We start from the raw sequence: 144,179 nt of genomic DNA on the forward strand, positions 1-144,179 counted from the left end.
CGGCTCCAAATGTTTTGATAAAAGGTGATGTTTTCACCAATAGCCGTGCGGTAAATCCGTCTCCCATGGGTGCCAAGCCGGATTTACTGCACGGCTATTGGCTAAGAGGTGGAAACGTCACCTCTTAGCAAAAATATTTTTTAGGCATGGGCTGCTGTAGCAGCTAAAATCGGCGATCAGTTAAAACAAATAAAGGAGCTTTCTATATGAATTATCTTATACTTCATGAATGAAAGTCCCCTTTATTTGTTTCAAAGTCAAAAGTATGCAAACCCCTGGATGTCACCTCCCTTAAGCCCTAGAGACCCCCAAGACTGTTTTGCCTGCCTTTTTAAGGTTAAGCACAATTTACCAAAAAATATTTTAAATATAAAATAAAATAAACAACTATTTTTGTAGGAAGGGATCTCCACTGTGCCTGTAACAGCTCATCAAAAAAGCCTAGAGGTCCTTTTCAACCCCTTGCTTTAAAACCTAGTAGCCCCTCTTCAGCCCCTTTAACCATGTGACATCATCCAGGGGCGGCCTGGCCAAATTGGGCCCCTGCCCCAGCATTTACCCTGCTTTTCTGGTGGTCTAGTGCTCTGGCATCAGTATGGAAATCCATGGGTGCCGGTGGCCTCACTATGCATGTGCGGGAAGACATCACCAAGGAAAGTGCTGTGCAGGGACCACACGGTTATTCCAACCCATTGATCCCAGCTCCCTTTAGCTCTAGAAACCCTTAACACATCTTTTGAAAGGTAATGGCCTGATCTTTCAAACGGTCTGTCTTGGGGGCTAAAGCACACTTTTTATAAAAAAATATAATAAATATAAAAATATATAATAATTATCCTTACAACAGGCCATCAAAAGGACCTAGTGACCCCCAAGCCTCCTTGCTTTAAAGCCCAGAAGCCCTTTTTTTAAAATAAAGCCCCTAAATACATTTTAATAGCCAGGTGATCACTGGGGTAATAGTGACCACCTTGTATGAATAAATGTCCGTTTATTTGAATAAAAGCTCATGGGAGTCACTAGTGTTTATAACATTGTTCATGAAATATTTCATTAAAACATTTATTGTTTTCACATTTTTTGCTGCAGGTTTCTTACATGTCATGATATATACTGTACATAAAATAACAGTATTGTTTAAGCCCCTATTGCAGATGAAAGTTATTTACATATACCCAAAGGCCCTTATTACAATAGAGTTTAGAAACAATAAAATATGCATTTTTCACACTTTTTATTATAGATCTTTTACATGTCAGGATATATACATAAAATCAGTCAAAAATAGGGGAATCTACTAGATCTTCTACAATATATATATATATATTACACTTTCGTGGTTCAGATAGGGTATGCAATTTTTAACAACTTTCCAATTTACTTTGATCATCAAATTTGCTTTGTTCTTTTGGTATTCTTTGCTAAAAGCTAAACCTAGGTAGGTTCATATGCTAATTTCTAAGCCCTTGAAAGTTGCCTCTTATCTCAGTGCATTTTTATAGTTTTTCACAGCTAGACAGCGCTTGTTCATGTGTGCCATATGGATAACATTGTGCTCACCCCCATGGAGTTATTTATGAGTCAGCACTGAATGTCTAAAATGCAAGTCTGTCAAAAGCACTGAGATAAGGTTATGCAAGGTTATGCAAACTGGGAAATGGGTGATAAAGGGATCAACAATAAAAATCCTGGAGTAGACTGTCCCTTTAACTGGGGCTTATAGGGACAGTAAACAACAGATTTTTTGTTGTTTAAAAAAGTAGATAATCCCTTTATTACCCATTCCCCAATTTTGCATAACCAACACAGATATAATAATATACTTTTTACCTCTGTGGTTACCTTGTATCTATGCCTCTGCAAACTGCTCCCTTATTTCAGTTTTTTTGACAGACATGCATTTTTAGCCAATCAGTGCTGAATCCTACGAGCTTCACGTGCCTGAGCTCAATGTTATCTATATGAAACACATGAACTAACGCCCTCTAGTGGTGAAAAACTGTCAAAATGCTTTCAGATTAGAGGCAGTCTTCAAGGTCTAAGAAATTAGCACATGAACCTCCTAGATTTAGCTTTCAACTAAGAATACCAAGAGAACAAAGCAAAATTGGTAATAAAAGTAAATTGGAAAGTTGTTTAAAACTACATGCCCTATTTAAATCATGAAAGATTTTTTTTTTTACTTTACTGTCCCTTTAAATGAGAGCAGAATCTAAAAACACCAAAACAACTCAGCACAGGAGTAGGAAATGGTTCATCTTTTAAGGGGTTATGGACTATGCCTCTGATCTGTGCTGCCAGCTGCAATAAGTGCTGCACAGGTCATGCATTTGAGATGTCACATGGTATACTGAGGTCATGCATCTGATCTGAGATTTAAATTGGACAGGTCAGTAGCTAAGTGTTGTCTTTAGTTGTACTGAGTAAATTGCTTGCTATATAGTTTATATATATATATACAGTATATCTATGCAATATGCTGTCACTGAGTATTACAGACTGTGATAAAGGGAACATAAAATGATGTGTACAGCCACCAATCAGCACCTAGCTTGCAGAAATGCATTGCTGCTCCTGAAATGCAGTCAATTTGAAAACAGAAGTAGATGTAAGGTCTCCCAAAATTGCATACAGTTTCTGGGTCATGAAAGTTTAAATTTGAGTTTTATGTCCCTTTAATTGTTAATATATTCAGCACTGTCAGAGAGTGTGGCCCTTGCACAATAAAATAATTAGTGCTACACAAACAACGTTCTCTTTCATTACACAAACATAAATGTGAGTCCAGGTGCAGTAACACGGCTGGTCCCCTTGCCAGACTGGATACTCACTGCATCACTCAGCTGAACTGGTAAAGATGGATGTTCCTGTAAAACCCCTCAGCAGCAGGGCTGGTGCAGAGCTGGATATCCTTCACTTTTATATTAGTTGTGTTTAACACTTGCCTGAAGTGTTCCCATTTATCTACTGGTCTCTTGGAAGCAGAGTTCATAAATCACTGCAAGTGTCTGCTGCAAGCAGCTCCGTAAATAAACTCAAGCTGTCAGCAGCAGGGCAGCCTTTCCTTGTGACATGACTTCAAGCCATGGATCCAAAATGGGTCCCTTCTATTCTGATGAATTCCCACAATCCTCACCCAGCAAGTGCACTCTATAAAAACTGACAATATTTCCTCTTTAAAGGAACATTAAAAATGATGCTTTTGCAATATATACTATTTAATTATGTGTAGCATTTTCATTTGTTTAGTTTTCCTTTAATGTAGTGAATTCTGAATTGGGGGAATTTCCAATTCCCGCACATATTAAATAGCAATGCCACTTTTAACACACTCAGGCCTAGATTTGGAGTTTGGCGTTAGCCGTGAAAACCAGCGTTAGAGGCTCCTAACGCTGGTTTTAGGCTACCGCCGGTATTTGGAGTCAGTGATTAAAGGGTCTAACGCTCACTTTTCAGCCGTGACTTTTCCATACCGCAGATCCCCTTACGTCAATTGCGTATCCTATCTTTTCAATGGGATCTTCCTAACGCCGGTATTTAGAGTCGTTTCTGAAGTGAGCGTTAGAGCTCTAACGACAAAACTCCAGCCGCAGAAAAAAGTCAGTAGTTAAGAGCTTTCTGGGCTAACGCCGGTTCATAAAGCTCTTAACTACTGTACCCTAAAGTACACTAACACCCATAAACTACCTATGTACCCCTAAACTGAGGTCCCCCCACATCGCCGCAACTCGATTAAATTTTTTTAACCCCTAATCTGCCGACCGCCACCTACGTTATACTTATGTACCCCTAATCTGCTGCCCCTAACACCGCCGACCCCTGTATTATATTTATTAACCCCTAACCTGCCCCCCTCAACGTCGCCGCCAGCTACTTACAATAATTAACCCCTAATCTGCCGACCGCAAAGCGCCGCCACCTACGTTATCCTTATGTACCCCTAATCTGCTGCCCCTAACACCGCCGACCCCTATATTATATTTATTAACCCCTAACCTGCCCCCCACAACGTCGCCGACACCTGCCTACACTTATTAACCCCTAAACTGCCGAGCGGACCTGAGCGCTACTATAATAAAGTTATTAACCCCTAATCTGCCCTCCCTAACATCGCCGACACCTAACTTCAATTATTAACCCCTAATCTGACGACCGGAGCTCACCGCTATTCTAATAAATGTATTAACCCCTAAAGCTAAGTCTAACACTAACACTAACAGATTGAGCTCGCATTCTATTGGCTGATCGGAACAGCCAATAGAATGCGAGCTCAATCTGATTGGCTGATTGGATCAGCCAATCAGAATATTCCTACCTTAATTCCGATTGGCTGATAGAATCCTATCAGCCAATCGGAATTCGAGGGACGCCATCTTGGATGACGTCCCTTAAAGGAACCGTCATTCGTCGGGAGACGCCGGAAGAAGAGGATGGATCCGCGTCGGCTGCTTCAACATGGACCCGCACCGGATGGAAGAAGATCGAAGATGCCGCTTGGATGAAGATGTTTGCCGGTCCGGATGTCCTCTTCTTGCCGGATAGGAGGAAGACTTTGGACCCTCTTCTGGACTTCTTCAGTGGATGTCTAGCCCCCGCTTGGGTTGGATGAAGATATCGGAGCCAGGACCGATCGGTGATACCCGGTGAGGTGAAGACAAGGTAGGAAGATCTTCAGGGGCTTAGTGTTAGGTTTATTTAAGGGGGGTTTGGGTTAGATTAGGGGTATGTGGGTGGTGGGTTGTAATGTTGGGGGGGGGTATTGTATGTTTTTTTTTACAGGCAAAAGAGCTGATTTTCTTGGGGCATGCCCCGCAAAGGGCCCTGTTCAGGGCTGGTAAGGTAAAAGAGCTTTTAAATGTATTAATTTAGAATAGGGTAGGGCATTTTTTTATTTTGGGGGTCTTTGTTATTTTATTAGGGGGCTTAGAGTAGGTGTAATTAGTTTAAAATTGTTGTAATATTTTTCTTATGTTTGTAAATATTTTTTTATTTTTTGTAACTTAGTTCTTTTTTATTTTTTGTACTTTAGTTAGTTTATGTAATTGTAGTTATTTGTAGAAATTGTATTTAATTTATTTATTGATAGTGTAGTGTTAGGTTTTATTGTAGGTAATTGTAGGTATTTTATTTAATTAATTTATTGATAGGGTAGTGTTAGGTTTAATTATAACTTAGGTTAGGACTTATTTTACAGGTAATTTTGTTATTATTTTAACTAGGTAACTATTAAATAGTTCTTAACTATTTAATAGCTATTGTACCTGGTTAAAATAAATACAAAGTTGCCTGTAAAATAAATATTAATCCTAAAATAGCTATAATATAATTATAATTTATATTGTAGCTATATTAGGATTTATTTTACAGGTAAGTATTTAGCTTTAAATAGGAATAATTTATTTAATAAGAGTTAATTAATTTCGTTAGATTTAAATTATATTTAACTTAGGGGGGTGTTAGTGTTAGTGTTAGACTTAGCTTTAGGGGTTAATACATTTATTAGAATAGCGGTGAGCTCCGGTCGTCAGATTAGGGGTTAATAATTGAAGTTAGGTGTCGGCGATGTTAGGGAGGGCAGATTAGGGGTTAATACTATTTATGATAGGGTTAGTGAGGCGGATTAGGGGTTAATAACTTTATTATAGTAGTGCTCAGGTCCGCTCGGCAGATTAGGGGTTAATAAGTGTAGGCAGGTGGAGGCGACGTTGAGGGGGGCAGATTAGGGGTTAATAAATATAATATAGGGGTCGGCGGTGTTAGGGGCAGCAGATTAGGGGTACATAAGGATAACGTAGGTGGCATCGCTTTGCGGTCAGCAGATTAGGGGTTAATTATTGTAAGTAGCTGGCGGCAACGTTGTGGGGGGCAGGTTAGGGGTTAATAAATATAATATAGGGGTCGGCGGTGTTAGGGGTAGCAGATTAGGGGTACATAGGGATAATGTAAGTTGCGGCGGTTTACGGAGCGGAATATTAGGGGTTAATAATATAATGCAGGGGTCAGCGATAGCGGGGGCGGCAGATTAGAGGTTAATAAGTGTAAGGTTAGTGGTGTTTAGACTCGGGGTTCATGTTAGGGTGTTAGGTGCAGACGTAGGAAGTGTTTCCCCATAGGAAACAATGGGGCTGCGTTAGGAGCTGAACGCGGCTTTTTTGCAGGTGTTAGGTTTTTTTTCAGCTCAAACAGCCCCATTGTTTCCTATGGGAGAATCGTGCACGAGCACGTTTTTGAGGCTGGCCGCGTCCGTAAGCAACTCTGGTATCGAGAGTTGCATTTGCGGTAAAAATGCTCTACGCTCCTTTTTTGGAGCCTAACGCAGCATTTTTTGGGACTCTCGATACCAGAGTTAATTTTATGGTGCGGCCAGAAAAAAGCCTGCGTAGCGTTAACAGCCCATCTACCACCAAACTCCAAATCTAGGCCTCAGTGTTTGATCACTTCAGTAACTTATTTCTATTTGTACCTAAATGGCTTTAGCAGAGGAGATAAGATAAGGAAATTACGTACATCACCTATTTATTTATAGAGACTAAGGGCTTGATTATGAGTGAAGCACAATATTGAGCTTTTGCAAGCACGATATTGCCTCTCCACTCAGTAATACCAGCGCGCGTAAATGTGCACTGGTATTACAATTGAGGCGCAATGCGATTGCGACCTCGTGTTTGCATTGCCTGGAAGCCTTGCACTCACGACAACTCGCTTCCATAGGCTCAAATAGGAGCCTCGTTCTCATGCCGTCAGGCTTGGCAAACCACCTAGCACAGCGCAGGGGTAAGTCACGCAGCATTGGGCAGCATAATTAAATATACAGTATGTGTATATAAGCATTGTAAAGGCACTTTCAGTGCTGTTTTTTTTCCATACACCCTACGTACCCTTATAACTGCTTAGTGCAGTTTTTTATAAAAAAACATAAAAATGCTCTTATTTTTTATTTATTTTAAGAACTGTCCACTTTTTTGGGAGAAAATTTAGACAACCTTTTATCATTAACCAGGGGATCTGACCTCTGGGAGAATTAACCAGTCACTTATAACGGTTATTTAACGTGCGCCCATAAACGGGCACATTTTCCCCTTTATGGGTGCTTGTTAAAATAGCGCTCTACTTGTAATCTAGACCTAACACTTTATTATTATTATCAGGTTTATTAAAACTTCAATGCTTAACAAAGAATATCATTTTTATAAATGCTTCTGAATATTGTTCTCTGGGTATATTTATAAAGAACACACAGAAAGCCTGGCACTCACTTGCATGTACACTGCTAAAGTACAAGCAAACTGGACAGAGGCGGCTCTAGAGTTTGTGAGGCCTTAGGCAAGACTCAAATATGAGGCCCATTGACACAAAACAAAATGCAAAAATGAACCATAGAAATCTGAATATGAATTGCTCTGGATTTCGCCAAAAGAGTAGAGGGAAAAGGTAGAAAACGAGAACATGAAGAGTGAATAGGGAGGGTAAAGAAAGGAGGAAGCAAGAGGTGAGGTAGATTGGAGATTGGGGAAAGAAGGAAAATGAAGAGAGAGGAAAAAAAATAGTGAAAGCTATAGAGAGTAAAGATAGGAGAAAGAGAATATCCAGAAAGAAGAGAAAGAAAATAGAGGTTCATAAAGGAGATAGAGAAAGTAGATAGTAAAGAGAAAGAGAGAATAGAGAAAGGAAATGGAGAGTGGATAGAAAGTGAAGAGGGAAATAAAAAAGAGAGAAGGAGAGAGTAGATATAGATAAATAAAGGAGGAGAGAATGAATAGGCAAGTGTACAAAGTCAGAAAGAGGAGAGTACAGTGGGGAGACGGAGGGAGATAAAAAGAGAAAGAAGACAGAAGAAGAGAGTGGGGAGAGACAGGAGAGAGGGAGAAAAGGACAGGAGAAAGAGAGGGCAGCGAGAGTAAGGAGAGAGAGAAGGGAGATTGAAGAGAGGGAGGTGAGAGAGAGGCGAGAAAACCAGAGGGGAGAGAGTGTTTATAGAATAGAGATGGACATATAGAGATAAGGGAGCGCATGATAAGAGAGATTGAAGGGAATGAGCACGTGGAGGAAGAGAGTAAAGAGAGAAACAGAGATAGTTAATAGAAATAAGGAAAAAAAAGTAAAAGAGCAGAAAAAGAGAGGGAAGTGATAGAGCGAGGAGAGAAAAGAGAGATAAGGAGAAAGAGAATGTAGCTATTAAAGGAAGGTCATAGCAGACCTGGCAGACGTATTTTATCTTATTTTCGTCATCAGCATTACAGACAGGATTATCCTCACACAGACTATTCTATGCTCCCTGCTTCCCATCAGTGTGTGGCTAATTCTCACATCATCAGGTTCTTCAATTGATCACACTAATCTCTACTCTCCTTCTCTCAATCATACCTGCACATGATGACTCACTGTGTGAGATTCACACGGGGCACCATTACTGCCCTGCACTCTACGCATTTAGACATGAATGATAGGACATGAATGATATAACCCCTCAGCCACAACTCTCCTTCTGCAGCACTGCATTTTGTAACGTAGTCCCCAGGTAAAAAGTAACCGCAGCCGGCAGAATGTAAGGGACAGAACTCACAGGCACTTCCTATGCTTCTATGGCCTCTAGTTATCAACGTGTCTACTTTACCTGCCTTCGCCGGCCCAATACGCCCGCCTAAGCTTGCCTCACCTGAATACGCTCGCCAAAGTTATCAAAAAAGCTGTCAAAAAGCCATGCACCAAGTACGGGGCGATGAGCAGCGGACTGTGATAGTTATCAATCATCCGATCTTGCTGCTCTTTGGCTTCTTGACAGCTTTATTGACAAGCTGTAACTAAGCACCCACACTAACTACACTGTTCTACCCCCTATACCGGCGCCCCCGGAGCCCCCTGCAACTAAATAAAGTTATTAACCCCTAAACCGCCGCTCCTAGACCCCGCCGCAACTCTTATAAATGTATTAACCCCTAAACTGCCGCTCCCAGAGCCCACCGCCACCTACATTATACCTACTAACCCCTATCCTGCCCCCCCTATACCGCCGCCACCTATAATAAATTTATTAACCCCTATTCTGCCGATCCCGGACCCCGCCGCAACTAAATAGATTGTTTAACCCCTAAACCGCCGCTCCCGGACCCCGCCGCCACCTATATTAAACTTATTAACCCCTAATCTGCCCCTACACCGTCGCCACCTATAATACATTTATTAACCCCTATCCTGCCCCCCCTACACCACCGCCACTATAATAAAATTATTAACCCCTAAACCTAAGTCTAACCCTAACACCCCCCTAACTTAAATATTAATTAAATACATCTAAATAAATTTAACTCTTATTAAATTAATTATTCCTATTTAAAACTAAATACTTACCTTTAAAATAAACCCTAAGATAGCTACAATATAATTAATAATTACATTGTAGCTATTTTAGGATTTATATTTATTTTACAGGTAACTTTGTATTTATTTTAGCTAGTTATAATATATATATAATATAACTATTTAATAACTACCTAGCTAAAAGAAATACAAAATTACCTGTAAAATAAATCCTAACCTAAGTTACCATTAAACCTAACACTACACTATAATTAAATTAATTAAATAAATTACCTACAAATAACTACAATTAAATACAATTAAATAAACTAACTAAAGTACAAAAAATGAAAAAGCTAAATTACAAAAAATAAAAAAATAAGTTACAAACATTTCAAAAATATTACAACACTTTTAAGCTACTTACACCTAATCTAAGCCTCCTAATAAAATAACAAATCCCCCCAAAATAAAAAAATGCCCTACCCTACTCTACATTAAAAAGTTACCAGCTCTATTACCTTACCCGCCCTTAAAAGGGCCTTTTGCGGGGCATGCCCCAAAGAAAACAGCTCTTTTGCCTGTAAAATAAAAATACAACCCCCCCAACATTAAAACCCACCACCCACATACCCCTACTCTAACCCAAACCCCCCTTAAATAAACCTAACACTACCCCCCTGAAGATCTCCCTACTTTGAGTCGTCTTCAGCCAGCCTACCACCGATGGACCAAAAGAAGACATCCGGAGTGGCAGAAGTCTTCATCCTATCCAGGCAGAAGAGGACATCCGGACCGGCAAACATCTTCATCCAAGCGGCATCTTCTATCTTCATCCATCCGATGAGGAGCGGCTCCATCTTCAAGACCTCCGGCACGGAACATCCTCTTCTCCCGACGACTAGACGACGAATGATGGTTCCTGTAAGGGACGTCATCCAAGATGGCGTCCCTCGAATTCCGATTGGCTGGTAGGATTCTATCAGCCAATCGGAATTAAGGTAGGAAAAATCTGATTGGCTGATCCAATCAGCCAATCAGATTGAGCTCGCATTCTATTGGCTGATCGGAACAGCCAATAGAGTGCGAGCTCAATTGGCTGATTGATTCAGCCAATCAGATTTTTCCTACCTTAATTCCGATTGGCCTGAATCCTATCAGCCAATCAGAATTCGAGGGACGCCATCTTGGATGACGTCCCTTAAAGGAACCGTCATTCGTCGTCTAGTCGTCGGGAGAAGAGGATGTTCCGCGCCGGAGGTCTTGAAGATGGAGCCGCTACTCGTCGGATGTATGAAGATAGAAGATGCCGCTTGGATGAAGATGTTTGCCGGTCCGGATGTCCTCTTCTGCCCGGATAGGATGAAGACTTTTGCCGCTCCGGATGTCTTCTTTTGGTCCATCGGTGGTCGGCTGGCTGAAGACGACTCAAGGTAGGGAGATCTTCAGGGGGGTAGTGTTAGGTTTATTTAAGGGGGGTTTGGGTTAGAGTAGGGGTATGTGGGTGGTGGGTTTTAATGTTGGGGGGGGTTGTATTTTTATTTTACAGGCAAAAGAGCTGTTTTCTTTGGGGCATGCCCCGCAAAAGGCCCTTTTAAGGGCTGGTAAGGTAATAGAGCTGATAACTTTTTAATGTAGAATAGTGTAGGGAATTTTTTTATTTTGGGGGGATTTGTTATTTTATTAGGGGGCTTAGATTAGGTTTAAGTAGCTTAAAATTGTTGTAATATTTTTGAAATGTTTGTAACTTATTTTTTTTATTTTTTGTAACTTAGCTTTTTTTATTTTTTGTACTTTAGTTAGTTTATTTAATTGTATTTAATTGTAGTTATTTGTAGGTAATTTATGTAATCAATTTAATTATAGTGTAGTGTTAGGTTTAATTGTAACTTAGGTTAGGATTTATTTTACAGGTAATTTTGTAATTATTTTAACTAGGTAGCTATTAAATAGTTATTAACTATTTAATAGCTATTGTACCTAGTTAAAATAAATACAAAGTTACCTGTAAAATAAAAATAAATCCTAAAATAGATACAATATAATTATTATTTATATTGTAGCTATATTAGGGTTTATTTTAAAGGTAAGTATTTAGTTTTAAATAGGAATAATTTAGTTAATAAGAGTTATAATATTTTGATTTATTTAATTAATATTTAAGTTAGGGGGATATTAGGGTTAGGGTTAGACTTAGGTTTAGGGGTTAATAATTTTATAATAGTTGCGGCGGTATAGGGGGGGCAGGATAGGGGTTAATAAATTTATTATAGGTGGCGACGGTGTAGGGGGGGGCAGATTAAGGGTTAATAAGTTTAATATAGGTGGCGAAGGGGTCCGGGAGCGGTGGTTTACGGGTTAAACAATTTATTTAGTTGCGGTGGGGTCAGGGATCGGCAGGATAGGGGTTAATAAATTTATTATAGTGGAGGCGGTGTAGGGGGGCAGGATAGGGGTTAATAGGTATTATGTAGGTGGTGGTGGGCTCAGGGAGCGGCGGTTTAGGGGTTAATACATTTATAAGAGTTGCGGCGGTGTCCGGGAGCGGCGGTTTAGGGGTTAATAACTTTATTTAGATGCGGCGGTGTAGGGGGGGACAGATTAGGGGTTAATATGTATAATGTAGCTTGCGGTGGGCTCCGGGAGTGGCGGTTTAGGGGGGAATAACTTTATTTAGTTGCGGCGGTGTAGGGGGGGACAGATTAGGGGTGTTTAGACTCGGGGTACATGTTAGGGTGTTAGGTGTACACATTTCCCATAGGAATCAATGGGATGTCGGGCAGCAGCGAACATGAACTTTCGCTATGGTCAGACTCCCATTGATTCCTATGGGATCCGCCGCCTCCAGGGCGGCGGTTTGAAAACCAGGTACGCTGGGCCGGAAAAGTGCCGAGCATACCTGCTAGTTTTTTGATAACTAGCAAAAGTAGTCAGATTGTGCTGAACTTGTGTGCGGAACATCTGGAGTGACTTAAGAATCTATCTGTGTCGGACTGAGTCCGGCAGATCGAAGATTACGTCACAAAATTCTACTTTTGCCGGTGTAAAGGGCTTGATAACTATGGCGAATCAGCCTCGCCACAAATACGCTGCGGAATTCCAGCGTATTTGAGGTTGACGGCTTGATAACTAGTGATGTCGCAAACCTAAAAATTTCGGTTTGCGAACGGCGGACTCAAACTTCCACAAATGTTTGCGAACCGGCGAACCGGGCGAACCGCCATAGACTTCAATAGGCAGGCAAACTTTAAAACCAACAGGGACTCTTTCTGGCCACAATAGTGATGGAAAAGTTGTTTCAAGGGGACTAACACCTGGACTGTGGCATGCCGGAGGGGGATCCATGGCAAAACTCCCACGGAAAATTACATAGTTGATGCAGAGTCTGGTTTTAATCCATAAAGGGCATAAATCACCTAACATTCCTAAATTGTTTGGAATAACGTGCTTTAAAACATCAGGTATGTACACTACTGTTACACCAGATATGAGTGGTGGCACTGAGGATGGAAGTAGGCACAGTATAGGCTGTGAGGCTGACACACAGGGAGCCTGGCGGCACTAGTGGCAGGCTGGCCTGGCAACTAAAATTAAATAACACTAGCAGACTGATGTAAAACAATTTTTTAAAAAAAGTTACACTAATGTTACAGCAGATATGAGTGGTGGCACTGAGGATGAAAGTAGGCACAGTATATGCTGTGACCCTGACACACAGGCTGGCACTAGTGGCAGGCTGGCCTGGCAACTAAAATTAAATAACACTAGCAGACTGATGTAAAAGTTTTTTTTTAAAAAAAATTTACACTAATGTTACACCAGATATGAGTGGTGGCAGTGAGCAAGTAGGCACAGTATATGCCGTGAGCCTCACACACGCTGACAGGCAGGCAAATGCAATTAGATTACAAAAAAAAAAAAAAGACTGAAGTTCTAGCCCTAAAAAGGGCTTTTTGGGGTGCTGTCCTTACAGCAGAGATCAGATGAGTCCTTCAGGACTGTAGTGGACACTGAATACACTAGCCTAGCTATTGATTTCCCTATTAAATTAGCAGCAGCTACACTGTCCCTCCTCTCACTAAGAATGCAGGATCATAATGAATCTAAAATGGCTGCTGCCCAGAAGCTGGGAGGGTCTGGGAGGGAGGGTCTGCTGCTGATTGGCTGAAATGTGTCTGCAGACTATGAGATACAGGGTCAATGTTTACTCAATGATGACGAATAGGGGCGGATCGAACATCGCATATGTTCGCCCGCCGCGGCGAACCCGAACAAGCTAAGATCGCCGGGAACTGTTCTCCGGCGAACTGTTCGCGACATCACTATTGATAACTAGAGGCCTATGTCAGTTAGCCAACATTTTTTTTTACTCACCAACATAAAAAATCCCCATATAAAGATAGAGATACACTGTGAGGCCTTTGTTTAAGTGAGGCCTTAGGCGACTGCCTATTTGACCTAATGGTAGAGCCGCCTATGAAACTGGAAGTGTAAGTTATTGCATTGGGCCAAATGGTGAGAGGTCCAGGATCATGTATAGGTCACTTCCTCCTTTGCTCCCTAACTTACAGCCACACATGCTGATTTTCAAACAAACAAAATGAGATACAAATAAGAGTGACATAAGCCTATATAAGACACCTACAAAACACAGATATGGACGGTACTGTCAAACCCCTGCTTGCCTGCTCACTAGCACTCTCTGGCAGGTACATTGGCCCCCAGTGACTCATTTACAGGGCAATAATACTCAAAAAATGACATGCTCTAATTTATTTCAAGCATGCATTACTGTGTGTTTAACCATTACAAAGGGCTTAAACATCAATAGAAGTTGTCACATGAACAAACCAAGTATGGCCTAGATCAGTGTTTTTCAACTCCAGTCCTCGAGTGCCCTGAACAGGCCAGATTTTTATTATAGCACAGGTGAAATAATTAGCTATGGTTACTGATCAGCCAATTATTTCACACATGCTCTATAAAATATAAAAATTTGGTTTGTAATGGGTACTTGAAGACTGGAGCTGAGAAGCACTGGCCTAGAACCCATCCTAGTTGCAATTAAACCGTGACAAGGTATTTAAATGGAAAGGGCTATAATGTATACATAAAAAAAATAAGGATTATGTAGGTCAGGCGCTAGTAGGGCCACCTACGGCTCTCTCCAGAAGGGTGCCTAGTTGCCCTCTAAATGTGAATAGTAATTGAGTGTAAGGAGTGAGCGCCAGAAAGGCAGAGGTGGGAGATGAAAATACTCAGTTTAGTGAGTTGAAGAGTGAGCGCCAAAGAGGCAGAGGTGGGAGATTTAAAATACTCAATATAGTGAGTCAAAGATAAATGGCTTATAAGATAAAATTGTGTTTAATACATGTGCCTGATATAACAATAAAAATAAAAACAACAACAACAATCTATGAACATGGATCCATGTGAACAATGGTTGAAAAATATATCAGTTATAAGATACAATAAAATGACAACGGTCCTAACAATAATCCTATGACAAGGAGATATACGAAACTTTAGAGTCCTGGATAAATGATATGTAAACCAGGTGTCCTTCTAGCAAAGTTCAAAGGTTGGTGATTAAATAAAAGTGGTCCAATGTGAAAAAAGGTCCAATAAGAAAAAAAGGTCCAATTTGAAGAATAACACACCGGTGTGTAAAAAATAAAAAATATTGAAAAATGTATATCCTAAATGTGGATAATCCTATTTGGGTGTGGTTAAACGTGACAGTGTCTCTCCAAATTTAAATAGTGTCTTTCCAAATGTAAATATAAAAGGTGAAGCACAAAATACAATAAATAAATGGTATTGGTGAAAAACAAAAAATCGCAATATCCTCAGTGTTGTAAAAAATATATTAACAAAAGTAATCCAAAAAAAAAAAAAAAAATCCATATATGTGTGTGGGTGTGTATACCTGTGTATATATGATTATATGTATATATATGTATGTGTGTGTATACTTGTGTATATATGAATATATATATGTGTGTGTATACTTGTGTATATATGATTATATGTATATATATGTGTGTGTGTATACCTGTGTATATATGATTATATGTATATATATGTATGTGTGTGTATACTTATATATATACAGGGAGTGCAGAATTATTAGGCAAGTTGTATTTTTGAGGATTAATTTTATTATTGAACAACAACCATGTTCTCAATGAACCCAAAAAACTCATTAATATCAAAGCTGAATAGTTTTTGAAGTAGTTTTTAGTTTGTTTTTAGTTATAGCTATTTTAGGGGGATATCTGTGTGTGCAGGTGACTATTACTGTGCATAATTATTAGGCAACTTAACAAAAAACAAATATATACCCATTTCAATTATTTATCTTTACCAGTGAAACCAATATAACATCTCAACATTCACAAATATACATTTCTGACATTCAAAAACAAAACAAAAACAAATCAGTGACCAATATAGCCACCTTTCTTTGCAAGGACACTCAAAAGCCTGCCATCCATGGATTCTGTCAGTGTTTTGATCTGTTCACCATCAACATTGCGTGCAGCAGCAACCACAGCCTCCCAGACACTGTTCAGAGAGGTGTACTGTTTTCCCTCCTTGTAAATCTCACATTTGATGATGGACCACAGGTTCTCAATGGGGTTCAGATCAGGTGAACAAGGAGGCCATGTCATTAGATTTTCTTCTTTTATACCCTTTCTTGCCAGCCACGCTGTGGAGTACTTGGACGCGTGTGATGGAGCATTGTCCTGCATGAAAATCATGTTTTTCTTGAAGGATGCAGACTTCTTCCTGTACCACTGCTTGAAGAAGGTGTCTTCCAGAAACTGGCAGTAGGACTGGGAGTTGAGCTTGACTCCATCCTCAACCCGAAAAGGCCCCACAAGCTCATCTTTGATGATACCAGCCCAAACCAGTACTCCACCTCCACCTTGCTGGCGTCTGAGTCGGACTGGAGCTCTCTGCCCTTTACCAATCCAGCCACGGGCCCATCCATCTGGCCCACTAAGACTCACTCTCATTTCATCAGTCCATAAAACCTTAGAAAAATCAGTCTTGAGATATTTCTTGGCCCAGTCTTGATGTTTCAGCTTGTGTGTCTTGTTCAGTGGTGGTCGTCTTTCAGCCTTTCTTACCTTGGCCATGTCTCTGAGTATTGCACACCTTGTGCTTTTGGGCACTCCAGTGATGTTGCAGCTCTGAAATATGGCCAAACTGGTGGCAAGTGGCATCTTGGCAGCTGCACGCTTGACTTTTCTCAGTTCATGGGCAGTTATTTTGGGCCTTGGTTTTTCCACACGCTTCTTGCGACCCTGTTGACTATTTTGAATGAAACGCTTGATTGTTCGATGATCACGCTTCAGAAGCTTTGCAATTTTAAGAGTGCTGCATCCCTCTGCAAGATATCTCACTATTTTTGACTTTTCTGAGCCTGTCAAGTCCTTCTTTTGACCCATTTTGCCAAAGGAAAGGAAGTTGCCTAATAATTATGCACACCTGATAAAGGGTGTTGATGTCATTAGACCACACCCCTTCTCATTACAGAGATGCACATCACCTAATATGCTTAATTGGTAGTAGGCTTTCGAGCCTATACAGCTTGGAGTAAGACAACATGCATAAAGAGGATGATGTGGTCAAAATACTCATTTGCCTAATAATTCTGCACTCCCTGTATATGTGTGTGTGTATACTTGTATATATATGATTATATGTATATATATATGTGTGTGTATATACCTGTGTATATATGATTATATGTATATATATGTGTGTGTGTATACTTGTGTATATATGAATATATATATATATATATATGTGTGTGTATACTTGTGTATATATGATTATATGTATATATATGTGTGTGTGTGTGTGTGTATACCTGTGTATATATGATTATATGTATATATATGTGTGTGTGTATACTTGTGTATATATGAATATATATATATATATGTGTGTGTGTGTATACCTGTGTATATATGATTATATGTATATATATGTGTGTGTGTGTGTGTATACTTGTGTATATATGAATATATATATATATATATATATATGTGTGTGTGTATACTTGTGTATATATGATTATATGTATATATATGTGTGTGTGTGTGTGTGTGTGTGTATACCTGTGTATATATGATTATATGTATATATATGTGTGTGTGTATACTTGTGTATATATGATTATATGTATATATATGTGTGTGTGTATACTTGTGTATATATGATTATATGTATATATATGTGTGTTTGTATACTTGTGTATATATGATTATATGTATATATATATGTGTGTGTGTATACTTGTGTATATATGATTATATATATATATATATATATATATATATATATATATATATATATATATATATATATATATATATATATATATATATATATATATATATATATATATATATATATATATATATATATATATATATACAGGGAGTGCAGAATTATTAGGCAAGTTGTATTTTTGAGGATTAATTTTATTATTGAACAACAACCATGTTCTCAATGAACCCAAAAAACTCATTAATATCAAAGCTGAATAGTTTTGGAAGTAGTTTTTAGTTTGTTTTTAGTTATAGCTATTTTAGGGGGATATCTGTGTGTGCAGGTGACTATTACTGTGCATAATTATTAGGCAACTTAACAAAAAACAAATATATACCCATTTCAATTATTTATTTTTACCAGTGAAACCAATATAACATCTCAACATTCACAAATATAAATTTCTGACATTCAAAAACAAAACAAAAACAAATCAGTGACCAATATAGCCACCTTTCTTTGCAAGGACACTCAAAAGCCTGCCATCCATGGATTCTGTCAGTGTTTTGATCTGTTCACCATCAACATTGCGTGCAGCAGCAACCACAGCCTCCCAGACACTGTTCAGAGAGGTATACTGTTTTCCCTCCTTGTAAATCTCACATTTGATGATGGACCACAGGTTCTCAATGGGGTTCAGATCAGGTGAACAAGGAGGCCATGTCATTAGATTTTCTTCTTTTATACCCTTTCTTGCCAGCCACGCTGTGGAGTACTTGGACGCGTGTGATGGAGCATTGTCCTGCATGAAAATCATGTTTTTCTTGAAGGATGCAGACTTCTTCCTGTACCACTGCTTGAAGAAGGTGTCTTCCAGAAACTGGCAGTAGGACTGGGAGTTGAGCTTGACTCCATCCTCAACCCGAAAAGGCCCCACAAGCTCATCTTTGATGATACCAGCCCAAACCAGTACTCCACCTCCACCTTGCTGGCGTCTGAGTCGGACTGGAGATCTCTGCCCTTTACCAATCCAGCCACGGGCCCATCCATCTGGCCCATCAAGACTCACTCTCATTTCATCAGTCCATAAAACCTTAGAAAAATCAGTCTTGAGATATTTCTTGGCCCAGTCTTGACGTTTCAGCTTGTGTGTCTTGTTCAGTGGTGGTCGTCTTTCAGCCTTTCTTACCGTGGCCATGTCTCTGAGTATTGCACACCTTGTGCTTTTGGGCACTCCAGTGATGTTGCAGCTCTGAAATATGGCCAAACTGGTGGCAAGTGGCATCTTGGCAGCTGCACGCTTGACTTTTCTCAGTTCATGGGCAGTTATTTTGCGCCTTGGTTTTTCCACACGCTTCTTGCGACCCTGTTGACTATTTTGAATGAAACGCTTGATTGTTCGATGATCACGCTTCAGAAGCTTTGCAATTTTAAGAGTGCTGCATCCCTCTGCAAGATATCTCACTATTTTTTACTTTTCTGAGCCTGTCAAGTCCTTCTTTTGACCCATTTTGCCAAAGGAAAGGAAGTTGCCTAATAATTATGCACACCTGATATAGGGTGTTGATGTCATTAGACCACACCCCTTCTCATTACAGAGATGCACATCACCTAATATGCTTAATTGGTAGTAGGCTTTCGAGCCTATACAGCTTGGAGTAAGACAACATGCATAAAGAGGATGATGTGGTCAAAATACTCATTTGCCTAATAATTCTGCACTCCCTGTATATATATATATATATATATGTGTGGGTATACTTGTGTATATATGATTATATGAATATATATATATATATATATATATATATATATATATATATATATATATATATATATTTATATATGTGTGTGTATACTTGTGTAGATATGATTATATGTATATATATGATTATATGTATATATATATATGATTATATGTGTATATGTATATACAAACGTCCAGTACAAATGGGATCAGCTAATGCGTGTACTGCGTCTCTCTCCATACATGTGGCAGGCTGTCACTATTCTTTGTAACCTGAATATTTTAATTATGTTCTGAATAAAAAGGTATATTTTATTGTACGGAGTGTGGTACTGCATTTTTTTCTTCCTGTGTATGTATATACATACATATATACACATTTAAACACATATATATGCATATATACATATGTATATATACTTTGGAGCCCTTTGCAATCAAATAGCTGAAAACATGAAAATGTTTAATCTATACTATAATCGCGTTTGTAACGCGTCCGTCGGTTTCGTCAGTTGCGCATACATCCTCAAAGGAATGTTGACTGCGCGAGGCAGCCAAAAGAATGTTAGCTATGTGCGCAGCAAAAAGAATCCACCTGGATGCAGTGTAGGCAAACCCAAAGCCGCACAAAATAACGAAAAAATACGTAACAATCCACAAGAAATAAATAAAAAACATGTAACCACTCGCACGAAATATAACAAAAAAAACCTAACCTCCTGCACAAAGTATTAAGAAAAACCTAAACCGCAAACCCCCACATCGCAAAATAATAAAGTAATTAACCCCTAATCCGCAAATAACATAATTAAAATATTAATCCCTAAACCACCAACCCCCCACATCGCAATAAACCTAATTAAACTATTGACCCCTGAACTGCCAAAGCCCCACATTGCAATAAACCTAATTAACCTATTAACCCTTAAACCGACAAATCCCCACATCGCAATAAACCTAATTAACCTATTAACTCCTAAACTGCCAACCCCCCACAATGCAAATAAATAATTTAATTACTAAACCCCCTAATCTAACACCCCATAAATTAACCCCAATACATAAAACCTAAAATTAAATTAAAAAAAAAAGCTAAAATTACAAAAAATAAAAAAACTCTAAAATTACAGAAAAAATAAAGAAAATTATCAAAAATAAAAAGAACCCTAATCCCTATGAAAATAAAAAAGCCCCCCAAAATAAAAACACCCCCTAATCTAAACTAAACTACCAATAGCCCTTAAAAGGGCCTTTTGTAGGGCATTCTTTTATGGTTAAAAAAATTCTAAGTCCCCCAAACAGTAAAAAAACCCCACCCACCAAACCCCCCCAAAATAAAAAAACCTGACACTAAAAAAACCTAAACTACCCATTGCCCCTAAAGGGGCATTTGTATGGGCATTGCCCTTAAAATCCAGATCGAAGGCGGCGCGGAGCTGGCTTCCCAATGCACGGATCCTCAGCAGCGGTCCTCAGTGGCGGTCTTCAGCGGCGGCGGTCCTTTTTCTTGCGATCGTCCGTAGCACACTGATGATTGAATGCTAGGTACACCATATTCATTGAGGTACTTTGCATTCCTATTGGCTGAAATTTTGAAATCAGCCAATAGGATAAGAGCTACTGAAATCTTATTGGCTGATTTGAACAGCCAATAGGATTTCAGTAGCTCTAATCCTTTTGGATTTCAAAATTTCAGCCAATAGGAATGCAAGGTACCCCAGTGTGGAACGGACATCGGATGAAGAGAAGCCTCCACGCCGAGGGTCACCGCTGAGGATCGCCGCTCTGGATCCACGCAATGGAGAAGACCACTCTGAGCTGCCTTCACACAGGATGAAGATAGAAGATGACTGAGCCACTTGGAAGAAGACCTTCTCCGCCGGACTTTAGGAACGATTAGTACCTATTTGGGGCTTAGTTTTAGGATTTTTTTAAATTTATTTTTAAGATTAGGATTTTAATGGGCTGTAAAAGAGCTCAATGCCATTTTAAGGGCAATTCCCATACAAATGCCCCTTTAGGGCCAATGGGTAGTTTAGGACTTTTTAGTGTTAGGATTTTTTTATTTTGAGGGGGGTTTGGTGGGAGGGGGGTTTACTGTTAGAGGGTAATTAGTATTTTTTGTAAGTAAAAGAGCTGTTTAACTTAGGGCAATGCCCTACAAAAGGCCCTTTTAGGGCTATTGGTAGTTTAGTATTAGATTAGGGGGTGTTTTTATTTTGGGGGGAATTTTTATTTTTATAGGGGTATTAGTTTAGGTTTAAATTTTTTATTTTGGATAGCTTTGTTTATTTTTTTTTGTAATTTAACTTTTTTATTTATTGTAACTTTAGCTTTGGGGTTTGTATTTTTTAAACATAGACTCCCCTCTGGACAGGCTTATCCCCTAGTATTTAATAATATGTTTTAATGTGTATGTACTGTGAGTATTTTACATTCCAATGTTCTTCACATAGGATAAAATGTTTCATGTATGTGAAAATAGATATTTCTCTATATATACAACAAAGAAAGTTTGGAGGAGGGCAGTGAGAAAATCTCCAAGAGAAACTAATTCAGTACATCAGGAGTTCTCTTGACAGAGTGTAGGCACAAGTTACAAATACAAAATAATTGTACATAGCATACAACTAATAAGAGTGACGGACCCCGTGCCCAATTCAAAGGTCACCACTGAGTGAGATAAACATAAATTGTAGGTAAACTGTCATATCATATACACACTACTTATTTATTAAATAAACAACCATACAGTTCTACACACAAAATGAAATACACTCAAGCATAGCTATACTCATTATCATATTCCCTATTTCAAAGTTAAATCCTCAATTTAAAACTATTTTTGTATTTTCTCCCCATGAGGATTTAAATTTGAAATAGGGTATCTGATAATGGGTATAGCTATAGTAGTGTGTATATGATATGATAGTTTACCTACAATCTATATTTATCTCACTCGGTGGTGACCTTTGAATTGTGTACAGGGTCCGGCACTCTTTTTAGTTGATTGCCTATATACAATTATTATGTAATTCTTATATATATATATATATATATATATATATATATATATATATATATATATATATATATATATATATATATATATATGTATACACCATTGCCTATATATATTCATATGCAGTATATATATATATATATATATATATATATATATATATATATATATATATATACTGTATATATATCTTTCCAATGTGGTGGAGAGAGACCTTATAATCCTACATATAATCGGTTATTTAAACACATTGTACATATCCTCCAAAAATGTTATCTATGGAGTATTGGTGCAAGAAATGCTTTAATCAGGCTAAAACATAAAACATAAACACCGCTTATCCGCCACCCCGACTTTGCTGACACTAATAAAAGTTATTAACCCCTAATCCTCCGCTCCCGACATCGCCGACACTAAATTAAATGATTAACCCCTAAACCTCCGGCCTCCCATATCGCCGCCACTAAATAAACCTATTAACCCCTAAACCGCCAGCCCCCACATCGCAAAACACTAAATTAAACTATTAACCCATAAACCTAACACACCCCTAACTTTAAATTAAAATTACAATATAACTATATTTAAATAAATAAAAACTTACCTGTGAAATAAAAATAAACCTAACATTAAACTATAAATTATAGGGGGTGGAGCCTACTCTCATAGCGGCAGGACGCGTCTTTGTGAAGCTCCCAGTCTATGAGTGTCTTATTATAAGTTTCCTACAGCAATAATATTGAATTCTGCTTATTAGAGGACACTTGACTAGCTGGGAATTGATGTGTGCTCAATATCGAGGATTTGACTGTGTTACTGCCTATGCTCTATGGGAAATATGTGTGCCGAGATCTCTCACAGGTCTGTCAGCCATTTTTATAACTAGAAGTGAGGATCCTAAGAAGCGACCCTGTTCTGGGACTCTTGCATAGATCTAGGGCTGCCACAAAATTACCCTCCCCCAAACTCTGGGGTTACAACATCCTTTAATAGGATAGTTGCTCGAAGGAGCACTTACTAATCTTTGTACATAATAGGGAACACTCTATTCCACTGTGCAATTGTATGCATACCTACTAAAACCTTCCGCCACGCACTTAGTAGCAATAAACATGGACGGAAAGTCCTTGGATGCAGCGATACTTGCGATGCTGGATAATCATTATCAGAGACTCCAAAAGCTCATTGGTGAGTGTTTCTCACTAGAACCACGATCTCAGCTGGGGAAGATGAGTTCACTGACCTCTGCCGTGGAGCCGCTCGCAAGCGAAGCAAGCTACAGTGATAACCCACATGTTGGAGTACAGAGAAGCTCTATACCCAACAGTGTCGAGCAGAACAACAAGTCAGCTCCGTTTGCAGATTTCTTCGGAAAGACTCAATCCCGAAATTGACAGCTGAGCAGCTCTGAATCCCTGGCTTTGGCGATAGTAAACAAACGACTTGGGCCCTATGGACTGATGACATCGAGGACACTCACTGCGAAAAGCATGCACGCTACTCGCCAAAGTCATGATCCAGTACATACCCTCCGCACACAACAGCCTGGGGCTACATCAGTATGGCGAAAGACTGGGATCGGCTAGGCCTTCATATTAAGGAATCTGACATAATATGGACACGGCAGGTTTGGTAGTGACTTGGGCGTCCTGAAAACTGACTATTTTCTACTACATCTGCCCTATTCATCAGCTAGGTTCTAAAATGATATAACTGTTGTGACTGCTCCTGCTTACTAGAGGAATCCTGAGTTATATAGGGTCTGACTTGCTTTAATGATGGCTCATATATTTCAAGTTGCTCTGTATGTTACTATGGCTTGCGGTTCTAGGGGTTCTCTGCTTACATGTTACCTTTAGCTTGAATCATACCCTGATTATCTGTTTAGTTATATTCTTCTTGTGTTCTGTATTTACTTATTTATAGTAGCTAACAGACCCTCTCCATTTATCTATTACCCAAGTCACCACTGTTTGTCTACAATTCCTCTCCTATTTCAATGAATGTGTATAGTTAAGGGTTAATGACTCCTAGGATGGGTCTATATTGTTGTATTGTATATGCTCAATGCAGGATTTTATAGAAGGGGCTATCCCTTTAAAATTGGATTGGTATTTACTATGTAATTATGTTATCCATATATATCTCCTAATCCTTTCAGGATAATGGTGCCTTTGGCGGATGAGGTTATTTTGCCTCTTAGGGGTCAGAATTCATCACTAGAGCCCAACCTATGAGCCTGCTGTCTGCGGCCGAGATAGCAGGTCTTCCTGGGTCTATACCAAGATGGCGCCTTGAGGGACACCTAAATAATTCCCATCTATTAGCTGCTATATGGTAAGAGCTAATTTCCATCATCATGTGCCCATAATCTAAGAGGTAATTTTAAGTTTAACGGCAGTAGTACCGCCCTACTTGTGAGAATTCTGAATATGCCAGCACTTCTCTCCATATGAATTCTAATTACATGCTACCCCTGAGCCATATAATCTTTGCCCTTTATGTGAGAGATTCCTATCATTTACACTTTGCCCCCACTATAAAAGACAAGTATGCTATCTTACCAAGTCGGTGTCTGCCTGCTAGTATTTTATGTCCCTCTATATTACTAGGATATATAACAATAACTGACCTCAGTGTTTGTATTACCTTTACTGTGTACAAGGGTGGGTACCGCATGGCCTGCATGATGTTACTTAAATTGATGGATTAGAAGTGTTCCCTTCAGTGCCACATTCACTTATACTTTCTGCATATACCAGTATTTTACATTTATTTTCCTGTAGCTCTTATCAACACCCCCAGCAGATAACATTCGTTACTACACTAGAGCTTTATTGTGTATTATTTATATATATAGTTTCAGGTCCAAGAGTGACCGTGTTGACCATTAGAGCACCTCCCTAAGTCTTTCAATCTGCATGGGTCCATGCGTGGCCTAGTGAAACAATGGAGGTGCAACCATCCTTTATATAAATGTAAAATGAGGTTTCATTTATCCAGTTTGGTAATAACCTATTGAATTGAGAAGTCCTGGCCGTCTCTACTTTGCTAGCTTTGTAGTATCTTATTTTTTTTTTTTCAGGTCTAAGCGGCATGGCTAAACCAATTTAAGATGTGTCTAATGTATTACCTACCAAACTCTTTATTGTTGTTATTTTTATGTACAACCTCAATAAAAATTACTTTAAAAAAAATATATATATAAATTAACCTAACATTACTATTCTAATAAAATAAAAAAATACTACCAATCAAAAACCTAAATAACAAATGTAAAAAACCTAACACTACGAAAAAAATGAAAAAAATCGAAAATAAAAAAATAAACACTAAAATACGAAAAATAAAAAACACTAAGCTTACAAAAATAATAAGGGACATTGCCCTAAGTTAAACAGCTCTTTTACCTGTAAAAAAATACAAAGCCCCCCAACAGTAAAACCCACCACCCAATAAACCCCCCAAAATAAAAAAACCTAACTCTAAAAAATCCTAAACTACCCCTAAAGAGGCATTTGTATGGGCATTGCCCTAAAATGTGCAATCAAATAAAAAACATGTAACCACTCGCACGAAGTATAACAAAAAAAAACTAACCTCCTGCACAAAGTATTAACAAAAACCTAAACCGCAAACCCCCACATCCCAAAATAATAAAGTAATTAACCCCTAATCCGCAAATAACATAATTAAAATATTAATCCCTAAACCACCAACCCCCCACATCGCAATAAACCTAATTAAACTATTGACCCCTGAACTGCCAAAGCCCCACATTGCAATAAACCTAATTAACCTATTAACCCTTAAACCGACAAAACCCCACATCGCAATAAACCTAATTAACCTATTAACTCCTAAACTGCCAACCCCCCACAACGCAAATAAATAATTTAATTACTAAACCCCCTAAAATTAACCCCAATACATAAAACCTAACATTAAATTAAAAAAAAAAAAGCTAAAATTACAAAAAATAAAAAACTCTAAAATTACAGAAAAAATAAAGAAAATTATCAAAAATAAAAAGAACCCTAATGCCTATGAAAATAAAAAAGCCCCCCAAAATAAAAACACCCCCTAATCTAAACTAAACTACCAATAGCCCTTAAAAGGGCCTTTTGTAGGGCATTCTTTTATGGTTAAAAAAATACTAAGTCCCCCTAACAGTAAAAAAACCCCACCCACCAAACCCCCCCAAAATAAAAAAACCTGACACTAAAAAAACCTAAACTACCCATTGCCCCTAAAGGGGCATTTGTATGGGCATTGCCTTCAAAAGGGCATTCAGCTCTTTTACAGCATATTAAATCCCTAATCTTAAAAATAACCCCCCCTCAAAAAAGTCCTAAAACAAAGCCCCAAATAGGTACTCCTTGAAGTCCGGTGAAGAAGGTCTTCTTCCAGACGACTCCATCATCTTCTATCGTCATCCAGATCGAAGGCGGCGCGGAGCTGGCTTCCCCAATGCACGGATCCTCAGCAGCGGTCCTCAGTGGCGGTCTTCAGCGGCGGCGGTCCTTTTTCTTGCGATCGTCCGTCGCACACTGATGATTGAATGCAAGGTACCCCATATTCATTGAGGTACCTTGCATTCCTATTGGCTGAAATTTTGAAATCAGCCAATAGGATAAGAGCTACTGAAATCTTATTGGCTGATTTGAACAGCCAATAGGATTTCAGTAGCTCTAATCCTTTTGGATTTCAAAATTTCAGCCAATAGGAATGCAAGGTACCCCAGTGTGGAACGGACATCGGATGAAGAGAAGCCTCCACGCCGAGGGTTGCCGCTGAGGACCGCCGCTCTGGATCCACGCATCGGAGAAGACCACTCTGAGCTGCCTTCACACAGGATGAAGATAGAAGATGACTGAGCCGCTTGGAAGAAGACCTTCTCCGCCGGACTTTAGGAATGGTTAGTACCTATTTGGGGCTTAGTTTTAGGATTTTTTTAAATTTATTTTTAAGATTAGGAATTTAATGGGCTGTAAAAGAGCTGAATGCCATTTTAAGGGCAATGCCCATACAAATGCCCCTTTAGGGCCAATGGGTAGTTTAGGACTTTTTAGTGTTAGGATTTTTTTATTTTGAGGGGGGTTTGGTGGGAGGGGGGTTTACTGTTAGAGGGTAATTAGTATTTTTTGTAAGTAAAAGAGCTGTTTAACTTAGGGCAATGCCCTACAAAAGGCCCTTTAAGGGCTATTGGTAGTTTAGTATTAGATTAGGGGGTGTTTTTATTTTGGGGGGAATTTTTATTTTTATAGGGGTATTAGTTTAGGTTTAAATTTTTTATTTTTTTTTGTAATTTAACTTTTTTATTTATTGTAACTTTAGCTTTGGGGTTTGTATTTTTTAAACATAGACTCCCCTCTGGACAGGCTTATCCCCTAGTATTTAATAATGTGTTTTAATGTGTATGTACTGTGAGTATTTTACATTCCAATGTTCTTCACATAGGATAAAATGTTTCATGTATGTGAAAATAGATATTTCTCTATATATACAACAAAGAAAGTTTGGAGGAGGGCAGTGAGAAAATCTCCAAGAGAAACTATTAATTAATTCAGTACATCAGGAGTTCTCTTGACAGAGTGTAGGCACAAGTTACAAATACAAAATAATTGTACATAGCATACAACTAATAAGAGTGCCGGACCCCGTGCCCAATTCAAAGGTCACCACTGAGTGAGATAAACATAAATTGTAGGTAAACTGTCATATCATATACACACTACTTATTTATTAAATAAACAACCATACAGTTCTACACACAAAATGAAATACACTCAAGCATAGCTATACTCATTATCATATTCCCTATTTCAAAGTTAAATCCTCAATTTAAAACTATTTTTGTATTTTCTCCCCATGAGGATTTAAATTTGAAATGGGGTATCTGATAATGGGTATAGCTATAGTAGTGTGTATATGATATGATAGTTTACCTACAATCTATATTTATCTCACTCGGTGGTGACCTTTGAATTGTGTACACGGTCCGGCACTCTTTTTAATTTATTGCCTATATACAATTATTATGTAATTCTTATATATATATATATATATATATATATATATATATATATATATGTATACACCATTGCCTATAATTATTCATATACAGTATATATATATATATATATATATATGTACTGTATATATATCTTTCCAATGTGGTGGAGAGAGACCTTATAATCCTACATATAATCGGTTATTTAAACACATTGTACATATCCTCCAAAAATGTTATCTATGGAGTATTGGTGCAAGAAATGCTTTAATCAGGCTAAAACATAAAACATAAACACCCCTTATCCGCCACCCCCGACTTCGCTGACACTAATAAAAGTTATTGACCCCTAATCCTCCGCTCCCGATATCGCCGACACTAAATTAAATGATTAACCCCTAAACCTCCGGCCTCCCATATCGCCGCCACTAAATAAACCTATTAACCCCTAAACCGCCAGCCCCCACATCGCAAAACACTAAATTAAACTATTAACCCATAAACCTAACACACCCCTAACTTTAAATTAAAATTACAATATAACTATATTTAAATAAATAAAAACTTACCTGTGAAATAAAAATAAACCTAACATTAAACTATAAATTATAGGGGGTGGAGCCTACTCTCATAGCGGCAGGACGCGTCTTTGTGAAGCTCCCGGTCTATGAGTTTCTTATTATAAGTTTCCTACAGCAATAATATTGAATTCTGCTCATTAGAGGACACTTGACTAGCTGGGAATTGATGTGTGCTCAATATCGAGGATTTGACTGTGTTACTGCCTATGCTCTATGGGAAAGATGTGTGCTGAGATCTCTCACAGATCTGTCAGCCATTTTTATAACTAGAAGTGAGGATCCTAAGAAGCGACCCTGTTCTGGGACTCTTGCATAGATCTAGGGCTGCCACAAAATTACCCTCCCCCAAACTCTGGGGTTACGACATCCTTTAATAGGATAGTTGCTCGAAGGAGCACTTACTAATCTTTGTACATAATAGGGAACACTCTATTCCACCGTGCAATTGTATGCATACCTACTAAAACCTTCCGCCACGCACTTAGTAGCAATAAACATGGACGGAAAGTCCTTGGATGCAGCGATACTTGCGATGCTGGATAATCATTATCAGAGACTCCAAAAGCTCATTGGTGAGTGTTTCTCACTAGAACCACGATCTCAGCTGGGGAAGATGAGTTCACTGACCTCTGCCGTGGAGCCGCTCGCAAGCGAAGCAAGCTACAGTGATAACCCACATGTTGGAGTACAGAGAAGCTCTATACCCAACAGTGTCGAGCAGAACAACAAGTCAGCTCCGTTTGCAGATTTCTTCGGAAAGACTCAATCCCGAAATTGACAGCTGAGCAGCTCTGAATCCCTGGCTTTGGCGATAGTAAACAAACGACTTGGGCCCTATGGACTGATGACATCGAGGACACTCACTGCGAAAAGCATGCACGCTACTCGCCAAAGTCATGATCCAGTACATACCCTCCGCACACAACAGCCTGGGGCTACATCAGTATGGCGAAAGACTGGGATCGGCTAGGCCTTCATATTAAGGAATCTGACATAATATGGACACGGCAGGTTTGGTAGTGACTTGGGCGTCCTGAAAACTGACTATTTTCTACTACATCTGCCCTATTCATCAGCTAGGTTCTAAAATGATATAACTGTTGTGACTGCTCCTGCTTACTAGAGGAATCCTGAGTTATATAGGGTCTGACTTGCTTTAATGATGGCTCATATATTTCAAGTTGCTCTGTATGTTACTATGGCTTGCGGTTCTAGGGGTTCTCTGCTTACATGTTATCTTTAGCTTGAATCATACCCTGATTATCTGTTTAGTTATATTCTACTTGTGTTCTGTATTTACTTATTTATAGTAGCTAACAGACCCTCTCCATTTATCTATTACCCAAGTCACCACTGTTTGTCTACAATTCCTCTCCTATTTCAATGAATGTGTATAGTTAAGGGTTAATGACTCCTAGGATGGGTCTATATTGTTGTATTGTATATGCTCAATGCAGGATTTTATAGAAGGGGCTATCCCTTTAAAATTGGATTGGTATTTACTATGTAATTATGTTATCCATATATATCTCCTAATCCTTTCAGGATAATGGTGCCTTTGGCGGATGAGGTTATTTTGCCTCTTAGGGGTCAGAATTCATCACTAGAGCCCAACCTATGAGCCTGCTGTCTGCGGCCGAGATAGCAGGTCTTCCTGGGTCTATACCAAGATGGCGCATTGAGGGACACCTAAATAATTCCCATCTATTAGCTGCTATATGGTAAGAGCTAATTTCCATCATCATGTGCCCATAATCTAAGAGGTAATTTTAAGTTTAACGGCAGTAGTACCGCCCTACTTGTGAGAATTCTGAATATGCCAGCACTTCTCTCCATATGAATTCTAATTACATGCTACCCCTGAGCCATATAATCTTTGCCCTTTATGTGAGAGATTCCTATCATTTACACTTTGCCCCCACTATAAAAGACAAGTATGCTATCTTACCAAGTCGGTGTCTGCCTGCTAGTATTTTATGTCCCTCTATATTACTAGGATATATAACAATAACTGACCTCAGTGTTTGTATTACCTTTACTGTGTACAATGGTGGGTACCGCATGGCCTGCATGATGTTACTTAAATTGATGGATTAGAAGTGTTCCCTTCAGTGCCACATTCACTTATACTTTCTGCATATACCAGTATTTTACATTTATTTTCCTGTAGCTCTTATCAACACCCCCAGCAGATAACATTCGTTACTACACTAGAGCTTTATTGTGTATTATTTATATATATAGTTTCAGGTCCAAGAGTGACCGTGTTGACCATTAGAGCACCTCCCTAAGTCTTTCAATCTGCATGTGTCCATGCGTGGCCTAGTGAAACAATGGAGGTGCAACCATCCTTTATATAAATGTAAAATGAGGTTTCATTTATCCAGTTTGGTAATAACCTATTGAATTGAGAAGTCCTGGCCGTCTCTACTTTGCTAGCTTTGTAGTATCTTATTTTTTTTTTTCAGGTCTAAGCGGCATGGCTAAACCAATTTAAGATGTGTCTAATGTATTACCTACCAAACTCTTTATTGTTGTTATTTTTATGTACAACCTCAATAAAAATTACTTTAAAAAAAATATATATATAAATTAACCTAACATTACTATTCTAATAAAATAAAAAAATACTACCAATCAAAAACCTAAATAACAAATTTAAAAAACCTAACACTACGAAAAAAATGAAAAAAATCGAAAATAAAAAAATAAACACTAAAATACGAAAAATAAAAAACACTAAGCTTACAAAAATAATAAGGGACATTGCCCTAAGTTAAACAGCTCTTTTACCTGTAAAAAAATACAAAGCCCCCCAACAGTAAAACCCACCACCCAATAAACCCCCCAAAATAAAAAAACCTAACTCTAAAAAATCCTAAACTACCCCTAAAGAGGCATTTGTATGGGCATTGCCCTTAAATGTGCAATCAATTCTTTTTCACTGCCCTTAAAAGGGCATTCAGCTCTTTTACAAGTGCCCATCCCTAATCTAAAAAAAACCCCAACCAAAAAAAAACTAACACTAACCCCAGAATATCTACTTACAGTTCCTGAAGTCCGGACATCCATCTCCATCCAGGCGGCGAGAAGTCTTTATCCATGCGGTGACACCTTCATCCATCACAGTGGCGTTTTCTATCTTCATCCCGGCGGCGCGGAGTGGAATATCCTGGAAGCCCATTCTGCGCGGAGCATCCTCTTCATACGGTCACCGCTGTACACTGAAGTTGACTGCAAGGTAGCCATTTCAAAATCATCCAATAGGATTTCAGTAGTTCTCATCTTATTGTTTTGTACAGCCAATAGGATTTCAGAATCTTTCATCCTATTGGCAGATTTGAATTTAAAGAATCAAATCAGCCAATAGGAATGCAAGGTACCCCATTTTGATACGGCTACCTTGCATTCAACTTCAGTGTACGGCGGTGACTGTATGAAGAGGTCGCTCCGCGCAGGATGGGATCCACTTCCCGAATAGCTCCGCTCCGCACTGCCGGGAAGAAGATAGAAGACGTCCCTGAGATGGATGAAGTTGTCGCCGCCTGGATGAAGACTTCTCGCCGCCTGGATGAAGATGGATGTCCAGACATCAGGAACAGTGAGAAGATTTTATGGGGTTAGTGTTAGTTTTTTTTTAGTTTTTTTGGTGGGTTTTTTTTAGACTAGGGATGGTCACTTGTAAAAGAGCGGAATGCCCTTTTTAAAGGCAGTGAAAAAGAGTTGAATGCCCTTTTAAGGGCAATGTCCATACAAATGCCCGTTTACTGGTAATGGGAACTTTAGGATTTTTTAGAGTTAGTTTTTATTTTTATTTTGGGGGTTGGTTGGGTGGTGGATTTTACTGTTGATGGGACATTGTATATTTTACAGGTAAAAGAGCTGTTTAACTTAAGGCAATGCCCTACAAAAGTCCCTTTTAAGGGCTATTTGTAGTCTATTGTTGGTTAGGGGGTGTTTTTATTTTGGGGGCTATCAGATTAGGTATAATTGTTTTTATTTTTGATAATTTAGTTTATTGTTTTTTGTAAGCTTAGTGTTTTTTATTTTTCGTAATTTAGTGTTTATTATTTTTTGTAATTTTAGATTTTTTATTTTTTTAATTTTGTGTTAGGTTTTTTTAAAATTTGTAATTTAGGTTTTTAGTTGGTATTATTTTTTTATTTTATTAGAATAGTTATGTTAGGCTAATTTAAATAAGGTTTATCTTAATTTAACAGGTAAGTTTTTTTATTTTTTTAAAAATAGTTATATTGTAATTTTAATTTAAAGTAAGGGGGGTGTTAGGTTTAGGGGTTAATAGTTTAATTTAGTCTTTTGCGATGTTGGGAGCCGGCGGTCTAGGGGTTTATAGGTTTAGTTAAGTAGTTACAATGTGGGGGGCTGGAGGTTTAGGGGTTAATACTTTATTATAGCATTGGTGATGTGAGGGGCAGGTGGTTTAGTGGTTAATAGGTTTATTTAGGTGTCGGCAATGTTGGGGAGTGGCAGATTAGGGGTTAATAACTTTTATTAATGTCGGCGATGTCAGGGAGCGGCGGTTAAGGGGTTAATATATTTAAATAGTGTTGGCGATGTTGGTGGGTGGCAGATTAGGGGTTAAAAACTTTATTTGATAGTCGTGATGTGGGTGGGTGGCAGATTAGGGATTAATAGGTTTAATATCGTGTTTGCGATGCGGGAGGGTGGCGGTTTAGGGGTTAATTGCAGTAGGGAAACAGGAAGGTGCCAATAGGGTAATAACGCTAAGACCCTGGGAAACAGGTGGATAAGGAGGATACTGATACTCACAAACCAGGCGGCACTAAGACGTGCCTAGCAACGCAGACCGGGACCTCAAAATCGCCCGGAAGACTCACAAAGGCAACGGCTGATCCTCAAGCCAGGCCGGGTTCCGTAAGGCCAATCAGGATCTCTGGAAACTGACACACCTTCCTCCTTGTATGCCGATAATCTGTACACTGGCGGAGGGACAGGTGAATAGCGGTAAACAGTGTTTGAAACTCCAAATTGCCGAAAACAATATAGCACAGTCCACTGCTGGAAAGAGGAGGGAGCAAACTCCAGCAAAGTAGATTAAAACAGTTTTATTAAAATGTAGGGGTTAATTGGTAGTTTATGGGTATTAGTGAACTTTGTAACACTTTAGTTATGAGTTTTGTAAAACATTTTTGTTACACAAAATCCATAACTACTTGTCTCAGATGGCGGTATGGATCGTGTGGGTATAGGCTGTAATGCAAGCTTTTTAGTCTGAACGCACAACCTGTAATACCGGCGCTATGAAAATCCCACACAAAAACGTCATTTTTTTGAGTGTGGAATAGACGTTGCGTTACAGGCTAAAATGCTTGTGTTACAGCTATACCGACACAACTCATAATATGCATTCCTGGCCTTTCCAGTGTAATTGCTAATTTTTCAGCATTAGAAGCCGTACCGCACTGTAACGCAAAACTCATAATCTTGGTGATTGATTTTCGATCACATTCAAATGATTTTCTTTCACACAGGTTAGCGATCAAGCGTGAGTGCTAAATAAATGCTCCACTTGTAATCTAGCTATCAATCTAACTATAGATGGTGCATTCTGTAATTATTATTCCACCTATTTTGTCCCATCTGCCTAATGTACATTTTCTAGTGTGCCATTAACCTATTTTCTTTTGTGGAAAGGTTTCCCACAAAATTGTTCATTTCCTTTTTGTCACCGTCTGTGAGTTTCCATATGCCCAGATTTGATTTCTAGAAAGAAAAAAAAAAGATTAAAAAAAAATATTTGTCACTCAGTCCTTTTAATACTAAACATGAAAAGGCTGTCACGTTTTGAGAAATGGCTTTCTTTTCTTGTAGCAAAACAAATAAATAACGGAACTTTTTAAGGTACTTTCTTCCCCGCTCTGGCTGGCTATGCTATGACAGAGACAGGTCAGTCAGTTTCCCAAACATAATCTTTTGATACTTTTAGTGTCACTTTAATGATAGAGGGACTGTTTGCAAGTCCACTACACATTGAAATAAAAGCCTCTTAAATAACAGTTCCTGAAACATTGTGGCATGCTGTTGTTTGACTTTTAACATTGAGATGGCAGCCTTCAGATAAACTATGCTTCTGTTGACAAGGATGTGACATGAAATCTTCCCGTTTCAGACACATTAGCCATTTTCAGGAATCACTAAAAATGCACGCTTTTCCCTCAGTCTTCTGACCAAATGGCCCGGACAATGCTTTTAAAAGCATGCTTGATATTAATTTTCTCCTTACTCCCTCTGCATATCCATATTGATGAAGTATTTCTCTTCCAAGGCCGGCCATTAAATAGCACTGATGTGTCAAAATGACTTATTGTCAGGATTCTCCTCTTGTATGTGTGTGTTTGGCTGCTGTGACAATAGCATCCTGTGTTGAAATTGAAAAGAGGAGGGAGCTGACAAGATATGAAGATCCCATTGAGTCTTAGAGAAAAACTCTACACAGTCTTTACTCCAATCATTGCCATTAGTCAGTGCCAAATATCCTCTCTCTTTATCTACTCATAGTTAGATACAGTGAAAATGAAGAGGGCAGGAGCTTTATTATAAACTGGAGATCCGGAAATATAGGGAGGTCATATTCCACTCCGGTGGTGCAGTGACAGTTACAAGATTGGATTCCCAGCTCGCTTCAGCGATGATAAAAATAAACTAGCAAGTAAATAAGTGTGTAGGATATATCTATCTATCTATCTATCTATCTATCTATCTATATGTCTGTCTGTCTGTCTGTCTGCCTGTCTGTCTGGTCTGTCTTTCATATATGTACATACATAAAATAAATACACTATACTAATGTATGGGAATAAATATGATTATTTAAACAGAGAAAATTACTATCTATCTATCTATCTATCTATCTATCTATCTATCTTCTATCTATCTGCTAGTAACCTGACTATAAATTTATGAATTATATTTCATGTAATTAGCAAGAGTCCATGAGCTAGTGACGTATGGGATATACATTCCTACCAGGAGGGGCAAAGTTTCCCAAACCTCAAAATGCCTATAAATACACCCCTCACCACACCCGCAAATCAGTTTTACAAACTTTGCCTCCCATGGAGGTGGTGAAGTAAGTTTGTGCTAGATTCTACGTTGATATGCGCTTCGCAGCAGGCTGGAGCCCGGTTTTCCTCTCAGCGTGCAGTGAATGTCAGAGGGATGTGAGGAGAGTATTGCCTATTTGAATTCAATGATCTCCTTCTATGGGGTCTATTTCATAGGTTCTCTGTTATCGGTCGTAGAGATTCATCTCTTACTTCCCTTTTCAGATCGACGATATACTCTTATATATACCATTACCTCTACTGATTCTTGTTTCAGTACTGGTTTGGCTTTCTACTACATGTAGACGAGTGTCCTGGGGTAAGTAAGTCTTATTTTGTGACACTCTAAGCTATGGTTGGGCACTTTTTTATAAAGTTCTAAATATATGTATTCAAACATTTATTTGCCTTGATTCAGGATGTTCAACGTTCCTTATTTCAGACAGTCAGTTTCATATTTGGGATAATGCATATGAATAAACCAATTTTTTCTTACCTTAAAATTTGACTTTTTTCCTGTGGGCTGTTAGGCTCGCGGGGGCTGAAAATGCTTCATTTTATTGCGTCATTCTTGGCGCGGACTTTTTTGGCGCAAAAATTTTCGGTGTCATTTCCGGCGTCAAACTTTGACATTTTTGCGCCAAAAGTGTCGGCGTTACCGGATGTGGCGTCATTTTTGGCGCCAAAAGCATTTATGCGCCAAATAATGTGGGCGTCTTTTTTGGCGCTAAAAAATATGGGCGTCATTATTGTCTCCACATTATTTAAGTCTCATTGTTTATTTGCTTCTGGTTGCTAGAAGCTTGTTCATTAGCATTTTTTCCCATTCCTGAAACTGTCATATAAGGAATTTGATAATTTTGCTTTCTATGTTGTTTTTTCTATTGCATATTGCAAGATGTCTCAGATTGACCTTGAATCAGAAGCTACTTCTGGAAAATCGCTGCCTGATGCTGGATCTACCAAAGTTAAGTGTATTTGTTGTAAACTTGTGGTAACTGTTTCTCCGGCTGTTGTTTGTGATGAATGTCATGACAAACTTTCTAATGCAGATAATATTTCCTTTAGTAATGTTCCATTACCTGTTGCTGTTCCATCAACATCTAATATTCAGGATGTTCCTGTTAACATAAGAGATTTGGTTTCTAAATCTATTAAGAAGGCTATGTCTGTTATTCCTCCTTCCAGTAAACGTAAAAGGTCTTTTAAAACTTCTCATGTTTCAGATGACTTTTTAAACGAACATCATCATTCTGATTCTGTTTCTGATACTGATTTTTCTGGTTCAGAGGGTTTCAGAGATTGATACTGATAAATCTTCTTATTTATTTAAAATGGAATTTATTCGTTCTTTACTTAAAGAAGTCTTAATTGCATTAGAAATAGAGGAGTCTGGTCCTCTTGATACTAAATCTAAACATTTGAATACGTTTTTTAAACCCCCTGTAGTTATTCCGGAGGTTTTTCCCGTCCGTGATGCTATTTCTGAAGTAATCTCCAGGGAATGGAATAATTTGGGTAATTCATTTACTCCTTCTAAACGGTTTAAGCAATTATATCCTGTGATAACAAATACCAAAAAATCACAAAACCAAAGAAAATGTGAAATAAATGTGATAAAGAAATAAACGTGACAAGTGATTTGTAAAGTATGCTTGAGTGTAAACTAAATACTTAAAAAGTTCATATAAGGATATGTATGTTCTTCCACAATCTTCATGCTTCTATTTTCTTTTGATCCTCATATGAAAAGAAAGAAAGAAATGCCACATAGCGTAATTCTGTAACCTTTTCAAATGCAGAATGCGTGTGTACAAATGCTTACTCACATGAGATGGAGCTATAGCCAAGCTCAGGTTTGTGCGCACACCCAATGTTATACTGTTGGGCAAACAGTTGCTTGAACCGGATATTTGAATAAAATGGATTTATTTAAAATATAAGTATAAAAAGCGCCACAAGAGCTGCAGAAATCACCAAATACAATGGGATCGGCAATACAATCAAGTAATTGCTCAAATTGAGCTTATACACAATGCTAGAGACCGTGGTAAGGAGTGCAGAAACTTAACCACACAACCTCCCCCTTAAGAGTCCAGCATATGTTGCTCTCCTCGCTTGGTGTGCAGATTCTTGGAAGGACGCCAAGGAACAAGAAACAATGTATCCGACGTACGTTTCGCAAAAGAGCTTTTTCAAGGAATGGTGTGCGCATGTCTGAAAGTCCTATTTGAATGTTTTGGGTTTAAGCCGGATATCCGGTATTAAGTCCTCCATTTTGGAAGTGGGCATAGTCATGATTAATCTTCCTTAGACTGCCGATATTTCAACACAAAAATTCTAGACAATATATATATATACACATACATGTTAAGGAAAATATTGGTTTACACAAAACTTCATTAAAAACGTCCTAAACTTATTTTGATAAAGCGACAGCTGCCAACATGTCTACTACATGGCATATCGGTAAATGCCTTTTATGGATTATTGTGTAACATATCAACTTAAGTCACATTTGTCGCTCACCGCTACTCCAATATTCCATACCCATAACAGGAATATACATGCTTATATTTATCAAAACAGGTCTTATCATTTAAGAAGTATCGTCATGATATATATACGTGGATAATCTCCTACACACAATGTTCTTTGATAACGTTCTCAAGTTTCATTAAACGTTGTCCATTATAATTTGAGACACAAAATTTATCATGATGTCAGTAGTTCCTTAACTTTTGTGATTATTTCAAATCTACCTATAAATAGATGAATAGAGATGTCTTGAATTAGTGAGATGATTTCACGATGATGGAAGCTGAGTTATATCTTTATAAGAAATGATGTAGCTCAAAATCTTTGTTAAGGCCGTTCGGTATGAAACTATCCATAATGTGGATCCATTTCATCTCAAGACGACCCAATTGATTCTGTACATCTCCTCCTCTCCAACTACACTCTATCTTCCTGATACCTAGAAAATCAAGATCTTCTATCCTCCTATTATGTTTTCTATTAAAATGTGCTGATAGTGAATGTTTTAGAAAGCCTTTTTCTATATTGTAAATATGCTCATTAAGTCTGGTTTTCAGAAGCCTGGAAGTACGGCCAATGTAAATTAAATTACACGAACACCGTAATAAGTATATTACGTTCTTACTATTACATGTAATGAACTGATTGATATCGTAAGTCCTATTGCCGTCAGCAGAGTGAAATTTGTTACAAACTCTCAATCCCTTTTTCATTTTCTTGCAGGCACTACAAAATTGACATCTCCTAAAGCCTGCTTGGGGAGAGGATAACCAGTTGCTATTTGAACTTATTTTTTCCACTTTTATTATATTGTGTGAGAGTTGTAATTTTAAATTAGGTACCTTTTTAAAAATTATATTTGGTCTATCCTCTATGATTTCCAACAGACTTGGGTCTCTGAATAGAATACCCCAGTGTTTCTGTATAATATCTCTGACTTCACTACTTTGGGTGCTGTGTTGTAAAATAAGTCTACTTGCTGTTTTGGTGTTATCCATTATCGATGTCCCTTTATTTTTCTGTTTGTACTGTAATAACTTGTTCCTATCTAATTTTGCAACTTCCTCTATTTTCTCCTCTAAGAAGTCATTAGGATAGTTTTTTTCTTCAAATCTGTCTTTTAATATTTTAGCTTGAGTTTGGAAAACGTTCTTATCCCTACAGTTGCGTCTTAGACGAACAAATTGCCCCTTTGGTATATTTTTTAACCAATGTTTCTGGTGGCAACTATTAAGACTAATATAGTTGTTCACATCAATACTCTTAAAAAAGTTTTTTGTTTTTAGTGTGTTGTCATCTATATAGATTTCTAAATCAAGAAATTCTACCCTAGTATTACTATGGGTCCATGTTAAAGCTATGTTAAACTCATTGTTTGCCAGATATTTTTTAAAATCGTCCAATTGGCACTCTGTTCCTGACCAAATAAGGAACAGGTCATCTATGTAACGACGATAGGACACCAGATATTGCGCCCAGGGGGAATTGTAGATGTAAAAATTTTCCCAATTTGCCATGTATAAATTGGCATAACTGGGCGCAAATCTGGTGCCCATCGCCGTTCCACTAATCTGAAGATAATAGTCTCTATTAAACCAAAAAAAATTGGTCTCCAGGATAATCTTAATCCCCTCCAGGATAAAGTGTAATTGTTTGGGGTCAAGAGTAGTATCTTCTCTTAAAATATTTTGCACTGAAGTAATGCCTAACTCCTTATCTATAATGGTATAGAGAGATGTTACATCTCCAGTTACTAATAGCCAGTCTTTGTTCCATTTGATGTTTTCTAGATCATTCAATATACTAATTGTGTCTTTTAAGTATGATTTGGTATTTTTAACATATGTTTGCAAAAATGTGTCTATATAGGCTGACAAATTGCTAGTATGTGAGTTGACCCCAGACACGATCGGTCTCCCTGGAGGGTTTTTTAGATCTTTATGGATCTTGGGAAGTACATAGAAATTGGCAGTTTTGGGGAATTTAATGTATATATATTGGTATTCTTTCTTATTTAGAATACCTTCTTTTAACCCTTCATTTAGATATTTTTCAATTCTTCTCTTGAAGGTGAATGTGGGATTAGAATCTAATTTTTTGTATGTACTTGTGTCGTTCAACTGTCTGAGGCATTCTTCATTATATTTTTCTCTGTCCATTATGACGGTGCCTCCGCCCTTATCGGCCGGCTTCACCACTATCTCGTTATTATTTTGTAATTCTTTTAGTGCAACCTTTTCCTCCTTAGTTAGATTAGATGTATAATTTGTTTTTAGATGTTTGATGTCCCTATGCACTAATTCCAGAAAGGTTTCCATTGGGCCTGATTTGTATTGAGTGGGATTAAATACAGATATGTTTTTTACTTCTGTATGTCTGTATTTGTTGGATTCAGGGATACTGTTTTTTACAATTGGACTATTCAAGAAATACTTTTTAATGCATAAATTGCGTATAAATTTTTGCACTCCTATATAAGTATCAAATTTATTAATCCTATAACTGGGGGCAAAATTTAGTCCCCTATTTAGGACTGAAGTCTGTGCTTCTGTTAGTGTTACTTTAGATAGATTAAAGATACCCTTGCCTGGCTTTTCTTTATTTACGTTTTCTATTACAGGTTTTGGTTTGATGATTTTCTTGTTTGTCAGTGTTCTACTCTGTCCATATTTCTTCTCCTTTTGTTGAACAGGTCTGAATCTGTTCGATTGTACTTTCTTTTCCCTGCCTCTAAAAAAACCTCCTCATCCTCTTCTGAGCTGACCTATCGTCGTTACATAGATGACCTGTTCCTTATTTGGTCAGGAACAGAGTGCCAATTGGACGATTTTAAAAAATATCTGGCAAACAATGAGTTTAACATAGCTTTAACATGGACCCATAGTAATACTAGGGTAGAATTTCTTGATTTAGAAATCTATATAGATGACAACACACTAAAAACAAAAAACTTTTTTAAGAGTATTGATGTGAACAACTATATTAGTCTTAATAGTTGCCACCAGAAACATTGGTTAAAAAATATACCAAAGGGGCAATTTGTTCGTCTAAGACGCAACTGTAGGGATAAGAACGTTTTCCAAACTCAAGCTAAAATATTAAAAGACAGATTTGAAGAAAAAAACTATCCTAATGACTTCTTAGAGGAGAAAATAGAGGAAGTTGCAAAATTAGATAGGAACAAGTTATTACAGTACAAACAGAAAAATAAAGGGACATCGATAATGGATAACACCAAAACAGCAAGTAGACTTATTTTACAACACAGCACCCAAAGTAGTGAAGTCAGAGATATTATACAGAAACACTGGGGTATTCTATTCAGAGACCCAAGTCTGTTGGAAATCATAGAGGATAGACCAAATATAATTTTTAAAAAGGTACCTAATTTAAAATTACAACTCTCACACAATATAATAAAAGTGGAAAAAATAAGTTCAAATAGCAACTGGTTATCCTCTCCCCAAGCAGGCTTTAGGAGATGTCAATTTTGTAGTGCCTGCAAGAAAATGAAAAAGGGATTGAGAGTTTGTAACAAATTTCACTCTGCTGACGGCAATAGGACTTACGATATCAATCAGTTCATTACATGTAATAGTAAGAACGTAATATACTTATTACGGTGTTCGTGTAATTTAATTTACATTGGCCGTACTTCCAGGCTTCTGAAAACCAGACTTAATGAGCATATTTACAATATAGAAAAAGGCTTTCTAAAACATTCACTATCAGCACATTTTAATAGAAAACATAATAGGAGGATAGAAGATCTTGATTTTCTAGGTATCAGGAAGATAGAGTGTAGTTGGAGAGGAGGAGATGTACAGAATCAATTGGGTCGTCTTGAGATGAAATGGATCCACATTATGGATAGTTTCATACCGAACGGCCTTAACAAAGATTTTGAGCTACATCATTTCTTATAAAGATATAACTCAGCTTCCATCATCGTGAAATCATCTCACTAATTCAAGACATCTCTATTCATCTATTTATAGGTAGATTTGAAATAATCACAAAAGTTAAGGAACTACTGACATCATGATAAATTTTGTGTCTCAAATTATAATGGACAACGTTTAATGAAACTTGAGAACGTTATCAAAGAACATTGTGTGTAGGAGATTATCCACGTATATATATCATGACGATACTTCTTAAATGATAAGACCTGTTTTGATAAATATAAGCATGTATATTCCTGTTATGGGTATGGAATATTGGAGTAGCGGTGAGCGACAAATGTGACTTAAGTTGATATGTTACACAATAATCCATAAAAGGCATTTACCGATATGCCATGTAGTAGACATGTTGGCAGCTGTCGCTTTATCAAAATAAGTTTAGGACGTTTTTAATGAAGTTTTGTGTAAACCAATATTTTCCTTAACATGTATGTGTATATATATATATTGTCTAGAATTTTTGTGTTGAAATATCGGCAGTCTAAGGAAGATTAATCATGACTATGCCCACTTCCAAAATGGAGGACTTAATACCGGATATCCGGCTTAAACCCAAAACATTCAAATAGGACTTTCAGACATGCGCACACCATTCCTTGAAAAAGCTCTTTTGCGAAACGTACGTCGGATACATTGTTTCTTGTTCCTTGGCGTCCTTCCAAGAATCTGCACACCAAGCGAGGAGAGCAACATATGCTGGACTCTTAAGGGGGAGGTTGTGTGGTTAAGTTTCTGCACTCCTTACCACGGTCTCTAGCATTGTGTATAAGCTCAATTTGAGCAATTACTTGATTGTATTGCCGATCCCATTGTATTTGGTGATTTCTGCAGCTCTTGTGGCGCTTTTTATACTTATATTTTAAATAAATCCATTTTATTCAAATATCCGGTTCAAGCAACTGTTTGCCCAACAGTATAACATTGGGTGTGCGCACAAACCTGAGCTTGGCTATAGCTCCATCTCATGTGAGTAAGCATTTGTACACACGCATTCTGCATTTGAAAAGGTTACAGAATTACGCTATGTGGCATTTCTTTCTTTCTTTTCATATGAGGATCAAAAGAAAATAGAAGCGTGAAGATTGTGGAAGAACATACATATCCTTATATGAACTTTTTAAGTATTTAGTTTACACTCAATTATATCCTGTGCCATCTGACAGATTAGAGTTTTGGGACAAAATCCCTAAGGTTGATGGGGCTATCTCTACTCTTGCTAAACGTACTACTATTCCTACGGCAGATAGTACTTCCTTTAAGGATCCTTTAGATAGGAAAATTGAATCCTTTCTAAGAAAAGCTTACTTATGTTCAGGTAATCTTCTTGGACCTGCTATATCTTTGGCGGATGTTGCTGCAGCTTCAACTTTCTGGTTAGAAGCTTTAGCACAACAAGTAACAGATCATAATACTCATAGCATTGTTAATCTTCTTCAACATGCTAATAACTTTATTTGTGATGCCATCTTTGATATCATTAGGGTTGATGTCAGGTATATGTCTTTAGCTATTTTAGCTAGAAGAGCTTTATGGCTTAAAACTTGGAATGCTGATATATCTTCTAAGTCAACTTTGCTTTCCCTTTCTTTCCAGGGTAATAAATTGTTTGGATCACAGTTGGATTCTATTATTTCAACTGTTACTGGGGGGAAAGGAACTTTTTTACCACAGGATAAAAAAATCTAAAGGTAAATTTAGGTCCGCTAATTGTTTTCGTTCCTTTCGTCATAATAAGGAACGAAAGCCTGATCCTTCCCCTACAGGAACAGTATCAGTTTGGAAACCATCTCCAGTCTGGAATAAATCCAAGCCCTTTAGAAAGCCAAAGCCAGCTCCCAAGTCCACATGAAGGTGCGGCCCTCATTCCAGCCCAGCTGGTAGGGGGCAGATTACGTTTTTTCAAAGAAATTTGGATCAATTCGATTCACAATCTTTGGATTCAGAACATTGTTTCTCAAGGGTACAGAATAGGCTTCAAGATAAGGCCTCCTGCAAGAAGAGTTTTTCTTTCCCGTGTCCCAATAAATCCAGTGAAGGCTCAAGCATTTCTGAAATGTGTTTCAGATCTAGAGTTGGCTGGAGTAATTGTGCCAGTTCCAGTTCTGGAACAGGGGCTGGGGTTTTACTCAAATCTCTTCATTGTACCAAAGAAGGAGAATTCCTTCAGACCAGTTCTGGATTTAAAAATATTGAATCGTTATGTAAGGATACCAACACTCAAAATGGTAACTATAAGGACTATTCTGCCTTTTGTTCAGCAAGGGCATTATATGTCCACAATAGATTTACAAGATGCATATCTGCATATTCCGATTCATCCAGATCACTATCAGTTTCTGAGATTCTCTTTCCTAGACAAGCATTACCAGTTTGTGGCTCTGCCGTTTGGCCTAGCAACAGCTCCAAGGATTTTTACAAAGGTTCTCGGTGCCCTTCTATCTGTAATCAGAGAACAGGGTATTGTGGTATTTCCTTATTTGGACGATATCTTGGTACTTGCTCAGTCTTCACTTTTAGCAGAATCTCATACGAATCAAACTTATATCGTTTCTTCGAGAACATGGTTGGAGGATCAATTTACCAAAGAGTTCGTTGATTCCTCAGACAAGGGTAACCTTTTTAGGTTTCCAGATAGATTCAGTGTCCATGACTCTGTCGCTGACGGACAAAAGACGTCTGAAATTGGTTTCAGCTTGTCGAAACCTTCAGTCTCAATCATTCCCTTCGGTAGCCTTATGCATGGAAATTCTAGGTCTTATGACTGCTGCATCGGACGCGATCCCCTTTGCTCGTTTTCACATGCGACCTCTTCAGCTCTGTATGCTGAACCAGTGGTGCAGGGATTATACAAAGATATCGCAATTAATATCTTTAAAACCGATTGTACGACACTCTCTGATGTGGTGGACAGACCACCATCGTTTAGTTCAGGGGGCTTCTTTTGTTCTTCCGACCTGGACTGTGATCTCAACAGATGCAAATCTGACAGGTTGGGGAGCTGTATGGGGGTCTCTGACAGCACAAGGGGTTTGGGAATCACAGGAGACGAGATTACCAATCAACATTTTGGAACTCCGTGCGATTTTCAGAGCTCTTCAGTCGTGGCCTCTTCTAAAGAGAGAGTCATTCATTTGTTTTCAGACGGACAATGTCACAACCATGGCATATGTCAATCATCAAGGAGGGACTCACAGTCCTCTGGCTATGAAAGAAGTATCTTGAATACTTGTTTGGGTGGAATCCAGCTCCTGTCTAATTTCTGCGGTTCATATCCCAGGTATAGACAATTGGGAAGCGGATTATCTCAGTCGCCAGACGTTACATCCGGGCGAGTGGTCTCTTCACCCAGAGGTATTTCTTCAGATTGTTCAAACGTGGGGACTTCCAGAAATAGATCTGATGGCTTCTCATATAAACAAGAAGCTTCCCAGGTATCTGTCCAGATCCAGGGATCCTCAGGCGGAAGCAGTGGATGCATTGTCACTTCCTTGGAAGTATCATCCTGCCTATATCTTTCCGCCTCTAGTTCTTCTTCCAAAAGTGATTTCCAAGATTCTAAAGGAGCATTTGTCTGTTCTGCTGGTGGCTCCAGCATGGCCTCACAGGTTTTGGTATGCGGATCTTGTCCGGATGGCTACTTGCCAACCGTGGACTCTTCCATTAAGACCAGACCTTCTATCGCAAGGTCCTTTGCTAGTGATTTTATCAAAAGGGACTCACAAAATGAATCAGTGAAAACTTAGTCAAGCAGTTTTCGGTTATACAATTGAGTGAAACTGCACAACTGAAAGCCAGTAATAAAATGTGAGAGATACTGTAAATAACCGTCTTAATAACTAGATTCAGTGAGAGAGTTCTTAGTTATACATTAGAGGAATTGCAGAGTAAGTAGCAACATAAAGATATCGTTTTGACTTGTAAGAACAATTATGCAACAATTTGTTAGCAAGTAGCAATACCTTTGGTTCTCCTGCTCTTGGAGCGGTGCATCGTGAGACGCTGTGATGGCGGATGAATCTGAAACCTTCTTCCTGTTTTGTGAGCAGGCTTGCTCACGGTTCTAGAGTGAGGAAGGAAAGAGTTCAGCGAGTACGTTATTGAAGTAAGTACCTGTGAAGTACAGCATGAGTTATGTGACTTTATCACAGCGTGATAGTTGTCCGAAGTTGTAGGTGAATCCTGTGGGTTCTGCGGAGGAATGGCGGTATGATTGAAGTCTGATATAGGTGATCCGGTGACAGACTGAGAGAGCAGCTAACACCTTACACTGAGGAGATAAGTAAGACAACAGTTAAAGGTTATGAAAGAGTTCTTGTTATAGAGGTATTGCGTCCTGGAAATCCTTAGGAGGAATGAGAACTAGAAGTTAAATTTATTCAGACTTGATCACTTGAGACTGAGTTTTCAAAGATAGGAGGAAAAATACAAAATAATCAAGCAAAGTTCTATACAGGAAGTGGCTATTTATAGGGGGGTAAGAGGTGGAAGTGGAATGTCTTAAAGGGACATTACAGAAGGCTTCTGCCATTTCTTTGGCATCGTGGTTAAAGTCTTTGATTCATCATGCTTATGTTGAATCGGGTAGAACTCCGCCTCAAAGGATTACAGCTCATTCGACTAGGTCAGTCTCTACTTCCTGGGCATTTAGAAATGAAGCTTCGGTTGATCAGATTTGCAAAGCAGCAACTTGGTCTTCTTTGCATACTTTTACTAAATTCTACCATTATGATGTGTTTTCTTCTTCAGAAGCAGTCTTTGGTAGAAAAGTACTTCAGGCAGCTGTTTCAGTTTGATTCTTCTGCTTATAATTTCAGTTTTTTTCATTATAGGATTAAGACTTTGTTTTGGGTGTGGATTATTTTTCAGCGGAATTGGCTGTCTTTATTTTATCCCTCCCTCTCTAGTGACTCTTGCGTGGAAGATCCACATCTTGGGTATTCATGATCCCATACGTCACTAGCTCATGGACTCTTGATAATTACATGAAAGAAAACATAATTTATGTAAGAACTTACCTGATAAATTCATTTCTTTCATATTAGCAAGAGTCCATGAGGCCCACCCTTTTTTTGTGGTGGTTATGATTTTTTTGTATAAAGCACAATTATTCCAATTCCTTATTTTTTATGCTTTTGCACTTTTTTCTTATCACCCCACTTCTTGGCTATTCATTAAACTGATTTGTGGGTGTGGTGAGGGGTGTATTTATAGGCATTTTGAGGTTTGGGAAACTTTGCCCCTCCTGGTAGGAATGTATATCCCATTCGTCACTAGCTCATGGACTCTTGCTAATATGAAAGAAATGAATTTATCAGGTAAGTTCTTACATAAATTATGTTTTTGCACTAGTTGTCATTACAGGGTAGATTTAACAAATGGCGGGCGGACATGATTTGCTGTGGCCAATGTGCCCAACATTGATAAATGCCGACAGCATACGCAGTCAGCATTTCCCATTGCACAAGCATTTCTTGTGAAATGGTTGTGCAATGCCGCCCCCTGCACATTCGCAGCCAATAGGCTGCTAGTAGGGAGTGTCAATCATTCCGATCGTATCTGATCGGGATGATTGCAGTCCGCCACATCAGACTCCTGATTCTGCCGACCCAGAAGGGTCACACTGAATGAGCAGCATACGCTGCTTAATAAATCAGCCCCTACATCTCACTATTGGTAGACTAACACTAAAGTCCCAATATTAAAAGTGTTATGATTATAGCGATATTACAAAAAGGGATTTGTCTTGTGATTGGCCGTGAGATAAAGGGCTGAAATCAGTGCTTGAGGCAGTCTTGCCAAAAAAAGCGTTTTACTATACTAATCTCTGTAGAAGGTGATCCTTCCCTTATACTGGTGCAATTTTAAAACCAGGATCACCACTTGCATTGAAGGTGTAATGTAAATGATCCCTTTAAAGAGTATTTAATGACAATACAACTTACATGTGTCAACTAAATCTCATCTCCTTATTTTACAATATTAAATGACACTAGTATTTGCATAACAAGCCTAAAGCAGCTAGTGATTGTGGGTATATTATATATGTGTATGCAGTTTATTATATGTATGCAGTATACTGTTAAATACTATAATTATATGTATGTGGTATTCTGATAAATACTATAATTATATGTATGTGGTATTCTGATAAATACTATAATTATATGTATGTGGTATTCTGATAAATACTATAATTATATGTATGTAGTATACTGATAAATACTATAATTATATGTATGTGGTATTCTGATAAATACTATAATTATATGTATGTAGTATAATGATAAATACTATAATTATATGTATGTTGTATACTGATAAATACTATCATTATATGTATGTAGTATACTGATATATACTATCATTATATGTATGTTGTATACTGATAAATACTATCATTATATGTATGTTGTATACTGATAAATACTATAATTATATGTATGTAGTATACTGATAAATACTATCATTATATGTATGTTGTATACTGATAAATACTATAATTATATGTATGTAGCATACTGATATATACTATAATTATATGTATGTAGTATACTGATAAATACTATAATTATATATATGTAGTATACTGATAAATACTATAATTATATGCATGTGTTATTCTGATAAATAATATAATTATATGTATGTAGTATACTGATAAATACTATCATTATATGTATGTTGTATACTATGTTGTATACTGATAAATACTATAATTATATGTATGTAGTATACTGATATATACTATAATTATATGTATGTAGTATACTGATAAATACTATAATTATATGCATGTGTTATTCTGATAAATACTATAATTATATGTATGTAGTATACTGATAAATACTATAATTATATGTATGTAGTATACTGATAAATACTATAATTATATGTATGTAGTATACTGATAAATACTATAATTATATGTATGTAGTATACTGATAAATACTATAATTATATGTATGTAGTATACTGATAAATACTATGATTATATGTATGTAGTATACTGATAAATACTATAATTATATGTATGTAGTATACTGATAAATACTATAATTATATGTATGCAGTATACTGATAAATACTATAATTATATGTATGCAGTATACTGATAAATACTATAATTATATGTATGCAGTATCTGTTAAATACTATAATTATATGTATGTGGTATTCTGATAAATACTATAATTATATGTATGCAGTATCTGTTAAATACTATAATTATATGTATGCAGTATCTGTTAAATACTATAATTATATGTATGTGGTATTCTGATAAATACTATAATTATATGTATGTGGTATTCTGATAAATACTATAATTATATGTATGCAGTATACTGATAAATACTATAATTATATGTATGCAGTATCTGTTAAATACTATAATTATATGTATGTGGTATTCTGATAAATACTATAATTATATGTATGCAGTATCTGTTAAATACTATAATTATATGTATGCAGTATCTGTTAAATACTATAATTATATGTATGTGGTATTCTGATAAATACTATAATTATATGTATGTGGTATTCTGATAAATACTTTAATTATATGTATGTAGTATACTGATAAATACTATAATTATATGTATGTAGTATACTGATATATACTATAATTATATGTATGTAGTATACTGATAAATACTATAATTATATGCATGTGTTATTCTGATAAATACTATAATTATATGTATGTAGTATACTGATATATACTATAATTATATGTATGTAGTATACTGATAAATACTATAATTATATGTATGTAGTATACTGATAAATACTATAATTATATGTTTGAAGTATACTGATAAATACTATAATTATATGTATGCAGTATACTGATAAATACTATAATTATATGTATGCAGTATCTGTTAAATACTAAAATTATATGTATGTGGTATTCTGATAAATACTATAATTATATGTATGCAGTATCTGTTAAATACTATAATTATATGTACGCAGTATCTGTTAAATACTATAATTATATGTATGTGTTATTCTAATAAATACTATAATTATATGTATGTAGTATACTGATAAATACTATAATTATATGTATGTAGTATACTGATAAATACTATAATTATATGTATGCAGTATACTGATATATACTATAATTATATGTATGTAGTATACTATTAAATACTATAATTATATGTATGTAGTATACTGATAAATACTATAATTATATGTATGTAGTATAATGATAAATACTATAATTATATGTATGTAGTATACTGATAAATACTATAATTATATGTATGTAGTATACTGATAAATACTATAATTATATGTATGCAGTATACTGATAAATACTATAATTATATGTATGTAGTATACTGATAAATACTATAATTATATGTATGTGATATTCTGATAAATACTATAATTATATGTATGCAGTATACTGATATATACTATAATTATATGTATGCAGTATCTGTTAAATACTAGAATTATATGTATGTGGTATTCTGATAAATACTATAATAATAATATGTATGTAGTATACTGATAAATACTAGAATTATATGTATGCAGTATCTGTTAAATACTATAATCATATGTATGTAGTATACTGATAAATACTAGAATTATATGTAAGAAGTATATTGATAAATATTATAATTATATGTATGTAGTATACTGATAAATACTATAATTATATGTATGTAGTATACTATTAAATACTATAATTATATGTTAGTAGTATACTGTTAAATACTATAATTATATGTATGTAGTATACTGATAAATGCTATAAGTATATGTATGCAGTATACTGATATATACTATAATTATATGTATGCAGTATACTGATAAATACTATTATTATATGTATGTAGTATACTATTAAATACTATAATTATATGTATGTAGTATACTATTAAATGCTATAATTATATGTAAGTAGTATACTGTTAAATACTGTAATTATATGTATGTAGTATACTGATAAATACTATAATTATATGTATGCAGTATACTGATATATACTATAATTATATGTATGCAGTATCTGTTAAATACTATAATTATATGTATGTGGTATTCTGATAAATACTATAATTATATGTATGTAGTATACTGATAAATACCATAATTATATGTATGCAGTATCTGTTAAATACTATATTTATATGTATATAGTATACTGAAAAATACTATAATAATATGTAAGTAGTATACCGATAAATATTATAATTATATGTATGTTGTATACTGATAAATACTATAATTATATGTATGTAGTATACTATTAAATACTGTAATTATATGTAAGTAGTATACTGTTAAATACTATAATTATATGTATGTAGTATACTGATAAATACTATAATCATATGTATGTAGTATACTGTTAAATACTATAATTATATGTATGTAGTATACTGATAAATACTATAAGTATATGTATGTAGTATACTGTTAAATACTATAATTATATGTATGTAGTATACTGTTAAATACTTTAAATATATGTATGTAGTATACTGATAAATACTATAATTATATGTATGTAGTTTACAGTTAAATACTATAATTATATATATGCAGTTTTCTGTTAAATACTATAATTATATAGAAAATTGTTAAATACTATAATTATATAGTATACTGTTAAATACTATAAATATATGTATAGTGTATACTATTAAATACTAAAATTATATGTTTGCAGTATACTGTTAAATACTATAATTATATAGCATACTGTTAAATACTATAAATATATGTATATAGTATACTATTAAAATAATATAATTATATGTATTGTCAAGGTATCTGTGAGTATCATTAAATAAACTACAGATGTATCGTATAATCTAATATATTTTTTTAGCTAAAACCTAATTTGATGTGAATTGGTCTCATAACAGACCAGCCACAACCCCACTTTTCCTGATTAACAGAACATATAAGAACAAAGGAATTGCTTTCAAAAATTTCCTGCCAAAGGTGTCCCAATTATCCATTTCCAAGGAGGCCTGGGTAAAGAATTTTTCCTTATCTAAAAACAACAGTCGCTTTATCTGCAAGAATAAAGGAATATACAGGTTTGCTCAGAGGATACAACTGTCCTCATCCAAGTGTTAAATTACCCCTGCTGTGTTGGATACACATCTGCACTGAGCCAAGCAGAAACACATATTGTATTGTAACTGCAATTCATTTTTAAAATACAAACTTGTGTAATTTTCAATCTTGTATAAAAATGTATATGTCCATGGATCTGAGAAATGCATTTCAGGTTTGTAATAAATTTAATGGATAACATATTCTTATATTTTTCAGGCATCTAATAAGTACATATATAATTGGTGTATCATATGTTTTATACACTCAGCAAGAGATATAGAGATATGAAATATTTATATGGGATAGTAATAAATATGAAACCACATCTGATTGCTGATCTCAAGGTATGAATGTGATATTAAGATGATAACTGAGATATTAATTAGATCCATGCTAAAAGTATTAAAATCCTTTTAAATACCCATATATTTTAAATGTATAAGAATGACTTTGTATTATGATAAATATATCATATCTAGTCTTGAAATGCTCAGGATGAGTGGTATGACGTGGTCCAATACACATGGAACATGTGACTTATAAATACTAGAAAATATAATGCATTGTAAAATATATATGAATCTATATTAAACTGTAGCAGCATTGATGGTAAAACTGCATTTCTGGGTGTCTGCTGCCTCCTATAGATCAGAGATGGTATCACAGCCAAAAGATAAATGGCTACTCAGGGAGGCGTCTCCCAAATAACCAAGAGATGTTCAGCTCAAGGGGCCTATCACAAGTCAAGCTTCCGTGGAGCGTTTCCAATTTTACCATTGATTAGAAGAAAAAGTGGTGGGGTATATCAGGTGATATAACCCCAGACAAGAGAAAAAAAAAGTCTCTGCTGCTGAATTTTGACTGATAACTTTTGCTGCCATTTTGGGACACAGTCACTATAAACAAATCTGGGCTTAATTTTCATCCATCTTGCAAAAATGTGGTGAATTTGGACTTATTGGAGAAACTCTGGAATCTGAAACATTAATTTGGTTATTTTGGGTAAAGTATACGCAATACATAAATATATATATAATATTTTAATTAAAGGTATTTGGTAACTATAACTAGATTGCAGCTAGTAATATTAAAAGGGCACCATTAGTTTTTTAAGCTCATGTTTATAGTCCTCTGTAGTTTAACTAGTCATATTTTGTGCTATTAATTTATAATTGCAGCTATATAGATATATTTTAGAATTTGTCTTATTGTAGAGAAAAATAATTTATTTGCTAGACAGGGTTTTACACTCCAGATTTATAAGTCAGTCATTATAGTGAACTCTTTCAGAACTGTACATAAACTGGCTATTGTGATTAAATCCCTGGTAGTTATTAATTAAGCATAGTAAATTGGTAATCCATATTGGACACTGAACTAGAATTATTGGTTAATAACAGAAGATTCTAATATTTCATTGTGGTATTTTAATGTGATTATTGTGAATTAGGTAAATTGTTAAAGCTACAGTATATTTTTATGATCTTTGTATAGAATATTATAACAGCATAAGTGGTATCATTTGATTCATAATCTGGTTTCTATAAATATAATTCAATGTGTTTATAACTTTAACTTATCGCTAAGAACTTAGGAATAAATATTGATTTTAATTGTTTTGTATATGCATTTTAATTGGGGGTTATTTTAAAGAATAATTATGAAATAAATTGTATTATAACCCGGCCATATACTGACAGTATGTAGTATACTGTTAAATACTATAATTGTATTTATGTAGTATACTGTTAAATACTATATTTATATGCAAGTAGTATACTGTTAATTACTATAAATATATGTATATAGAATACTGTTAAATACTATAATTATAAAGCATACTGTTAAATAATATAATTATATGTATGTAGTATACAATTAAATGCTATGGGGCCTATCTGTCAAGCTCAAGCAGTTATGAAGCAGCGGTCACAAAGACCGCTGCTCCATAACCTGACCGCCTGCTCTGAGCAGGCGGACAGACATCGCCGGAAATCAACCCGATCGAGTATGATTGGGTTTATTGAAACCCCCCTGCTGGCGGGCCAATGGGCCGCGAGTCTGCAGGGGGCGGCGTATTGCTCGCCGTATTCAGCGAGGTCTGGCAGACCTGATCCGCACTGTCGGATCAGGTCCGCCAGACTTTGATAAATTGGGGCCTATGAATATATGTATATAGTATACTGTTAAAATACTATATGTATGCAGTATACTGTTAAATACTATAATATGTATGTTAAGGTTATTTAAATAAACATATTTATAACTTTTAGTGTACTTTTTTCTTTTTTAAGAAGAAGATTTTGCATATGGACAATTAATATTCCATAGAAGACAGTAGCCTATAGCTTTTTTGTTTTACAGAAGTGCCTTTTTTAGCTTCGCTCTATGTGAAACCTGTTTTTGGAATTGACCGATTTTAAAAAATGCAGTTTTTATAACCTCTATAATTTGACACTGTACTGAATGTGCTTTACTTCTAATATTGTGACCTCACTGTAACTATAAAGTTAATATAACAAAAGAGGGCAACCTTGCCAGGTGCCATTAACAAAATTAAAATAACCTGTTATTATGTTATTAACTTTACCAACCCAGTTACAGCATATAATGCCATTATTCAATTAATAAATGGTTTACCAAAACATAGATATTTCAGTGTGGAGAGTTTAAACTTCCCATTCACCCTGTTGAATAATATTTGTAAGCTTTAGGAGAAATGAGTACCCTGTCCTTCCTTAAAGGGACATGAAACCCAAATTTTTTCTTTTGTGATTTAAAAAGAGTATGACTTTCTAATTTACTTCTATTATCTCATTTGCTTAATTCTCTTGACATACTTGCTGAAAAGCATATCTAGATAGGCTCAGTAGCTACTGATTGGTTGCTGCACATACATGCCTTGTGTGATTGTCTCCCCCATGTGCATTGCCATTTCTTCAATAAAGGATATCTAAAGAATGAAGCAAATGAGATAATAGAAGTAAATTGGAATGTTGTTTAAAATTGTATTCTCTACTTGAATCATGTAAGAAAATATTTGGGTTTAGTGTCCCTTTAATGCATCCTTCAATGATATGTCTCTTACCATATTATCTATCTCCTGCTTCAAAACCACAGACAAATTTCTCTTCATCAAAACAAATTATATTACAGGTGCAGAGTTTTGTGTTTCCTTTCTTGAGTTTTAGCAAAACCTACTGAAATAGATACAATGTCACCAATTAACAATGAAGGGCACCTTGTCACAAGCCCTCCCTGCTGTACCCTCTGCTGCTGCAATCCTTTATACCTCCAATAGCAGCCAAGAATGTCATGTACAAGCGCACTGCTGATGGAAATAAAGTGCTGGTATCAAACAGCCCAAACTGTCATGTACAGATGCACTGCTGAAAGGACTGAGGAGCTGGTATCAAACAGCCCAAACTGTCATGTAGAGATGCACTGCTTATGGTAAACAGCCCAAACTGTCATGTAGAGATGCACTGCTTATGGTAAACAGCCCAAACTGTCATGTAGAGATGCACTGCTGATGGGAATAAGGTACTGGTATCAAACAGCCAAAACTGTCAAGCACAGCTGCACTGCTGAATGGACAGAGGTGCTGGTGTAGAACAGATCAGTCTGTCATGCACAGGTGAACTGCTGAAAGGACAGAGGTGCTGGTGTAGAACAGATCAGACTGTCATGTACAGGTGAACTGCTGAAAGGACAGAGGTGCTGGTGTAGAACAGATCAGACTGTCATGCATAGGTAAACTGCTGAATGGACAGAGGTGCTGGTGTAGAACAGATCAGACTGTCATGCACAGGCGAACTGTTGAAGGGACTGAGGTGCTGAAAAACAGATATAATGTCACCAATTAACAATATAGGGCACCTTTTCACAAGTCCTCGCTGCTGTACCCTCTGTTGCTGCAATCCTCTATATCTCCAATGGCATCCGAGAATGCCATGTACAAGTGCACTGCTGATGGGAATAAGGTGCTGGTATCAAACAGCCCAAACTGTCATGTACATATGCACTGCTGATGGGAATAAGGTGCTGGTATCAAACAGCCCAAACTGTCATGCACAGGTGCACTGCTGAAATGACTGAGGTGCTGGTGTGGTACAGATCAGACTGTCATGCACAGGTGAACTGCTGAAGGGACTGAGGTGCTGGTGTAGAACAGATCAGACTGTCATGCACAGCTGCATTGCTGAAGGGAATGAGGTGCTGATGTGGTACAGATCAGACTGTCATGTACAGGTGAATTGCTGAAGGGAATGAGGTGCTGGTGTAGAACAGATCAGACTGTCATGCACAGGTGCAATGCTGAAGGGACTGAGGTGCTGGTGTAGAACAGATCAGACAGTCATGTGCAGGTCAACTGCTGAGAGACTGAGGTGCTGGTGTGGTACAGATCAGACTGTCATGCAGAGCTGCACTACTGAAGAGACTGAAGTGCTGGTTTAGAACAGATCAGACTGTCATGTACAGGTCAACTGCTGAGAGACTGAGGTGCTGGTGTAGAACAGATCAGACTGCCATGCACAGCTGCACTGCTGAAGGGACTGAGGTGCTGGTGTGGTACAGATCAGACTGTCATGCACAGCTGCACTGCTGAAGGGACTGAGGTGCTGGTGTAGAACAGATCAGACTGTCATGCACAGCTGCACTGCTGAAAGGACTGAGGTGCTGGTGTGGTACAGATCAGACTGTTATGCACAGGTGCACTACTGAAGGGACTGAGGTGCTGGTGTAGAACAGATCAGACTGTCATGCACAGCTGCACTGCTGAAAGGACTGAGGTGCTGGTGTGGTACAGATCAGACTGTTATGCACAGGTGCACTACTGAAGGGACTGAGGTGCTGGTGTAGAACAGATCAGACTGTCATGCACAGCTGCACTGCTGAAAGGACTGAGGTGCTGGTGTGGTACAGATCAGACTGTTATGCACAGGTGCACTACTGAAGGGACTGAGGTGCTGGTGTAGAACAGATCAGACTGTCATGCACAGCTGCACTGCTGAAAGGACTGAGGTGCTGGTGTGGTACAGATCAGACTGTTATGCACAGGTGCACTACTGAAGGGACTGAGGTGCTGGTGTAGAACAGATCAGACTGTTATGCACAGCTGCACTGCTGAAAGGACTGAGGTGCTGGTGTGGTACAGAGCAGACTGTCATGCACAGGTGCACTGCTTTATACTTTATTAGCATGACATTATTACATATGTTGCCAAAGTAATATGTTAAAATAAAAAGTAGGAGTACAGTGGGTAAATATGATATTTCATATAATCTGATTGGGGGTTCTGGTCATGTGACAGTCTGCTACATATTTTGCTACTATCCTTGTAGCTTTGTTTTTTTCTCCTAAGAGTACACATAGCCTTTCTTGTTCCGACATCTGTGGGAAGTTCTTTCATCATTTTTGGGAAGTAGTTATCCCTTAAGAGTTTGTATCTTGGACAGTACAAGAGGAAGTGCGTTTCAGTCTCTATGTCCCCACTGTCACACAGTGCACATTGTCTGGCTGCCCTGGGTCTCCATTTTGTCTGATATCTGCCAGTCTCTATTTCCAGCTGGTGGTCAGAGATTCTGATAGTGGAGGGCCCTCTAGTGGGCTTGTAACAACATTAAGGGATTACCAACTTGAAGTCTGGAGAAATGCTAGGATGTGTTTGTTACAATTTTGCAGGTTTGGAGGTGGTGTTTTGTTCTTACCTTTATAGGGTCCTGCAGCAGTGGGTTCAGCCTCTTTCGGTTTCCAGACTTCAAGGAGAAGGTTTTTGAAGGTTTTTGCTGTGATCCCAGAGGAAGATTGGAGCATGGAGAGATCCAGGAGGAAGTCTGTGCCTCCCAAACGATACAGGGAGGTGGTAGAGATGGCCGCCAGGAAGAAGGGACCTGCAAGACAGAGAGAGGAGCCTGAGTCTGAGGAACTGGTACCCCCCACACCCCAAAAATCCCCACCCACCAGGAGGTTTAATAAGGGAAAGGGCAAAAAAGGGGGTGGGACAGGGGAGGCTGGCCCCAGTTCACAGGCCCCGGTTGGCAGGGTGTTGGATGTAGGCCCCAATGTAGGGCAGCAGACCCAGGGACATGGCGATACCATTAATAGGGAGCAGGTGGGGCCCAGGAATGGCCCGGAGGGCTTGCAGGGAGGTTTGGGCCCAGTGGTACCACATGGTGTTGGCCTCTTGGACCCGTTTGCGGCCTTGCACCCGGCGGCCATGGCGGCGGTCCTGGCCCTAGTACAGTCACTTTCCAATGTGATGGCCCCTTCGGGCCAGGCGCTGGGCCAGGTTGCTGCCGGTGCAGCCGGGGTGTGGCGGGAGATGCAAGGCCTAACTTGCGTAATGCATAGTGTGCAGCGGTATCTACTCCCTCTGATGGCGGCTCACGTGAGATCTCCTCCGCCGCAAGTACTTCAGAGGGGGAGGAGGATCCCGGCCGCCATCTTGGGAGGCGGTTCACACAGGAGCAGAGAGCCCCATGCGACAGGTGCATCCCAGGTAACTTGGGGAGGCTACCGGTCGTGGGAGGGTCATCACGGGGGACAGCGGTGCTTGGGAAGGAGCACTTACCTGGCGCAAGTGAAGCGATGCGGGCGGGTGCAGGTCTGGATGGTGTGGTGAGAGAGTGTGGCGCAGCTGGCGGGCCGATGGATAGGCCATGAACTAGTGCGCAGGCGCGCACAAGGAAGGATGTTGGCCATGTGCAAAGGCTTACAGGAGCAGTCGAATGAGCTAGGGGCGGTAACGGGCCTCCAGCAAGGCCGGGTTACCGGTATGGTGCATGAATGAGTGATGAATCACACAGGGGATGGGAACATGCTGGGATAACGCATGGTTCTGAGCAAACAGATCAGCTGGAGTCTGGGGAATGCATGAGACAGGGGGACACGGCATGTGAAAGGCAGTATGAGGGTGTCCAGATCCAGAGAGGTGTGAGTGAGGACATGATTAAGAGGGCAGTAGAGGAAGCGCTGCATGAATTTAATATTGCCAGGCCCCTGCCTAGGTTTAGTGATTACGCCCAGGGGGGCGCAACACAGGAGGAAGTTATCAGGAGTGCAGTGGCTGGTGCTCTGGGTATGAATGCTGGGGTGAGACAAGGGGGTGAGAGGGCGGGGGCCTCTGTTGATGCACCTCCTGTAGACCGGAGTACTCCCCAAGTTGTTTTGTCCCAGGAGGTTCGTGAAAGGACAGCAGCATCGATGGCATCAGGTTCTACAAGTGCCCTAGTGGTGGCAGGGCCCAGCAGTGATCAGATGGGATCAGCGCCGCAAGTGCAAGCAGGGATAGAGATGCCAGGAACCGGTGAGTGCCATGCACCTGACACAATGCACACTGACACGGGGTCATCCACGAGTGGGTCAGATTCAGAGAGCGGGGAGGACCTTGGGTTAGTTGGTAAAGGGCAGCGCAGAATGTTCAGGTGGATAATGAAGATGGCGGCGGCTCAGGCGAAGGACAGGGCTGGCGTTAAAGGACAGGCAATCGAGGTTCAGGGGGCTCTGGGGCTAGGGGGCACTATGGCCCTAACGGGCCCAGTGCCGCATAAAGTGGCGGCGCAGGGGGACACTTATCCCTGTCTAGTCCACTCGCTTTACGGCCATCTGAAAATGAAGGTTGTGAAGAAGATTCAGGAGGGTAAATACGTTAGCGTGTTTGACCTCTCCCTGGATGCATATAGGGCCAAGGAAAGAGCATCGGACGGTTCGGGCCCCAAGAAGGTGCGCAGGCCGGAGACATACGAAGAATGGCTGAAATGCTTTCTGGTCTTGGCTGCGTCCTACGTGGACAGGTGGCCCTTGCAGGGTCATAACCTGTTTAAGTACCAGGAGTTCAGTCCATTATCAGTCTTTTGATAAAGCACTGGACATTTTCAGGGCATGTGGGTCGGGTGCGCTGTTAGCGAAGCTAGACATCGAGTCAGCTTTCTGGCTACTGCCATTACACCCCTCAGCATTCAGGCTAATGGGAATGAAGTTTGAGGGGTCGTATTATGTGGACAGGTGCTTACCAATGGGTTGCTCACTGTCCTGCTCGCTGTTCAAATGCTTCAGCTCATTCCTCCATTGGGTGGTATATAAGGTCTCAGGCGGGGGCGCATTGGCCCACTACCTAGATGATTTTCTATTGGTAGGTAGAGCTGGTTGCACGGATTGTGAACAGCTCATGGGCATTATGCAGGATATGATGGTACGCTTTGGTGTTCCGCTTGTGGATGATAAAACGCAGGGTCCTTGCACATGCCTCACGTTTCTGGGGATAGAAATAGACACGGTGCAGGCGTTATGCAGGTTGCCAATGGAGAAGGTGACACGCATGCTAGCTTCGGTGTGAGCAGTCAGGGGACTGGACAAAGTCCCCATCAGGGAGGTTCAGTCACTACTGGGCCTTCTGAATTTCGCGGGAAGGGTATTTAACCGTCGATAGGAGGGCCTACTGAAAGGCCCTAATGGTCATGTGAAATGGGCTCGCGTCACAGCTGAAGTGAAAGAGGACCTGGCGGTCTGGGATAGTTTCCTAGAAAAGTTTAACGGGGTGTGCTTATGGAGACGCCCTCCTGTATCGAACCAGGTGCTGAACCTGTTCACGGATGCAGCAGGTGGGTACGGTTATGGGGCGTACCTTAATGGTGATTGGAGCGCAGCTCCATTGCCACGGGAGTGGGTGGCTGCAGGTTGTACTAAAAATCTGACACTATTGGAGCTATTCCCAATTGTAGTGGCCGTCGAAATTTGGGGAGACAGGTTGGTCAACAGGTTGATGGTGTTCTGGACGGACAACCTGAGTGTGGTGTACGCCATTAACAGGCTTTCCGCGTCATCACCGGCCGTGGTGTGTTACTTGATACACTTGTTTCACCGCCAAACACGTCCCGGAAGTGCAGAATATTATTGCTGACACACTCTCTCGATTTAACTGGGGGCAGTTTAGGGAAGCAGCACCCATGGTGGCGAAAGAGGGTCTAACATGCCCATCTTCTCTTTGGCAGTTGTTGAAGATTGGGTGAGCATCCTACCCTTAGTTAAGGCATCTTTGGCACCGAGGACGTGGTCGGCGTACAGGAGCCACTGGAACAGATGGGAAGCTTTCTGTCAAAAGAGGGGTGTGCAGGTACAAGGGGCTTCAAGGGTGCAGGTGTTAGAATGGTTAGCGCAGGTAAGGCGCGAAGGGGTCAGTAGGGCCGGTGCAGGTGGGAGGCTATCTGCGGTAGCCGTCTTCAACAAGGCGTTGGTGCTGAAGGGGTGGGGAAGGCTAGCCCCCCAGCCAAAGGACTGGAGGGAGCCTATCACACAGGACAGGCTGCGGCTGTTAGCATCAGGTTTGGGCTCTGTGTGCAAATCGGAATACGAGCAGCTGCTCTTTAGGGCAGCCTTTGCAATGGCATTTGCGGGAGCGCTTCGTGTGGGTGAGCTCGTGGCGTCGGCCAAGGTGAAAGGCACCAGGGGAGTACGGTCGGAGCACGTCCGATTGATGGATGGTGGGCTCCTATTGTTTGTGCCTAGGTAAAAAACGGACCAGGAAGGCACAGGGGCAGGAATGCGAGGATTGTTGTCCGGTGCGTTGCGTGGAAAAATACATTAAGGTAAGGCCGGCAGGCGGTGAGCAGTTCCTGGTTCACGTGGACAGGACGGCCTTGTCGGCCTTCCAATTCCACAGGGTGCTTGCTAAGACGGCCACGAATGCGGGGTTGGACCCCAGTAGGATTGCTCTGCATTCCTTTAGGATAGGCACATCGACCAGTGCGGCGCAGAAGTGCCTTCCCGCAGTGGAGAATAAGCTCTTGGGAAGATGGAAATTGACCCAGTATAAGACATACATTAGGCCAACAAAAGGGGAATGTTAAGATGAATGCTATGGCATGGGGAGGTTTACTGGGGTTTTTTTGTTACGTTGGACAGGTTATGCGGGTTTGTTAGTTCATTGTGGTGTACTCTGTCTTGCCAGGTGTTGTAAATGAGAAATCCCCTCCAGTTCGCGTGTGGATTGTAGGGCATTCATACATCCACTGGGCACACATCAGGGCGTTGTGGTCGCCGGAAGGACAGCAGCTTGGATTCCCAACGTCCAGGGCAAACTTCCGTTGGTTAGGGCACAGGGGACTGTTATGGGCGGATTTGCCATCGCTTTTGCAGGAGGCGCACAGAAGGTGGGGGCAGCCTAATATTTTAGTGCTGCACCTTGGGGGGAATGATTTGGGGGCACTGCCTGCATTAGACCTGATTAAGAGGATGGCAGCAGATGTGAATTGGGTTCACACGTGGTTGAAGGATGTGACTACATTGGCATCACATTGTGACTCAGAAGGCTGTATATAATGTACGCAAAAAGGTCAACAGGGAGATGGGAAGGACAGTCACGGGCCTGGGGGGCTTCGTGATTCCGGCACGAAAATATCACGGCCGACAAAAAGGACCTATTCAGGCCTGACGGGGTCCACAAGACAGACGTTGGGTTGGACATGTTCCTAAAGGACGTCAGGGGAGCTTTATTGAGGGTTATTTAAGTTAGTTTTGAAATATTTGTATATCACAATCTGTTGTTATTATTGTTATAAGGTTTATATAGTTAATAGGTGCCTGTTGGCTTTGTTTGGCGGCAAGAGGACACTTGGCTCTTGTGGTGGGTGGTCAATGCCCTGGGGAGCGGGCACGGAGAGAGAAGAGTGACGGTATATACAGTACGGAGGATGGAATAGGGGGTTTAGACCTTATGATAGTGGAGGGCCCTCTAGTGGGCCTGTAACAACATTAAGGGATTACCAACTTGAAGTCTGAAGAAATGCTAGGATGTGTTTGTTACAATGTTGCAGGTTGGGAGGCGGTGTTTTGTTCTTACCTTTATAGGGTCCTGCAGCAGTGGGTTCAGCCTCTTTCAGTTTCCAGACTTCAAGGAGAAGGTTTTTCCCGCCCACCCGTCCCCTGGAAGAAGTGAATGGTGGCAACGATGTGGCTGAGTAGGGTGAGTCGACTCGGCAGGGGTAAGTTTAATTGAGCTAGCCTGCAGTAAGACCGAGTCCTTAAGGTAGCCATCCACCCCTGGCAGTAGGGTTGTACGATTCGGCTGACAGGGGTCGCCTTACTGGGTTGGTTGGATATGCCTCAGCGGGCGGGTGGTCAATGCCCTGGGGAGCGGGCACGGAGAGAGAAGAGTGACGGTCCAGAAAGAAGGGAGGGGTTACGCGGTCTTCTCTCTCGCGAATGTGGGCCGAAGATCTCTTAACATCACAGCTCTCTCTGCGTGCCATTGGGCGTGTACAGCCGGGTGTCATGCTGCAGGCATCGGAAGGGGCCTTTACCATCTGCTAGTAGGGGCTAGGTTAGGGTGAGATGCCGCCAACGATTTGATGATTACGAACTTGTTGCCAAGTTTGATGTTAGGTTGATTTGAGTGCCTAAGGGTAATTAGAGTAACGCTTAGGCACTAGTTAAATCGTTTATTTAATAAACATGGACCGTGACCGGTCCTTTTCTCCCAACGATTGTGTGTGTTGTCTTATTTAAATAGAGATAAGGTATATACAGTACGGAGGACAGAATAGGGGGTTTAGACCTTATGTATTTAGTGAGTATCTGTCTGTGCTTTAGGTTGGTGACACTTGTAAGATACTCAGCTAGTTTGTACTCTCTCTGTAGAGACCTGTAACACTCTAGCTTGTTCTGTTGCCCTTTCTGTTCCTCCCAGTGCCCAGTGTACCTCTCTTTCAGAGCTGTTTGTAAGGTGTTTGGTGACACTCTCTCATGGGCTGTGCTTTCGCTGATGTTGTTTTGCAGGTCTTATGTATATTCTCTAAATGCTTTTGATGCTGGGTCACAGAGTGCTGGTGTGAGGTGACACCAGAATTTGTACACCCATTTTTGCATTGGTAGCAACAATGGGAATCTTCCCAGCTCTGCTCTGCACCCATTGTTAGGGGTGCTTCTGTGTACCCGCAGTGCATATTTACAGAATTGGAGATGTGCAATTTCTGTGAGAGTTTTGTCCCATTCTCGGTAGTTCTGGGTCAGTGTTGGGCCCCAGACCTCACAGCCATACAGCAGCCATGTACAGGTCAACTGCTGAGAGACTGAGGTGCTGGTGTGGTACAGATCAGACTGTCATGCACAGCTGCACTGCTGAAAGGACTGAGGTGCTGGTTTAGAACAGATCAGACTGTCATGCACAGCTGCACTGCTGAGAGACTGAGGTGCTGGTGTGGTACAGATCAGACTGTCATGCACAGCTGCACTGCTGAAGGGACTGAGGTGCTGGTTTAGAACACATCAGAATGTCATGCACAGGTGAACTGCTGAAGGGACTGAGGTGCTGGTGTGGTACAGATCAGACTGTTATGCACAGGTGAACTGCTGAAGGGACTGAGGTGCTGGTGTGGTACAGATCAGACTGTCATCCACAGGTGAACTGCTGAATGAACTGAAGTGCTGTTGTAGAACAGATCAGACTGTCATGCACAGGTGCACTGCTGTAAGGACTGAGATGCTGGTGTGGTACAGATCAGACTGTCATGCACAGGTGCACTGCTGAAGGGTCTGAGGTGCTGGTGTGGTACAGATCAGACTGTCATGCACACAGCTGCACTGCTAAAGGGACTGAGTTGCTGGTGTAGAACAGATCAGACTGTCATGCACAGGTGAACTGCTGAAGGGACTGAGGTGCTGGTGTAGAACAGATCAGACTGTCATGCACAGGTGAACTGCTGAAGGGACTGAGGTGCTGGTGTAGAACAGATCAGACTGTCATGCACAGGTGAACTGCTGAAGAGACTGAGGTGCTGGTGTAGAACAGATCAGACTGTCATCCACAGCTGCACTGCTGAAGAGACTGAGGTGCTGGTGTAGAACAGATCAGACTGTTATGCACAGGTGAACTGCTGAAGGGACTGAGGTGCTGGTGTGGTACAGATCAGACTGTCATGCACAGCTGCACTGCTGAAAGGACTGAGGTGCTGGTTTAGAACAGATCAGACTGTCATGCACAGCTGCACTGCTGAGAGACTGAGGTGCTGGTGTGGTACAGATCAGACTGTCATGCACAGCTGCACTGCTGAAGGGACTGAGGTGCTGGTTTAGAACACATCAGAATGTCATGCACAGGTGAACTGCTGAAGGGACTGAGGTGCTGGTGTGGTACAGATCAGACTGTTATGCACAGGTGAACTGCTGAAGGGACTGAGGTGCTGGTGTGGTACAGATCAGACTGTTATGCACAGGTGAACTGCTGAAGGGACTGAGGTGCTGGTGTGGTACAGATCAGACTGTCATTCACAGGTGAACTGCTGAATGAACTGAAGTGCTGTTGTAGAACAGATCAGACTGTCATGCACAGGTGCACTGCTGTAAGGACTGAGATGCTGGTGTGGTACAGATCAGACTGTCATGCACACAGCTGCACTGCTAAAGGGACTGAGTTGCTGGTGTAGAACAGATCAGACTGTTATGCACAGGTGAACTGCTGAAGAGACTGAGGTGCTGGTGTAGAACAGATCAGACTGTCATCCACAGCTGCACTGCTGAAGAGACTGAGGTGCTGGTGTAGAACAGATCAGACTGTCATCCACAGCTGCACTGCTGAAGAGACTGAGGTGCTGGTGTAGAACAGATCAGTATACCATGCACAGGTGAATTGCTGAAGAGACTGAGGTGCTTTTGTGGTACAGATCAGACTGTCATGCACAGGTTAACTGCTGAAGGGACTGACATGCTGGTGTAGAACAGATCAGACTGTCATGCACATATAAACTTCTGAAGAGACTGTGGTGCTGGTGTGGTACAGATCAGACTGTCATGCACATATAAACTTCTGAAGAGACTGAGGTGCTGGTGTAGAACAGATCAAACTGTCATGCACAGCTGCACTGCTCAAGGGACTGAGGTGCTGGTGTAGTACAGATCAGACTGTCATGCACAGCTCCACTGCTCAAGGGACTGAGGTGCTGGTGTAGTACAGATCAGACTGTCATGCACAGCTCCACTGCTCAAGGGACTGAGGTGCTGGTGTAGAACAGATCAGACTGTCATGCACACAGCTGCACTGCTGAATGGACAGAGGTGCTGGTGTAGAACAGATCAGACTGTCATGCACAGGTGCATTGCTGAAGGGTCTGAGGTGCTGGTGTAGAACAGATCAGACTGTCATGCACAGGTGCATTGCTGAAGGGTCTGAGGTGCTGGTGTGGTACAGATCAGACTGTCATGCACAGTTGCACTGCTGTAAGGACTGAGATGCTGGTGTAGTACAGATCAGAATGTCATGCACATGTGAACTGCTGAAAAGACTGAGGTGCTGGTGTAGAACAGATCAGACTGTCATGCACATGTGAACTGCTGAAAAGACTGAGGTGCTGGTGTAGAACAGATCAGACTGTCATGCACAGCTGCACTGCTGAAGGAACTTAGGTGCTGGTGTGGTACAGATCAGACTGTCATGTGCAGGTGAACTGCTGAAAGGACTGAGGTGCTGGTGTAGAAGAGATCAGACTGTCATGCACGGGTGAACTGCTGAAAAGACTGAGGTGCTGGTGTGGTACAGATCAGACTGTCATGCACGGGTGAACTGCTGAAAAGACTGAGGTGCTGGTGTAGAACAGATCAGACTGTCATGCACAGGTGAACTGCTGAAGGGACTGAGGTGCTGATGTAGAACAGATCAGACTGTCATGCACAGGTGAACTGCTGTAAGGACTGAGGTGCTGGTGTAGAACAGATCAGACTGTCATGCACAGGTGAACTGCTGAAGGGACTGAGGTGCTGATGTAGAACAGATCAGACTGTCATGCACAGATGCACTGCTGAAGGGACTGAGGTGCTGATGTAGAACAGATCAGACTGTCATGCACATATGCACTGCTGAAGGGACTGAGGTGCTGATGTAGAACAGATCAGTCTGTCATGCACAGGTGAACTGCTGAAGGGACTGAGATGCTGGTGTAGAACAGATCAGACTGTCATGTGCAGGTGAACTGCTGTAAGGACTGAGGTGCTGGTGTAGAACAGATCAGACTGTCATGTGCAGGTGAACTGCTGTAAGGACTGAGGTGCTGGTGTAGAACAGATCAGACTGTCATATGCAGGTGAACTGCTGTAAGGACTGAGGTGCTGGTGTAGAACAGATCAGACTGTCATGTGCAGGTGAACTGCTGTAAGGACTGAGGTGCTGGTGTGGTACAGATCAGACTGTCATGCACAGGTGAACTGCTGAAGGGACTGAGGTGCTGATGTGGTACAGATCAGACTGTCATGCACAGGTGAACTGCTGAAGGGACTGAGATGCTGATGTAGAACAGATCAGACTGTCATGTGCAGGTGAACTGCTGTAAGGACTGAGGTGCTGGTTGGAACAGATCAGACTGTCATGTGCAGGTGAACTGCTGTAAGGACTGAGGTGCTGGTTGGAACAGATCAGACTGTCATGCACAGGTGAACTGCTGTAAGGACTGAGGTGCTGGTTGGAACAGATCAGACTGTCATGCACATGTGAACCAGAGGCGGACTGAGACAAACCAGGGCCCCCGGGCAAAAGTGTGGCAGGGCCCCCACCCCATTTTTTCTCCATCTACCTACCACACCTGCACCTCCTCCACCCTGCTGCCCCCCACCTCTTGTGCCCCTCCCACCTTATATGCCCCTCCCCCCAACATGTTTTTAATTGCCATATAAAGAGAGAGAGAATTTTTCTACACAGTTATATGAGATGTTAACATTGATGGCATGGACATATGGCATGCATTGAGGGGCTGTGATTCAACTACTTCAACTATTCAACTATTAAATAGTAAATAACTATTTAATAGCTATTGTACCTAGTTAAAATAAATACAAAGTTGCCTGTAAAATAAATATAAATCCTAAAATAGCTACAATATAATTATTAGTTATATTGTAGCTATATTAACGTTTATTTTACAGGTAAGTATTTAGTTTTAAATAGGAATACTTTAGTTAATAAGATTTCATTTATTTCGTTAGATTAAAATTATATTTAATTTAGGGGGGTGTTAGGGTTAGACTTAGCTTTAGGGGTTAATACATTTATTATAGTAGCAGTGAGGTCCGGTTGGCAGATTAGGGGTTAATACTTGAAGTTAGGTGGTGGCGATGTTAGGGAGGGCAGATTAGGGGTTAATACTATTTATTATAGTGTTTGTGAGACGGGAGTGCGGCGGTTTAGGGGTTAATACGTTTATTATAGTGGCGGCGAGGTCCGGTCGGCAGATTAAGGGGTTAATAAGTGTAGTTAGGTAGCGGCGACATTGGGGGGGGCAGATTAGGGGTTAATAAATATTATGTAGGTGTCGGCGGTGTTAGGGGAAGCAGATTAGGGGTTCATAGGGATAATGTAGGTTGCGGCGGTGTCCGGAGCGGCAAATTAGGGGTTAATAATAAAATGCAGGTGTCAGTGATAGCGGGGGCGGCAGATTAGGGGTTAATAAATATAATATAGGTGTCGGCGATGTTAGGGGCAGCAGATTAGGGGTTCATAGTGATAATGTAGGTTGCGGCGGTGTCCGGAGCGGCAGATTAGGGGTTAATAATATAATGTAGGTGTCAGCGATAGCGGAGGCGGCAGATTAGGGGTTAATAAGTGTAAGGTTAGGGGTGTTTAGACTCTGGGTTCATGTTAGGGTGTTAGGTGCAGACTTAGAAAGTGTTTCCCCATAGGAAACAATGGGGCTGCGTTGGGAGCTGAACGCTGCTTTTTTGCAGGTGTTTTTTTTCATGCCAAACTGCCCCATTGTTTCCTATGGGGGAATTGTGCATGAGCACGTTTTGCCAGCTTACCGCTACCGTAAGCAACTCTGGTATTGAGGGTTGAAGTGGCGGTAAATTCGGCTCAACGCACCCTTTTTGGAGCCTAACGCAGCCCTTCAGACAACTCTAAATACCAGCGTTGTTTGGGAGCAGCGGTAGGAAAAAAAGCAGCGTTAGCTATGCAGGTCATTACCGACTAAACTCTAAATCTAGCCGCTAGTTTTTCCAAATCGTAAACCAAGCATGGCAATATGGTATGCATGGCATATATATATATATATATATATATATATATATATATATGTACAGTATATATATATTATAATACATTCAGCGCTAGATCTCACTCTTGAGCTGAGTAAAAAGCAACAGGTAGTCAAAGTCAGGTAATTCTCTTTCTTCCAAGCTTATATACATGTACAGGGTGTCCAGTATTCAACTGGACAGTACAGTATGTTAGCAGGTTGTGACGGGCTGTCTAGTAAAATCTTTAAAATCTTTAAAAAACTTGACATTTATCTGTCAGTATTTTTGTTATGTCTCTGTGTGTTAGATAAATATAATCAGTCTCCCATGCCTATATGGCATATAGCTTAGGTGAGAGATCCACCTTGGGGGTATAGACAGCTTTAGGTGCTCTAAGCAGCTAGCTCCCACTAGTGTAGGATATGTGCTTATTCTTTTTAAACAAGGGATACCAGGAGAACAAAGCACATTTAAAAAAATAAGTGGAATTAAGTGTCTTAAAATTACATGCTCTATCTGAATTAAACAAGTTTAAATTTGAACTTTCCTATCCCTTTAAGACTGCAAAAGAACTGTGTTCTGTCCTGCCCCCTGCTCTTTGGCAACCAATTGCATGAGAGCAGGGCCTGTCAATCAGTGATTTATTTCTGCCGCCTAAGACCAGAAACTGCTTTATTTAATTGTGTTGGAGACTCACTCTTGCAAGTCTGAACTGTAAGTTTTCAGAATTTGAGAATGCATCTTGACAATTGTAACCAATATAAAATCTTCAAGCCCTACAATAGATCGCATTTACTTTCAGTGGATTACTGGCAAGTTTTGGTCAGAGGTACAACTGATACTTATATAGAACTCAGATTTAAATGGGCTGCAGCACATGTCTGATTTATGTTTACATATTTGTGTTTTTTATATTTATTTTTTTAAATCAGCGCTGCGGAATCTGTTGGCGCTCTACAAATACCTGATAATAATAAATAGTGCACTTAACCTGCTGTTGTTATGGAGGTACAATGTGTACAGGTTTGGGAAATATGCATGCACATAAGTGGTTAAGCATTATAACATTAATTACATACACACACAGATATATACATATTTACATACACATACATGGATATATATATACACACACACACACACACACACACATAAATACAGATATTTACACACACATACATGGATATATATATACACACACACACACACACACACACACACATAAATACAGATATTTACACACACATACATGGATATATATACACACACACACACACACACACACACACACATAAATACAGATATTTACACACACATACATGGATATATATACACACACACACACACACACACACACACACATAAATACAGATATTTACACACACATACATGGATATATATACACACACACACACACACACACACACACATAAATACAGATATTTACACACACATACATGGATATATATATACACACACACACACACACACACACATAAATACAGATATTTACACACACATACATGGATATATATATACACACACACACACACACACACATAAATACAGATATTTACACACACATACATGGATATATATATACACACACACACACACACACACACATAAATACAGATATTTACACACACATACATGGATATATATATACACACACACACACACACACACACACACATAAATACAGATATTTACACACACATACATGGATATATATATACACACACACACACACACACACACACATAAATACAGATATTTACACACACATACATGGATATATATATACACACACACACACACACACACATAAATACAGATATTTACACACACATACAGGCACAAACACATGGATTTGGATAAAAGGAGGAGAGATACCAATGGCACTACTGTATAATAATATAATTATTCCCCTATTCTTGTTGTTACCAGATGTGAACTAAATCAAACACAAACACATGGATATATACACACATATACAGTAAATATACATATATAAAAATACTAACAAACACAAACTTTCATATATTCATATACACCCATATACACACATGCGCGCGCGCGGGCACACACACATACATACAGTATGTGCATTCATACATATACATTCACACACATAGAAGCGTCTCACTGTTCCTTTCAGTGTGTTTTGCTGTTGTGCACATATTATTGCTTCTATTAATAGTAGACATACAGTATAACTCAGATCTTAATGGACTGCAGCACATTTCTGATTAAAGTTTGCATATTTATTTGTAATTTTTTTTTAATTTTTTTTTTAATGGTGCACTTAAAGGGACATGCCACCCACATTTTTTCTTTTATGATTTAGAAAGAGAATGCAATTTTAAACATCTTTCTAATTTACTTATATTATCTAATTTGTTTTATTCTCTTGATATTCTTTGATGAAAAGCATATCCAGATATGCTCACTAGCTGCTGATTGGTTGCTGCACATAGAAGCCTCATGTGATTGGCTCACCATGTGCATTGCTTTTTCTTCAACTAAGGATATTTAAAAAATGAAGCAAAATAAATAATGGAAGTAAATTGTAATGTTGTTTAAATTTCTATTCTCTATCTGAATCATGAAAGAAAGATTTTGGGTTTAGTGGCCCTTTAACCTGCTGCAATTTTGGAGGTACAATGTGTACAGGTTTGGTAAATATGCATTCACATAAGGGGTTAATAATGATAACATATTACACACACAGATATACATATATTTATACACACATACAGACACATACACACTTGGGTAATAGTAAATATATTGATTGATTAGGATTGTGGGGTAAAATTTGAGAGGGTTTAGTCTTTTAGATACAAAAAGTTAAATATGTGTAATATCACTGAGACACAACAAATGATACTGCTATTTTGTTAGAAGTCATTCCTGAAGCTTTTGGAATTAGCGTTATGGCAGTGTAAGGGTCACCATGTCAAGATTACAGAGTTGATAGGTTGGGTCAGATAACAGATGTGCCCCTCTGTTAAACTGAGGGGAGATACAAGATGTTAATCTGTTTAAACAAACTTTTCACTACGGTCTTATTCAGCATGTACATTTTCCTGGCTGGCAGACAGCTTCTTTCGTAGTAATAAATATCAACTAAAATGCTGCCCTACCTTGGTCCTCTGCTTTGCTACAAGGAATGTTAGGTCCGTGCATACGGATTGTGTAACAGCACAGGCTTGTTTAACAAACAGACGGGCCCAGTGGCGTCACTAGGGTTGGTGTCACCCGGTGAGATACGTTATGGTGTCACCCCCCCTCCCCCCAGAAAGCACACACACAAACACAAAAACACAGGCACACACACATACAAACACTCAGACACACTTAAAAACACACTCAGACACACACACATACAAAATATGTAAACTGCACTGCATTAATTATAAAGCTCTTGCCTAGAGATGCCCCCTGGCTCAGCAGAGCATCAAATGAAAGATAAACAGAGCACTCTAAAAATAAATTGCACAAACTATGAAAATTCTGCTCTCTGACTCTGTTCCAAGTCTGTCAGTGCACAGCCCCGGGCCGCGTGCCTACCGCTTCTTATGGCCAAGCACCTCTGCTCTCTGCCCACCCCCAGACCCCCACTTGCCCTTCCCTCCTACCTCTTCAGTGTGAACTTAGTGTACCGTAACTTTAGAGACAGTGTCAGACAGTCATGCGGTCAGGTGCCAGGCATCCCCCTCATGATTTCCCAGTTCCCGATTAGAGAGACAGCACAACAGTGAGTGACTCCACTGCTCCACACGCCACTGAGCAGTGAGTACAGATAGGCAGGCAGGTTTAGGCTAGCAGAGCAACTTCACAAGTCCCACGGCACGCCCACAACATTCATAGTGAAATTGGGCCATGGAGGAGCAAAGTACAAACAAGCAAAAGCAGCCGGGAAAATTATTTGTGGAAATTGCAGCGCTGGCTCAAAAAAATGAAGTATCTACAACTTCCCCAGTCCCACTAATGTTCACAAATGCTGGCCCCTCTAATAAAAAAAATATATGCATCTCTACATTGTATTTATTTGAATTTCAATAAAATAAAAAAATATTTTTTTTTTTTTTTGGTGGTGTCACCCCCTGGAGGGTGTCACCCAGGTGCGGCCCGCACCCCCCGCACCCCCTAGTGATGCCACTGGGCGGGCCCCAGCTTTAAATCCGAGTAGCCGTCCAGCTCTGACAACAATAAACCTCCATCCTCTACAGAATCCCATGCGCAGGTTTTAACTACTTCCTGTGTGCCACACTTCACTGATATCACTGAGCCATGAGCCAACAGAGCGCTTACACCCCCCACTCCAGAAAGTTAACACATAAAAATAAATTTGATATAAAAAAAATAATAATAATATTTTTTTAAAACATCTCCCTCATTAATTAGTGCTGCATCTGCAGTGGCAGTGGGAGGGCCCTCTAGACAACAGGCCCTCGGGCAAGGGCCGAATTGCCCGACTTGTCAGTCCGCCCCTGATGTGAGCTGCTGAAAAGACTGAGGTGCTGGTGTAGAACAGATCAGACTGTCATGCACAGGTGAACTGATGAAGGGACTGAGGTGCTGGTGTAGAACAGATCAGACTCATGCACAGGTGCACTGCTGAGGGACTGAGGTGCTGGTGTGGTACAGAGCAGACTGTCAAGTCAAGTCAAGAATACTTTATTAGCATGACATTATCTGTTCTACACCAGCACCTCAGTCCCTTCAGCAGTGCATCTGTGCATGACAGTCTGATCTGTTCTACACCAGCACCTCAGTCCCTTCAGCAGTGCAACTGTGCATGACAGTCTGATCTGTTCTACACCAGCACCTCAGTCTCTCAGCAGTGCAGCTGTGCATGACAGTTTGATCTGTACCACACCAGCACCTCAGTCCCTTCAGCAGTGCATCTGTGCATGACAGTCTGATCTGTTCTACACCAGCACCTCAGTCCCTTCAGCAGTTCACCTGTACATGACAGTCTGATCTGTTCTACACCAGCACCTCAGACCCTTCAGCAGTTCACCTGTGCATGACAGTCTGATCTGTTCTACACCAGCATCTCAGTCCCTTCAGCAGTTCACCTGTGCATGACAGTCTGATCTGTTCTACACCAGCACCTCAGTCCCTTCAGCAGTGCAGCTGTGCATGACAGTCTGATCTGTACCACACCAGCACCTCAGTCTTTCAGCAGTTGACCTGTACATGACAGTCTGATCTGTTCTACATCAGCATCTCAGTCTCTTCAGCAGTGCAACTGTGCATGACAGTCTGATCTGTTCTACACCAGCACCTCTGTCCCTTCAGCAGTTCACCTGTGCATGACAGTCTGATCTGTTCTACACCAGCACCTCAGTCTCTTCAGAGGTTTATATGTGCATGACAGTCTGATCTGTACCACACCAGCACCTCAGTCTCTTCAGAAGTTTATATGTGCATGACAGTCTGATTTGTTCTACACCAGCATCTCAGTCCCTTCAGCAGTGCAGCTGTGCATGCCAGTCTGATCTGTTCCACACCAGCACCTCAGACCCTTCAGCAGTTCACCTGTGCATGACAGTCTGATCTGTTCTACATCAGCACCTCAGTCCCTTCAGCAGTGCAACTGTGCATGACAGTCTGATCTGTTCTACATCAGCACCTCAGTCCCTTCAGCAGTGCAGCTGTGCATGACAGTCTGATCTGTACCACACCAGCACCTCAGTCCCTTTAGCAGTTCACCTGTGCATGACAGTCTGATCTGTACCACACCAGCACCTCAGTCCCTTCAGCAGTGCAACTGTGCATGACAGTCTGATCTGTTCTACATCAGCACCTCAGTCCCTTCAGCAGTGCAGCTGTGCATGACAGTCTGATCTATTCTACACCAGCACCTCAGACCCTTCAGCAGTTCACCTGTGCATGACAGTCTGATCTGTACCACACCAGCACATCAGTCCTTTCAGCAGTTCACCTGTGCATGACAGTCTGATCTGTACCACACCAGCACCTCAGTCCTTACAGCAGTTCACCTGTGCATGACAGTCTGATCTGTTCTACACCAGCACCTCAGTCTCTTCAGCAGTGCAACTGTGCATGACAGTCTGATATGTTCCACACCACAGCACCTCAGTCTCTTCAGCAGTTCACCTGTGCATGACAGTCTGATCTGTTCTACACCAGCACCTCATTCCCTTCAGCAGTTCACAGGTGCATGACAGTCTGATCTGTTCTACACCAGCACCTCAGTGCCTTCATCAGTTCACCTGTGCATGACAGTCTGATCTGTTCTACACCAGCACCTCAGTCCCTTCAGCAGTTCACAGGTGCATGACAGTCTGATCTGTACCACACCAGCACCTCAGTCCCTTCAGCAGTGCAGCTGTGCATGACAGTCTGATCTGTTCTACACCAGCACCTCAGTCCCTTCAGCAGTTCACAGGTGCATGACAGTCTGATCTGTTCTACACCAGCACCTCAGTCCTTTCAGCAGTTCACCTGTGCATGACAGTCTGATCTGTACCACACCAGCACCTCAGTCCTTTCAGCAGTTCACCTGTGCATGACAGTCTGATCTGTTCTACACCAGCACCTCAGTCCCTTTAGCAGTTTACCTGTACATGACAGTCTGATCTGTTCTACACCTGCATCTCAGTCCCTTCAGCAGTGCAGCTGTACATGACAGTCTGATATGTTCTACACCAGCACCTCAGTCCCTCAGCAATGCACCTGTGCATGACAGTCTGATCTGTTCTACACCAGCACCTCAGTCCCTTCAGCAGTGCACCTGTACATGACAGTCTCTTCAGAAGTTTATATGTGCATGACAGTCTGATCTGTTCTACACCAGCATCTCAGTCAATTCAGCAGTTTACCTGTGCATGACAGTCTGATCTGTACCACAAAAGCACCTCAGTCTCTTTAGCAGTTCACCTGTGCATGACAGTCTGATCTGTTCTACACCAGCACCTCAGTCTTTTCAGCAGTGCAGCTGTGCATGACAGTCTGATATGTTCTACATCAGCACCTCAGCCCTTTCACTTTAGGGGTTAATAGGTTTATTATCGTGGCGGTGTGGGCATACGGCAGATTAGGGGTTAATAGGTTTATTATATTGGCGGTTTGGGCAGACGGCAGATTAGGGGTTAATTATATTTAAATAGTGTTTGTAATGCGGGAGGGCTGCGGTTTAGGGGTTAATAGGTTTATTATTGTAGCGGTGTGGGCATACGGCAGATTAGGGGTTAATTATATTTAAATAGTGTTTGTAATGCGGGAGAGCTGCGATTTAGGGGTTAATAGGTTTATTATAGTGGCGACGATGTCGGGGAGTGGCGGAATAGGGGTTAATAAATTTAATTAGTGGCGACAATGTCCGGAGCGGCAGGTTAGGGGTTAATAACTTTATTATAGTGTTTGCGATGCGGGAGGGCCTCGGTTTAGGGGTTAGTGTACTTTGTAGCAGTTTAGTTTTGAGTTTTATGATACAGATTTGTAGCGTAAAACTCATAACTACTGACTTTAGACGGCGTTACGGATCTTGTGGTTATAGAGTGTACCGCTCACTCTTTGGCCTCCCAGGCAAACTCGTAACACCGGCGCTGTGGGAGTCCCATTGAAAAAGGACTTTTTTTAAAAGTGCGGTACTGACGTTGTGTGACTGGCTAAAAGGTGTGCGGTACACCTATACCGACAAGACTTGTAATAGCGGCGTTAGGGAAAATGAAGCTTTATGGGCCATAACGATGCTATTTGACTCATAAAGCAAAACTCAGAATCTAGCTGTATGCTAACAATATGTGCATGTAACCAACACACCCACAATTACAGATATCCATAGAGTAGATTTATATAATGTGGCACAGTTACATCATGGGACAAGAGGCTAAAATTTGTGACTGTCCTGGGAAAATCATTAGAAGCCATAACTGTGCTGGAAATGACTGTTAGTATAGGATAGGATTTAGCAGCAATGTTTTGTCTGAACTCCTGGGTACAACATCTGCAAGTTCTGCGTCTCCATATTACAACTTAAGCAAGAGATAGTGAGCAAATAACGGATGTTCATATTGTTGTCGTAAATTATTTACAGTCCTTAGATCATCAATAGCAATTTCTCCTTGTGAGCTCATCTGTCCCATTCTAACACGTTCTCATTTTGTTCTGTAAGTAAACAGTCTTAAGACACAAAAGTGCCTGTCTAGTCAGTCATCAGTGAGCAACAGCTGTACCCCAGAGGATCTGCGATCGGCATTGGAAATGACGTCCTGTCTGTGTACGTCTGCCATACACACTCTTATTAGTCTTCATGGGACGATACACTTTATAAACTACATGGGTAAATGTCACTTTGGAAACATTCACTGCACCTGATCAAACCAGTCCCAAAGCTTTAACCCCAAAGACATTTGATTAAAATCAGGCATTAATATTCTGTCAATTTATTTAAAAAAATAAAAAATTAGACCTATCCCTGCCAGAGATGAATGCAATACATTTAAAAACAATGTTCAATGGTAATTAATGGGTTAAGTGCTTTATTTTGCATTTTACTCCTGTGTGCGTTTCATATTGGACAATCTCCTTGTGTATTATCATTTTCTTGTGCCATAAATTAAAAACTACAATGAGAAAAACCACATGCTTTATGGGGGGGGGATCAAAAACAATTTGGCACATCCCATACTCACAGCTATTTAAATAATTATTTATTAAGGGTCAGATTATGAGTGGAGCGCAAAATTGCGCTTCCCCAAGTGCGATATTTGCACTGCACTCGTAATACTAACGCATGCTTTGGATGGAATCTTTGCACTCACGAGAGCATGCTTCCATAGGCGCCAATGGGAACCTCATTCTCATGCCAATAGTCCCAGCTTAGAACCTAGCACAGCAGGGGGTAAGTTGTGCAGCGATGGGCAGAAAAGTTTAAATATATATGTAAATATACATAAATATTTGTGTTTATATGTGTATATGTATATGTTTATATGTGTGTGTGTCTGTGCTATTGTGTGTATGTATGAATGTGTGTGTTGTCAGTGTGTGTATGTGTGTCTGTGTGATTGTGTGTATGTATGAATGTGTATGTTGTCAGTGTGTGTGTCTGTGCGATTGTTTGTGTGTATGTATAAATTTGTGTGTTGTCAGTGTGTGAGTGTGTATGTGTGTCTGTGTGATTGTGCGTATGTATGAATGTGTGTGTTGTCAGTGTGTGAGTGTGTATGTGTGTCTGTGTGATTGTGCGTATGTATGAATGTGTGTGTTGTCAGTGTGTGTGTCTGTGCGATTGTGTGTATGTATGAATGTGTATGTTGTCAGTGTGTGTGTCTGTGCGATTGTTTGTGTGTATGTATAAATTTGTGTGTTGTCAGTGTGTGAGTGTGTCTTTTGTGATTGTGCATATGTATGAATGTGTGTGTTTTCAGTGTGTGAGTGTGTATGTGTGTCTGTGTGATTGTGCGTATGTATGAATGTGTGTGTTGTCAGTGTGTGAGTGTGTATGTGTGTCTGTGTGATTGTGCGTATGAATGAATGTGTGTGTTGTCAGTGTGTGAGTGGGTATGCGTGTCTGTGTGATTGTGCGTTTGTACGAATGTGTGTGTGTTGTCAGTGTGTGTGTCTGTGTGATTGTGTGTATGAATGAATGTGTGTGTTGTCAGTGTGTGTGTGTATGTGTGTCTGTGTGATTGTGTGTATGTATGAATGTGTGTGTTGTCAGTGTGTGTGTGTCTGTCTGATTGTGTGTATGTATGAATGTGTGTTTTGTCAGTGTGTGTGTGTTTGTCTGTGTGATTGTGTGTATGTATAAATTTGTGTGGTGTCAGTGTGTCTGTGTTATTGTGTGTATGTATGAATGTGTGTGTGTTGTCAGTGTGTCTGTGTCATTGAGTTCAGGTTAGGACATATGAGAATTTAAGTTCAATTTAGCGCACAAGTAGAGTGTTCGACTTTTATTTATTTTGTCCTCAGTTGACTTCGATTGGGGAATAGTTTATCACGCATGCAATATTCTAATTGCCCTAGAAGTAAACTGTGTGCGTTGGTTTAGCGCGAGAGTGCAAAATTTTTACTTTCAACTCATAATACAAGCGCAACATGAGCAAAAAGTTAACTTCTTGCACAATTAGCGCTCTATCGTAAGCATTAAATAGCGCTCCACCCGTAATCTGGGCCTTAAAGGTAACTTGTATACAGAGTGCACATGCAAGGGAGAAGCCTACTTGGAAGGCACATAGTTAGATTTAGACATTTGTCTTAACGTATTAAGCAGAGAATGCTGCTTATGAGCCAATTTGAGTCTATGGCCTCTAGTTATTAAGGTCTCTCGGACCTGATCCGACAGTGCGGATCAGGTCCGACAGACCTCGCTGAATACAGCGAGCAATACGCTCGCCGTATTCAGCATTGCACCAGCAGCTCACAAAAGCTGCTGGTGCAACGCCGCCCCCTGCAGACTCGCGGCCAATAGGCCACCAGCAGGGGGGTGTCAATCAACCCGATCGTACTAGATCGGGTTGATTTCCGGCGATGTCTGCCCGTCTGCTCAGAGCAGGCAGACAGGTTATGGAGCAGCGGTCTTTGTGACCGCTGCTTCATAACTGCTGTTTCTGGCGAGTCTGAAGACTCGCCAGAAACAGGGGCCGTCAAGCTCCATCCGGAGCGTCATAACTAGAGGCCTATGACTCCCATTTATCAACTGCAAGAAGCAGCAGTTATGAAGCAGCGGTCTAAAGACCGCTGCTCCAAAACCTGTCCGCCTGCTCTGAGCAGGCAGACAGAGATCGCCGGAATTCAGCCTGATCGAGTACGATCGGGTTTATTGACACCTCCCCGCTGGTGGCCAATTGGCCCCGAGTCTGCAGGGGGTGGCGTTGCACCAGCAGCTCACAAGAGCTGCTGATGCAATGCTGAATACGGAGAGCGTATTGCTCTCCACATTCAGCGAGGTCTTGCGGATCTGATCCGCACTGTCAAATCAGGTCCGACATACCTTTGATAAATATCTCCCTATGTTCCGCAAAGTAAAAAACTGTTGTTGGATAATTACTCCCCAATCACATTTGTTCAGGGGCATTGACAGGCCCTGCTAGTCATCTACAGTGAGGTGATTTGCTTTCTGCCTTATTGTGTGCTACAAATTTGTGTAACAAATTCAAGGATTCAAAGATCAGGCTTAAATATTGGTCCCAGATGTGCAAACTGACTAGCTTGTTAAAATTCATCTTGAGGACACAAATGCAAGGATGAAAATCAAATAGAGCTATTGGTCACTTCCAGGGCTGCTGATAAATGAATTAGTATTTTGATTGGTTTACAAAGAATTAGGGCATTATTTACAGCATATTTATGGTCAGTGTCTCTTATGATTGTGGAATTTCTCATTTGCTACTTCATTTGAAAATAAATATTTATGTAATGTCACTGCGTAATGTGTTGTTTTATACGTTTGATGACTTCATTATTTTATTTCTAGTACAATCAAAACAAATACTGATATAATAGTTAAGATACAGATATAGGATTATACAGAGGTCTGATATTTTCATAATACATTTATAAATACAGTATATATATAGTTGCATTAAGTATGTGCTTGTAAATGATTTGTAAAAACCCAGTTCAATCTCTACTTGAATATTTTAAAAGATGAAGTAAAAACCTTTCCCCTAAAAAGAGGAAAAAGTAGAAAAAAGTTGCTGTATTGATCTTGCTCAGCTGTATATATACATGCAGATTCTGTTCAGATATTGCAGTCATTATCCACCTGCATAATAGGTATCTCCAAAGATCTGTAACGTCTTATCTTTACATATATTCAAAAATCTGATTCTTTAACAAGTGGACTGAAGTTTAACCGTAATGGATTGGAAAATGCACCTGCCAAGGACCTTTCGCTTGGCATATTTAAGGATCCCCCGCTGTGTTTTATTTTCTCAAAAAGAAGAAAGACCTGTCAGCATTAAGCAAATCAGGAAAATGTTTTACTTTTCTTATGCATGTTAGATAGGAAAAGGGACGTTTATATATATATTTCTTTCGTTGCCCGTTAAATTTCTACTGTACAATTTTCAAGCAAAGGATACTAATGCCTCCTTAAATAATTCAACATACATGCATAAAAAAGTTCAGAAATCCTTAATTTAAAAAAAAAGAAAGAAAAAGGATGCTTTTATATTAAAGGTGTCTGTGCACTTTCATTGAAAGGGTCCTTTTGGTTCCTCTGCTTGATGGATGATGAATGATTCCTAAATCTCTCCTCAAGAAATCCGGCTTCTCCATGCCCAACGAATAATTTAATGAAGTTAAAATAAACGTAAGGTAGATATGAAAATGGAATTATACCTTAATAGTGAGACACTTCAAATCAAGGGTTAGTATAATACCCTATTTCTTGTTACCCTTAATATTTTCTCCCAATGAGATTCTTAGACAGTTCTTCCATTCGAAAGAAGAAAAAGACAAACTTCAAACATGTCATATTCGATTCATGCTGTCATTGGTTTGAGAACTTCCTAAAGATGAAATATCGTACCATCAAGACATAAGACCCAATTTGCCAGCAGAGAAGCTTAGATACAATGTAGATTTCTAATAATGTACCCCTATGATCCCACATTTTAGCTTTTATATTCACTGAATAAAGCAGACTCGCTGATGATATTCAAGTAGTCTGTCCATATCATTTTACAACTTGACTATTTAACTTGAAAACTTTTATTCAGAACTTTCATTGTACAAATTACCAACATATTTATTTAGTAAAAATGTCACAGTGGAATGCACATAATCTTGACTTTTAGTGAGTCATTTCTTTAAACCGACATAATCTCTTTAAAAGTAGATTGAAAAACATATGAGAATGTTGAGACTTATTTTCAGCTGTTACAATAGATGACAAAATATTCCTCACAAATGACTAAAAATACAACATAATGCTGTAAGATTACAAGCAGAGTGTAGCAGATTTACAGTTGGAAGAAATAGACTTTGTCTTTGGTCCATCAAGTCTGAGGTGTTTGTTATCTGTTGAGCTGTCACTTGAGAATGTCCAACACTGAGTAGAAATGATGTGTTTTATAGAACTTGGTTTGATGCTCACTGATTCCTTTATTATACCAAGACATTGGTAATTACAGATGTGTATAAATAATACAATGGTGAGTTATGTGAAAAGAGAGAAAGGCAGAGGTGGGAAAAGAGAAAGGGGGATGAGAAAATAGACCAAAAGGAGGAGAAACAGAGGGAAAGAAAGGGACAGTGGAAAAGAATGAAAGAGATAGAAAAAGAGGAACAGAGAGAGAGGGAAAAGACTGAAAGAAAGAGAATGGGAAACAAAGAGAGAGGGAGAAAGAAAGAAAACAGATTGTCTCTTCCTGCAAGCTAATGCTCATTTGTAAATGAGGCGCTTTCATATCAATGATATCAATATTTAGACCACACTGTACCTTTAATTCACAAACTATTTAGCAGTTTGCAAACACTTTTCTACTGGAACTCCCCAGTTTTAATGTCCCCAGCAAGGGAACACTTATATCTGTATGAGATGGCATCTCTTTCCCACATGTATTATTGCACAATTATTTACTTGTACAGCCCCTCTTGTACAACCCCCATAGCAAAGTGTAATATAAGAAGCAGACCTGGAATTCTTAAATAGTAGGTGCAGGTTCACATGAGCAAGCATGCATCTCAACAAATCAAAAGCTGCATTCCCAGCTTCATTAATGGCCTGACCAGACCAACAAGACTAATTAACCCTTATTCATTAAAGAATAAAAATAATTCTATTTGCGATATATTTTGGTTTTGGTTAAAACAGAATTTATTTACAATAAACAGAACTTAGAATGTTTTTTTTTACCCTGTTAAAAACTTACTGTGAATGTAGAAGTTTACATTTTTCGTGCATGGTTTATGCCTAAACAAAACATGTTTGCCAGGTCATTTATTCTCCCTATGAATGAGTTTAGATTTTTATGTAATTTTGTTAATGCATTAATAACAATACAGAATATCGCCTATGGGCTGACTCAGGCCAAAACCCCTAAAGTATTGGCTTGACCCAATACACAGGCAGTGACTCAAGACGTCTGTAGAATAAGGAATGCCTGATACTTCAGGTCACTGGAATCTTCATGCACTGGTCATACACTGGAGAAAATACATGAAGAATAAGCCAGCATGGAACAGAAAGAGTGTCAACACAAAAGCAAACTATGTTCAAATACAGGAAACAGTTTGGAGTCTAAAAAATAGCAACAGAAAAATAAGCACTGTATCATCAGGATAATTGTGATAAACAAACCAACGTCATTCACAGATGGTCAAACACAATAGCCAAGCTCACCCAGAGCAGAAGGATAAGCCAAAAATACATGGTCACCAAGACTGTGCTTTATTTATTAAGTTGCAAATGCAGCATTGGAGCTTCTGTGGTGCAAAATTATTGTTTCTTAATCTTTCCCCCCATTGGCAGTTTAAAATTACCACAGACTAAACTGACTGGGGTGTGATTGGTTGCACAAGACCAATCATAAATACTCTAGCCACAATCATGAGCAGACAAAGTCCCTATTTGGTAACCTGTCCATCTGCTCATTGAAAATGGAGACATTTTTCTTAAACTTCTGTAAAGAGATGAACCACAATCATTTTACAATTTTACAGGTAAATTTCTCTTTATTTTAGCTAGGTAGTTATTAAATAGTTAATAACTATTTAATAGCTATTGTACCTAGTTAAAATAAATTGAAAGATGCCTGTAAAATAAAAATAAATCCTAAGATAGCTACAATATAATTATTATTTATATTGTAGCTATATTAGGGTTTATTTCAAAGGTAAGTATTTAGTTTTAAATAGGATTAATTTATTTAATAAGAGAAATATTATTTAGATTTATTTAATTAATATTTAAGTTAGGGGGGTGTTAGGGTTAGTGTTAGACTTAGGTTTAGGGGTTAATAATTTTATTACAGTGGTGGCGGTGTGAGGGGGCAGGATAGGGGTTAATAAATTTATTATAGGTTGCGGCGGTATGGGGGGGCAGGATAGGGGTTAATAAACTTATTATAGGTGGCGACGGTGTAAGGGGGCAGATTAGGGGTTAATAAGTTTAATATAGGTTGCAACGGGATCCGGGAGCGGCGGTTTAGGGATTAAACTATTTATTTAGTTGCGGCGAGGTCCGGGATCGTCAGGATAGGGGTTAATAACTTTATTATAGGTGGCAACGGTATATGGGGGGCAGGATAGGGGTTACTAGGTATAATGTAGGTGGCGGCGGGGTCCGGGAGCGGCAGTTTAGGGGTTAATACATTTATAAGAGTTGCGGCGGGGTCTAGGAGCGGCAGTTTAGGGGTTAATAACTTTATTGAGTTGCGGGGGGCTCCGGGGGCGCCGGTATAGGGGGTAGAACAGTGTAGTTAGTGTGGGTGCTTAGTGACAGGCTAGCAATAAAGCTGTCAAAAAGCCGAAGAGCAGCGAGATCGGATGAGTGATAACTCTCACAGTCCGCTGCTCATCGCCCCGTACTTGGTGCGCGGCTTTTTGACAGCTTTTTTTGATAAATTAGGCAAAATTTTGCCGGTCCGCGGCGGCGATGGTAGGCGAGCTTAGGCGGGCGTATTGAACCGGCGAAGGCAGGTAAAGTAGACAAGTTGATAACTACCCCCCACAGTCTGGTCCAAAATAAACTTTCATGATTCAGATAGGGCATGTAATTTAAACAACTATCCAATTTACCTTTATCGCAAATTTTGCTTTCATCTCGATATTCTTAGTTGAAAGCTAAACCTAGGAGGTTCATATGCTAATTGTTTAGACCTTGAAAGCCGCCTCTTATCTAAATGTATTTTGACAGTTTTTCACCACTAGAAGGTGTTAGTTCATGTGTATCATATAGATAACACTGTGCTCATGCAAGTGGAGTTACCTAGGAGTCAGCACTGATTGGGTGAAATGCGAGTCTGTCAAAAAAGCTGAAATAAGGGGGCAAAATTCAGAGTCTTAGATACAAGGTAATCACAGAGGTAAAAAGTGATTTAATATTGCTGTGTTGGTTATGCAAAACCAGGGAATGGGTAATTGAGGGATTATCTATCTTTTAAAACGACACAAATTCTGGTTTAGACTGTCCCTTTAAGTGGAAAACCAACACAAATGATATATTTTATTGTATTTTTTTTTAGCAGACACTGCATTTTAAGAAGTACTATATGTGTGTGTGTGTATGTATATCTATGTGTGTGTGTGTATGTGTGTGTATTTGTGTGTGTGCATGTGTGTGCTTGTATATGTGTGTGTATATATGTGTGTGTGGGTATGTGTGTATGTCTGTGAATGTGTGTGTGTATGTGTGTGAATGTGTGTGTGTGTATGTGTGTGTATGTGTGTGAATGTGTGTGTGTATGTGTGTGAATGTGTGTGTGTATATATCATGACGTAAGTATTATAAAAAGTTTGCAAAAATGCATATGTTAATAAACAGTGTTGTAAGATGAAACATTTTTACTGCCCCCCACCCCCCATCTCTATAGTTGAAATTTGTGTGGTTCTAAAATGCCTCTTTAGTAATTACCATTGTACCAACATAGCAAGAAATATCATTAAATAAATCAAGGACAAAATATACTTTTTTTTCTTCTTCTTGTTTTTCACTATAAACCAAATAAAAAAAAAACAGTGAAAATTAGTGAAATACCCTTTATATTATATTTCGTGTTATACTTTAGGGAAATATTTGTTTATAAATTCTATGACATGCTAGAATAAAATGTACACACAGTTTGGAAAATCTTTCGGCCAGATTACGAGTTTTGCGTTAGGAGCTATGCGGTGCTAACAAACAGTTTTTTTTCACCGCTCACTTTCCTACAGCGCTGGTATTACAGGTTTTTACAAACCCGGCGTTAAAAGGCAAGAAGTGAGCATAGAGCAAAATTTTGCTCCATATCTCACTCCAATACCAGCGCTGCTTAAGTCAACGGTGAGCTGGTCATACGTGCTCGTGCACGATTTCCCCATAGACATAAATGGGGAGAGCCGGCTGAGAAAAAGTCTAATCCCTGCCAAAAAGCAGCGTAAAACTCAGTAACGCAGCCTCATTGATTCCTATAGGGAAACATATTTTATGTTTACACCTAACACCCTAACATGAACCCCGAGTCTAAAAACCCCTAATCTTACACTTATTAACTCCTAATCTGCCGCCCCCGACATTGCCGACACCTATATTATACTTATTAACCCCTAATCTGCTGCCCCCAACATCGTCGACACCGACATTATATTTATTAACCCCTAATCTGCCGCCCCCAATTTTGCCGCAACCTACCTACACTTATTAACCCCTAATCTGCCGCCCCCAACATCGCCACCACTATATTAAATGTATTAACCCCTAAATTTAAGTCTAACCCTAACACCCCTTAACTTAAATATAATTTGAATAAATCTAAATAAAATTCCTATCATTAACTAAATTATTCCTATTTAAAACTAAATACCTACCTATAAAATAAACCCTAAGCTAGCTACAATATAACTAATAGTTACATTGTAGCTAGCTTAGGGTTTATTTTCATGTTACTGGCAAGATTTGTATTTATGTTAACTAGGTAGAATAGTTATTAGATAGTTATTAACTATTTACTAGTTACCTAGCTAAAATAAATACAAATTTACCTGTAAAATAAAACCTAACCTAAGTTACACTAACACCTAACACTACACTACAATTAAATAACTTCCCTAAAATAAATACAATTTAATAAATTAAATTAAATTAGTTAAATCAGAAAACCCCCCACTAAATTACAGAAAATAAAAAACAAATTACAGATATTTAAACTAATTTCACCTAATCTAAGAGCCCTATCAAAATATAAAAGCCCTCCAAAAAAAAAAAACAAAACCCTAGCCTAAACTAAACTACCAATAGCCATTAAAAGGGCCTTTTGCGGGGCATTGCCCCAAAGAAATCAGCTCTTTCACCTGTAAAAATAATACAAACAACCCCCCAACAGTAAAACCCACCACCCACACAACCACCCCCAAATAAAATACTAACTAAAAAAAACCTAATCTCCCCATTGCCCTGAAAAGGGAATTTGGATGGGCATTGCCCTTAAAAGGGCATTTAGCTCTATTGCGGCCCAAAGTCCCTAACCTAAAAAATAAACCCAGCCAATACACCCTTAAAAAAATCCTAACACTAACCCCCGAAGATTCACTTACCGGGAGAAGTCTTCATCCAAGCGGCAAGATGTCCTCAACGAAGTCAGCAGAAGTGGTCCTCCAGATGGGCAGAAGTCTTCATCCAGAAGGCATCTTCTATCTTCATCCTTCCGGCGCGGAGCGGGTACATCTTCAAGACATCCGACGCGAAGCATCTTCTTCAAATGATGGCTTCTTCGTAATGAATATCTCTTTAAGTGACTTCATCCAAGATGGCATCCCTTAGATTCCGATTGGCTGATAGAATTCTATCAGCCAATTGGAATTAAGGTAGAAAAAATCCTATTGGCTGACTGGATCAGCCAATCAGATTGAACTTCAATCCTATTGGCTGATCAAAACAACCAATAGGATTGAGCTCGCATTCTATTGGCTGTTCCAATCAGCCAATGGAATGCGAGCACAATCCTATTGGCTGATCCAATCAGCCAATAGGATTTTTTCTACCTTAATTCCGATTGGCTGATAGAATTCTATCAGCCAATCGGAATCTGAGGGACGCCATCTTGGATGACGTCACTTAAAGTGATATTCATTACGAAGAAGCCGTCATTTATAGAGGATGCTCCGCATCGGATGTGTTGAAGATGGACCCGCTCTGTGCCGGAAGGATGAAGATAGAAGATGCCGTCTGGATGAAGACTTCTGCCCGTCTGGAGGACCACTTCTGCCCGTCTGGAGGACCACTTCTGCCGGCTTCATTGAGGACATCTTGCCGCTTGGATGAAGACTTCTCCTGGTAACTGAATCTTCGGGGGTTAGTGTTAGGATTTTTTTAAAGGTGTATTGGGTGGGTTTATGTTTTAGTTTAGGAACTTTAGGCTGCAATAGCGCTAAATGCCCTTTTAAGGGCAATGCCCATCCAAATGCCCTTTTCAGGGCAATGGGGAGATTAGGTTTTATTAGTTAGTATTTTATTTGGGGGGTTGGTTGTGTGGGTGGTGGGTTTTACTGTTGGGGTGGGGTTGTATTTTTTTTTTACAGTAAAAAGAGCTGATTTCTTTGGGGCAATGCCCCACAAAAGGCCCGTTTAAGGGCTATTGGTAGTTTAGTTTAGGCTAAGGTTTTTTTTATTTTGGGGGGGCTTTTTTATTTTGATAGAGCTATTAGATTAGGTGTAATTAGTTTAAATATCTTGTAATTTGTCTAATATTTTCTGTAATTTAGTGGTTTTTTTTGTAATTTAACTAATTTAATTAAATGTATTTAATTGTATTTAATGTAGGTATTTTTTTTTATTGTAGTGTAGTGTTAGGTGTTAGTGTAAACTTAGGTTAGGTTTTATTTTATAGGTAAATTTGTATTTATTTTAGCTAGGTAGTTATTAAATAGTTAATAACTATTTAATAACTATTCTACCTAGTTATAATAAATACAAACTTGCCTGTAAAATAAAAATAAACACTAAAATAGATACAATGTAACTATTAGTTATATTTTAGCTAGCTTAGGGTTTATTTTATAGGTAAGTATTTAGTTTTTAATAGGAATAATTTAGATAATGATAGTAATTTTATTTAGATTTATTTAAATTATATTTAAGTTAGGGGTGTTAGGGTTAGACTTAGGTTTAGGGGTTAATAAATTTAATATAGTGGCGGCGATGTTAAGGGCGGAAGATTAGGGGTTAATAATATTTAACTAGTGTTTGCGAGGCGGGAGTGCGGCGGTTTAGGGGTTAATATGTTTATTCTAGTGGCAGCGATGTCTGGAGAGGCAGATTAGGGGTTAACATTTTTATTATAGTGTTTGCGATGTGGGAGGGCCTTGGTTTAGGGGTTAATAGGTAGTTTATGGGTGTTAGTGTACTTTTTAGCACTTTAGTTATGAGTTTTATGCTACGGCGTTGTACCATAAAACTCTTAACTACTGACTTTAGAATGCGTTAGGAATCTTGGAGGTAGCGGGTGTACTGCTCACTTTTTGGCCTCCCAGGACAGACTCGTAATACCGGCGCTATGGAAGTCCCATAGAAAAACGACTTTACGAAGTTTACGTAAGTCGGTTTGCGGTAAGGCCAAAAAAGTGTGCGGTGCCCCTAAACCTGCAAGACTCGTAATAACAGCGGTAGTGAAAAAGCAGCGTTAGGACCTGTTAACGCTGCTTTTTCAGCTTAACACAAAACTCGTAATCTAGCCGTTTGTTTTTCATTTAAACCTTTTATGAGTCCAGGGTCGTAAATAAGAAGTTTTATTCAGATACAAATTGGGTCTTTTGTTGCTTAACAGATGTGTACTGTATACAGTCCATACTCCAAGTATCTTAGCCGAACAAGGGGCTGTATCTAAATTACCAATAATGTTTTTTTTTTCTGTGACACCAGCACACCTGCTGAATTAATTCCCTGGCAATGGACAGTTTAAGCTTAAAACTAGCAACCAATTAAATTGTGGGAAATTCTCTAGCTATTTCATTAGCAATTTTATAGGGGTCATTTATCCTGTATGTGTCCTCTATTTATCAAAACAATGGAGAGCCAGGCAGCTATTAGGCAAACATACCGCATGTATTTCAGGAGCACATGCAAACATATGATTTACTTCCCAGATTCTTAGGTTAGGAGATTTTGTGGCTGAATTGTAATGTATCTGATAACATAACAAAGTAACACACTATATTCTTCTATTTGATCAGCCAGTTTACACTGTGGTGGATTATAATTACAGATGAATGAAATTGAAGCTACAAAGCTGATATCTTAAAGGGAAATTGTACTCAATGCTTTTTTAAAAGAACAGCATTGAAAATATGTTGGGTTTTTTTTTCTACATGAAAAGTAAAAACTGTTTAATTTTAAATGTAATTATTAGAACTGTATCAACTGTGTGTTTCCTGTTTATGGTTGTGGACTCATTTTTTACTTCTTGCTAATGCCCTTTTTCTGCTAGCCAAATCATGGGTTTGATGATTAACACACTTTCTCGCCCATAAAGTGCCTCTAGCCAGGGTAAATGTTACAGTATATAGTTTCTGCCCTAGTGTCACATATGCCTGCCTGCTGTTACTGTTCCTTTAAGACTGCCTTCCCTGCTTCTGTCAATCATGCTGTTTGGGGCGTAGTCTGCATGCATTCTACTGCTGGAATGTACCCTCCTAATTCATTATTCATGCACCTGATTCTCTCAGCCTCTATTTAAGTCACGTCAGGCTATTGTGCTTTGCACTTGCTTTGAAGTTTGTTTCAGATTTACAGATCCCTGTGTTTGTTCCAGCATGGACTTTCCTAGAGATATTCAAGTTACAGCTTTATCTGCCTGCTAAGGCCTTATTTCTACTAAACTACAAGTAACTATATATTTCCTGCATTGTTTCCTGGGCACTGCTATTATACTAACTCTGAACTCAGTCTAAATTACAAGTTTGTGTTTTGCTATAATATTTCTCTGATTGTTACACCTGAATCTTACTCTGAACATTACAACTATTGACTGCTACAAGTTGTCATTGCTCAAATATCCTCCTGCAAATATATATATTCAGAACTCTGTATTTATGTGTTTAGTTACACAAACTGCTTTCCTGTGATTCTCCAATATTTGCCACAACAGTATTTGGAGAACTGCACTCTAACCAGGTCCTCTTCTTTACGCGCTAATTGGAGGCTTGATGCGGCGGCTCCCTGGTGCTGCACTAAATTACATCTTCCTTTACTGTAGGCCCTGGGAGCCTCCACGCTGAGGGGCCTATTTGTTATTGTGCGAGCGGACATGATCCGCTATAGAATCATGTCTGCTGTACATCGATAAATGCTGACAGCGTACGCTCTCCGCATTTATCATTGCACCAGCAGTTCTTGTGAACCCGCTGCTAGCAGGGGGTGTCAATCAACCGGATCGTATTCGATCGGGTTGATTTCTGGCGATGTCTGTCCGCCGCCTCAGAGCAGGTTATGGAGCTGCTTCATATCTTCTGTTTCCTGCAAGCAAACACAGGGCATCGAGTTTCATACAGAGCTTGATAAATTTGCTGGAGGAGAAATAATGGATGCAGGCACTCAGGTTGAGTTGAAAAAATAAAACGTACCTTTTATTGAGTCTATGAATAAGCGCCACTAGGGGGCGTGAAATGCGTTAGCCTGTTTCTAACTATGCCTGCCCTCTGTTTGGGAACCTCTCATGTTTTAATTGTACAATAAAACGTACGTTTTATTTTTTTAACTCAACCTGAGTGCCTGCATCCATTATTTCTCCTCCAGCACTTTTACGGCCTGATCAGCCGGTTGGCTACGGCACTCCAAGTTGCTTTATACAGCAGCATCTTTCATATATTGCCTACACGGACTGATGGCCTGACCGTGTTCTGGAGACCCCTATCCTTGATAAATATGCCCCTAAGCCTCCTATTAGCATGGCTAGGGCTCTGTGAAGAAGAGTTTTAGTGCGCCTCTCCAGCGCGCTAAAGGTAAGTATAATGCTACAGGGAAACTTGTAAATGTTCTACGACTATTCAGTATGTGTTTCGTTTAAAACAAGACGAATACCGAACAGTGCAGCCAATGAATATTCGTGGAAACAAATTTCCCCTAATAATCGTTATGAAAGATTCGGGTGAACTGAATTTATTGGCGATGCACATCTCTCAATGATACCTTACACAGCAAATGAGAACCACTAGTAAAAAGCATGCAGAATTCATAAGGACACTACTTGTCTGGCAATTTTTTTTTCAATGAAAGAATGTATCTATTTATTTATTAATGTTTTGTGATATTGGTATCCTTGACAGTAGACTTTCTACTATGCATCCAGATGTTAGTGACTGCAAGATAGAAGCTACTCCATTTATTATCATTATATTATTATTTCTATATAATTATTATTTTATTATTAGTGTTATATTATTATTATTATTATTATTATTATTACAGTGCCTACTAATATTGGCACCCTTGGTAAATATGAACAAAGCTGTAAAAATGTGTCTTTGTTGATTAACCTTTTGATCTTTTATTCAAAGTACAAAAAATACTCTGCTCTTATGGTTTTCAAAAAAACTTTGTTTAATATATGTGTCGCACAATTGTTGGAACCCTTTTAGTCAATACTTTTTCCTTCCTTTGCCAAAATCACAGCTCTGAGTCTTCTCCTATAATGCCTGATGAGGTTGGAGAATACATGGCAAGGGATCTGAGACTATTCCACCATACAGAATCTCTCCAGATCCTTCAAATTCCAAGATTGACGCTTGTAGACTACCCTCTTTAGTTCACCCCTTAGGTTTTCTATAGGGTTCAAGTCAGGGGACTGGGATGGCCATGGCAGGACCTTGTTTTTTTGGTCAGTTAACCATTTCTGTGATGATTTTGATGTATGTTTTGGATCATTGTCCAGCTGAAAGATCCAACCACGGCCCATTTTAAGCTTTCTGGCAGAGGCAGTCAGATGTTCATTTATTGTATGTTGATATTTGATTTGATTTGAAACCAATACCAAGAGTATAAATTTCTTAGATTTGACTCTTACTGGTAATGAGGATGGAAGTATTGTTACTGAGGTTTTCAGAAAATTGATTGCAGGCAATACCCTCCCGCATGCGAAGAGTTGCCACCCACGTCACGTACCTTATGCAGTAGCAAAGGCCAATATATAAGGTTGAAGTGCAATTGTACAAATAGAGACACCTTTGAAAGGGAATCCTTGTCTCTGAGAAAATGCTTACTACAAAGAGGTTACCCACCGCATGTTATCAATAGGGCTGAAAGAGAAACTAGGGCCATAGATAGAAACATTTTGCTAAAAGATAAACCAGACTCAGCAGCAGACATGAGGGAGTAATTTTTGTTACAACATATAGTGAGCAATATAACAAAATCTATCAAATCATCAGAAAACAGTTTCACATGCTTGCTGCTGACTATGGAATGGTAGAGTGTGTCAGTAAGGGTGTTAGGTGTTCCTATAGGAAATCCATAACCCTGGGTAACCTTGTATCTCCGTCTCAATTACCCACTACCCCATGATAGAGGGGCTCTTGGCTTACTCATAGGGGCATGTTTAGGTGTGGCAGCAATAAATGTCGTCCCTGTGAGTCAGTGGTCATTTCTGATAAGTTTAAATCAGAAGCTACGGGTACACATTACCCCATCCTTTCCTGTCTCAATTGTACCTCTTATTTTGTTATATATATCTTAACATGTACCTCATTTAAGCTTCAATATGTGGGGTTAACGACAAGAGATATAGGATACTGAATCAAAGACCCTTCTGGTCCAACATTTTGCTCAGAAACATGGTAAATCAAATCATACTCAGAGATGGCAAGCTATTGAGATAGTGGCTCCACCCAGACGGGGAGGAGACAGAATCAAACTATTGAATAAACGTGAAATGTATTGGATCTTCACTCTCCAGACCAGGGCCCCCTCTGGTTTCAACTCAGAGTATGATCTATTTAATTACTGGGAGTAACTATGTTGAAACATAGTTTTGTTATCATTGTCCAGCTGAAAGATCCAACCATGTTTTGAAAGATCAATACCATGTATTGTTAATATTCCACTATCTTCTGTTTATGTATATTCACAATTGTGTGAATCATGCAGATACCTTTAGATTTAATTTCTCACTCTGTCTAAAAAGTATACATAATCATGGATCATGTATTTTGTACTTTTTAAATGTGCATTTCCTCCTCTGCCTTATATACTCTTGCCCATCTCTATGTTCTGGCCTCATTAAGCACTTTTGTATATATGATTTGGTGTACTCTTACCATTATCAATAAATATAAACTATAGTTTATCTAAGGTTTTATCTCCCCCAGTCAGTGTGAACTTATGTATCACATATGCATGTATATAAATATTGGGCTTATAAAGTTGTACTGATTAGGCTTGACATGTATATTATGTGACAGGCACTTAAGTGTTAATCAACTAATTAAGTGACATTCCCACTTACATGTCCTTAACCAATGGGGTGCGTAGGCTCCCTTTTTAAACCTTATGATCAGCATGTAGTTTCCAGCTATGAATAAGGCTTAGTAAACTAAATGCGTAAGCTTACTCATGTGGAATAGTTGTTCTGACTGTCTTGCCTATGGAGAGTGCCTCCATTTTTAATTTGAAAGGAAATAAAGAATGACTTTTTATCTACTAACAGTCTCAGCCACCTCTTCAATTTTTTAATATTTGATACAGTCCATGATGCCATGTATCCTAACAAAATGTCCAGGTCCTCTGGCAGAAAAACAGCACCGAAACATGAACGAGCCGCCACCCTATTTAACTATGGGCATGAGGTACTTTTCCATATAGCTACATCTCTATGTGTGCCAAATCCACCTCTGGTGTCTATTGCCAAAAAGCTCTATTTTGGTTTAATCTGACCATAGAACCCTATCCCATTTGAAGTTCTAGTAGAGTCTGGCAAACTGAAGACTCCTGATTTTATTTATGGATGAGAGTAGAGGCTTTTTTCTTGAAACCCTTCCAAACAACTTGTGGTGATTGTAGACTTTTTAAAGACTTTCTGACCCCAAGACGCAAATAACCTTTTCAATTCTCCAGCTGTGATCCTTGGATATATTTTGGCCACTTGAACCATCCACTTCACAGTGCATTGAGACAATATAGACAAGCGTCCTCTTCCAAGTTGATTCATAACATTTCCAATTGACTGGAACCTCTTAATTATTGCCCTGATGGTGCTTTTCTATTTTCTTATAGCCACTTCCCATTTTGTGAAGCTCAACAACATTTTGCTGCATCTCTTAGCTATATTCCTTGGTCTTACACATTGTGATAAATGACTGAGGGAATTGGGCCTATGAGTTACCTCATATTTATACCCCTGTCATGGTTGAACAATTTCCTGTTCCTAGTCACCCAGGTGTACTAAAAAATGTAAAATATCAATGGGAATATACTTCAAATATATTTTTCTCATTTGAATTGGTAGGGCTGCCAATAATTGTGCCACACATATATTTAACGAAGATTGAATTATTTTTTTTTATAAACCTGTGTTGTATTTGCATTTGTTTGATATCCATGAGAGCAGAGTATTTTTGTGTACTTTTTGAACAAAAGATCAAAAGGTTAAACAATAAAGACAATTTTTACAGCCTTCTTTGCTCATATTTACCAAGGGTGCCAATATTAGTGGTGGTTACTGTATAATATTATTATTATTATATTATTATTATTATTAACTGGTGGTTGTTACAATGGACAGGTTAAAATTGTTATGAATTCTGCAATTTCTGAGCTGCGATGTTGCAGTAAGATTTTTTTTCAATGAGATATTAGTTTCATGAACAGCTTATATTGATTCTAGGCCTTTGAGTAACATGGGGCTATTCCATGAGCTAAACTTTGACTATGCGGCTCATCTGTTTGCAATTTGAGGGTTGACTATAAAGTGTACTTAGAAACCCTAAATGTAAGCATTTTAGGGATGTGTGTACTGTGCATTGGGCTAGATTACGAGTGGTGTGATAAATGTAGTGCGCAAGTAATATAGAATATTTGTCTCTACGCATGTTGGAAATAGCGCATTGTGATTTGAAAGTAAACGCATTAACTTGAGCACAATTGAATTTAAAGTGCGTTGGGTTAGCTTGACTTCATAGATCTGGTTAACTGTTACACAAGACAAAAGTTGCACAAAACACATTAAAAAGTACATTTAACAGTAGAGTTACACTCATAACACCGTCTGATATATATATATATATTTTTTTTTAATTGCATTAAAAAGTTATAAGGGCTCAAAGATATGAGGTCTTAGAAAAAAAGGCCTGCAAAGGGCTTTAAAGGGACATTAAACCCAAACATTTTCTTTCATGATTTAGGTAGAGAATACAATTTTAAACAACATTCCAATTTACTTCTATTATCTAATTTGCTTCATTCTTTATATATCCTTTGCTGAAGAAATAACAATGCACATGGGGGAGCCAATCATATGAGGCATCTATGTGCAGCCACCAATCAGCAACTGCTAAGCCTATCTAGATATGCTTTTCAGCAAAGGATATCAAGAGAATGAAGCAACATAGATAATAGAAGTAAATTACAAAATTGTTTAAAATTGCATTCTCTTTCTAAATCATGAAAGAAAATTTTTGGGTTTAATGTCCCTTTAACATAGAGATACATACATATACATGTCTAAATATGTATATGTATATATACACTCACCGGCCACTTTATTAGGTGCACCTTGCTAGTACCGGGTTGGACCCCCTTTTGCCTTCAGAACTGCCTTCATTCTTTGTGGCATAGATTCAACAAGGTGTTGGAAACATTCCTCAGATTTTGGTCTATATTGACATGATAGCATCACATAGTTGCTGCAGATTTGTCGCCTGCACATCCATGATGCGAATCTCCCGTTCCACCACACCCCAAAGGTGCTCTATTGGATTGAGATCTGGTGACTGTTGAGGCTATTGGAGTACAGTGAACTCATTGTCATGTTCAAGAAACCAGTTTGAGATGATTTGAATTTTGTGACATGGTTATCCTGCTGGAAGTAGCCATCAGAAGATGGGTACACTGTAGTCATAAAGGGATGGACATGGTCAGCAACAATACTTAGGTAGGCCCTGGTGTTTAAATGATGCTCGATTGGTACTATGGGGCCCAAAGTGTGCCAAGAAAATATCACCCCACACCATTACACCATTACACCACCACCACCACCAGCCTGAACGTTGATACATGGCAGGATGGATCCATGCTTTCATCCAAGTAGATCAGCAGTTTTTAAAACACTCAGCCCGCCCATCTGGCACTAACAACCATGCCTCGTTCTAAGTCACTTAAATACCCTTTCTTCCCCCTTCTGATGCTCGGTTTGAACTTCAGCAAGTCATCTTCACCACATCTAGATGCCTAAATGCATTGAGTTGCTGCCATGTGATTGGCTGATTAGCAATTTTACCAGGCAATTGAACAGGTGTACCTAATAAATAATAATTGTGTAAATATGTATTTATATATTGTATTTATTTACAGACATATATACACATATAAACACATACATACATATATAGAAGTGCAGTCAAGTAGCTGAAAACATGTAAAATCATATTTATGCAATATTCATATTTAGGGGTAGATTTATCAAGCAGCGGATGCTGCAATCTACCCCTGAAGTTTCAGGTCTGCCTGAAACATAAGTTAAGAATGTGCCTGTCAGACAATGAGGTGGTGGACAGCAATCATCCCGATAGGATACTATCGGGATGATTGCACAAGCATTTGCACAAGCATTTTACCAGAAACGCTTGTGCAATGTTAAATGCTGACAGCAAATGCATAGATAAATCTAACCCTTAGTGTTATGCTGTGTATTTACTTTGAATATTTCCCATTCCAATGTTCTTCACATAGGGGGAATATGTTTTAAGTATTTATTTATTAGATATTCTAATATATAACTGTATATACTGTAGCTATACTGATAATATGTATAGATATATATATATATAGGTATAGATATATATATATAGGTATAGATATTTTTATTTAGGTATAGATATATATAGGTATATAAATATATTATAACAAAAAATTGTCATATGTGTATATATATATATATAAATCAATACAAATATTTGCATAGAAAATTAGCACATCTAGGCAAGAATCCCCGCTTACTTTTCCACAGAAAAACTCCATATACAATGTTACCAATGCACAAGAGAATTCTGGGTAAGACATGCAAATTCTCAGTTTTTTTGCTTCAAATACTGTTTTGACACAGCGAATCATTTTAACAGGATTATTGTAGCAACTCAGAAGTCAGTCACTAATCCTGTTAATATTGATTTAATTTTGAGACCCAGAGGATTTTAATCTCAGTATTTTATCTCCTCAATAATTTTAATGAATATATATATATATATATATATATATATATATATATATATATATATATATATATATATTAATTTAATAATAAATAAAACATATTAATCTATGTAAAACGTGATCTGGTTAGTGTGTGAGTATGATGTTAGTTTTTTTTTTTTTTTTTTTTTTTGCAGTTTCAATGCGCCTTGAAGTTTATGGGAGGATGCCGGCTTTTTGCTCACACACAAACTTTTCATTTCAACTTGTAAATGCGCAACCCAAAGCACGCAAAAAGCCACTATCTAGCGAAGTTAACTCGCAAGCCCATTGTGTGACCAATTTCAGAAAGCACTCTCCTGTATTGTTTTTAAGCCCCCATATCCACTTACAATCTGAGTCCTTTTCTTAGTTGACTAAGAGGTAGGTAAAGCCGCTGGTACTTCACTATCTTTTACAAGAGATCCTGCGCTCATTACTGTCCAAGGTAAACTGTTGAGTCAGACGTACCAGGGTGCAAAACCATTACTGTCCAAGGTAAACTGTAGAGTCAGACGTACCAGGGTGCAAAACCATTACTGTCCAAGGTAAACTGTAGAGTCAGACGTACCAGGGTGCAAAACCATTACTGTCCAAGGTAAACTGTAGAGTCAGACGTACCAGGGTGCAAAACCATTACTGTCCAAGGTAAACTGTTGAGTCAGACGTACCAGGGTGCAAAACCATTACTGTCCAAGGTAAACTGTTGAGTCAGACATACCAGGGTGCAAAACCATTACTGTCCAAGGTAAACTGTTGAGTCAGACATACCAGGGTGCAAAACCATTACTGTCCAAGGTAAACTGTTGATTCAGACGTACCAGGGTGCAAAACCATTACTGTCCAAGGTAAACTGTTGAATCAGACGTACCAGGGTGCAAAACCATAACTGTCCAGGGTAAACTGTTGAATCAGACAAACCAGGGTGAAAAACCATTACTGTCCAAGAGAAACTGTTGAGTCAGACAAACCAGGGTGCAAAACCATTACTGTCCAAGGTAAACTGTTGAATCAGACGTACCAGGGTGCAAAACCATTACTGTCCAAGGTAAACTGTTGAGTCAGACGTACCAGGGTGCAAAACCATTACTGTACAAGGTAAACTGTTGAGTCAGACGTGCCAGGGTACAAAACTTTGCTCAGCTATTTCCTAATGAGAGGTCTGTAGAGCTACTGGTAGTCTGTCTAGGCGCACAGTCTGTCAGCAACCGCAGGGGGTCAGAAAAGAACAGCACTTTCTGAAGATGGGCTTTGGCACAATACACTCCCTCTATAAAGCTAGGCAAGTGAGGCTGTAACCTCTGCACCCCGTCAGAGGTGGTGAGTTTAAAACATTCATGAATAATCCTAAATCCTGCTTTATTCAAATGCTTGTGTGACAGCAGGGGGTGCACAGTACAAGCAATCGGTTGTACAATATTAAAGGGACAGTAAAGTCAAAATTAAACATTCATGATCAAACTATTTTATTCATATTGTTTTCAATTTACTTCTTTTAGCTAAATTGCTTTGTACTCTTTGTATCCATTGTTGGAAAGCATGCCTAGGTAGTCTAAGGAGCAGCGGAGCACTAATGGGAGCTAGCTGCTAATTGGTGGCTGGCTGAACATATATGTCTCTTGTCATTGGCTCGTCTGAGTGCATAGCTAGACCCAGTAGTGCATTGCAGCTCCTTCATCAACCGATACCAAGAAAATAACACTCGTTTGGTAATAGAAGTAAGCTTGAAAATTGGTTAAAATTATATGTTCTTTCTGAATCATGAAAGAGAATTCATGTCCTTTTAAATTCCTGCAGTAGATGTTGCCTTGTTCCCAGCCTGGTGACCTTGTCCAGCCACAGTGTAATAAATAAAGCCCAATTTGTGCACATAGATGTTTAAAGTGGATGTAAAGTCACTGATAGTAGACAATCCGAACTGCTGTATCTGTCAAAATTAGCATAAGTTTAAGTCATCGTTTTTTTTAAAAGTCTATATTTTATTGATGTATATACTTAGTTTGTCCAAATCGTCTTGCTCTCTCCCTCCGCCCGGCATTTTGGTCCGCGTTTATTACATTGATTGACACATCAATAAACTAATGATCGGTCTTACCCCGTGACGTCCAGCCCCCTTTTCAAAACGTCACTATAACATTATGCGCATGCGTCCTTTGTATGCGCATGCGTAAACAAACTGTGGTATTTTGGAGCGCTGCGCGCACACGTTGTTAGCATGAGCATAAAAAGCTGAGAAGATTAGCACTCTGTACGCATGCGCTATCAAATTTCCAGTCAGGATCGCGAGTACACCAATGTTTAACAACGCATGCGCAATTTTGGATGTAGAAAGTAAACGCATGCGCAAAATCGAAAGTTGATTTGAAACGCATGCGCACAAAACGGGAGATCGTGAACGCGCTTTGGTAATACGTCATAGAGCGGGTGGGACCGCTCTAGACGTTATGTGAAGGAAAGACAGGAAGTAATGGATGGGAGGAGCTCCAACTGAAAACGGAGCTAAGTTGAAAAATAAAATATAATGTTATATTGGGCATATTTTAATATAATAACAATGCGGTATAAATAAGATAGTTAATAAGAAGCGACATTTATTGGGAATAAGTGTAAAATTTACATCCACTTTAATTTTAGTGTCCCTTAAAGGGATCGTCAACGTTAGATAATCAAATGCCTTATATGTAATCTTTGCCTTTAATTTTTTAATCTATATGTGAAAAGGGTTAAATCCGTGCCTATGCTTCTATCACTATGTTATGCCAGCCTACTGGGATGAACTCTTTTTTTTTTTTTTTAAATGACAATTCCAATGACCCTCCAATAAGTTTGTGTGTCATATGGCACTCTTGAAGTCCAGCCCTTTAAAAGCTATTAGGGAGCCTATGTAGAAAGTGGGTACTACTGCTGTCTATATCAAAACCCAGACAAAGGAGGAAATGAAGGGGGGGGGGGGAGGAACAGATGATACCAAGTAGGATTATAAATCTTTTATTATAAAATACATAAACATTTAAATTTTAAACATAATAATTATGCGGTTTTGCTTGTACACTAATATTTTTAATTGCAACATTCTTAAAATCTGAAATTCACTATAACTTTAACGTGATGAGGCTTGGATAGCCTGAGGTAACAAGCTACAATAGGTAGCTAGCTGACATATAGAAAGCATTAAGGACCATATCATTGGATATTTTGGGGCGTATTTAATATGCAGCGGATGCTACTTCTGCCCGTAGTTTTCGGATCACCTTTTAGGTGGCGGACTGCAATCATAACACCTCACCTATGATCAGGATGATTGACACCCCCTGCTAGCGGCTGATAGGCCACAAATGTGCAAGGGGCGGCATTACACAAGCAGACAGGTACTTCCTACTAATGCTCATTGTCTGGCAGGCACTTCCTACTGATGCTCATTGTCCGGCAGGCACTTCCTACTGATGCTCATTGTCTGACAGGCACTTCCTACTGATGCTCATTGTCTGACAGGCACTTCCTACTAGTGCTCATTGTCTGACAGGCACTTCCTACTGATGCTCATTGTCTGACAGGCACTTCCTACTGATGCTCATTGTCTGACAGGCACCTTCTACTGATGCTCATTGTCTGGCAGGTACTTCCTACTGATGCTCATTGTCTGACAGGCACTTCCTACTGATGCTCATTGTCTGACAGGCACCTTCTTACTGATGCTCATTGTCTGGCAGGTACTTCCTACTAATGCTCATTGTCTGACATGCACTTCCTACTGATGCTCATTGTCTGACAGGCACTTCCTACTAGTGCTCATTGTCTGACAGGCACTTCCTACTGATGCTCATTGTCTGACAGGCACTTCCTACTGATGCTCATTGTCTGACAGGCACTTCCTACTGATGCTCATTGTCTGACAGGCACCTTCCTACTGATGCTCATTGTCTGACAGGCACTTCCTACTGATGCTCATTGTCTGACAGGCACTTACTACTGATGCTCATTGTCTGGCAGGAACTTCCTACTAATGCTCATTGTCTGACATGCACTTCCTACTGATGCTCATTGTCTGACAGGCACTTCCTACTGATGCTCATTGTCTGACAGGCACCTTCTACTGATGCTCATTGTCTGACAGGCACTTCGTACTGATGCTCATTGTCTGACAGGCACTTCCTACTAATGCTCATTGTCTGACAGGCACTTCCTACTAATGCTCATTGTCTGACAGGCACTTCCTACTAATGCTCATTGTCTGACAGGCACTTCCTACTTATGCTCATTGTCTGACAGGCACTTCCTACTTATGCTCATTGTCTGACAGGCACTTCCTACTGATGCTCATTGTCTGACAGGCACTTCCTACTGATGCTCATTGTCTGACAGGCACTTCCTACTGATGCTCATTGTCTGACAGGCACTTCCTACTGATGCTCATTGTCTGACAGGCACTTCCTACTGATGCTCATTGTCTGACAGGCACTTCCTACTAATGCTCATTGTCTGACAGGCACTTCCTACTGATGCTCATTGTCTGACAGGCACTTCCTACTAATGCTCATTGTCTGACAGGCACTTCCTACTAATGCTCATTGTCTGACAGGCACTTCCTACTGATGGTCATTGTCTGACAGGCACTTCCTACTAATGCTCATTGTCTGACAGGCACTTTCTACTAATGCTCATTGTCTGACAGGCACTTTCTACTGGTACTCATTGTCTGACAGGCACTTCCTACTGATGCTCTTTGTCTGACAGGCACTTCCTACTGATGCTCATTGTCTGACAGACACTTCCTACTAATACTCATTGTCTGACAGGCACTTTCTACTAATGCTCATTCTCTGACAGGTACTTCCTACTGATGCTCATTGTCTGACAGGTACTTCCTACTGATGCTCATTGTCTGACAGGCACTTCCTACTAATGCTCATTGTCTGACAGGCACTTCCCACAGATGCTCTTTGTCTGACAGGCACTTCCTACTAATGCTCATTGTCTGAGAGGCACTTCCTACTGATGCTCATTGTCTGACAGACACTTCCTACTGATGCTCATTGTCTGACAGGCACCTTCTACTGATGCTTATTGTCTGACAGGCACCTTCTACTGATGCTCAGTGTCTGGCAGGCACTTCCTACTAATGCTCATTGTCAGGCAGGTACTTCCTACTAATGCTCATTGTCTGACAGGCACTTCCTACTAATGCTCATTGTCTGACAGGCACTTCCTACTAATGCTCTTTGTCTGACAGGCACTTCCTACTAATGCTCATTGTCTGACAGGCACTTCCTACTAATACTCATTGTCTGACAGGTACTTCCTACTAATGCTCATTGTCTGACAGGCACCTTCTACTGATGCTTTAGAGTAGAAGTGGTGGGGGGATGGAGTTAAGTAATGACAGATATAGTCCCTTTATTTGTATATAAATACATATATTTGGTATATATATATATATTAAAATGAGTATAGTCAACTGGGATCAGTATCTGTTGTGGGATCTCAGAGAACAGAACTAAACAACTAGAAAGACTAATTGTATGAGGAATACAATAGAATTCACAGCAGAGATTGCCACAGATTGTATATCATATAAACTCCAAATAATGGATTCAGATAGATTTTATATTATATTGTTTTTTTAAAAAGTTCCATAACATTCATACCTTATAATCTTTATTAAAGCTTTATTAAAGCGACTAGGAACCAACATTCACACAGTGATAGCGGTTAGAAAATTAAAAACACTTAAACCCAATCATGCATATTTGTTGTGCATAGATATATAGATCAACATGGGCATACTTAGAATTGTATATAACATAAGCTAAGCCCTTACAATCCGAGGGCTAATTTAACTTTTAACTATTAGTCTAAAGTAAGCACCATGATTGACCCGCTATTAGCAAAAGAATTTTTTGTATAATTTTTGCACAAGGGTAAGCAGTTAAAAACGGCAGACAGGAGAGACAAAGCTGCTCCTGCTGGACCCCTGACGTGCGTTTCACAGAACGCTTCCTCAGAGGGGGTGCGGGCCGCCGCTACCCGACGTGATTTATATATCTGTTGAGCCCACCTTCCTAGCATCATAGGTTGCCCATTATAGAAGATAGGTATCTGATTGGTTCATGAATCTGTCAGTCAGACCTATTTGCTCTGACATGGGTTGTCTTGCCGCGCAACTGGAGGGCGTAAGTCATAGGGAGTGTTTCCAACAACGGTAAAGCCAGTCACAATTGGTATACTGGGGGTGTGTGAGAACTACTCTGTGATGATAGGACGATCACAGAGTAGTGTAAACAAAAGATACGGATCTTGTGTCACATTCACTTATAAAGCTACAAATGATCATATTGAAACATCGAACATACAAATTAATCTAAGCATCAATATAATTTTAGGTGGAGTATAAGAGATGATCTAAACTATCTTGGGTGAAAAACTTGTTAAAACCCTATTACATGAATGTGCCGTATGAGCACTATTGGTGCATTATAGTATAGGAATATTAATGAGAAGCAATTGTATGAAGAGGAGAAAAAACGGCATGATGCAGAAAAGTGCATGATTAGCACTGCTAATACATACGATGAAACTGATATATACATTTGTATGCATATTGTGAAATATCTGTAAATTCGTAAATAAAGTGCTTTTAACAAAGTTAGAGTATATTATAAAATTATAGTCTGTATAACATATAGATGGAATTTTTACAGACAAGAGAATAAATTATTCGCAACAAATATAGAGAATATTCAAGAAGATATTATGTCATATGCATTGATACTGATCAATGCTGTTTGCATATTTTTACCGAATGAGAAGTCAGCATTGCAGGATACTCCTAAGTAGAAATATATATTCTCTTTATAGATATTTACTTTAATTTTTTACAATGAACTGACCTCATAAAGTAATTTGAATATTGGTTGAATTCTATTTAAGATGTTAAATGTTGCGAGTTTGCAAACAATTTGTATTGTTGGGAAAGAAAATGCACTTCTGAACTACAAAAATAATGATGTGAAGTTTTTTACTATGGAATCATTGATCATAGAAGGCCAGGTGCATGGTTGTATATAAAGCCTGGGGATCATTATAATCTATGTTAAAGAATGCTGCTTGTAAATTAAACTATAAGGGTGAATAATGAAGTTGTGATAATAGTATTAATAAAGGTTTGGTGATGTTGAAGATCAAAAATCCAAAAGGATAACAAGTGAATGAAGGTGAAAAATAAAATTGAAAATAAAATTCAAGAAAAAATAAGTAACTATCTAGTTACTTTTTAGTGATGTGCTAGTATTGAAAATAAATATTTTATAGTAGGATTCAATCACCTGTTATCTTACTAGTTAGTGACATGTGAGTAGAAATTACTCAAATATGTAATAATTGAGTGAGAAAAAGAGAGAGCACAATTAAGTGAATGTCTAAAATTGTGAGGTGATGCAATATTTGTCATAGCAGACTTTACCCAGATTATACCCTGTTTATATTAACAGCAATATATACAGTGCCTGGTAATGTAACAATGTTGTACCGCTTTCCATTAGTTTTGAGTAAAGGATGGTTTAATTGTATAAGTCAGAAGTGAAGTTTATAAGTATACAAAATAATTATTGAAATCATTCATACCATATGGTTTAACAGCATTTAGGGAATAAATCCACTTGCATTCAAGTTTTAATAAGGATTTTTCAATATTTCCACCTCTTATACCGAGAGATGCTTTCTGAATCACTGTGTATTTTACATCTTTAGGTGAGCCATTATGATGTAACAAAAAATGTTTTGCAACTGAGGTAATTTTCTTGCCTTTATCTTTGTCTCTCTGAGCATATTTGATGTTGTAAACATGTTCTAGAATGCGTGTCTTGACCTCCCTTGTGGTCATGCCAACATAGGCCATCTGGCATGAGCAGTACAATACATAAACTACTCCTATAGTTTTGCATGAGAAGCGTGCTTGGAGTTTGTATAATCTCCCTGTTTTGTCAGTTATTGTTTTTGTTTTCAATACATATTTGCAAGCTGAACATGTACCGCAAGCGTACATGCCTGGATCGGTATCTTTTCTCTTGGCAGATCTTACAAAATGGCTAGATACCAGTTTGTCTCTTATATTGTTGGGTCTCTTGTATCCTATGGATACTCTTTCTCCTATTGCTGACTTTAGGATGTCATCATTTTGCAATATACTCCAGTGGTCATTAATAATTTTGATGATGTGTGGCATTTGGGGGTTATATGTTGTTATCAGCCTTGGACAGGATTCTCTACCAGTTTTCACCTTAGGAATTAATAATTCTTCTCTTCTTTTTCTTAGTGCCTTGTACTTTGCTCTTTTTATGGATTTATTGCTGTATCCTCTTGCACTTAGTCTCTGTGTTAGAGCTATGCTTTCTGACAAATAAATCTCAGTGCTGGTACAATTGCGGCGAAGTCTTAAGAATTCACCATAAGGTATAGCTTTTAAAGTGCTTGGTGAATGGGCACTAGCGTGGTTGTTGGAGAGTGTTGGTTGCTGTTTCTTTTCTGTATATTGTGGTATTAATGAATCCTTCATTGTTTTTAAATATCTTTAGGTCCAAGAAACATATTTCTTGCTGGTTTGCTTCATGAGTTAATTTTATGTTAAGATCATTCACATTAATTTCCTTCATGAAGGCTTGTAATTTCTCATATGATCCTTCCCAAATGAAAAAAACATCATCTATATATCTCAACCACATAGGGATGTGTTGAGTATATGTGTTAAGATGATCTGAAAATATATAGAATGATTCCCAATAGCCAAGAAATAGGTTCGCATATGTTGGCGCACAGGCTGTACCCATGGCGGTACCTTGTGTTTGTAAAAAATATCTGTCATTAAAAGTAAAGAAGTTATGAGTTAGGACAAACTCCAGAAGTTGTATTATGAACTCATTATGTTTATCATTATCATTATTATTAGAGGACAGATAGTATTTGATGGCTTTAATTCCATCTTCATGTCTGATATTTGTATATAGTGACTCGACGTCCGCAGTGACTAGCCACATATCCTCTGATAATTTGATATTTTGCAACATTTGTAATACCTCCATTGTGTCACGTACATAAGAAGGTAACGTGGTGAGATATTCCCTTAATCTGAGATCCACAAATTTATTTGCATTCTCAGTCAGGTTATCGTTACCTGACACAATGGGTCTTCCAGGGGGTATTAACGGGTTCTTATGCACTTTTGGTAGAAAGTATAAAGTGGCAATTTTGGGATTTTCCTTCAACAAAAACTTTTTTTCTGAATTAGACAATATATTATCTTCCCAGGCATTTTTTATCATTCTGTTGTATTGGATAAGGTAGGTACTCTGAGGGTTAAATATTAACTGCTTATAGCATGACTGGTTAGATAGCTGTTTATTGGCTTCATCCATATACATTTGTTTGGGCCAAAGAACCACATTTCCACCTTTGGCCTACACCACGCTAGTGCCCATTCACCAAGCACTTTAAAAGCTATACCTTATGGTGAATTCTTAAGACTTCGCCGCAATTGTACCAGCACTGAGATTTATTTGTCAGAAAGCATAGCTCTAACACAGAGACTAAGTGCAAGAGGATACAGCAATAAATCCATAAAAAGAGCAAAGTACAAGGCACTAAGAAAAAGAAGAGAAGAATTATTAATTCCTAAGGTGAAAACTGGTAGAGAATCCTGTCCAAGGCTGATAACAACATATAACCCCCAAATGCCACACATCATCAAAATTATTAATGACCACTGGAGTATATTGCAAAATGATGACATCCTAAAGTCAGCAATAGGAGAAAGAGTATCCATAGGATACAAGAGACCCAACAATATAAGAGACAAACTGGTATCTAGCCATTTTGTAAGATCTGCCAAGAGAAAAGATACCGATCCAGGCATGTACCCTTGCGGTACATGTTCAGCTTGCAAATATGTATTGAAAACAAAAACAATAACTGACAAAACAGGGAGATTATACAAACTCCAAGCACGCTTCTCATGCAAAACTATAGGAGTAGTTTATGTATTGTACTGCTCATGCCAGATGGCCTATGTTGGCATGACCACAAGGGAGGTCAAGACACGCATTCTAGAACATGTTTACAACATCAAATATGCTCAGAGAGACAAAGATAAAGGCAAGAAAATTACCTCAGTTGCAAAACATTTTTGTTACATCAAAATGGCTCACCTAAAGATGTAAAATACACAGTGATTCAGAAAGCATCTCTCGGTATAAGAGGTGGAAATATTGAAAAATCCTTATTAAAACTTGAATGCAAGTGGATTTATTCCCTAAATGCTGTTAAACCATATGGTATGAATGATTTCAATAATTATTTTGTATACTTATAAACTTCACTTCTGACTTATACAATTAAACCATCCTTTACTCAAAACTAATGGAAAGCGGTACAACATTGTTACATTACCAGGCACTGTATATATTGCTGTTAATATAAACAGGGTATAATCTGGGTAAAGTCTGCTATGACAAATATTGCATCACCTCACAATTTTAGACATTCACTTAATTGTGCTCTCTCTTTTTCTCACTCAATTATTACATATTTGAGTAATTTCTACTCACATGTCACTAACTAGTAAGATAACAGGTGATTGAATCCTACTATAAAATATTTATTTTCAATACTAGCACATCACTAAAAAGTAACTAGATAGTTACTTATTTTTTCTTGAATTTTATTTTCAATTTTATTTTTCACCTTCATTCACTTGTTATCCTTTTGGATTTTTGATCTTCAACATCACCAAACCTTTATTAATACTATTATCACAACTTCATTATTCACCCTTATAGTTTAATTTACAAGCAGCATTCTTTAACATAGATTATAATGATCCCCAGGCTTTATATACAACCATGCACCTGGCCTTCTATGATCAATGATTCCATAGTAAAAAAACTTCACATCATTATTTTTGTAGTTCAGAAGTGCATTTTCTTTCCCAACAATACAAATTGTTTGCAAACTCGCAACATTTAACATCTTAAATAGAATTCAACCAATATTCAAATTACTTTATGAGGTCAGTTCATTGTAAAAAATTAAAGTAAATATCTATAAAGAGAATATATATTTCTACTTAGGAGTATCCTGCAATGCTGACTTCTCATTCGGTAAAAATATGCAAACAGCATTGATCAGTATCAATGTATATGACATAATATCTTCTTGAATATTCTCTATATTTGTTGCGAATAATTTATTCTCTTGTCTGTAAAAATTCCATCTATATGTTATACAGACTATAATTTTATAATATACTCTAACTTTGTTAAAAGCACTTTATTTACGAATTTACAGATATTTCACAATATGCATACAAATGTATATATCAGTTTCATCGTATGTATTAGCAGTGCTAATCATGCACTTTTCTGCATCATGCCGTTTTTTCTCCTCTTCATACAATTGCTTCTCATTAATATTCCTATACTATAATGCACCAATAGTGCTCATACGGCACATTCATGTAATAGGGTTTTAACAAGTTTTTCACCCAAGATAGTTTAGATCATCTCTTATACTCCACCTAAAATTATATTGATGCTTAGATTAATTTGTATGTTCGATGTTTCAATATGATCATTTGTAGCTTTATAAGTGAATGTGACACAAGATCCGTATCTTTTGTTTACACTACTCTGTGATCGTCCTATCATCACAGAGTAGTTCTCACACACCCCCAGTATACCAATTGTGACTGGCTTTACCGTTGTTGGAAACACGCCCTATGACTTACGCCCTCCAGTTGCGCGGCAAGACAACCCATGTCAGAGCAAATAGGTCTGACTGACAGATTCATGAACCAATCAGATACCTATCTTCTATAATGGGCAACCTATGATGCTAGGAAGGTGGGCTCAACAGATATATAAATCACGTCGGGTAGCGGCGGCCCGCACCCCCTCTGAGGAAGCGTTCTGTGAAACGCGCGTCAGGGGTCCAGCAGGAGCAGCTTTGTCTCTCCTGTCTGCCGTTTTTAACTGCTTACCCTTGTGCAAAAATTATACAAAAAATTCTTTTGCTAATAGCGGGTCAATCATGGTGCTTACTTTAGACTAATAGTTAAAAGTTAAATTAGCCCTCGGATTGTAAGGGCTTAGCTTATGTTATATACAATTCTAAGTATGCCCATGTTGATCTATATATCTATGCACAACAAATATGCATGATTGGGTTTAAGTGTTTTTAATTTTCTAACCGCTACCACTGTGTGAATGTTGGTTCCTAGTCGCTTTAATAAAGCTTTAATAAAGATTATAAGGTATGAATGTTATGGAACTTTTTAAAAAAACAATATAATATAAAATCTATCTGAATCCATTATTTGGAGTTTATATGATATACAATCTGTGGCAATCTCTGCTGTGAATTCTATTGTATTCCTCATACAATTAGTCTTTCTAGTTGTTTAGTTCTACTGATGCTTATTGTCTGACAGGCACCTTCTACTGATGATCATTGTCTGGCAGGCACTTCCTACTAATGCTCATTGTCAGGCAGGTACTTCCTACTAATGCTCATTGTCTGACAGGCACTTCCTACTAATGCTCATTGTCTGACAGGTACTTCCTACTAATGCTCATTGTCTGACAGGTACTTCCTACTGATGTTCATTGTCTGACAGGCACTTCCTACTAATGCTCATTGTCTGACAGGCACTTCCTACTAATGCTCATTGTCTGACAGGCACTTCCTACTGATGCTCATTGTCTGACAGGCACTTCCTACTGATGCTCATTGTCTGACAGGCACCTTCTACTAATGCTCATTGTCTGACAGGCACTTCCTACTAATGCTCATTGTCTGACAGGCACTTCCTACTAATGCTCATTGTCTGACAGGCACTTCCTACTGAGGCTCATTGTCTGACAGGCACTTCCTACTGATGCTCATTGTCTGACAGGCACTTCCTACTGATGCTTATATTCTGACAGGCACTTCCTACTGATGCTTATTGTCTGACAGGCACTTCCTACTGATGCTCATTGTCTGACAGGCACTTCCTACTGATGCTCATTGTCTGACAGGCACTTCCTACTGATGCTCATTATCTGACAGGCACTTCCTACTAATGCTCATTGTCTGACAGGTTCTTCCTACTAATGCTCATTGTCTGACAGGTACTTCCTACTAATGCTCATTGTCTGACAGGCACCTTCTACTATTGCTCATTGTCTGACAGGCACCTTCTACTGATGCTCATTGTCTGACAGGCACCTTCTACTGATGCTCATTGTCTGACAGGCACTTCCTACTGATGCTCATTGTCTGACAGGCACTTCCTACTGATACTCATTGTCTGACAGGCACTTCCTACTGATACTCATTGTCTGACAGGCACTTCCAACTGATGCTCATTGTCTGACAGGCACGTCCTACTGATGCTCATTGTCTGACAGGCACTTCCTACTGATGCTCATTGTCTGACAGGCACCTTCTACTGAAGCTCATTGTCTGACAGGCACTTCCTACTAATGCTCATTGTCTGACAGGCACCTTCTACTGATGCTCATTGTCTGACAGGCACCTTCTACTGATGCTCATTGTCTGACAGGCACCTTCTACTGATGCTCATTGTCTGACAGGCACCTTCTACTGATGCTCATTGTCTGACAGGCACTTCCTACTGATGCTTATTGTCTGACAGGCACTTCCTACTGATGCTCATTGTCTGACAGGTACTTCCTACTGATGCTCATTGTCTGACAGGCACCTTCTACTGATGCTCATTGTCTGGCAGGCACGTCCTACTGATGCTCATTGTCTGGCAGGCACGTCCTACTGATGCTCATTGTCTGACAGGCACTTCCTACTGATGCTTATTGTCTGACAGGCACTTCCTACTGATGCTCATTGTCTGACAGGCACCTTCTACTGATGCTCATTGTCTGGCAGGCACTTCCTACTAATGCTCATTGTCTGGCAGGTACTTCCTACTAATGCTCATTGTCTGACAGGTACTTCCTACTAATGCTCATTGTCTGGCAGGTACTTCCTACTAATGCTCATTGTCTGACAGGTACTTCCTACTGATGCTCATTGTCTGACAGACACTTCCTACTAATGTTCATTGTTCTAGCGAACTGCTCGTACAATGCCACCCCTGCTGTTTCGCGGCCAATAGGCTAGCAGGGGGTGTCAATCAACCCGATCATTTGAGATCGGGCAGATTGATGTCCGCAGCTTCAGAAACAGCGGACCAGTTAAGGAGCAGTGGTCTTAAGACAGCTGCTTCATAACTGCTGTTTCGGGCAAGCCTTAAAGGGACATAATACTCATATTCTAAATCACTTGAAACTGATGCAGTATAACTGTAAAAAGCTGACAGGAAAATCTCAACTGAGAATCTCTATGTAAAAAAGAAGGATATTTTACCTCACAACTTCCTCAGCTCAGCAGAGTAAGTTCTGTGTAAAAAAATATACTTCAGCTGCTCATTGTCTGACAGACACTTCCTACTGATGCTCATTGTCTGACAGGCACTTCCTACTGATGCTCATTGTCTGGCAGGCACTTCCTACTAATGCTCATTGTCTGGCAGGTACTTCCTACTAATGCTCATTGTCTGACAGGTACTTCCTACTAATGCTCATTGTCTGGCAGGTACTTCCTACTAATGCTCATTGTCTGACAGGTACTTCCTACTGATGCTCATTGTCTGACAGACACTTCCTACTAATGCTCATTGTTCTAGCGAACTGCTCGTACAATGCCACCCCCTGCTGTTTCGCGGCCAATAGGCTAGCAGGGGGTGTCAATCAACCCGATCATTTGAGATCGGGCAGATTGATGTCCGCAGCTTCAGAAACAGCGGACCAGTTAAGGAGCAGTGGTCTTAAGACAGCTGCTTCATAACTGCTGTTTCGGGCAAGCCTTAAAGGGACATAATACTCATCTCTATGTAAAAAAGAAGGATATTTTACCTCACAACTTCCTCAGCTCAGCAGAGTAAGTTCTGTGTAAAAAAATATACTTCAGCTGCTGCCCAGCTGTAGGTAAAAAGAGATTTGTGATTTTCATAGTAAACTTCCTTTAAACTGAAATAACATGCATGAGGCTCAACCCCTTAGCTGTCCTGGGACAGACATACTAATCTGCTGCTTAGGAGTCCTTTACAACGGGATGTGGCTACTGAGGAACTTTTGAGGTAAAATATCTTTCTTTTTTAGATAGAGATGCTCAGGTGATATTTTCTAGTCAGCTTTTTACAGCTATGCTACAGCACTTTCAAGTGTTTCAACATTTGGGTATTATGGCCCTTTAAGGCTCTCGCGGAAACAGGGGCATCAGGGGCCATTCGGCCCTTGATAAATTGGCCCCATGGAATAAACTTCCACAAGAGGTTATAATGACAAACACTGTAGGGGAATTTAAGAATGCCTGGGATAAGCATATGGCTATCCTACAAACTAGATAAGTTTATACTTTTAGGAAATATCGGGCAGACTTGCTGGTCCTATGGCTCTTATCTTGCTGGTCCTATGGCTCTTATCTGCAGTCTAAATCTATGTTTCTATATCTGTATATATCTATAACTATATATAATTATGTATATGTGTGTGTATATATATATATATATATGTATAAATATATATTGTACCAAAATACCATCAGATATATGTAGAAATATGTATTTATAAATAAATAGAACATATTCTGTTATGTGCAGAACTTCGGGATGTGAAATATTCATATTTTCATGTTGGGTTAGCGCACATGAGAATATGCAATTGGGTTTGTGCGATAGAGTGGAGTGTTTCCACTTTTTTTTCCCATTGACTTCTATGGGGGAATACGTAAACACACTCGCAATATTCTAACTTCTGCCATTTGCGCTCATCGGGTTAGAATAGAAAAAGCTTACTTCTAGTGCAATTAACACTCGAGTGGGAGCGTTAATTAGCACGCCACTTGTACTCTGGCCTATGATGTTAACATACCGTAATTACAGTTTTAAAATATTTTAAAACATTCATTTTTTGTGAAGTTCATTTGCAATGAAATTATTAATTTCTTATGAATCTGCAAGAAAAAGTCACTTTAATGTCCATATTATCAAAATGTTGCCATCATAGATCTTGGATATGAATTTCTGATTAAAATAGGAACCTAAATATGCATTATTTAGCTCTAGCTTTAGACAGTCTCATATTTTAGTCTCATAGTAAAAAGGATGTAAAACTCAAAACATTTTAAAGTAATTAAAAGATCCAAACAATACAAATGGCCTAATACTTACAAATAACACTTCTCCTTTGTTTTTGTGCAGTTTCTATAATAAAATCAGTCCTTTTCAAACTCACTGTGGGACCCATTATAAGAGTCCTATCACACCTAGGTAGTGGTTCGGTGCAAAGTGCATATGCAATTGTAGCCTCTGTGTCACCTAGAGTGCTACAGCAGATGCAGAGATTCAAAACTGCTGTTTCAGTATGAGCATCTTAAACAGAAAAGTAACAGCAAGAATCTGAGACTCACACATGCAAATCATCACCCCTAGAGTAACAAACTCTTTCTATGCAGTTATGGAAAAAAGCATAATACATGTATACGTGAGCAATCTTATATAATCCCAAGCACTATTCCAGGACTATATATGGGTCTAGATGACTTCCCTTTCTGCGTGTGCAGACAGAAGTCGTGCATACCAGGATTATGAATATGCATATTAACAACGGAATAACGCATAAGGATTGGCTGCATATTTTTTTGCTTCTTGGGAGGGCTGTCCTTGGACCAGAAAATACTTTAAACTTATTTGTAAGCTTCATTTTGCAGAAACATATTTTTACATATATCTGATGGTATTTTGGTACAATATATAGCTATACCTATATATATATATATATATATATATATATATATATATATATATATATATATATATATATAGCAGTATGGTGGCGCTACATCAGAGATGTTTTTGGTGTGAGGAATGGCGACATTGGGACCCTGGAAAAGTTTGTACAAGATTTGAAAAGAGCACTGACTCCATCAAATTTACACTGTGTGCAAGTGAGGTTAAAAGGGCAAAGATAAACAAGTGATTCTGGTTATGGATCACAGTGACCAGAGTCATGAGATTTTAAAAATTGTGAAGAAACATTGGTCTATTCTTAGGACTTTTCATCCTGAAATCACAGTGTGTGCAGACACCAATGCAGCGTACAGGAGGCAGCCCAATTTAAGAGATGATTTGGTTCACACTGACTTAGGCAGTATTAAGGGAACTAAAAAGAGTTATTTAACCTGTAAAAATAATGGTTGTTTTCCTTGCCTTGGTTGCATTAACTGTAACTCTATGATAAAGGGCCCTACCTTTGTTCACCCATTGACGGGCAAGAATTACGCTATTAGGGGCTACTTTACATGTGACACTACTTTTGCTATTTATCTGATTAAATGTCCTTGTGGTAGGGTCTATATTGGTGAGACCACCTGTGCAACAGGATTAGTCAGGACAAAAATAAAGTCTGATGTAAGAATCTTGAGGCCCTTGTTTCTTCACCTTTTTTATAATTCGGGCACAACATCAGCCAACATCAGCCAACTCAGATGGATCTTAGGGTATTTTTGTAAAATAAAATAACAATGTTCTGTTTTGAAATGTTCCCAAAAATAGTTTTTTGACATTCTTGTTGCATATCCAGACTCTGGGGCATATTTATCAAGCTCCGTATGGAGTTTGATGCCCCTTGTTTCCGGCGAGCCTTCAGTCTAAAGACCACTGCTCCATAACTTGTCCGTCTGCTCTGAGGTGGCGGACAGAAATCAACCCAATTTAATACAATCGGGTTGATTGACACCCCCGAAATCTGCAGGGGGCAGCACTGCACTAGCAGTTCACAAGAACTGCGGGTGCAATGATAAATGCTGACAGCGTATGCTGTCGGCATTTATTGATGTTCGGCGGACATGATACGTTACTTTGTATCTCGCACATTGATAAACATGCCCCTCTGTGTAGAGAGTTATAATTATGTTAGTTTTTGTTAGATAAGGTAAATAATACCTGTTTTACTTGTATAATAGTATATGATAAATATATGTGCAGATGTCCACTGATTGTTTGTAAACCACTGAGGGGTGTGTTTACTGAAGGGGTTTGATTGGTGGGCCAATTAGTGTTGGCCTACATAAGGATGTATTGCATGATGTTAACTATGCATGATTAAGCGTGTGAGACCCGAAACGTCGCTATTGTTGTAACCCTGTTTCCTTTGGAATAAAGCTCATTCATTTTAGTGCTGCTGTGTGTGGACTTTTCAGTATTGGAAGGCTTGACAGTAGCCTTGTCAGCGGGGACTTACAGGAGGTGCTGTGCTTTGTTGCAATTTGATGATTATATATAGGTATAGATATATAAAGATATATATGGGAATATTTATTTATAAATACATAGATTTGTTATGTGCAGAACACTGGGATGTGAAATATTTACAGCAAATAAATAGTATCACTCATTTTATTGAATATTGCATAAATATGATTTTACATGTTTTCATCTGCTTGACTCCAAAGGGCTCCAATGCACTTCTGTATGGGGCCTATCTATCAAGCTCTGAAAGGAGCTTGACGGCCCGTGTTTCTGGTGAGTCTTCAGATTGGCCGCAAGTCTGCAGGGTGCGGCGTTGCACCAGCAGCTCTTGTGAGCTGCTGGTGCAACGCTGAATATGGAGAGCGTATTGCTCTCCGTATTCAGCGAGGTCTGGCAGACCTGATCCTCACTGTCGGATCAGGTCCACCAGACTTTGATAATTAGGGGCCTATATGTCTATCTATGTGTAAATACATATATACAAATATAAATACATATATACAAATATAAATACATATATACAAATATAAATACATATATACAAATATAAATACATAAATAAATATGTACAAACATATATACACACACACACATATATATATACACTATACATATTTAGACATGCATATGAATGTTTCTCTATGATAAAGTCCCTTGCCTATTTATTTTTTCTAACACCTGAGTTTTCATATCTGTGAGCCTTTATAACTTTTCTGTGCAATATTTTTTTAAATGATTTTATTAGATGTTGTTATTATGAGTGTAACTGTACTGTGTAATGTACATTTATTAGATAGTGTTATTATGAGTGTAACTGTACTGTGTAATGTATATTTATTAGACAGTGTTATTATGAGTGTAACTGTACTGTGTAATGTATATTTATTAGACAGTGTTATGTGTGTAACTGTACTGTGTAATGTATATTTATTAGACAGTGTTATTATGAGTGTAACTGTACTGTGTAATGTATATTTATTAGACAGTGTTATTATGAGTGTAACTGTACTGTGCAATGTATATTTATTAGACAGTGTTATGTGTGTAACTGTACTGTGTAATGTATATTTATTAGACAGTGTTAATATGAGTGTAACTGTACTGTGTAATGTATATTTATTAGATAGTGTTATTAGTGTAACTGTACTGTGTAATGTATATTTTATTAGACCGTGTTATTATGTGTGTAACTGTACTGTGTAATGTATATTTATTAGACAGTGTTATTATGTGTGTAACTGTACTGAGTAATGTATATTTATTAGACAGTGTTATTATGTGTGTAACTGTACTGTGTAATTTATATTTATTAGACAGTGTTATTATGTGTGTAACTGTACTGAGTAATGTATATTTATTAGACAGTGTTATTATGTGTGTAACTGTACTGTGTAATGTATATTTATTAGACAGTGTTATTATGTGTGTAACTGTACTGTGTAATGTATATTTATTAGATAGTGTTATTAGTGTAACTGTACTGTGTAATGTATATTTTATTAGACAGTGTTAATATGAGTGTAACTGTACTGTGTAATATATATTTATTAGACAGTGTTATTGTGTGTGTAATGTATATTTATTAGACAGTGTTATGTGTGTAACTGTACTGTGTATTGTATATTTATTAGACAGTGTTATTATGTGTGTAACTGTACTGTGTAATGTATATTTATTAGATAGTGTTAATATGAGTGTAACTGTACTGTGTAATGTATATTTATTAGACAGTGTTATGTGTGTAACTGTACTGTGTAATGTATATTTATTAGACAGTGTTATGTGTGTAACTGTACTGTGTAATGTATATTTATTAGACAGTGTTACTATGAGTGTAACTATACTTTGTAATGCATTTTTGATGTGTTTTGTGACACTATTTGTTTTTAAAAGCAGTTAACTAGAGATTTGAGGATGCGGTAATCATTCTAGTATAAATCATGATTGCGCTTAAGTGATCGCGTTTAGTTTCAACTTGTAATACAAGCAGTAAACAATGCATGCAAACACCCGCGATAACCCCCTTTTTGCTTGCACGTAACTGTTAACGTACCGCTTGTAACCTGGTCCTATGAGGGGAAATATGAGGACCTCATGGCACAGGGCACAGGAGATGGATCTTAACACCTTTTGCCAATAATTAATTAATTTCAGCATCACCACATTTTTTCCAGAGAACCCTGCAACACAGCAACCACTGAAAACACAGATCTTTTTTTATTGAGGTTACAAGGATGACAAAATATTATCATTTAAAGGGACACTGAACCCAATTAATTTTTTTCTTTTGTCATTCAGATACAGCATGCAATTTTAAGCAACTTTCTAATTTACTCCTATTATCTATTTTTCTTCATTTTCTTGCTATCTTTATTTGAAAAGCAAGAATGTAAGTTTAGAAGCCGGCCCATTTTTGGTGAACAACCTGGGTTGTTCTTGCTGATTGATGGATAAATTCACCCACCAATAAACAAGTGCTGTCCGTGGTACTGAACCAAAAATTGGCTGGCTCGTTAGCTTAGATGACTTCTTTTTCAAATAAAGATAGCAAGAGAACGAAGAAAAATTGATAATAGAAGTATCCCTTTAAGCAATAAAATCTCACATTTATATTGCCATAAGGTACAAAGTTAACTTAGATTTGAGACAGTCATAAATCATATTATAAAAAAAAAACACTACAAACCAAATACAAAGATCTTAAAGGGACACACTTTAGTCAAAATTAAACTTTCATGATTCAGATACATGAGCAGTTTTAAGAGACTTTGCTATTTACTTCCATTTTTAAAAAGTGCACATTCTTTTTATATCCACACTCTCCTTCTGAGCATGTGCAAGAATACCCAATGTATAAAAGCCTGTGATTGGCAGATGGCTGTCAGATGATACATGGTGCAGGCAAATGAAATGAACATATCTACTGCTCACTTAACATGTGCATTGTGTTTTATTATGTACTAAGTTATGCAATTCTTCTGTATGTAATTGTCCTTTAGATGCTCATACAGCTGAAGTCAGAAAATGTGCTGGATAATTTTGCTATTGCACTGCTGCTATAACTGAGTGTTTATCTCATGCAAAGTATAACTGACAAAACCATCTTATACCCAGATTTCCTTAAAGGGACAGTCTAATCCAGAACTGTTATTGTTTAAAAAATAGATAATCCCTTTATCTATATGGCACACATGAACTAGCGCTGAATAGCTGTGAAAAACTGTCAAAATGCACTGAGATAAGAGGCGGCCTTCAAGTGCATAGAAATTTGCTTATGAGGCTACCTAGGTTTAGCTTTTAACAAAAAATACCAAGAGAACAAAGCAAATTTGATGATAAAAATTAAATTGGAAAGTTGTTTAAAATGTCATACACGTTTTTTTCACTAAACTGTCCCTTTAAAATGTTAGAATTGATCTATATGAGCCCCACCAACTTTTAAGGGATCCTAATACAATGTAGTTAAACTATTATTAACCAGTTACACTGAGATGGAAGAGTCAGTTCATGTGGTTGTTTTAGTGTTAGAGCTGCAAATTCAGCTGGTCATGTAGTAAAGCATTCTAAACATTTAAAGGGATATAATATTCTAAACTGTAATGCACTTCAGCTCATTTTTAATATACAAAGTATTTTTGCACTGCACAAGTTTCAGTGCACACAACATGTGAAGTGTGAGACTGTATGCTGGGTGCACCAACTTGCACCTGTTCAAAGAGTTGGGACTTAAAGAGACAGTCTACTTGAAAATGTTTATTATTTAAAAGATAGATAATGCCTTTATTATCCAGTTTTTTATAACCAACATGGTTATATTAATACACTTTTATTATCTTGTATCTAAGCCTCTGCAAACTGCCTCCTTATTTCAGTTCTTTTGACAGACTTGCATTTTAGCCAATCAGTGCTGATTTCTAGGTAACTTCATGTGCGTGAGCTCAATGTTATCTATATGACACACATGAACTCGAGATAAGAGGCTCTCTTCAGCGTTCTAGAAATCAGTTTATGAACCTACCTAGGTTTAGCTTTCAACAAAGAATACCAATAGAACAAGGCAAATTTGATGATAAAAGTAAATTGGAAAGTTGTTTAAAATTGCATGCTCTATCTGAATCATGTAAGTATAATTTTGACTAGACTGTCCCTTTAAGAGTATTTTTTTAGAGTTACATTATAGCTGTGCTAACCCTATCCTTGTAGATCTGTAGATTGCAAGCTCTTCAGAGCACGACTACACATCTTGCATTCATTTGTTTTGTTTAGTCTGTTTTATATATCTGTTTTATATTTTAAAATTAATCTGTGTCATTGCGAACCTCAACTTATCTACTCAGCACTATGGGATTTGGCGAAGCTCAACAAATAATCGCTAATAATATGTATAAAAGATGTGGCGCTATTTGAAGGTATTATCAGTCTACAAATAATACTTCACTTGATAAGTAAATATCCAGTTATTAAGTCTATGAAAATTAAAGCACCTTGATACTGTTTTTCGTATTGGCGCAGTCATTGCTGGTGGGTATTGCAGAGTTGTATGTTGTAGATTAATTTAGCGATGGAAATACCAATTTACAAGTCTTCTGAGACGTCCTTATTATCTTCTTTACAAAACAGTAATCTTGTTGCTTTTGGCTACTTAATATTTCAGACTGAATTATTAAATGAAAATATTCACGAAACCATTAAAGGAAAAAAACGAAATGATGTGTCTCGTGTCTAAAATCTATCCCTTGTCTTCTGTGTTTGCACACCTACAACCCTTGGGATTCATTTCAATGTATCGACCCTCAGGCTACCCGGAATTCATTTCTACGACCCTGACTTTAATTTGTGAGCTTTTTTTTTTATGCCAAATATGAATTTGAGACTATTGACAGGTCTCCTTCACTTTCAAAGAAAGGTTTGATTTCTCATATCTGATATATTGAAGATCACGCATAGATTTGACAAGGTCACAATACAGGAGTCGGAGTCCAATTATACATCCTTTAAGGGTGTCCTTCATTTAAAAAGCAGATTGAGCTCACTGAATATTAACAAGCTGTTCCCGGCAGTTAGATATCCAAAAATGTGTTACTGCAGGGGAGAAGGAGGGGAATGAATAATGAATGTCTCTTATTGATTATAGCAGTAAATAAAGGGAACCCCCAGGAGGAAAGGAAAGATCAAGGGACAAGATAGCAGAACTGGGATCTGATGGTTGAACTGGTGTAATCTTTTTATGTTACATTTGATTTCATACCTTGTGGCGCCAAAGATCAATGACTACTGGAGGCGAATGTCTCATCCCTAATTAATCAGCCATTCTCTCTGTCTATTCTGCATATGGTTTTGCATGCCCTAAACTGCACGAAGAGAACTTGTCATACAGGCTTAACCTCATTTCAAAGTTTTATCCTTTTTTTTTTCGTCTTCAGGAAAATAAAGTTTTCTTCTCTTCCCTTGTTCAGTTAAGGATCAAACAGATCTTCAGTCCACTTTCATTAAATGTGACTGTTTTAGGACGGCAACTCGCAAAGCGCTTGTTTTTGTTTGGAGCTCTGTGTTATTATAGACTCATTTTTGTTACTGGGTTTAACGGTGCATAAAAAACGCAATACAATAAAAAAGCAAAGCCTTTGCATAATCATAAGTTAAATACCTGTAAAAGTAGACTCTCACAAAATACTTGTGCATCAACTCTGGATTGGCTGCATTTAAAATGTATACAAGAGTAGTAAAGTGGTATTTAACTAGTTAATGGGACATAAATCCAAATTTAAATTTCCTATACAGGGCTAGAGAATGAGTGGAGTGCTATTTTTCGCTCTCACTTGCGCGGTAACATCGCTAAACTGAGGCTTTTTGCACTTAGGGTTGTGGTCAAATTGCAAGTTGAAAGTAAAAAGTTTGTGTGTGAGAAAAACCCAACTTCCGCTAACAATTTATCACAACCTTGTTAATTTCCTCTCCCCATGGAAGTCAATGGAGAGCGCATACTGAATAAAACTCAGTACCTATACTCGTGCTACAACCCGACGGGAGTTATGAAAATGTCACATTCCAATGTTCTTCCCCTACAGAGTAATGTTCTTTTCATTCGGCGAGATTACGAGTTTTGTGGTAACAGGGGTGCGGTGCTATCGAGCAGTTTTCCCTCACCGCTCACTTGCAGATAATGCTGGTATTATGGGTTTTTAGAAACCCGGCGTTAGCCGCAGAACAGTGAGTGTAAAGGAAAATTTAGCTCCACATCTCACCTCAATACCAGCGCTGCTTACGGTAGCGGTGAGCTGGCAAAACGTGCTCATGCACGATTTTCCCATAGGAATCAATGGGGGAGAGTCGGCTGAAAAAAAACCTAACACCTGCAAAAAAGCAGAGTTCAGCTCTTAATGCAGCCCCATTGATTCCTATGGGGAAATACATTTATGTCTACGCCTAACACCCTAACAGGAACCCCGAGTCAAAACACCCCTAATCTTACACTTATTAACCCCTAATCTGCCACCCCCGACATCGCCGCCACCTGCATTATATTATTAACCCCTAATCTGCCGCTCCGGACACCGCCGCCACCTACATTATACTTATTAACCCCTAATCTGCTGTCCCCAACATCGCCAACGCCTACATTTTATTTATTAACCCCTAATCTGCCGCCCCCAATGTTGCCGCCACTTACCTACACTTATTAACTCCTAATCTGCCACCCCCAACGTCGCCGCCACTATATTAAAGTTCTTAACCCCTAAACATAAGTCTAACCCTAAACCTAACCCCCCCTAACTTAAATATAATTTAAATAAATCTAAATAAAATAACTACAATTAAATAAATTATTCCTATTTAAAACTAAATACTTACCTATAAAATAAACCCTAAGATAGCTACAATATAACTAATAGTTACATTGTATCTAGCTTAGGGTTTATTTTTATTTTACAGGAAACTTTGTATTTATTTTAACTCGGTACAATAGTTATTAACTATTTAATAGCTACCTAGTTAAAATAAAGACAAATTTACCTATAAAATAAAACCTAACCTATGTTACAATTACACCTAACACTACACTATAATTAAATGAATTCCCTAAAGTAAATACAATTAAATAAAATTATCTAAAGTACGAAAAAAAACCCACTAAATTACAGAAAATAATAAAATAATTACAAATTTTTTAAACTAATTACACCTAATCTAATCCCCCTAATAAAATAAAAAAGCCCCCCAAAATAATAAAAAGCCCTACTCTATGCTAAATTACAAATAGCCCTTAAAAGGACCTTTTGCGGGGCATTGCCCCAAAGTAATCAGCTCTTTTTCCTGTAAAAAAAGTACAAAACCCTCCCCCAACATTAAAACCCACCACCCACAAACCCAACCCTACTCTAACACCCACCCAATCCCCCCTTAATAAAACCTAACACTAACCCCTTGAAGATCCCCCTACCTTGAGAAGTCTTCATCCAACCGGGCCGAAGTCCTCAACGAAGCCGGGCAAAGTGGTCCTCCAGATGGGCAGAAGTCTTCATCCAAGCCGGGAAGAAGAGGTCCTCCAGACGGACAGAAGTCTTCATCCAGACGGCATCTTCTATCTTCATCCATCCGGCGCAAAGCAGCTCCATCTTCAAGACATTCGATGCGGAGCATCCTCTTCAAACGACGTCCAACTGAAGAATGAAGGTTCCTTTAAATGACTTCATCCAAGATGGCGTCCCTTCAATTCCGAATGGCTGATAGAATGCGAGCTCAATCCTATTGGATGATTGGATCAGCCAATAGGATTGAACTTCAATCCTATTGGCTGATTGCATCAGCCTATAGGATTTTTTCTACCTTAATTCCGATTGGCTGATACACTGATGTTGAAAAACATAGATATGTAAAATCGGGGTTTAGCAAATTAAAACTAACGTGATCAGGTTAGCGTACATGAAGAATTGATATATTCAATGTGTATTATTACATTTATCAAACATACTTTAAAAAATATTTATATATTCTATGGATTATTCTAAATATTTTAAAATATGTATACTAATTTTAAATATTTTTTTAAAATATTTTATATTTAATATTTCAATAAATTACATAGAAGATAGCAATTCTTGATGTGCGCTAACCCAACCACGTTAGTTCTAAGTTGCAAACCCCAATGCACATTATGTATATTTTACATTCATATGTTCTTCATTTAGAAAATAATTTGTATTTTTATTATTAAACATATTTTTCTGTATGTATCTGATACATTTCATGTAAAATACATATCTATACCTATATATATCTATAGGTATAGTTATATACACACATGTATAATAATATGTATTTACAGTAAAAAGAACATTATCCTGTAAGTGAAGAACATTGGAATGTGAAATATGTATAGTAAATATACAGTAAAACACATAAATACATCTGTACAGACATATAATCATTATTATTATTATTATCGGTTATTTGTAGAGCGCCAACAGATTCTGCAGCGCTGTACTGTATTTTTTATTTTATGTGCAACTTCATCTCGTGTCTCGTGCAACAGTTAACCAGAACTCTGAATTTCTCATTGCAATATACTTCACATAGCAGAATATGTTCTATTTATACTTAAAGTGATTGTAAAGTCCATTGCTCTGCACAATAGCATAAGAGGTGTCATCAAAATATACCATACATCACTTTCATTTTTTTATTAAACTGCCAAATAAACCTCTTATTGACGATATTGTCATTGTATTTGGGATGCCACTCCTCCTACACGCGTGTTTGATGTCCTCTTTCCCCCCCCCTGACATTTGTATCTGATATCCAATAGATCTCCTAGGCACTTAGGCGCCCAACCCTCCAGAAAAAAATCATTATTCGGTAGTAATGCGCATGGGGTTCTTTTCACCCTGATACCAGTGCACCTCGATGCCTACGTAGAGAGTGAGTAGGACCGCTCTCTCTACGTTACAGGCAGTTAAAAGCTAGAACTTCAAGGGGTGGTGGAAGGACTGGTAAATACTTAGATATAAAATGTAATTTTAAAAGCTTAGGGATAATTATAAAAAATAAAATAAAATTCAGCGACTATAGTATATAACATAATGATAACTTAATGAGCTATTTCAGAAAGTTCAAATTTAGCATCACTTTAAAAACATATTTCTATATATATCTTATCTATATATTTATTTATTTTTTATATTTTCTTTTTTAAAAAGAGCTTTTTTATTGTGAATATTGTGAATTTTATCTTGAAGAAGACAGTGTAGTCTGTTGAAACACATTCAGTAAAATAAAGCCTGTATCATTCCATATTTGAACATAAATGAGCTGTTTCCTGTTTTTTAATAAAGAAGCTTGTACTCTGGGGTATTTTCCATTTGGTGTCCTTCCTGAGTTAGCAGACTACACTATTGTGAATTTCTCCATAGCGTCAATAGAAGAGCATGCACCCTGTGGAGATTGTGTTCCAGCAAGCTACTAAACCCTTGTGGACCAGCGCCTCCTCAAAAAAGCACAATTCTTGGAACGTTTTTTGGGAGAGACCGTTGAACGGCAGCAGTTCAGCTTAAGAGGGGAGCATTTTTATTTACCATATTGTTGTAAAACAAAGTTTCAACTGTGTACATCCCTAATTATTACCTTTCTTTATTATTTAACTCTAGTTACTAACATTACGAGTGCAGCAACAGTTTGCACTCATGTTTCAAGTTAAAACTGCTAGAAGTATTTTTTTTTTTTTTGTAATCTAGAAGCAGAGAATAACCCTAAAAATATAGCCTAGCTACCCCTATGAAAGGTCTATCCCAGTCCTTTAAAGATAAAACAAACTATAAAAAAAGAAGTGGTGCGCCTGTAGAAATCAGCTATGTACCAAATAATCAATAAACACACTATAAGATATTATAACACCCTAATAGAATATTGCAATATTCAAATCCCCGGTGGATAACTAAACAATTAAATACTGCTGACATGAAAAAGTAACTATGTGAAATAGGCAAATAAACAGTTCCCTAGTTAATCAATATACAAAGTCACTCCTGTTTCTAGTCCGTTTGAAACACTGTTGCTATCATGATGCAAAAAGTGCAAAAGTGAGATATATCTCTTGCTTTCGTAAATTGTTCAGTAATTACTAATTTTATAGAATTTTACACTTTTATCTTAGTGTGTTTATTGATTATTTGGTACATAGCTGACTTCTATAGGCGCACCTTCTTTTTAAGATTTTGTTTTACACTAGTAATCTAGCCCAATATGTTTAGCAATCTTCATAAAAGAAATACAATTCTTTATAGAACTCAAATGTTTTGAGGGGATTAAACACAACAGCAGATAATTATTATGTTATTTTAAATAAATAATGCAAATTAATATTCTCAGACATCCTAACCTGCAAAAACTCATTTCAGGGAGGTGGCTTTACCTGCTACTGCGCCGTCACCCCCACCTCCCCCTCCCAGTTATATATTGGACACCATGAAACCCTAAATAAGATAGAGACTTATCATTAAAATAGCTTCCCGCTAAAGTCACATTAAAACAAAGTAGCTTTATTGCACAGCCACATACAACAAACCTATTTTCCAGTGATCGTATGCTTGTTGAATGCTTAAATATTTTAGAATAGGAAGTTTAATTACGTGCAGTAAATAAGGTAGTATTTGGGTTTTATTTTATTAGAATCAGTGGGGGTTTTTTGGTTACTGATGCAGGCTTTGAGGGTTCTATAACGTCCCAGCAACTAAAGGCATTCCTTAAAGAAACACTTTTCCAGATGTGGGCCACATTGGATCGTGGTACTTGGAGTTTCAGGGAGATTGCATTCCATTTGCTGGCATCAGGGAGCCGCTATTACAATCAGGGAGACTCCCTGAACTTCAGGGAGAGTTGGGATGTCTGTATTCTTTTCTAGAAGATGCCCTTAGATATCTGAAATGTTTAAAAAAAAAAAAAGTAGAATATATTTTCTGATTCCCTCTTTAACCCAATAGCAGCTAAAAATGCTGCACGACATTACTGGTAATACAAAATAAAGGTATAGTTGATTATCGCAGTTTTGAAAGTGGTAGAAAATATTTTATTGCTTCAATAAAAGCAATTAATGTAAATAGCAGAAATTTCCTGAAGGAATTATCCCCTCAGGGCTTTAGTGAAAATGTTTACAGAATGTAAATGAGCATCTGAACCAAAGATGTGAGCTCCTAGGACAAGTATACGTAAAAATGTCTCTCAGGAATTGCAAGACTGAGAAAGCGTAAATCAAATACTATATACAGTATACTACATACAAATTGTGAACCACTAAAAACAGCGTTCATGATCACTTGATGTACCGGTGTGGAATTGATCAGGGTATCAGTCTGATATAAACAATAAGCACATACACACAGAAAAAAGTCTGCAGGTGACTAAAAAGGGTTGTCATGTCTGATATGGTCACAATTTTATATCATCTTTTTATTAATGTTAATGCTAATTTATTTGTTGAACCCCCCACCCCAAAGTAAATGTATTCTAGTTTATATAAAACTAGTGGTAAAGCCTGTGTACAAGAGCCATTTTCTGTAGTGCAGCGGTCTCACTCGCCTGGTCACGCCCCCTGCCCGGCCATGCCCCTGCCGCTGCTGTGCACTCCCGTCTACACGGGCCATGTAGTGCAGCGGTCCCATCCGCTCGCGCTAAATAAAATGTATTAACCTCTAATCCGCCAACCCCCACATCGCACCAAAATTAACCCCAATTACATAAAATAAAGCATTTTTTTTCCTTTAAAAAAAAGTACAAATTACCCCCTTAAAGTACACCTCCCCACCCACCAAAGAAAAAAAATACCCCCCCCCAAAAGAAAACCTAAGTCTAAATGAGAGAGAGAGAGAGAGAGAGAGTAAAAAAATTACACTAGAACCCCAAGTTTTACTCACCATCCTCTCCTCAGCGGTGATGGAGGTTGTGGCGGTTTAGTGGTTAAGTAGTATATTGGGTTTTTGCGATGGGGGTTGTGGCGTTTTAGTGGTTAATTAGTATAGAGGGGTTTTTGCGATGGGGTTGTTGCATTTTAGTGGTTAATTAGTATAGCGGGTTTTTGCAATGTGGTTGTGGCATTTTAGTGGTTAATTAGTATAGCGGGTTTTTGCAATGGGGTTGTGGCATTTTAGTGGTTAATTATTATAGCGGGTTTTTGCAATGGAGTTGTGGCTGTTTATTGTTTAAGTAGTATAGCGAGTTTAGTTATTAAGTAGTAAAGCCAGTTTTTGTGGTTTAGTGTAGTGGATTTTTGAGATTGAGGTTGTGGAGGTTTAGCGATTAATTAGTATAGTGGGTTTTTGCAATAGGGTTTTGGCCATTTATTGTTTACGTATTATAGCAGGTTTTTGTGATGGGGTTGTGGCCGTTTAGTGGCTAAGTAATATAGGGGGTTTTGCAATGGGGTTGTGGCGGTTTAGGGAATTAGTAGTGAAGCCAGTTTTTGTGGTTTAGTGTAGTGGATTTTTGAGATTGGGTTGTGGAGGTTAAGCGGTTAATTAGTATAGCGGGTTTTTGAGATGGAGTCGTGGCAGTTTAGTGTTTAAGTAGTATAAAGGGTTTTTGCAATAGGGTTTTGGCCGTTTATTGTTTAAGTAGTATAGCGGGTTTTTAATGGGGTTGTGGCGGTTTAGTGGCTAAGTAATATAACGGGTTTTTGCAATGGGGTTGTGGCGGTTTAGTGGCTAATAGTAAAGCCTTTTTTGCGGTTTAGGGAAGTGGATTTTTGAGATTGGGGTTTTGGAGGTTTAGCGGTTAATTAGTATAGCGGGTTTTTGAGATGGAGTTGTGGCGGTTTAGTGTTTAAGTAGTATAAAGGGTTTTTGCAATAGGGTTTTGGCCGTTTATTGTTTAAGTAGTATAGCGGGGTTTTTAATGGGGTTGTGGCGGTTTAGTGGCTAAGTAATATAACAAGTTTTTGCAATGGGGTTGTGGCGGTTTAGTGGCTAAGTAGTAAAGCCTTTTTTGCGGTTTAGGGAAGTGGATTTTTGAGATTGGGGTTTTGGAGGTTTAGAGGTTAATTAGTATAGCGGGTTTTTGAGATGGAGTTTTGGCCGTTTATTGTTTAAGTAGTATAGCGGGATTTTGTGATTGGGTTGTGGCGGTTTAGTGGCTAAGTAGTATAGCGGGTTTTTGCAATGGGGTTGTGGCGATTTAGGGATTAAGTAGTAAAGTCTTTTATTGCGGTTTAGGGTAGTGGATTTTTGAGATTGTGGATGTGAAGGTTTAGCGGTTAATTAGTATAGCGGATTTTTGAGATGGAGTTGTGGCAGTTTAGTGGTTAAGTAGTATAGCGGGTTTTTGCAATGGGGTTTTGGCCATATATTGTTTAAGTAGTATAGCGTTTTTTTGTGATGTAGTTGTGGCGGTTTAGGGATTAAGTAGTATAGCAGGTTTTTTCAATGGGGTTGTGGCGGTTTAGGGATTAAGTAGTAAAGCCAGTTTTTGCGGTTTAGTGTAGTGGATTTTTGAGATTGGGGCTGTAGAGGTTTAGCGGTTATAGCGGGTTTTTGTGATGGGGTTGTGGCGATTTAGTGGTTAAGTAGTATAGCGAGTTTTGCAATGGGGTTTTGGCCATATATTGTTTAAGTAGTATGGGTGGGGTTTTGTGATGGGGTTGTGGCAGTTTAGTGGCTAAGTAGTATAGTGGGTTTTTGCGATGGGGTTGTGGCAGTTTAGTGGCTAAGTAGTGTAGTGGGTTTTTGTGATGGGGTTGTGGCGGTTTAGTGGCTAAGTAGTATAGTGGGTTTTTGTGATGGGGTTGTGGCGGTTTAGTGGCTAAGTAGTATAGTGGGTTTTTGTGATGGAGTTGTGGCAGTTTAGTGGCTAAGTAGTATAGTGGGTTTTTGTGATGGGGTTGTGGCGGTTTAGTGGCTAAGTAGTGTAGTGGGTTTTTGTGATGGGGTTGTGGCGGTTTAGTGGCTAAGTAGTATAGTGGGTTTTTGTGATGGGGTTGTGGCGGTTTAGTGGCTAAGTAGTATAGTGGGTTTTTGTGATGGGGTTGTGGCGGTTTAGTGGCTAAGTAGTATAGTGGGTTTTTGTGATGGGGTTGTGGCAGTTTAGTGGCTAAGTAGTATAGTGGGTTTTTGTGATGGGGTTGTGGCGGTTTAGTGGCTAAGTAGTGTAGTGGGTTTTTGCAATGGGGTTGTGGCAGTTTAGATTGTTCAGTAGTATAGTAAGTTCTTGCGATGGGGTTGTAGATAATCCATTTATTACCCATTCCCCAGTTTTGCACAACCAGCACAGTTATATTCATATATGTTTTACCACTGTGATTACCTTGTATTTAAGTCTCTGCAGACTGCCCCTTACCTCAGTTTAGACAATCAGTGCAGACTCCTAAATAACTCCACGGGAGTGAGCACAATGTTATCTATATAAAAACACATGATACAGTACTGTCTAACTGTGAAAAACTTTCAAAATGCTCTGAGCTAAGAGGCGGTTTTCAACAGTTTAGAAATCAGTTTGAGCCTACCTAGGTTTAGCTTTTTAAAAATACCACCAAGGGAAAAAAACAAATTTAATGATAAAAGTCAATTGGAGAGTTGCATGTCCTATCTGAATCATGAAAGTTTAATTTTGATTAGACTGTCCCTTTAAGTAGTATAGCAGGTTTTTGTGATGGGGTTGTGGCGGTGTAGTGGTTAAGTAGTTTAGCGGGTTTTTGAGGTGGGGTTGGGGTGGTTTAGGGGTTAATAGCGTAGGTTGGCGTGGGAGTTAATTACTAAAAGAAATGTTCATTCCTTATTCTTTTAATTTGTGCAGGTAGCCATTTGTTTGTTTGGATCTGTGCTGAATTAATGATTTATGCAATACTCAGACGAATACAGGTTTCTCTGAATGCGAATGTACTTGTCTGCTATTTACAATAACAGAACGGACATGTAAATATTTCACAACTACAAACAATTAAAAAAAACAATTTGCAAGCTTGCTTCTGAAGAGTCAAAGCTGTAATTATTGTTTTGTCATGTTGCTAGTGGCAACACTCGTAAATTAAAAAGCACAAAAAAAAATCAGGTTGTGCTACCCCTCAATATACCATTTAAAGTACTAGTATGAGAAAACAGTGATTCTGGCAGGGGAGGGATTTGAACCAACGCCTCTGAAAAGACTGAAGCCTAAAACCAGTGGCTTAGACCGCTCGGCCACACTACCTTGCACACAGTGAGTATTTTGAAACTTGTGTGCTCCACATCTACAGGAAAAAAAGAGAGACTAAAAGTTGACTAATGGTTCTCGTTAACACATAAACTGGGTTTGTTGTAATTATTTCTTCTCCTCTATGTTGAAAATGACTATGGCAGTTGGAATGTCTTCTTTAAATTGAAACAGAAAGGAATAAAAATCACTAAACAAAGTTCACCTACTTCTGAATCCTGAATTTGCTATTTGCTATGTTCTAGAACATAATTACTACTGGCCAATTATTTTCTGTACAAATGTAGAGTCCTTCGATAGCTCTGCTGGTAGCGCGGAGAACTGTAGTGCTAAAGCAGTAATCCTTAGGTTGTTGGTTCAATTCCGGCTCAAAGGACTCCATGGCTGTTTTTGCAAAACTAGTAATTTAAAAAACACAAAAAAACAAACCTGGTTGTGCTGCCCCTTGATATACCATTTAAAGTACTAGTATGAGAAAAAAGATGAGTCTGTCGGCAGTACTGGGAACCTAACGCACTAATGAAATGCCTTACAAGCATCTGTGAATCTAGGCTACCGCATAGCAATATATAACATTGTTGCAAACCTTGCTACCATACAGGGCATGAGACACATGCTTTCTCAAGAGTATATCTAGGTATGCTGTTCAACAAATTCCAAGATTCCAAAAGAACAAAGGAAATTTGACAATGAAAGCAAACTCTTTTTTACAAGTCACACTCAAGCTGAATTAAATGATTAAAGTTTTTATTATGGGCGTATAATAGGAACCGGTCTGTAGTCTTGACTCCACAAACTTCTTAATAAAGAGTTATCAAAAGCTGTGATCTACAATGATTTAGTAGAAAGCACCAGGAACTAAAAATAAAATACATTTTTTTACAACTTTTTAATTTACTTTTATCCGTGCATCAGATGTAGCGCTCGTATTAGAAGTTGAACGCAATAGCCTAATGCGCAATTTAAGTTGAAGCGTGTCAGGATAGTGCAAAACCAGAGCTCTGGTTAATTATTTTGCAAAACAAAAAAGTGTCACAAAACAAATCAAAAATACATTGAAAAGCACAGTTAAACTCATAATAATGTTTAATAAAAATAATTTAAAAAAAATAATGCACAAAAAGTTATAAGAGTTCAAAAATACTCAAAAAACATAAACACACACACACTCACAGTAACTTGCACCTACACATACACACATACTAAATTGCACCTAAATATAATATACACTCACAAGCACACACACATACCAACACATATTCGAACACACACAATAAACATCCTCACATGCACACACACACACAATATACACTCACAAGCACACACACAAAAACACGACAAACATGCTCACATGCTCAAATTCACACACACTATACATTCACAAGCATACAAACACCAACAAACATGCTGAAATGCACATGCACATTAAAATGCACACACACAAATATACAAACAACCCCAGTTTCCGATTGCAAGTTCTAGAGGGTAGGCCCTCAAAGTAACTGAAACATTCTATGAAGAAAACAACATTTATGGTCAGCCCTGTATAAGTATAGAGAAAATAATATTCCTATAAATATACAGCAAAGAAACCTCACAGCAACATCAAATGATACAAATTACCCTTAAGCAACATTATCACATGTGCTTTCTCAACAGAAACAAAGTATATAATATATCCAGTGCTAAAGAGCTTCTGATATCAGGTTTTTGATTAACCTGCTGCACTTTTAGGCTGTGATAAATCTGGCAGTTTATCTGGACTTGCTGAGTATCTACCAATATTCACTGCTTTAAATATTTGTTCTATTTTGAACATCATATGTTTAGTGCATTTAGCACTAGAGAAGTGTATAACACATTCCATGTGTCTCTGTTCTGTATCAAGTGGGTATATAACCTGGGAAATTAATTTATAAAACATTTCCATCTCAGAAAAATGTGACACAATAAATTAATGAAAAGCTAACAATGGGTGTTTGTTAAAGGGACATTTCAAAGAAAAAAAAAATGCATGCACTAATTTATTAAAGTAGAACATATTTTCATTACTGGATCTAGTATATTATGCACTAGATTACAAGTGGAATAACAATATATTAGCACCATTGAGGGCTAAGTGCACTCAAGTTAAATCAATCCCACTCTTATTCTTGTGCTTGTATTAGAAGTTGAAGCTAAAATGTTAGCGTGTGAGTAAAAGGTCGCTAGCAGGGGGTGTTAATCAACCCGATCGTATCCGATAGCGCTAATTGCTGTTTGCCACCTCAGAGCAGGCGGACGAGTTAAGGAGCAGTGGTCTTAAGACCACTGCTTCTTAACTGCTGTTTCCGGCGGTCCTGAAGACTCACGCGGAAACAGATGTATTTGGCCTCATTCAGGCCGCGATAAATCAGACCCTATACTTTGTTGCAACTTCAATCAAGTACTCACAATTGTTTTCTATTTGAGGATTGCAAAGTTTCTTTTTTCCCCTTTGTCAACATTTACTCAACTATTTTTTTGGATCGGGCTAATTCTGTCCGCAGCCTCAGAGGTGGCGGATGAGTTAAGGAGCAGTGGTCTTAAGACCGCTTCTCCTTAACTGGTATGCCTGCTCTGAGGCTACGGACATCAATCCGTCCGATCTCATACGATCGGGGTGATTGACACCCCCTGCTAGCACCAATTGGCCGCAAATCTGCAGGGGGCGGCATTGCACAAGCAGTTCAACAGAACTGCTTGTGCAATGATAAATGCCAACAGCGTATGCTGTCAGCATTTATCGATGTCTGGCGGACGTGATCGCTACAGCAGATTAGGGACACATGATAAAACGGCTCTATAGTCCCCAGCTGATTAATGTGTGTGCCGTGTATTGAATACACTCCTCTCCTCCTTAACCTTACAAAGCAAAGGCTTATATACGTATAAATGTATGATAGCTACCCCATACTTCCAATGCTAGGGTATACATATATTTATACATATATAGCCTGTATAGCAATATATATATTTATACATATATAGCTAGCAATATATATATTTATACATATATAGCCTTTATAGCAATATATATATTTATACATATATAGCCTGTATAGCAATATATATATTTATACATATATAGCCTGTATAGCAATATATATATTTATACATATATAGCCTGTATAGCAATATATATATTTATACATATATAGCCTGTATAGCAATATATATATTTATACATATATAGCCTGTATAGCAATATATATATTTATACATATATAGCCTGTATAGCAATATATATATTTATACATATATAGCCTGTATAGCAATATATATATTTATACATATATAGCCTGTATAGCAATATATATATTTATACATATATAGCCTGTATAGCAATATATATATTTATACATATATAGCTAGCAATATATATATTTATACATATATAGCCTGTATAGCAATATATATATTTATACATATATAGCTAGCAATATATATATTTATACATATATAGCCTGTATAGCAATATATATATTTATACATATATAGCTAGCAATACATATATTTATACATATATAGCCTGTATAGCAATATATATATTTATACATATATAGCTAGCAATATATATATTTATACATATATAGCCTGTATAGCAATATATATATTTATACATATATAGCTAGCAATATATATATTTATACATATATAGCCTGTATAGCAATATATATATTTATACATATATAGCCTGTATAGCAATATATATATTTATACATATATAGCCAGTATAGCAATATATATATTTATACATATATAGCCTGTATAGCAATATATATATTTATACATATATAGCCTGTATAGCAATATATATATGTATACATATATAGCCTGTATAGCAATATATATATTTATACATATATAGCCTGTATAGCAATATATATATTTATACATATATAGCCTGTATAGCAATATCCCAATGGTGCAAACCCTGTATAACAGCTCATATAGGTGTGAACTAGGTGATGATTATACTTGTGTCAGCTGTAGTATAACACCCTCTCTTAAGAGCCTTCAGTTTCCAACTAAGTACTGCGGCCCATATAACTGCGGGGGGTGCTCATGTAATACTTGTGATTCTGTTCGCTTGTTAGCTGCACAGGTACATCCGGTTCCTTGAGCCTTAGATGGTCACCATTGTATGCCATGATTGCTCACTCCGTAATTGCAATCCTGTGTGTCAGCAAACCATTTCACTGGCAGGTTCAGCCGTCTGGATATTCAAAAGTCCCATCGAGACCCAGTAGGTACCTACTGCCTTCTCGCCTGTCTCTCTCTCTCCCTCTCTACCTATCTCTCTCTGCATGACTCTCTCTCTCTGCCTCTCTTTCTTTCTGCCTCTCTCTCTCTGCATGTCTCTCTCTACCTGTCTCTCTCTATCTCTCTATCTGTCCCCCTCTCTCTCTCTCTCTGCCTGTCTCTATTTATCTCTGCCTGTCTCTATTTATCTCTGCCTGTCTCTCTCTCCCTCTGCCTGTCTCTCTCTCTCTCTTTCTGCCTCTCTCTCTCTACCTGTCTCTCTCTATCTCTCTACCTGTCCCTCTCTCTCTCTCTCTCTCTCTGCCTGTCTATTTTTCTCTCTGACTGTCTCTCATTCCCTCTGCCTGTCTCTCTCTGCCTGTCTCTCTTATTCTCTGCCTCTCTCTCTCTCTCTCTCTCTCTCTCTCTCTCTGCCTGTCTATTTTTCTCTCTGACTGTCTCTCATTCCCTCTGCCTGTCTCTCTCTGCCTGTCTCTCTTATTCTCTGCCTCTCTCTCTCTCTCTCTCTCTCTCTCTCTCTCTCTCTCTCTCTCTCTCTCTCTCTCTCTCTCTCTCTCTCTCTTTCTTGTTTCTCCTTCTGCCTCTGTTAAGAAAAAAACTATGAATCTAAAAGTCTGTCTTTAATGTCGGCTATGACTATGATAACATTATTAAGGTCAAAACTTGGTAGCAATATATCCCCATGTATGTTTTATATTGCATGTAGCATTTGTATGCAGGTCTAGTATATGTTCTGTTCTCTCCCCATAATATTATATGATTTAAATAATGAATCTTCTGATAATTAAGTTCTTCTGATAATTAATTTAAAATTGTAATTATGTTCATTAGGCACAGATCCAAATTAAATAAATTATCCAAAAGAGCATATCAAATAATTATGTACTATAACTACTCCAAAAAGCTTCATGATTACAGGGGATGAAGATGAGTCTCTGTTCTTCTGTCATACACCAGCCAAAATAATACAAAATACAGATGTGACCTTACAGGGAAACCATGCATCTCACAAACCATCTCTAATCATCAAATTAGCCGTATTTGAGACAAAATTACATTAGTGTAAATTGTGGATAAATATAAAATGAAGAACTTGTAATACACTATATTCAATGTAAAAAAATAACGTTTATGTCCCATACTAAAAACCTGCCCAGTGGGTAAAGACTTCTGGTGTGTACTGTGTTGGAATAGGCTATACACATACAGCCTTATTAGAGATTATTGTTGGAGTTAAATTGCATGAAAGAAGGAAAAAATATAACGAAAGCATATTGCAAGGTATTTTTATATACCCATATTTTATATTACAATGTCAAAGTGTTTCATATCGCATTAAGGATTATCCATGCTCCAACAGATCCACCCACTATACTTCATTATACAAGTCATACAGACCTGTAAACCACCTCCTTGTCACTCTCACATGTGTCCTGTTTGTGTGAGATTGTAACAATCATATATGTGGGGTTATATATTATAGGTACATATTCATACAGACAGACAACACAGACAGATAGATGATATATATATAAATGCACAGTATATATATAAACACTTTACATATATATAGTCTGCTTTTTTCAACATTGCACTGGAATAAGAGTTTAAGATTTGCGACTAAAGGTGCAGTTTACATGATTTTAATATCTAAATCATAGTGTCGGTCTTTGCTACACTTTTACATATTCCTTTGTCTATCCTCTAATTAAACAAGACTGACTTAAATATTTTAATTTGTATCACAGTATTTGTAATGTAATAGATTGCAAATGCTAAATGTTCCATTTATCTTAATCTGTAACAAACTAATATTAACTCTAAATAGATCTGTAAATAAATGATTGTTTTTTTAAAATATTGTTATACATTCAAATGTGTTACTATTATTTCTCCAATCCAGTACAAGTTTATATATATATATATATATATATATATATATATATATATATATATATATATATATATATATATATATATATATATAATTATTATAATTCTTTTTTCTTTGAGTACAAATGCTTTCCTCATTAAAATCCAGAAGTGATCAAACATTTCTTACACAATAAACCAAATGTAAAACTAAGCAATATTTGGTTGCTAGTGTTTAACGCCATTCTGTACATATTTTTGCATTTCAATTCACAATCCATCTTCTCTTAAATAATGGGTGACATTGCTTTCTCATCTGGCTTTTTTCTATAGACCTCAAATCTCCATAGCAATGTACAAATCATGGCTAGACAATAAAAATTAATTAACAGTTATTGGGTTTTATTATTTTAATGGACTATACTTATAAACATTTAAGCTTCTAACAGAATTACTGTACGTAGAAAATTCTATTTGACCTTTGTATCATAATATTAAGACCTTTCTATCCAATACTTAACCAGATGACTCCAGTTGACTGGTTTCTACAAATAAATATGTTATTACATCTGTAAAATATAGGGACATTTATTTTATCCATAAATTGTCAAGCAAATGTGGTGTGTGTTTATTTATAAAGGAATCTGGGCTACAAATTGCCAGCCATCAAAGATCATAAATGGTTTAGGTCTAAAGTTAAACCCAAAAAAATTAAAGGGGGATGAAACGGCAAACAGAAGCGACTGTGTCAAAACTCCCGACAGATGGTCATCAAAAAGACTGATTTCATTGTTGCCCCATTAATATAACATGGTGCCTTTTGTGGTATAGTTTCATCATCCATCATGTTTGAAACCCCAAAGAAACCGCTCTACGAGCTTAGACACTGGGTGATATAATTACTATCTATACGATCATTTGTGAAAGGGGAAGTCTCAATTAGATCATTTATCATTTTTAAAACTCCTCCTGTGGTTCCCTTGCTCAGGTGCAGAACGAGCTAACTTAAAGGTCGATGGAAAAGTCGGGGATATCAATGTAGCTTAATTTATCATCTTCTATATGCAACGCAAAGCTGTGTCATTGTAGGTTGGTCTTACCATCCATAAGTCCCTCGATGTCATAAAATGGTGTGGTAAAGCATCCATCATACGTGATGCATTCCCAAGCGCTGTATGATTCACGCGGCGCACTAGCATTCTGCATGACTATTGGACGTGTCAGAGAAAAAAAAACGTGGTATATTTATCATCTTTGAAAGTATTCCATATGACTCCCACTTGGCACTCATTAACAGTTAAAAATATCCATATTTCTCACCAATAACATTGCCAACATTATAGCAAATATGGTTCTATCAAAATGTCACTGAATAAATAATGCATATTAATATGGCCTCATTGCTAAAAATTACCCCATCTATACAATGAAGACATTATTTGTAGCAGTTGATGCTTTTAATTGTTCCTATTTCCCCAAATAGAACTAGACTGCTTGCATAACTATTTATGTGGCAATACATATATTTAGACTGTTTTTTGCAGTGTCCTATATATATTTAGTTTTAGGTCATTGCCATATATTAGTCCTATCTATTGAATGTATGTCTTTATTAAATTTATTATACATGATAATTTGCACAAAATTATTATTTATTCAATATGGTACAGTGGTTTATGCACTGTAATTAAAAAGTGTTTAAGTGTATGAAATGGTACATGTAGTATTAAAGGTTCCTTTAGGACATTTCTATTGTTAGTAGCAACCAACAAATGAACGGTTACTATTATCGACAACATTCAGAAAAATAAGAGGCTGAATTGTCTACACTTGAATCTACAGCCCTTAGTGTTAAACATTAGACATTAGACATTCTACCATCAATTTATATTGTTAATTAATAATTTTATATTCTGCTGTAGTTGCTTTTAAGTTAAGTTAAGCATAGTATATATTGTTCTAAAGTGTATTTTCTTTCATTGACTTCTTTTCATAGACTTCTCTACATCTAGATAATATTTAAAGGGACATAAAGCTCAATAATTTTTTTTTCAGAATTCAGATTTACATAGAATATACCATTTTTTTTAAAAAAGTTACCCGTTTTTTTCAATTATTAAATTTACTTTGTTCCCATGGTAAAGGTAATCTCTTGGACATGATGATAAAAGATTTTCCTGCTTGGAGATAAATTGTAGTGCAGACTTAACAGGCTGAACTCACTAAATTCTAAAAAAGCAGAACCCTCCAGCACTGCGAGATCTCTCACAAGATGTTAGACAGGCAAATTTTGCTATACTTGTCTAAGAGCCCGATGATCAAATGTAAAAACACAAAAAATCATGTTTAGCCTCTTAGGGACAGTCTTGGGGCAATTATCAAAGAAAATGGGCTGCCCCTTACTCTCATAGAAATAATGAGTGCTCTCTGCTAGTTAAAAGTTCACCTGGCGTATGTTTAATTACGCCTAATACAAATAAAATACGTTGTTTTTAGTGCACTGTACCTTGCTGTTATTTTTGTATATATAGGTTACCTTTTAAGTTGCGAGAAAAAACAGTGATATAAATAGGAAGGAAATATTAACTGAATTTCGCTGGGATTTGAGAGACAATTTCATATACTCCCATTTAACACCCATGTTAAAAAAACAATTTTGCATTGTATTTTGTACTTATAACTACAAATTTCTGTGTTTTTTTGCACATCCAGTGCACTTAAATTACTATTCATGCTGTGCATATTTAGTGCCAGATTACAAGTGGAGCGGTAAGTGGTTTATTGCGGTGTTTGCACTCGTCAAGCTTACCGATGGTGTTGCAAGTTGAAAGTAAATGTGATCGCTTGAGAGCAATCATGATTTATGATAGAATGATTACTGCAACTTTAGAGCTCTGGTTAAAAGTTTTGCGAAACATAAAAGTTGCGCAAAACATATCTAAAAATGCATAAATAAAATAACACCATCTAATAAAAATTATTATAAAAAATATTGCACACAAAAGTTATAAAGGCTCAGAGATATGATGTCTCAGGTGTAAGAAATTAAAATAATGTACACATATACAGTATATTTATGTATTTATAGGTGTATTTATGTATTCACAGACATATATACACATATAAACATATAAACACATATGTACACATATAAACACATGCACACATATATAGAAGTGCACTGGAGCCCTTTGCAGTTAAGTAGATGAAAACATACAAAATCATATTTATGCACTATTCATATTTAATAAAGTGTTATACTGTGTATTTACTGAAATATTTCACATCCCACTGTTCTGCACATAGCAGAATATGTTCTACGTATTTCTAAATAGACATTCCTATATATAACTGTATATATCTATACCTATATATAATCATCTATACATATAGGTATAGATATAGATATATATTGTACCAAAAAAATCAGATAAATTTAAAAATATATATTTCTGAATAAGTAGAACATATTCTGTTATTTGAAGAACATTGGAATGTAAAATACTCATATTTTCATATTGAATTAGCGCAAATTAGAACATGTGTTCAGGTTTGCGTGAGAGTGGGATGTTAGTTTTTTTCCCACTGTTTTTTTTCTCCATTGATTTCTAGGGGGAATACGTGAACGTGCATGCAATATTCTATCTTAGTTTTTTTCCGCTTGTCGAGTTAGCGCAAGAGCAAAAACAGTTTACTTTAAACTCGTAATATGAGCACAACCCAACAAGCACAAAAATCTTACTTCGAGCACAAATAACTCTCAAGCGGAAGTGTTAATTTGCGCTCCACTCATAATATGACACACTCCAGAACCTTGTGAAAATCCTTCTCGTTAGATTGGTGGCTGTTATAGCCACAAAGGGAGCCAGCTCCATATCAATGCCCAAGGTTTTAAAATGAGATGTCAAACAAGCTCATATAGGTGTGATGGTCAGGTGTTCACTTAGATTTGACCATATAGTGCAATGAGAATTCCACTAACCAATATCACAGGCTGTAGCTTGCCATAATATGCTACAGCATTCTATTATCAAATGTACTTGAGCCAATGGCAAGAAGCATATGTATGAAGCCACCAATTACCAGCTAGCTCCCAGTAGTGCATTGCTTTGCATGGGACTTACTAGTTATGCTTTTTAGCAAAGCATAAAAATACAGCAAAGTAAATTTAAATTTGAAGCAAAATTAAATATCTCTTAAAACTGCATGATCTTTCTCAACCATGAAAGTTTAATCTTGATTTTTATGTCCCTTTAAGTTTGTCTGACTGATGAGGGACGATTTAACGATTTAAGTGTGAGAGTACAGCATACGCTGTCAGCATTTATCATTGCACAAGCAGTTCTGGTGAACTGCTTGTGCAATGCTGCCCCCTGCAGATTCACGGAAAATCAGCCGGTAGCAGGGGGTGTCAATCAACCCGATCGTATGCGATTGGGCGGATTGATGTCCGCCGCCTCAGAGCAGGTGTATGAGTTAAGGAGCAGCGGTCTTAAGCTGCTTTGTCACTCCTGTTTCCGGCGAGCCTGAAGGCTAGCTCGGAAACAGTTACATTCAGGGCCATTCGGCCCTTGTTAAATCGGCCCCTTAGTGTTGACCTGTATGCTCAATAAATGTGTCTTGCAAACAAAATAAATTGTGGACTTTTATTAAGATCATTAGATCAAATGCTCAGTATTAAACCCTGTGTGTCAATATATAGTGTTGGTATATTTTGAGTGTCATGGCTGAATTTTCCTTGGATCCTGGGCTTTTCTATGCATATTAGTTCCCTTTGCTTTCTTGTATATTGTTTTTAATGTATTAATTAAGAATACTTAGTGATCGAAATATCTTGCAGATCTCTCTTACAGGCAAGAGTTTGTAAATGGACATAGTTCTGTACTCAAAATCATCCTTATTGAAGAGAAACATTTAAACATGCTGACTTTCTAATGAATACAATTTGTATGAATTTTAACTGAAACTAGTACATCATTATCAGTGGTGTACTTCATACTAATGCTCATTGGCTGACAGGTACTTCCTACTAATGCTCATTGGCTGACAGGCACTTCGTACTAATGCCAAATGGCTGACAGGCACTTCCTACTAATGCTCATTGGCTGACAGGTACTTCCTACTAATGCTCATTGGCTGACAGGTACTTCCTAATGATGCTCATTGGCTGACAGGTACTTCCTACTAATGCTCATTGTCTGACGGTCATTTCCTACTAATGCTCATTGGCTGACGGTCACTTGCTACTAATGCTCATTGTCTGATGGTCACTTCCTACTAATGCTCATTGTCTGAAAGGTACTTCCTACTTATGCTCATTGTCTGACAGGCACCTCCTACTGATACTTATTGTCTGACAGGCACTTCCTACTTATGCTCATTGTCTGACAGGCACCTCCTACTGATACTCATTGTCTGACGGTAACTTCCTACTAATGCGCATTGTCTGACAGGTACTTCCTACTTATGCTCATTGTCTGACAGGCACCTCCTACTGATACATATTGTCTGACAGGCACTTCCTACTTATGCTCATTGTCTGACAGGCACCTCCTACTGATACTCATTGTCTGACAGGAACTTCCTACTTATGCTCATTGTCTGACAGGCACCTCCTACTGATACTCATTGTCTGACAGGCACTTCCTACTTATGCTCATTGTCTGACAGGTACTTCCTACTGATGCTCATTGTCTGACAGGCACTTCCTACTGATGCTCTTTGTCTGACAGGCACTTCCTACTGATGCTCATTGTCTGACAGGTACTTCCTACTGATGCTCATTGTCTGACAGGCACTTCCTACTTA

The sequence above is a fragment of the Bombina bombina genome, chromosome 5 (assembly GCF_027579735.1).
Source record: "Bombina bombina isolate aBomBom1 chromosome 5, aBomBom1.pri, whole genome shotgun sequence".
Classification (NCBI taxonomy): domain Eukaryota; kingdom Metazoa; phylum Chordata; class Amphibia; order Anura; family Bombinatoridae; genus Bombina; species Bombina bombina.